The sequence below is a fragment of the Salmo salar genome, chromosome 10 (genome assembly GCF_965601325.2).
Source record: "Salmo salar chromosome 10, fSalSal1, whole genome shotgun sequence".
Classification (NCBI taxonomy): domain Eukaryota; kingdom Metazoa; phylum Chordata; class Actinopteri; order Salmoniformes; family Salmonidae; genus Salmo; species Salmo salar.
This window is the reverse complement of record NC_138300.1, coordinates 123,906,891-124,028,786: the sequence shown is the minus strand read 5'-3', so window position 1 is coordinate 124,028,786 and position 121,896 is coordinate 123,906,891. Positions and strand designations below refer to the sequence as shown.

Sequence of the window (121,896 nt, the reverse complement as noted above, 5' to 3'; positions counted from 1 at the left end):
TATTCTCGTTTCTAGGCAAGAGTAGTAACCAGTTTAAATCGGGTACGTTTTTTATCCGGCCGTGAAAATACTGCCCCCTAGCCCAGACAGGTTACAGAAGATAAGACTCTTGACAGAGAATTGTTACAGGATAGCCGAGAATGAATGCCCCAGGAAGAATTGGACATGTGGAAAATGAAAGGGGCAATCCTAAAAGATAAGGTCTGACATAAGGATAATTTACTAATCTTACCAAAGACATTGTTTAGATATGCAGCAATATTGATACATAGGCAGAGCCATGTATCAACAGGGGGGAAGGATGGTAGAGCAGGTGATTGAACAGGTTGGGAATCACTGCAGGTTAGGAAACACTGCCATATGAGTTATGTTATACTCACAGACACCATTCAAACAGTTTTAGAAACTTTAGGGTGTTTTCTATCCAAAGCCAATAATTATATGCATATTCTAGTTACTGGGCAGGAGTAGTAACCAGATTAAATCGGATACGTTTTTTATCAAGCTGTGTCAATACTGCCCCCTAGCCCTAACAGGTTAATCTATAATTCTTTGAATGACATTATAATATTTTACCAATGTTTTCGAAAAGTAATTATTTAATTTGTTGTGCTGATTGACTGGCGGTATTGGAGGGAAAATATTTCCTCAACATCAACGCCATAGTAAAACGTTGTTTTTGGATATAAATATGAACTTGATAGAACAAAAAATGCATGTATTGTCTAACATAATGTCCTAGGAGTGTCATCTGATGAAGATTGTCAAAGGTTAGTGCATAATTTTAGCTGGTTTTCTGCTTTTGGTGACGCCTGTCTTTCCATTGACAAAACATTACACACAGCTATTTTCAATGTACTGTCCTAACATAATCTAACTTTATGCTTTCGCCGTAAAGCCTTTTTGAAATCGGACAACGTGGTTAGATTAACCTGATATGGATAGGGGGCAGTATTTACACGGCCGGATAAAAAATGTACCCGATTTAATCTGGTTATTACTACTGCCCAGAAACTAGAATATGCATATAATTATTGGCTTGGGATAGAAAACACCCTAAAGTTTCTAAAACTGTTTGAATGGTGTCTGTGAGTATAACAGAACTCATATGGCAGGCAAAAACCTGAGAAGACTCTGTACAGGAAGTGCCCTCTCCGACCATTCCTTGAGCTTCTTGACTCTGTTTATTGAAGACTGAGGATCTTTGCTGTAACGTGACACTTCCTACGGCTCCCATAGGCTCTCAGAAGGCGGGAAAAAGCTGAATGATGTAATTCCAGCCACTGGCTGAAAAACATTAGCGCTTTTGGCAAGTGCTCTATCAGAGGACAATGGGCTGAGGTGCGTGCACGAGTCGACCCCCTGTTTTATTTTCTTTCGTCTTTGAACCTAAACACGCTTTCCCGGTCGGAATATCATCGCTTTTTTACGAGAAAAATGGCATAAAAATTGATTTTAAACAGCGGTTGACATGCTTCGAAGTACGGTAATGGAATATTTAGAATTTTTTTGTCACGAAATGCATCGTGCGCGTCACCCTTCTTTACCATTCGGATAGTGTCTTGAACGCACGAACAAAACAGAGGATATTTGGATATAACTATGGATTATTTTGAACCAAACCAACATTTGTTATTGAAGTAGAAGTCCTGGGAGTGCATTCTGACGAAGACAGCAAAGGTAATAACATTTTTCTTATAGTGAATCTGATTTTGGTGAGTGCTAAACTTGATGGGTGTCTAAATAGCTAGCCCTGTGATGCCGGGCTATCTACTGAGAATATTGCAAAATGTGCTTTCACCGAAAAGCTATTTTAAAATCGGACATAGCCAGTGCATAGAGGAGTTCTGTATCTATAATTCTTAAAATAATTATGTTTTTTGTGAACGTTTATCGTGAGTAATTTAGTAAATTCACCTGAAGTTTGCTAGTTCTGAACGTCACATGCTAATGTAAAAAGCTGGTTTTTGATATAAATATGAACTTGATTGAACAAAACATGCATGTATTGTATAACATAATGTCCTAGGGTTGTCATCTGATGAAGATCATCAAAGGTTAGTGCTGCATTTAGCTGTGGTTCGTCCCGCCTAGCCCAGAGAGGTTAAGGAGATGTTTATCTTTCAAAGGGTGTAAGATAGTTGTATGTTTGAGAAATTTGAATTATGACTTTTAATTGTTTTCAAATTTGGCACCCTTGATATTTCACCTGCTGTTGATAGGGTGTACCAGGGGTGGGACCATAGAGGTTAAATCAAATGTTCAACTTGCTATAAACTTTCTCTCTGGCTAAAAATATCATCTAAATGTCAATAAGTAAACAAATATTTAGGTGAATATTAGCTACATCTTGAAATGACAGATACATTCATTGATATAGAATTGGCTAAACATAAGACAGATTTATGTTATTTCTATCAGTGAGAGGATTTCTGGAAATGACAGATAGGTAGCCAGTTTGTTACATTCAATCACATCCCTTTAGAAAACAGCTCATGGTAAGTTGTCAGTGACTGCATGCATATTGTGTACCCTAATTGTTTTTCTAATAATATATTACCCACTGAGCACACACTGGTTCATTCAACATAGTTTCCACTATAATGTTGATATCATGGACGGTCATTCCTTGCATCGAAGGCCCTCTCTATGAATTTGAGAGTGGTTACATTTCTCCAGCCCCATCCTTCAGGTTTTTGCCAAAACAGTGGCAGGTTGGCCACTTTGTTGTTGTTTGAATTGCAGATTGCCCCTTATAATAGTATCAGTTATGTAATGAATGTGTTCTTTATTAAATACTATGTGTACTTTTTACCTAGTCACACATTGATGCGCTTGACAATATGAAATAAAACAAGAAAGATAATGACTTCATGCTTCTTCATCAGTTTAATACGTTTGCATAATGTCTATGATAGTGTAGAGAGAAAGGACATACAGTTCATGAAAGTAGCCTATATGATAATTAGACAGCCCCTATTGGTTTCCCCTTTAGATAAAAGTATTTAATATTCCATGCAGTTAATGTAAATAAGAACATTTCAAAAGACTTAATTCTTCAAGGCCTAATCTACGTGGTTCTTCTTGTCACACTCAGAGTCATGGCAGCCGCACTTATCAATGTAAATGTAGTTCTGCATGATCTTCTTCCCGTCAGGGCAGAGCATCTCCACCTTCCTCTCACTGGTAGACATCTCCTGACAGCAGGAGCAGGAGTGCATCAAGGTGTTTTTCTCTGCAGAGTACCTAGCAAACAGGACACAACAAACATCACTGTTAGAAACAGTACCACATTTATTCTGCCATAGGTCAACTCCCATTGATTTCTCACCCTTCAATCCAATTCCCCAAGTACAAATTTCTGCAAGACCCAAATGCATGTTGCGTTTGTTTCTATGTGCTTTTTTGGCGTGTGTGTGTGTGTGTGTGTGTGTGTGTGTGTGTGTGTGTGTGTGTGTGTGTGTGTGTGTGTGTGTGTGTGTGTGTGTGTGTGTGTGTGTGTGTGTGTGTGTGTGTGTGTGTGTATGTGTGTGTGTGTGTGTGTGTTCTTATTTAGAGTTTGTACTCACATAGAAGACGTTCCACAGGATCCCCCGCAGGCTGAGATTTCCACCGGCACAGTAGACCTGCAGTTATTCACCTCTAGGTAGGTGGTGGTGTTAGTCACATCACAGTGACTACGTAAAGTGCCTGTTTAGGTAGACAGAGTTCAGGAGGGCATTTTAAAGTGGTGAGTTTCCCCCTTACTATGTAAAGTGCACAGACTTTGAGCAACTTGAAAAAGTATATCACATCATATCTGTATTCAGTTTCATCCACAGAAACTCAACATTGATTTATTAAGTCATGAGAGGTTATGTTCATAAGAGGTTATGTTCATAAGAGGTTAGGTTCATAAGAGGTTATGTTCATAAGAGGTTAGGTTCATAAGAGGTTATGTTCATAAGAGGTTATATTTATAAGAGGTTATGTTCATAAGAGGTTATATTTATAAGAGGTTATGTTCATAAGAGCTTATGTTCATAAGAGGTTATGTTCATAAGAGGTTATGTTCATAAGAGGTTCATAAGAGGTCAGGTTCATAAGAGGTTATACAAAAAATACAACTTCACACAATCATGAATATTTATAAATGAATCAGTATATTGTTTTAACTTACAGGTTGTGCAACATCCATTTGCATCAGTTTTCTCAGTTCCCTGTCAAAAATAATAGCGTTCAGCACAATTTGGATATGACTAGTTACAGTCTATTGAGCTAGAGAACACAGTATAGATGTTATAATAGAAAACTATGATCATCTATAAATATGCTACTCGGGTGTAAATTCAATATAACCTAAAAGTTACTATCAAATGAAGCAACCAGTGTATAGTTATTTACTTCAAACAAACACATTCAACCAGTTTCCTCATCTACTTACAGGGACGCAGTCCTCTGGACGGAACACTGGGCATTCCAATTTGGATTTCACAACGATGAGCTGTTTGTTTGTTTTTGAGCAGTCATACTTCACACAGCGGTCACTAGGGGGTGACCAAAACTTCCCAAGCTGTCAAATAGCAAAACATAAATGTTGATAAATGAATACTGTACATTATAAAAACTTCAATAAATAAGCATTGATAAATAATTTATAAACTTTTCAGGAATAAGTACTTCATTATTTGAAAATGTAAACAAGTAGTAAGATTCTTAAGCATTTACACCTTTAACATTTATGATCATTTATGATGCATTTATGAACATTTGTAAGCATTTAAATGTTCTCATTAGTGATGTAATTCGTCCCTTTGAGATATCACAAAGATATCTGATGTTAAAAAGAATCTAATTTGGGTGCATTATCTCATCAATGTCACCTGAATGATGTGAGATGTGGCATCTGGGAGAACTACAACACAGTCCTTCTGGACACACGTTCCACAACATTTCTCAGGTACGACTTCATACTCATAACCCTGGAGGAGAATCAACAAGGTGACATCATTAGTGGATTTCCTTCATATATACCTGGAATATTATACTGTATAGCCTACCATGTAAAATGTTTCACTTATGTTAAACCGAGATTGCCATTATCCCGAGTACAGTACCGTTTGGCAGGTGGTGGAACAGTTGATTTGGACACAGTCTACAACATACAGCTTGGAAACTGGATCCTTATTAGGGCCACACTTGCACTCCTCACAGGTGCCGCTGGGAACATTTTCACCAAGCTGGAGAATGCAAGCAAGAGTTAGTATCATGTACTGAAGCAAAAATTAAGCTTGGGGCCACAGTGGCTCTCAGGATTACTTAAAGGGGCAATCTGTGATTGACACATCAATATTTAGGTTTAATTTATACACAATTTACAAATGATTTATTGTAATACTGCTCTGTTCTGCCTGCAAAAATATATTTGTGCAGAGTGATATCAAAAAAGTGTTACTTCTCACCATGTATTCAGTATTATTGTAGACACAAACAGGTTTGGGTACTGAGAGAACACACAATAAAAGGGTCAGACAATGGTTGAGACATTACAGTTGTTGAACAGTTAAGTTAGTCACAATTCCTGCACCATGTTACCATCACGACACCTGCACCATGAAATATTAAGTCACTGTTTTATCACTATACACATAGTTTTGAAATTATGGTGCGTGATGGTCCAATGACATGGTCCAATGACATGGTCCAATATCATGGTTCAATAACATGGTCCAATATCATGGTCCAATAACATGGTCCAATATCATGGTCCAATGACATGGTCCAATGACATGGTCAGTATAAAGGCTTCATAAACTCTAACGAAATGTGTTACAAATCATCTATAACCATATGTCATGCTCTATAAAGGGTTCATAAATGTGGCATAACTGTATGACATAACCCACTGTGTCAAATTAGTCAAACCTGTGCTTTCTAAACGGTGGCATCAACACTGCTTAATAAAGGCCTTATGAATAATTCAACTGACAACGTATTACCCTGTCATGCATCTAGATAGAGTATTGCAAAACCAGGATATTGTGTCCGATTCCCAGGACCACCCATACTTAAAAATGTATTCATGCTTTGGATAAAAGCATTTGCTAAATTGTATATATTATATTACTCTAAAACATTTCTAGGATTGCCCAAACTATTTCCCTCTTCGCATAGTCAGTATTGAACCTGACCTCAAATTCCCCCAAAATGCAATGCTGCAGTTTTAATTTTTTGCTTACTTCAGTTTTTTTTTCTCAAAAATGCAGTTGTATTCTTGGTTTTGTTTTTCCAGGTATCGGATTTCCCCCCCAAAAATTCTGGTTTACCCCAGTTTTTTTTTCTCACCGTTTTAATAGAAACATGACTAAATGTGATTTTCTGTGTTCACAATAATGTTAAAACCACATCAGGGGATGACTTTTGAGGTCTGGGAAAAATCTAAGAAACTTCAATTTTTTAGCTTAGTTGCCCTTTAATTCAGTGAGCATGCCCTGCACTGTTGATTGGTTAGAGGGTTTTCTGTAGTGCAGTAAGGCACATGTGATGTGATTCAGCCGCAATGAAACGGGTGGAGTAAAAAGCCAGCAATACTCAGAATTATTCAGAGTCCCATGAAATGACTCCATATTTTACATTCTACATACACTACTGACCCTACTGAGTATTCTCTACAATATTTTTACTGCTGCACCCAGATTAGTTCTTGCTTTAAGCCAATATATATTCCTTTGGGGGTATTTTCTTTCACCTTAGACATTTTTTTTAAACCGAAATTTTATACAAATGTCACTTAAATATAAACAAATATGAATCATTGTTCATGTTTAAACAATAGTGTATCATATATCATGAATGGTTATTGACCCTTTTCAACTATTAAGTAGGGGACTTTTAATTTGAAATGTATCAATATTGCTTGACCCGGAGGTACTTATTTTTAGTGTTGCTGATGAGACGTACTACGCTGATTATGTAATGATTTCGCAAATCAAATTCTTAACTTGTGCTGCTACTGGAGATCGAAAAACAAGTTAGTTAACCTATATTTATGTAATTTACATGAGTTTATAGTAGTTAAGTGTTGAGTTAGATTTCATATTGTAGCTATCTCAATTGTTATTTCAAATAATTTGCACATCTTTACAACACTGTACTGTATATAGGCACAATATGACATTTGAAATGTCTTTATTCTTCTGGAACTTCTATGAGTGTAATGTTTACTGTTCATTTTTATAGTTAATTTCACTTTTGTTTATTATCTACTTCACTTGCTTTGGCAATGTTAACATATGTTTCCCATGCCAATAAAGCCCTTAAATTTAATTGAATTGATGTGACAAAGGCATTTCCTAACACACCTGCTAAATTTCTTTGTTGTTACTTTTAAGGTTGGAATCAACATGCAGTACCTCCAGCAGAAAGAGAGGTAAGAAACCATTGGTCCACCAGCTCAGGGACAAGCTACACTATTCACAGTCCGGTGATTATGTCACAGAGTTATGCGACATTTATGAACCCTTTATAAAGCATGTTATAGATGCTTTGCAACACATTTATGCAGTGCTTATGAAAGCTTTATGAAGTAGCTAACATTCCACTCCTTGTACCAAACATTTAGCACACACAGACTTGTTAAGGTTCCTATATCTGGTCTAAACTCAAATCCTGTCTCTACTCACCGCATTTATTTATCTGACAGCAGTCCACCGTCTCGTTGACCAACACCTCACCGTACTTCTTACAGGTAACAATTTCTTGGGGCGGACATTTCACTGGTTCACACTGGACACTCAGTGTGTCAGCATTACACGTGCACTTCTGGCAGTTACTGTTCCAAGTCTCACCAAACTGTGTTGGGACAAAACAAACACTGTTAGCAGAGACTTGAAACTTATTAAGACGAGGACTGGCAACCCCTCAGAACCGGGTTCCTCTTTTGGTTTATTCCTAGGTTCCTTCCTTCTAGGGAGCTTTTCTTAGCCACTGTCTTTATGCCTCTGCATTGCCTGCTCTTTTAGGTTTTAGGCTGGCTATCTGTAAAGCACTTTGTGACCACTGCTGATGAAAAAAGGGCTTTATCAAATACATTTGATTGATTGATAATAACAATAGGGCTCCAGCCTCTTCAGGGCTTGGACCACTAACAAGCCCCAATGAAACTAGTAAACTGCTTAAAATATTTGGGTTTCTATACAGAACCTTTTTGTGGGCTATAATGTGAAGTGAGCTGTTAAACTATTTCTTCTGACAGATTCATTGTGGTATACATCCACATTATTACCTGTTTGGGTTTTCCATCAGGTCCAGTACATCCTTGAATGGAAAATAAGATCTTAAGTCATACGTGGTGTTACTTTGAGACACAATTAAACAATGTATTCCTCAAACTGACACATCCTTACCACAGTCACGAACACAGGTGTCAGAGAATGTGTTGAACAAGACGGTACCCTCAGGGCAGAAACAGCCCTCCATGAATGAGTCACATACAAAGTCACGGGTCATTTGTGCTCCCTGACATGAATGCACATATTTTTCATTGTATCTATGACAAGAGAAAACAATTCATTACAGTTTAGAAACTTTGGAATATAATGGAAACCTTTAAGAATGCATGTCCACTAGGTAGTGGTGTAAAATAATGAGATGGGAATGAGATGAGAATGAGATGGGAATGAGATGGGAATGATATGAGAATGAGATGAGATGGAAATGAGATGCGAATGAGAATGAGATGAGATGGGAATGAGAATGTAATGGGAAGGAGATGGGAATGAGAATGAGATGGGAATGAGATGAGAATGAGATGTGATTGGAATGAGATGAGATGGGAATGAGATGGGAATGAGAATGAGATGTGATGGGAATGAGATGAGATGGCAATGAGATGAGAATGAGATGAGATGGAAATGAGATGAGAATGAAATGAGATGGGAATGAGATGGAATTGAGTTGAGAATAAGATGAGATAGGAATGAGATGAGAATGAGATGGGAATGAGATGGGAATTAGATGGGAATGAGAAGAGAATGAGATGGAAATGAGATGAGAATGAAATGAGATGGGAATGAGATGGAAATGAGTTGAGAATGAGATGAGATAGGAATGAGATGAGAATGAGATGAGATGAGATGGGAATGAGAATGAGATGAGATGGGAATGTTATGATAATGAGATGAGATGGGAATGTGATGAGATGAGATGGGAATGAGATGAGAATGAGATGAGATGGGAATGAGATGAGAATGAGATGAGATGGGTATGAAATGAGAATGAGATGGGAATGAGACGAGAATGAAATGAGATGGGAATTTTGATGAGAATGAGATGAGATGAGATGGGAATGAGATGGGAATGAGATGAGAACGAGATGGGAATGAGATGAGAACGAGATGGGAATGAGATGAGATGGGATTCACATGAGAATAAGATGGGAATGAGATGAGATGGGAATGAGATGAGATATGAATGAGATGGGAATGAGAATGAGATCAGATGCGAATGAGAATGAGATGGGAATAAGATGGGAATGAGAATGGAATGAGATGAGAATGAGAATGAGATGAGATGGGAATGAGATGGATACCTTGAATTGCATGTTGGCTGGATAGTAGAGCCACATGCCTTATACACTTTGGTCTTAGGGCATGTCAGTTCTGTAATATGGTCAAGATGGAATGAAAGACAAAACAGTAAGAACTCAATTTGTAAATGCAGGTTGACAAAATACAATTAATATTGATAAATTGTAAAGTCATTAGAATTATTTAAAATCCTATTAACATCTTGCCTGCATTCCAAATGGGATCCTATTCCCTACATAAATCACTATTTTTCACCAGAGCCTGGTCAAAAGCAGTGCACAATGTAGGGAATAGGATCCCATTTGGAATACAACCCTTATTTGATATGAAAGTCCTTCCATACCACATTTTCCATTAGTTGAGTTCCTCCAGTCGATACAGACTTCAGCTGCTGCACACCTCACGGCGTAGGCTTCCAGGCTGGAGCAGCCGATTGAGATATTTGGCATGAGGCAAACATCAAACTTACAGGCCTCGAAGAAGGGTTGTGGTGGGATAACATCATGGCATTGCTTAAAGACCCTTTCAAAATAAAGAACCCATTTATGTTATTATATAGGCCGAACCCAAAAGGAGCATATAACATGTCACGACAGATCTCTTACAAATATTGATTACTGTATGCCTTACACGTTAAATTATTTGTGAAGCATCTATGAAGTTCTTATGAATATGACATATTTTATATGGCATAAACAGTCTGTAAGATAAGTTTGGTTCTAAGTTTTGGAACAACAACCCATGCCTTTAACGGAAAGTTTACAGACTTTCATGTATACAGTGTCATAGCAACCTCAATCAGATTCCCTTTGTAATATAGCTGTCTCTTTGTGTTATTACAAGGTTGCACGTCTTACGGGCTAAGAATGATGTCACAGATTGATGTCTTTCTTGACGGGCAGGGTGGAGGCATAGGCGTAGGGGTAGGTGGGGTAGGGGATTTCAGATCACAGTAGGGTTTTTTATCATCATCAATCTTCCATTTATGAGCCATCCCAGGACATGATGGATCAATCTGTCCATTCGGTAGTCTGCAATCGTTTTTCCTGTTATTGTCACAGGTACCTTTATAAAGGTAAAATAAATATGGGAATGAGAATAAACACAAGTTCTTTGATGTCAGAAACAGCTGCTTATATCATTAAGCCTACCTACACTATATTTTAATTGGTTATGCTATCATTGTAACTGTACAGTGAACTGTTTAATGCCATGACAATACAATAACATTCAACAAAATAACATCAAATCATTGCAACAAATGTTCAGTTTACTCACAGAGTACTACAAGCTGTTCTTCTGATTCATACTTAAAGTGTTTATTGTCTACATAATGGGTGCATTCCAAATGGAACCCTATTCCCCCTGGTTAAAAGGAGTGCACTACATTGGCACCCTATTCCCCCTGGTTAAAAGGAGTGCACTACAATGGAACCCTATTCCCCCTGGTTAAAAGGTGGTTAAAAGGAGTGCACTACATTGGGACCCTATTCTCCCTGGTAAAAAGGTGGTTAAAAGGAGTGCACTACATTGGGAACAGTGTGCCATTTGGGATGTAGACAATGCCTACATACTTACCACACTGCCCCTCTGTGTTGTTGTGGAATAGGGAGTTTGGCAGGGTTACACTGAACATAAGGGACTTAAATATCACTGTTGCTTTAATGGCAGGGATCTTCAACAGTAACTCTACGCCAGTGCTGGTGATCATGAGGTCTTCATTAGAATAGGTCGGGAAGATCTGATTTCCATTGATGTAAACCTTGTGAATGATAAGTAAAAACATTACATAACGAATGAGAATAGAGAACAGAATAACATTACAATACTGTAGATCAGATTTGAACGGTTTCCAGAACTAAATGAAGTCACAAGAAGAGTTGGTAGTCTGTCAATCTTTTGTCAATAAAATTAAATTCTTTGAAATGTCATGGGACTGTTTCAGATACCTTGATGATGGTTTTTGAGTTAACGTGATGGCATCATCAAAGTGGTTAACCAATATGTAATGTTGTTAAATAACTATTTGTAACTACTGAAGTGTAGTACTGCAAATTACATTTGTCATAGTCGACAAGATCAGATATTCCTATTAATCAATACCCCCACGTTATAAAAAGTAAATAATACATGTCAAAATATGAGGCTAGATTATTTTAAGTCTTAAAGTGGTATGAGAATCTCTCTCAAATAATGTCTGTATCAAAGAATGTCTGTATCAAAGAATGCCTGTATCAAAGAATGCCTGTATCAAAGAATGTCTATCTAAAAGAATGTATGTATCAAAGAATGTCTGTATCAAAGGATGTCTGTATCAAAGAATGTCTGTCTCAAAGAATGTCTGTATCAAAGAATGGCTGTATCAAAGAATGCCTGTATCAAAGAATGTCTGTATCAAAGAATGTCTATCTCAAAGAATGTTTGTATCAAAGAATGTCTGTATCAAAGAATGTCTGTATCAAAGAATGTCTATCTCAAAGAATGTCTGTATCAAAGAATGTCTGTATCAAAGAATGTCTGTATCAAAGAATGTCTATCTCAAAGAATGTCTGTATCAAAGAATGTCTGTATCAAAGAATGTCTATCTCAAAGAATGTCTGTATCAAAGTATGTCTGTATCAAGGAATGTCTGTATCAAAGTGCACTTTTATAAATGTGTATAAATGTGTACAATAGCACAGTTATAATTACCATATTTGTTGTCACGTTTAATCTCTTCGGAGTAAGAACGATTTTATAGGACTTGTAATAGACAATCAGAGACTGAGGGCAGGTCGCATGTCCAGACGGATCGCAGTTATAGTTGTCGATGTTGACACTGAAGTTCTGTCGAGGAACTATTTCTTTCATCAAAACGTAGGTGCAGTTTTCCTGGAAACTGTAATACTGGCCATCAAATGTGACGTAGTGAGGGTCTCCCCATCCATAGCATATACCTGAGAGATGGAACAGAAAAAGGTATCAAATAGATAGATCACTCATCAATACAAGAGTTTAATGTCCTACTCCAGTCTCCTTTTCACCTCATTTAACACCTGATTTACTGAACACCACAGGTGGTCTAGGTATCCTCATGAAATGGCACAAGCTGATAACATCACAATGTCACCATCAGATCAGACCAAGGGTGCAACGTTCACTGGGGATGGGGAGACGGTGGGTTTACAGGGAGCATGTCGCCCCCACATTCTGAAATTGCATTTTTGTTCCACTCCCAGTTTTATCATTGGAATGTGATACAAAACAAGGTAACACTGTGCTTTAGGACCATGCGGAAGCCTCTGAGTAGTCGAGTAGGCTGTTTGGTGTGTTTATCCAACTGGATGAAAATAATAATAATAATAATACTTATGTCCCCCCCACTTCTAAAACCAAAGTTGCGCCACTGGATCAGACCAACTCCTTGAAGTTTGCAGTTGTGTCCAAAAAAAAAACACAATTTTTTTCAAAACATATTGTATTTCTTTACTGTATTTACACTTGGAATATCACTTTCCAACAGGAAATGTTCAAAAATCACTGGAGGACGTCTTTAAAACAAGTAAACTTGGAGTAATAAGTATTTGTAGAAGGAGAGAAGATAATTAAAAACATTAAGTTTTGAACTTACATTCACATTCGTAGTGATAGCAGCAACCTGATTCGTCATAGACTTTAGCTGGTGGATATCCATTTTCACACACAGGCTTTTCTGCAGACTCACAGACCACATACTTTGTGGTAATTTCACCGCTGTGGCAAGTTTGAGTAGTGCAGTTGCCTGTCTTCCAAGTCTCTCCATCCTAAAGTTGAAAATGTATGTTTTAGTCCTGAAAGTAAACACACTACGTACTACACAACACTATGAACTACACAACACTATGAACACCACAACATTATAACTACACAACACTATAAACTACACAACACTACGAACTACACAACACTATGAACTACACAACACTATGAACTACACAACACTATAAACTACACAACACTATAAACTACACAACACTATAAACTACACAACACTATAAACTACACAACACTATGAACTACAAAACACTATGAACTACACAACACTATAACTGCACAACACTATGAACTACACAACACTATGAACTACACAACACTATGAACTACACAACACTATGAACTACAAAACACTATGAACTACACAACACTATGTACTACACAACACTATGAACTACACAACACTATGAACTACACAACACTATGAACTACACACCACTATAAACTACACAACACTATGAGCTAAGAAACACACTATAAACTACACAACACTATGAACTACACAACACTATGAACTAAGAAACACAAATATTCTGTTTATTTTATTTCATTACCTTTCTTGGTGGAATGGCATATTCACAGCCCATGTAAGGTGTAGTCGGGGACAATGTAGATGGTGTAGTATGGGTAGCTTCTGTTGTTGCTGAGACAGTGCTGACTGTAGTTGAGACAGTGCTGACTGTAGCTGGGGTCGTAGAGGGACATGGTCTGGCTTGTTTCTCAACAATACAACTTGAGTTACAGTAGGAGGTGAAACACCAGCCTGCCCCGTCAGTCTCATTATATATCAAGGAACCTAAACAAAAACATATTATTAGTAATGAATTGATATTAAATGAAGTGTATGAATGCATTATGTAGTCAGAATTGATCATTTGAATGAAGGAAACTATCACTATCACTTACCGGCAGGGAAATGTAGATTTTTGTATGTGCAAAAACATAATGTGGTAGGGGTTGTGGAGGTGGTAGGGGTATTGGTAGTGGTAGGGGTTGTCGTTGGGGTAATGATAGGGGTTGTCGTTGGGGTAGTGGTAGGGGTTGTTGTGGGGGTAGTGGAAGGGGTTGTTGTGGGGGTAGTGGAAGGGGTTGTTGTGGGTGTAGTGGAAGGGGTTGTTGTGGGGGTAGTGGTAGGGGTTGTTGTCGGTGTAATGGTTGTTGTGGGGGTAGTGGAAGGGGTTGTTGAGGGGGTAGTGGAAGGGGTTGTTGTGGGGGTAGTGGAAGGGGTTGTTGAGGGGGTAGTGGAAGGGGTTGTTGAGGGGGTAGTGGAAGGGGTTGTTGTGGGGGTAGTGGAAGGGGTTGTTGTGGGGGTAGTGGAAGGGGTTGTTGAGGGGGTAGTGGAAGGGGTTGTTGTGGGGGTAGTGGTAGGGGTTGTTGTGGGGGTAGTGGAAGGGGTTGTGGTTGGGTTTGATGTAGTCGTTTCTTCTGTCTGTATTGTCAAAGTTGAGATTTGCTTTCCAGTTGCTATTGTGTATGGTAGATTTGTGACTACAGTGAGGCCTGTTGTTGTGGTAGATACTTTGGTGGTGGCTGTTGTCGTTTCCTCAGAGGTAGTCCTCATCTGAGTTGTTGTTGTGGTAGTAGTTGGGGTAGTAGTGGTAGGGGTTGTTGTGGGTATTGTTGATTCTGGAACAGTTGTAATTTCCCCTGTTGTTTCGCTTGTTGTGGAATATGTTGTTGACATAGTTGTTGTGGTTGATGGACTTTCTGTTGTTGTTGTTGTTGTTGTTGTTGTTGGGGTAGTTGTTGTTGTTGGACTTTCTGGTGTTGTTGTTGGACCTTCTGTTGTTGTTGTTGTTGTTGTTGTTGTTGGACGTTCTGTTGTTGTTGTTGTTGTTGTTGAACTTTCTGTTGTTGTTGTTGTTGTTGTTGTTGTTGTGTGTTGTTGTGGTTGATGGACTTTCTGTTGTTGTTGTTGTTGTTGTTGGGGTAGTTGTTGTTGTTGGACTTTCTGTTGTTGTTGTTGAACTTTCTGTTGTTGTTGTTGTTGTTGTTGGTGTAATGGTTGTTGTGGGTATTGTTGATTCTGGACCAGTTGTAATTTCCCCTGTTGTTTCTCTTGTTGTGGAATATGTTGTTGTCTCAGCCGTTACTGTGGTTGATGGACTTCCTGTGGTGGTGGTTGTTGTTGTGGGGGTAGTGGTGGTAGGTGTTGTTGATTCTGGACCAGTTGTAACTTCCTCTGTTACTTGTGTTGTTGTGGATGGAGTTGTTGACTTAATTATGGTTGTTGGACTTTCTGTTGTTGTTGTGGATGGAGTTGTTGACTTAGTTGTGGTTGATGGACTTTCTGTTGTTGTTGTTGTTGTTGTTGTTGGACCTTCTGTTGTTGTTGTTGTTGGACTTTCTGTTGTTGTTGTTGTTGTTGTTGTTGGTGTTGTTGTTGGTGTTGTTGTTGGACTTTCTGTTGTTGTTGTTGTTGTTGTTGTTGTTGGGGTAGTTGTTGTTGTTGGACTTTCTGTTGTTGTTGTTGTTGTTGTTGTTGTTGTTGGGATAGCTGTTGATGTTGTAATGATTGTTGTGGGCCTTTCTGAGGTGGTAGTTGTCTCATTGCTACAAACATCAGCACAACATCTGACTCTGATCTCGTAGTTGTAGCATATTGGTGGGGTGCCTTGATCCTTGTTGTGGCATATCAGTCCAACTGAGGGATTGCATTTAACATTTTGACCTAGTTCGGCCAAAGAAGCATCGATGTCTTTGGCTCTGCATTCTACTTCCTTAGGTTGGCTACAAATATCAATACCAGATTTCCTTATATTTTCTATGGTTTCATAATCTCCTCCTGTTTCTATAGTAGGATAGTGACTGTCAATCCAGCCTGACCAATCACAGACAGTCTTGGTCAGGCAGTGTGGAGTAGTAGTGGGTGAAGTGGTTGTTGGTGAAGTAGGGGTTGTTGTGGGGGTAGTGGTAGGGGTTGTTGTGGGGGTAGTGGTAGGGGTTGTTGTGGGGGTAGTGGTAGGGGTTGTTGAGTGGGTGTGGAAGTGGTTGTTGTGGGGGTAGTGGAAGGGGTTGTTGAGGGGGTAGTGGAAGGGGTTGTTGTGGGGGTAGTGGTAGGGGTTGTTGTGGGGGTAGTGGTAGGGGTTGTTGTCGGGGTGTGGAATGGGTTGTTGTGGGGGTAGTGGAAGGGGTTGTTGAGGGGGTAGTGGAAGGGGTTGTTGCGGGGGTAGTGGAAGGGGTTGTTGAGGGGGTAGTGGAAGGGGTTGTTGAGGGGGTAGTGGAAGGGGTTGTTGCGGGGGTAGTGGAAGGGGTTGTTGAGGGGGTAGTGGAAGGGGTTGTTGTGGGGGTAGTGGAAGGGGTTGTTGAGGGGGTAGTGGAAGGGGTTGTTGAGGGGGTAGTGGAAGGGGTTGTTGCGGGGGTAGTGGAAGGGGTTGTTGCGGGTGTAATTGTTGTTGTCGTTGTTGTTGTTTCTGGACCAGTTGTAATTTCCTCTGTTGTTTCGCTTGTTGTGGAATATGTTGTTGACATAGTTGTTGTGGTTGATGTTGGACTTTCTGTTGTTGTTGTTGGACTTTCTGTTGTTGTTGTTGTTGTTGTTGTTGGGGTAGTTGTTGTTGTTGAACTTTCTGTTGTTGTTGTTGTTGTTGTTGTTGTAATGGTTGTTGTGGGTGTTGTTGATTCTGGACCAGTTGTAACTTCCCCTGTTGTTTCGCTTGTTGTGGAATATGTTGTTGTCTCAGCCGTTACTGTGGTTGATGGACTTCCTGTGGTGGTGGTTGTTGTTGTGGGGGTAGTGGTGGTAGGTGTTGTTGATTCTGGACCAGTTGTAACTTCCTCTGTTACTTGTGTTGTTGTGGATGGAGTTGTTGACTTAATTATGGTTGTTGGACTTTCTGTTGTTGTTGTTGTTGTTGTTGTTGTTGTTGGGGTAGTTGTTGTTGTTGAACTTTCTGTTGTTGTTGTTGTTGTTGGGGTAGTTGTTGATGTTGGACTTTCTGTTGTTGTTGTTGTTGTTGTTGTTGTTGTTGGGGTAGTTGTTGATGTTGGACTTTCTGTTGTTGTTGTTGTTGTTGTTGTTGTTGGGGTAGTTGTTGTTGATGTTGGACTTTCTGTTGTTGTTGTTGTTGGGGTAGTTGTTGTTGTTGGACTTTCTGTTGTTGTTGTTGTTGTTGTTGTTGTTGGGGTAGTTGTTGTTGTTGGACTTTCTGTTGTTGTTGTTGTTGTTGTTGTTGTTGGGGTAGTTGTTGTTGTTGAACTTTCTGTTGTTGTTGTTGTTGTTGTTGTTGTTGGGGTAGTTGTTGTTGTTGGACTTTCTGTTGTTGTTGTTGTTGTTGTTGTTGTTGTTGGGGTAGTTGTTGTTGTTGGACTTTCTGTTGTTGTTGTTGTTGTTGTTGTTGTTGTTGGGATAGTTGTTGATGTTGTAATGATTGTTGTGGGCCTTTCTGAGGTGGTAGTTGTCTCATTGTTACAAACATCAACACAACATCTGACTCTGATCTCGTAGTTGTAGCATATTGGTGGGGTGCCTTGATCCTTGTTGTGGCATATCAGTCCAACTGAGGGATTGCATTTAACATTTTGACCTAGTTCGGCCAAAGAAGCATCGATGTCTTTGGCTCTGCATTCTACTTCCTTAGGTTGGCTACAAATATCAATACCAGATTTCCTTATATTTTCTATGGTTTCATAATCTCCTCCTGTTTCTATAGTAGGATAGTGACTGTCAATCCAGCCTGACCAATCACAGACAGTCTTGGTCAGGCAGTGTGGAGTAGTAGTGGGTGAAGTGGTTGTTGGTGAAGTAGGGGTTGTTGTGGGGGTAGTGGTAGGGGTTGTTGTGGGGGTAGTGGAAGGGGTTGTTGTGGGGGTAGTGGAAGGGGTTGTTGAGGGGGTTGTGGAAGGGGTTGTTGCGGGGGTAGTGGAAGGGGTTGTTGAGGGGGTAGTGGAAGGGGTTGTTGCGGGGGTAGTGGAAGGGGTTGTTGAGGGGGTAGTGGAAGGGGTTGTTGCGGGGGTAGTGGAAGGGGTTGTTGCGGGGGTAGTGGAAGGGGTTGTTGAGGGGGTAGTGGAAGGGGTTGTTGTGGGGGTAGTGGAAGGGGTTGTTGAGGGGGTAGTGGAAGGGGTTGTTGCGGGGGTAGTGGAAGGGGTTGTTGAGGGGGTAGTGGAAGGGGTTGTTGCGGGGGTAGTGGAAGGGGTTGTTGCGGGTGTAATGGTTGTTGTCGTTGTTGTTGTTTCTGGACCAGTTGTAATTTCCCCTGTTGTTTCTCTTGTTGTGGAATATGTTGTTGACATAGTTGTTGTGGTTGATGTTGGACTTTCTGTTGTTGTTGTTGGACGTTCTGTTGTTGTTGTTGTTGTTGTTGTTGTTGGGGTAGTTGTTGTTGTTGGACTTTCTGTTGTTGTTGTTGAACTTTCTGTTGTTGTTGTTGTTGTTGTTGTTGTAATGGTTGTTGTGGGTATTGTTGATTCTGGACCAGTTGTAATTTCCCCTGTTGTTTCTCTTGTTGTGGAATATGTTGTTGTCTCAGCCGTTACTGTGGTTGATGGACTTCCTGTGGTGGTGGTTGTTGTTGTGGGGGTAGTGGTGGTAGGTGTTGTTGATTCTGGACCAGTTGTAACTTCCTCTGTTACTTGTGTTGTTGTGGATGGAGTTGTTGACTTAATTATGGTTGTTGGACTTTCTGTTGTTGTTGTGGATGGAGTTGTTGACTTAGTTGTGGTTGATGGACTTTCTGTTGTTGTTGTTGGACCTTCTGTTGTTGTTGTTGTTGTTGTTGTTGGACCTTCTGTTGTTGTTGTTGTTGTTGTTGTTGGACCTTCTGTTGTTGTTGTTGTTGTTGTTGTTGGGGTAGTTGTTGATGTTGGACTTTCTGGTGTTGTTGTTGTTGTTGTTGTTGTTGTTGTTGTTGGACTTTCTGTTGTTGTTGTTGGACTTTCTGTTGTTGTTGTTGGACTTTCTGTTGTTGTTGTTGGACCTTCTGTTGTTGTTGTTGTTGTTGTTGTTGGGGTAGTTGTTGTTGTTGGACTTTCTGTTGTTGTTGTTGTTGGGATAGTTGTTGATGTTGTAATGGTTGTTGTGGGCCTTTCTGAGGTGGTAGTTGTCTCATTGCTACAAACATCAACACAACATCTGACTCTGATCTCGTAGTTGTAGCATATTGGTGGGATGCCTTGTTCCTTGTTGTGGCATATCAGTCCAACTGAGGGATTGCATTTAACATTTTGACCTAGTTCGGCCAAAGAAGCATCGATGTCTTTGGCTCTGCATTCTACTTCCTTAGGTTGGCTACAAATATCAATACCAGATTTCCTTATATTTTCTATGGTTTCATAATCTCCTCCTGTTTCTATAGTAGGATAGTGACTGTCAATCCAGCCTGACCAATCACAGACAGTCTTGGTCAGGCAGTGTGGAGTAGTAGTGGGTGAAGTGGTTGTTGGTGAAGTAGGGGTTGTTGTGGGGGTAGTGGTAGGGGTTGTTGTGGGGGTAGTGGTAGGGGTTGTTGTGGGGGTAGTGGTAGCGGTTGTGTAGGTGGTAGGGGTTGTTGTGGGGGTAGTGGTAGGAGTTGTGGTTGGGGTAGCGGTAGGAGTTGAGAAAACAAATACAGTTGTGGTCGGTGCTTGAGTGGATATCTGTGTTGTTGTAACACTTGGTGGAGTTGTGGTGCTGGGACAGGGATTCATATTCCGGACAATGGTTCCGTTCTCTTTGCAGGTGGCAGCAATACAGGTCTCATCACCATCAGATGTGTGATATATGGTCGCTCCATACGGGTACGTTCTGCCGCCGTATAAACAATAGCAAGCTGCAATAAGATTTTCACACGGAACACAAGTTATTATCGTGTAATCATCTTGTCATGTTACCATCTTGGTAATAATGTAGGCTAATGTTTCAGTTTGTAGTGGTTTTCCTTACCTTGGACATCATAGCTGCATCTGACCTCAGTTGATGAGCAACGACTAGAAAAAGAAAGAAGGTTACAGTACCTTTCAAAGTCAAATAAAATATTAAGAGCTATTTGTTATGAAGTACAAAACAATGTTATATGTTATATTCACAATAAGGTTTTAACAGGTCAAATCCCAATAAGGTATAAACAGGTCAAATCCCAATAAGGTTTTAACAGGTCAAATCCCAATAAGGTAAAACAGGTCAAACCACAATAAGGTTAACAAGTCAAACCACAATTAGCTATAAACAGGTCAAATCACGATCTTTGAAAAGCAAAATCAATTGAATGGTAGGAAAACCTCTTTGTAGGGGGACTATTGCCTTATCTCACCAGAAATACAGGCTACCTTAAGGCTTATACCAACCACATTAAATCCTATGTAATGTAAATACAGTATCTATGTATATGTCAAAATGTTGATCTGAAAACATACCATTTCTGACAGTTCTCCTTGGAAGGTATAACCTCTCTCTCGTTGTAATGAGTTCCATCTCCATCGTAGCAACCACAGTACTCCTTACTGACACACTTCATGGTACTTTCTTCCAAATAAGGCTTGGCCGAAGGACATTTTGGATAGCAACCTTTAAGATATAAACAGTCCATTTAATCCAGGACACCTGCACAGATTAGATCATCCTCATGGTATCTAGTTCACCAAAGCTGTAATGGATATGATATTTCAATATTTGTATTTCGTTTTCAGTGTAGATGGACAAGGGAGGGCATTACATATTTTATACTGTACATTTGTTTAACAACTTGGAATGTAAATTGTCAAAATCAAACGGCCAAGCTGTTATGAAGGGCTATTAGTTACCTTCCAGCGCAGGGATCTGACTGGAGCATGTTCCTGAGGGATTCTTGCAGGTCTTCATACAGGGATATCCACACGGATTATAATGCCACTCACACTCACCAATAGGGTTGTAGAAATCACAGAACAGAGCTGGTGAAATTAAAAACATGTCACATTTTAACCAGGGTCTCAAAAGAGGATTGATTGAACAGTTACACATACAAATCATAAATTTGAATTTTGTCCCTATAGCAAAACAATCCCACCTATCCATCAATCAATTGTCCCACTCAAAGCAAATGACTCACGGCAGATATCTGGTGTTCTCCACTTGATACAAGCCCCTGCCTCGTTACAGGCCTGGGCGTAGGCTGCTACAGCTGTACAGAAACACTCGCAGTCTCCCCCAGTGTCACAGGCACACGAGTCCCTCACACAGGCATCATGGAATGGCGTGGGGTCCACCTTTAAGGAAGATGCATTAAGCCATCATTTATTTATTCAATGCATTGCTCAGCTTGTTAAACAGACTACAGATGAACTATTGACGATGATTATTATTGGGTTGGATGGTTGACTTTATGTTTTTGTTATCTGTTTCAGTACTACTTTTGATGTTGGTTGTTGTCTTTTATGGTGACTGTATGGACATCCACATGATTATTGACAAACCAATTTTTTGAGAAAGATTGTAATTTTTCCATCATGCAACTCTGCTTGTCATTGTGTGACCTTATAGAAAACCTGTTAGCCCAAGACTTGTGCCATAAAATTATCGGTTGTTATAAATTCCACCATATGACTGTTATTATGATCCTGAAGCTTTGAGGTAAATGAACTCTTGTTGCTGCCTTAACCAATTTTCTTGTACTTCCACACTTCCACTTTGGCTGCGTTTACACAGGCAGTCCAATTCAGATCTTTTACCAATAATTTTCATATTTAATACCTATCTGATCTTGTCCTTAATGTGTAAACAGCAAACAAAAAACACATGGAATCTGATCTTTTGAGCTCTGATTTATACCACTTCCATATGTGGATCTCAATCCTGATTGAAATCCTATTCTCCATGTGATCTCTGTCTGGACGCTCAGATCTGATGCTTTTGCTCTAATGTGTTTGTTTTGCACATGACCTGCCATTACCATGACAACCTGCAATTACCATGACAACAACCCCAAAATGTAAAGGACAGGAAATGAGCTTTCCATCGGTATGCTTCTTCAGACCCTACAAGAGTGTGAATGAACCAATCTGATATTGGCCACATGTAAAACTAAGCGTGGACAGTCAGAAAAAAATATTGGCTATAAAAAGAAAATCAGTATTAGGTTGTTAGGAAATGTAAATAAGGCCTTTAAGGCCTAGATTCAATCCGTGTTATAGAGCGATTGAGCCAACAAATGCAGCGTTTACCATGAATGTGGTCTCCACGAACACGGAAATATAGGTTTTTAAAGGTGGATAGCCAAAAAGGGAATCTAGCCTTTTTAGAGTTGAGCCCTCAGTCTCCTGACTCACATCTCCGGTCCATATTTATATTGCAGATTAACTTTTCTACTACCTATACTGCAGTAACGTGTAGAGGGGTCAGTGGCTGGTTAACAACTGGTTATTATCAAAGCCAGATTTACTCACAAATAAACCTTGATGAAGGCCAAGTTCCCCATACAAGCTCCAACAACCAGAGGGATTTAGGCTATTAATCCTTAACCTGTTGGGGATAGGGGGCAGTATTTGCACGGCCGGATAAAAAACGTACCCGATTTCATCTGGTTACTACTCCTGCCCAGTAACTACAATATGCATATAATTGTTTGATTTGGATAGAAAACACCCTAAAGTTTCTAAAACTGTTTGAATGGTGTCTGTGAGTATAACAGAACTCATTTGGCAGGCCAAAACCTGAGAAGATTCCAAAGAGGAAGCGCTCTCTCTGACTTTTTCTTGGCCTTCTTGATCATCTTTAACCAAAACAGGGGATCTCTGGCATAACGTGACATTTTCTAACGGAATATTATCGCTTTTTTGCGAGAAAAATAGCATAAAAATTGATTTTAAACAGCGTTTGACATGCTTCGAAGTACGGTAATGGAATATTTTGAATTTTTTTGTCACGAAACGCGTCGGGCGCGTCACCCTTCTTTACCCTTCGGATAGTGTCTTGAACGCACGAACAAAACGCCGCTATTTGGATATAACTATGGATTATTTGGAACCAAACCAACATTTGTTATTGAAGTAGAAGTCCTGGGAGTGCATTCTGACGAAGAACAGCAAAGGTAATCAAACTTTTCTAATAGTAAATCGGAGTTTGGTGAGTACCACACTTGGTGGGTGTCAAAATAGCTAGCCTGTGATGTCCGGGCTATCTACTCAGAATATTGCAAAATGTGCTTTCACCGAAAAGCTATTTTAAAATCGGACATAGCGAGTGCATAAAGGAGTTCTGTATCTATAATTCTTAAAATAATTGTTATGTTTTTTGTGAACGTTTATCGTGAGTAATTTAGTAAATTCACCGGAAGTGTTCGGTGGGAATGCTAGTCACATGCTAGTCACATGCTAATGTAAAAAGCTGTTTTTTGATATAAATATGAACTTGATTGAACAAGACATGCATGTATTGTATAACATAATGTCCTAGGATTGTCATCTGATGAAGATCATCAAAGGTTAGTGCTGCATTTAGCTGTGGTAATTGAAGTATGGAGGTAGCTTTATGGCAACAAAAATAAGGGGTTAAATATGTCCCCCCCCCAAAAAAAGTTTATTCCTGAGCTTTCTTAAATCTCCTAGATATAAGACAGATACTTTAGAATCTTATTCGTTATGATTTATTTTTGACTGTCTTTTTTGCCATTTATGAATGTTGTTATAGCCTGTAAAGGCCAAATTCAATATTTTAAATGTTTTTCTTTCTCATATATGTATTTTTGAAACATAAAGGGGTCCTAAAATTATAAATGAAATATTTAAATGATCAATGGTATCTTAAACAATTCCATATGTAATCCCCCCACCCCCCAACTACTTAGACTTTTAAGAGAAAATAAAAATTTTCACCAAATGTAGATACCAATGTAGCCAAGATACACAAGCGATAGCCTCTGTTCAGATTGTTTTAACCTGCCGACTGCATGTATCTGCTGTAATGTCTATTGAATGTACCTGCTGTACTGTCTATTGAATGTACCTGCTGTACTGTCTATTGAATGTACCTGCTGTACTGTCTATTGAATGTACCTGCTGTACTGTCTATTGAATGTACCTGCTGTACTGTCTATTGAATGTACCTGCTGTACTGTCTATTGAATGTATTGGCTGTACTGTCTATTGAATGTATTGGCTGTACTGTCTATTGAATGTATTGGCTGTACTGTCTATTGAATGTATCTGCTGTACTGTCTATTGAATGTATTGGCTGTACTGTCTATTGAATGTATCTGCTGTACTGTCTATTGAATGTATCTGCTGTACTGTCTATTGAATGTATAGGCTGTAGTCTCTATTGAATGTATCTGCTGTACTGTCTAATGAATGTATCTGCTGTACTGTCTAATGAATGTATCTGCTGTACTCTCTATTGAATGTATCTGCTGTACTGTCTATTGAATGCATCTGCTGTACTGTCTATTGAATGTGTCTGCTGTACTGTCTATTGAATGTACCTGCTGTACTGTCTATTGAATGTACCTGCTGTACTGTCTATTGAATGTACCTGCTGTACTGTCTATTGAATGTATTGGCTGTACTGTCTATTGAATGTATTGGCTGTACTGTCTATTGAATGTATTGGCTGTACTGTCTATTGAATGTATCTGCTGTACTGTCTATTGAATGTACCTGCTGTACTGTCTATTGAATGTATTGGCTGTACTGTCTATTGAATGTATCTGCTGTACTGTCTATTGAATGTATCTGCTGTACTGTCTATTGAATGTATAGGCTGTAGTCTCTATTGAATGTATCTGCTGTACTGTCTAATGAATGTATCTGCTGTACTGTCTAATGAATGTATCTGCTGTACTCTCTATTGAATGTATCTGCTGTACTGTCTATTGAATGCATCTGCTGTACTGTCTATTGAATGTGTCTGCTGTACTTTCTATTGAATGTATCTGCTGTACTTTCTATTGAATGCATCTGCTGTACTGTCTATTGAATGTATCTGCTGTACTGTCTAATGAATGTATCTGCTGTACTGTCTAATGAATGTATCTGCTGTACTCTCTATTGAATGTATCTGCTGTACTGTCTATTGAATGCATCTGCTGTACTGTCTATTGAATGTGTCTGCTGTACTTTCTATTGAATGCATCTGCTGTAGTCTCTATTGAATGTATCTGCTGTACTTTCTATTGAATGCATCTGCTGTACTGTCTATTGAATGTATCTGCTGTAGTCTCTATTGAATGTATCTGCTGTACTTTCTATTGAATGCATCTGCTGTAGTCTCTATTGAATGTATCTGCTGTACTTTCTATTGAATATATCTGCTGTAGTCTCTATTGAATGTATCTGCTGTACTTTCTATTGAATGTGTAGGCTACGCAAATGAAAGTATTTATACGTGTGTCTTTTTGTCTTTGTTTATATCAGCTGCACTACATCAACTTCCTAACAACTTTGGTTGGTATGGCAATAAAGTATTGAATCTATATTGAATAGTATCTGCTGTGTACTGTACCTGTGAGTGGCAGGCTGAGAAAACCTTACTGGTGATGATGCTGCAGCGTTTGAGAGACCAGGACTGCCTGTATGATCTTAAAGTGCATGGGTTTTTTATGACATCAGCGTTGGGGCAACTGGGTGACACTTTCCAGCTGTTTCCAAACTCCAGAGCTTCAACCACCACTTCCTGGTTTCTGGACGTGAAGTCGTTCTTTCCATTACCGTCATAGTTTCCACACAGACCACACACTTGGCCCTGGAAGGAAATTAAACATTTAAAAAGAATAACATGAAGTAGCTAATAAAACATTTTTTTTTAAATGGTATGCCAATGCAATTGCTAAACAAAGATACAGTTCAATCACTGGTTCAAAATGTCCTATTCTAGTCACTCACCTGGAAGGTAGAGCTGAGTTTGATGAACAGGCTATTCTTCTTATCCCACATGAGTATCAGGCCATTTTCAGCCTCAACAACAACATAGAGACCGATAGAGTGGACCTGGTATGGCACGTCTACCCCGTTCTCTTGTTTGATCACTTTTACAGATTCATCTGCTAGTATGATCTCATTGCTCTGAAAGAAAGAAACAGAAAGTGTTCATTGCTAATGTAGTACTAGTAGACAGGTTTTATACTGTGGTGGTGCTGGGTGTTACACTGTGGTGGTGCTGGGTTTATACTGTGGTGGTGCTGGGTGTTACACTGTGGTGGTGCTGGGTGTTACACTGTGGTGGTGCTGGGTGTTACACTGTGGTGGTGCTGGGTTTATACTGTGGTGGTGCTGGGTGTTACACTGTGGTGGTGCTGGGTGTTACACTGTGGTGGTGCTGGGTGTTACACTGTGGTGGTGCTGGGTTTATACTGTGGTGGTGCTGGGTGTTACACTGTGGTGGTGCTGGGTTTATACTGTGGTGGTGCTGGGTGTTACACTGTGGTGGTGCTGGGTTTATACTGTGGTGGTGCTGGGTTTTACACTGCGGTGGTGCTGGGTTTATACTGTGGTGGTGCTAGGTTTATACTGTGGTGGTGCTGGGTGTTACACTGTGGTGGTGCTGGGTGTTACACTGTGGTGGTGCTGGGTGTTACACTGTGGTGGTGCTGGGTTTATACTGTGGTGGTGCTGGGTTTTACACTGTGGTGGTGCTGGGTTTATACTGTGGTGGTGCTGGGTTTATACTGTGGTGGTGCTGGGTGTTACACTGTGGTGGTGCTGGGTGTTACACTGTGGTGGTGCTGGGTTTATACTGTGGTGGTGCTGGGTTTTACACTGCGGTGGTGCTGGGTTTATACTGTGGTGGTGCTAGGTTTATACTGTGGTGGTGCTGGGTTTACATTGTGGTGGTGCTGGGTTTTATACTGTGGTGGTGCTGGGTTTTACACTGCGGTGTTGCTGGGTTTATACTGTGGTGGTGCTGGGTTTATACTGTGGTGGTGCTGGGTTTATACTGTGGTGATGCTGGGTTAGCTAACACTAACCCAAATACATAGCTAACCCAAACCCTAATACATAGCTAACCCTAACCCTAACCCAAATACATAGCTAACACTAACCCTAATACATAGCTAACCCTAACCCTAATACATAGCTAACCCTAACCTTAATACATAGCTAACCCTAACCCCAATACATAGCTAACACTAACCCAAATACATAGCTAACCCTAACCCTAATACATAGCTAACCCTAACCCTAATACATAGCTAACCCTAACCCTAACCCAAATACATAGCTAACCCTAACCTTAATACATAGCTAACCCTAACCCAAATACATAGCTAACATTAACCCTAATACATAGCTAACCCTAACACAAATACATAGCTAACACTAACCCTAATACATAGCTAACCCTAACCCAAATACATAGCTAACCCTAACCCTAACCCTAATACATAGGTAACCCTAACCCTAATACATAGCTACCCTAATACATAGCTAACCCTAACCCTAATACATAGCTAAACCTAACCCAAATACATAGCTAACCCTAACCCTAACCCTAATACATAGGTAACCCTAACCCTAATACATAGCTACCCTAATACATAGCTAACCCTAACCCTAATACATAGGTAACCCTAACCCTAATACATAGCTAACCCTAATACATAGCTACCCTAATACATAGCTAACCCTAACCCTAATACATAGCTAACCCTAACCCTAATACATAGCTAACCCTAACCCTAATACATAGCTAACCCTAATACATAGCTAACCCTAATACATAGCTAACCCGAACTCTAATACATAGCTAACCCTAATACATAGCTAACCCTAACCCTAAAACATAGCTAACCCTAATACATAGCTAACCCTAATACATAGCTAACCCTAATACATAGCTAACCCTAACCCTAATACATAGCTAACCCTAATACATAGCTAACCCTAACCCCAATACAAAGATAACCCTAACCCAAATACATTGCTAACACTAAGCCTAACCCTAATACATAGCAAACCCTAATACATAGCTAACCCTAATAAAGAGGGGTGATGTTTGTGCTTCTATCAAATCTACCCGACAAGAATTCTAAGCAGACACTCCGTCAGACAGCCCTGTCAATCTGCTAACAAAACGCATGAGGGGTTGAGATAAGTGCATCCAGAGGTCAGCATGCAATTCCCCTCACAGCCACCGGTGTCGACATTGTATCAAATGTCCAGACTTGTCTATTGTACCTTTAATGCATTTATGAAGCCGTTTATGAACAGTAGTTCCTACCCCCAAGAAGAGCTTGATGGCCTTGGAACAGGTGGTGCCAGTGGTTCCACAGGGAATGTTCTCTGTGATCACTCTGAAGGTACCGTTTGCATTGTTGCTGCAGTAGTCCTGCAGGATGTATTAAAATACACAATCAGAAAACCTTGGCCTCTTAGTTATTATATCTACTTCATCTTAATCATAATTAGAAAATGTGTGCATCATACATAAAGTAAGGGTTTTATTAAAATACAAAAAAAATCATAAATACAAATGATTATTTCCCTACCTGAGCAAGAGTGTATTCACAATCTCCATTGAAAGTGAACCTTTTCTCATCAAAAGTGATGAAATGCCCATCTCCATATATGGCACACATCCCATCACACTCCTTATTGGTACACTGCCATTTTCTCCCTTCGCAGGTGCTACAATGACGCAAACATAATCACATGGCAAGATTTTAGAGGGAAGCATTTGACATATCCAAAGAAGAAGAAGAAGAAGAGTGATAGAAGTTGATTTTACCAGGTATTGCAGTCTACTTTGAGCACATGTCCAGGTTGGTAGTAGACTCCATTGTGAGAACAGGGACATAGGTCTTCCTTGATGCATCCTCCGTTTCCATCAGACAGCAGACCATCAGGACATACACAGCCCGACACACACTCTGCACTGATCTATAACACACAATGAAATAGGGAAGGACTGATATCAATTTAAGTTGGGCATTATGGGCCTGTATGTTCCTCCACCCTCCAGGGCATAAGATGTGGATATTATGTGCCTGTATGTTCCTCCACCCTCCAGGGTATAAGATGTGGGCATTATGTGCCTCTATGTCCCTCCACCCTCCAGGGTATAAGATGTGGACATTATTTGTCAAATGGATCAATTGATCAAGTGTTTGAAAAGACACAAGGATGACTTTTAAGGATGATCTCCTTGAGGTTCATGGAGATGAGGTTCTCTGTAAACGTTACAGATGTCTGCTCAAACAGAAACCCTCTAAAAAGTAAATCTCATCGGAGGATATCGTTTGGATCCTGGGCCTAGCTATGTCTAAGGTAATAAACAATTTGATCAATCTGACACTGTTTAAACATAACATTGTCCTTGTATGTTTTTATTAACGTGTTGTAAAGCATGTTTTTATTAACGTGTTGTAAGGCATGTTTTTATTAACGTGTTGTAAGGCAACGTTTTAATTAACGTGTTGTAAGGCATGTTTTTATTACCGTGTTGTAAGACATTTTTTTAACGTGTTGTAAGGCATGCTTTAATTAACCTGTTGTGGTATATGGGGCAGTATTTTCACGGCTGGATAAAAAACGTACCCGATTTAATCTGGTTACTACTCCTGCCCAGAAACTAGAATATGCAAATAATTATTAGATTTGGATAGAAAACAATCTGAAGTTTCTAAAAATGTTTGAATGGTGTCTGTGAGTATAACAGAACTCATATGGCAGGCAAAAAGCTGAGAAAAATTCAAGCAGGAAGTGCAAAGTCTAAGAATTGTAGTTCTTCTTTTGATTCTCTATCGAAGCTACAGTGTCTGTGGGGTGACGTTGCACTTCCTAAGGCTTCCATTGGCTGTCTAAAGCCTTCAGAAAGTGGTTTCAGCATTGTCCTGTCACTGGGCAGAGTATAGGAATTAATTCACTGAGTGGTCTGCCTGGCAACAAAGGGAATGGATATGCGCGGTCACGTGAACACGCCGTTCCTTCTTTTTCTTCTTGAATGAATATGCTGTTGTCCGGTTGGAATATTATCGCAATTCTATGTTAAAAGTACCATAAAGATTGATATTTAACAGCGTTTGACATGCTTCTAAGTACGGTAATGGAACATTTTGACTTTTCGTCTCTCGTTCAGCGCTCGCGCATTATGCCTTTGGATAAGTGATCTGTACGCACGAACAAAACGGAGGTATTTGTACATAAATATGGATTATTTGGAACAAAAACAACATTTCTTGTGGAAGTAGCAGTCCTGGGAGTGCATTCTGACGAAGATCAGCAAAGGTAAGAGAATATTTCTAATACTAATTCTGAGTTTAGGTTGCACCCGAACTTGGCGGGTGTCTGAATAGCTCACCTTGATGGCTGAGCTATGTACTCATAATATTGAAAAATGTGCTTTCTCCGTAAAGCTATTTATAAATCTGACACACCGGTTGCATTCAGGGGTAGTCCATCTATAATTCTTTAAATTATTTTTATATATTTTGTCAACGTTTATGATGAGTATTTTTGTAAATTGATGTGCACATTCACTGGACGTTTTGGTGGGAATACATTTTCTGAACATCACGCGCCAATGTAAAATGCTGTTGTTGGATATAAATATGATCTTTATCGAACAAAACATACATGTATTGTGTAACATAATGTCCTAGGAGTGTCATCTGATGAAGATCGTCAAAGGTAAGTGCTTCATTTAGCTGTGTTTTGGGTTTTATTGACACATGTCCTTGCTTGGAAAATGGCTGTGTGATTATTTTTGTCTATGTACTCTCCTAACATAATCTAATGTTTTGCTTTCACTGTAAAGCCTTTTTGAAATCGGACAATGTGGTTACATCAAGGAGAAGTGTATTTTTAAAATGGTGTAAAATAGTTGTATGTTTGAGAAAGTTGAATTATGACATTTTGTTGTTTTTGAATTTGCCACCCTGATATTTCACTGCCTGTGTCCCGCAGGTGGGACACTAGCGTCCCACCTAGTCCATAGAAGTTAAAACGTGTTGTAAGGCATGTTTTAATTAACATGTTGTAATGCATGTTTTTATTAACGTGTTATAAGGCATGTTTTTATTAACGTGTTGTAAGGCATGTTTTAGTTAACGTGTTGTAAGGCATGTTTTAATTAACGAGTTGTAAGGCATGTTTTTATTAAAACGTGTTGTAAGGCATGTTTTAATTAACGTGTAGTAAGGCATGTTTTAACTAACGTGTTGTAAGGCATGTTTTAATTAACATGTTGTAATGCATGTTTTTATTAAAACGTGTTGTAAGGCATGTTTTAACTAACGTGTTGTAAGGCATGTTTTAATTAACATGTTGTAATGCATGTTTTTATTAACGTGTTGTAAGGCATGTTTTTATTAAAACGTGTTGTAATGCATGTTTTTATTAACGTGTAGTAAGGCATGGTTTTATTAACATGTTGTAATGCATGTTTTTATTAACGTGTTGTAAGGCATGTTTTAACTAACGTGTTGTAAGGCATGTTTTTATTAATGTGTTGTAAGGCATGTTTTTATTAACGTGTTGTAAGGCATGTTTTTATTAAAACGTGTTGTAAGGCATGTTTTTATTAAAACGTGTTGTAAGGCATATTTTAATTAACGTGTTGTAAGGCATGTTTTTATTAACGTGTTGTAAGGCATGTTTTTATTAACGTGTTGTAAGGCATGTTTTTATTAAAACGTGTTGTAAGGCATGTTTTTATTAAAACGTGTTGTAAGGCATGTTTTAATTAACGTGTTGTAAGGCATGTTTTTATTAACGTGTTGTAAGGCATGTTTTAATTAACGAGTTGTAAGGCATGTTTTTATTAAAACGTGTTTTAAGGCATGTTTTTATTAACGTGTTGTAAGGCATGTTTTAATTAACGTGTTGTAAGGCATGTTTTTATTAACGTGTTGTAAGGCATGTTTTTATTAACGTGTTGTAAGGCATGTTTTTATTAACGTGTTGTAAGGCATGTTTTAACGTGTTGTAAGGCATATTTTTTACATGTTGTAAGGCATGTTCCATTGTAGACTTACACAGTGACTGTCTAGTGTTTGACAGCTCTTCTGACACTCTGAGCCCTTGGCTCCGGGCCCTGCACTTGAACAGTTGAAGAAACCCATTGGTTTTTCACAGGCTGTAGGGAACAAAAGTAGGCTTTATAGGTTAGTAGGGACTAAAGTACAGAGTCTTAGTGGTGAAGTGATTTGCTGTATTTAGCAAATAAAGATGTGTTCTGAATTTCAGAGTACTCACATAATTGTTTTGGTTCTCCAGCACAGCTTAATTTCCCTTGTCTGCAAGAGCTGGGTGGTTAAGAGGGATACAAGAGGAGGGGGTTAAGCATGGTTTAACATGCCTCTTGCAGTAAACCAAGACTTCAGAAGAAGACATTCGATTTCTAAATATTTTAGTAGACCCACAACATAGAAAACCATCAGAGTTTCAGAGACTTTCTTTCACATGCCAACCAAGTCCTCACCAAGTAACCCCATAGATCCTGGTGACCTCTCCAGGGGGTACTACTGTGCCTCCATGGTAGCAGGAGCAGCGTGAGGCAGGGACACACTCTCCCTGGTCGTTCAGGTAGGTTCCCTCGGCACAGCCACAGCCGTCCACAGACACATGGTCTAACTGTTCAATTAAATAAAAAATGTTTTATCCATGATGGGAAATTACTTTGGGCTTGCCTCCAACAACAACAACATCCACAACAACAAGAAGATACAAGACAACAACAACAGCAACAACAAGACAACAACAACATACACAACAACAACAAAACAGCAACAACAAGAAAACGACAACAAGACATTAATAAAATGAATAATAATAACAATAATAATATTAAATAAATTATATTAATAGAAATGAGTTGTCCATGTAAATGCACCTGGCATGTAAAGTCTGGCTGGCTCAGTGAACGACAGGTGCGGTCACAGCTGGTCATGGTGTAGTCATAGACCATCGTGTCAGGGCAGCTAGAGGAGTACTTCCCTGTGGAAAACAGTATGGTGATTCAACATTTAATTACATGTTTTGGGTTTTTTGTTTTTAAATAAGAGGGTAAACCCTGAACACCGTGGGTAAATAGGAGGGTAAACCCTGAACACCGTGGGTAAATAGGAGGGTAAACCCTGGACACCGTGGGTTAATAGGAGGGTAAACACTGGACACCGTGGGTAAATAGGAGGGTAAACCCTGGACACCGTGGGTAAATAGGAGGGTAAACCCTGGGCACTGTGGGTAAATAGGAGGTTAAACCCTGGACACCGTGGGTAAATAGGAGGGCAAAGCCTGGACACCGTGGGTAAATAGGAGGGTAAACCCTGGACACCGTGGGTTAATAGGAGGGGAAACCCTGGACACCGTGGGTAAATAGGAGGGTAAACCCTGGAGACTGTGGGTTAATAAAAGGGGAAACCCTTCTTTAATTAATAAATAAATAATTAAATTCAGTATCTGATGTTTATCTTACCACAGGTGGTGTTTCTCCATCCACTGAGCAGGACGCCTGCAGCAGCACATGCATGGACGTAGGAGGAGACCGCAGCACACATGCACTCCTCACTCCTCTCACAGTTACAGCTGTCATATAGGCAGATCTATAGGGAGAGAAGAAGAAACAGAAGAAGAAGAAGGTTCAGTTATAAGATGTGTTAATGAAGAAAACTACTGTTTTCTGAAATCACACACAAGCACAGGACAATAGTATCATACAAATCTGATTAGATGTTTTGAGATAAATAAAATTAATATTATATCATTTTGATATAGAACTTCTTAAATAATTGTTTAAATATATATTCATAGAGCTTTTGGGATAACTCTGTAATTAAAGAGCAATTGACTAATTAACATCATCACACTTACTTCCTTGTAGTAATTTGGGTTGATCTCAGTGTGGCATTGGGAAAATATTCCTGCACGATCTGACAGCATCGAGCACCAGTGCTTGGCATATCTCTCTGTAAAACATATGAGATTTTAGCAACATTTCACAAAGTACAAAGAAAAAAATCTAGGCATCTCAGTAGACATATGTAAGTGTAAGCCCCAAGAAGTATTCCAAGGTTCTGATAAAGGCTCTCTATGCCGAAACATAATGAAACAATTGAAATGGTTAGTTAGAAAAAAAACTCAGATCTATGAACAGAGTGATCCTTTTTCTACGACTATTTGGATAGAAAACACTCTGACGTTTCTAAAACTGTTTGAATGATGTCTGTGAGTATAACATAACTCATATGGCAGGCAAAAACCTGAGAAAAATTCAAGCAGGAAGTGCAAAGTCTAAGAATTGAAGTTCTTCTTTTGATTCTCTATCGAAGCTACAGTGTCTGTGGGGTGGGTTAGGGTTAGGGTTAACCCTAACCCTTTTCAAGTGATTCCCTATCCAGTACACAGTGACTTAGGGTTCATTTTGCACTTCCTAAGGCTTCCACTAGATGTCAACAGTCTTTAGAACGTTGTTTCATGCTTCTACTGTGAATATGGAGCGAACAAGAGGGCCTGGAGTCAGATGAGTGAGAAAATGACATGAGCTCAGAGGCGCGCACTCACGTGAGTGACATTGGAATTGACATTGGAATTGTCTGGTTGGAATATTACTAAAGATTTATGTTACAAACGTCCTAAAGATTGATGCTATACATCGTTTGACATATTTCTACGAATCTAAATAGAACTTTTTTTGACTTTTCGTCGTGACATTATCGCGCGTTTCCTGCATTTAGAGTAGTCAACACGCGAACAAAAAGGAGGTATTTGGACATAAATTATGGACTTTATCGAACAAAACAAACATTTATTGTGGACATGGGATTCCTGGGAGTGCATTCTGATGAAGATCATCAAAGGTAAGTCAATATTTATAATATTATTTCTGAGTTTTATTGACTCCACAAAATGGCGAGTTTGGTTTTGTGTCTGAACGCTGTACTCAGATTATTGCAAAGTGTGCTTTTGCTGTAAAGTTTTTTTTAAATCTGACACAGCGGTTGCATAAAGGAGAAGTGTATCTATAATTCTTTGAATTACAGTTTAATATTTTATCAACGTTTATGATGAGTATTTCTGTAAATTGATGTGCTAATTCACCGGAAGTTTTGGGAAGCAAAACATTTCTGAACATTACACGCCAATGTAAAATGGGGTTTTTGGATATAAATATGAACTTTATCGAGCAAAACATACATGTATTGTGTAACATGAAGTCCTATAAGTGCCATCTGATGAAGATCATCAAAGGTTAGTGATTAATTCTAGCTGTTTTTCTGGTTTTTGTGACGCCTCTCCTTGCTTGGAAAATGGCTGTGTGGTTTTTCTTGTCAAGGTGATGTCCTAACATAATCTGATGCTATGCTTTCGCCGTAAAGCCTTTTTTGAAATCAGACAATGTGGTTGGGTTAACGAGAAGATTATCTTTAAAATGGTGTAAAATACTTGTATGTGTGAGAAAATTGAATGATGAGATTTTTGTTGTTTTGAATTTGGCGCCCTGCTATTTCACTGGCTGTTGAATAGTGTGTCCCGCAGGTGGGACGGTCACGTCCCACATACCCCAGAGAGGTTATAAAGAGGTTGAAGGAGTACCATTCTCTACACTCAGACTGCATGGGATCTCAAAGCTCTGTGCCACATCAGGACAGCTTGCTTTGTTCTTCCACGTGTTGGCAAATGATTCAGCGGTTCCTTCCACGAGTCCATTGATGGTTCTGAAGTCATCAGCTTGGATGCTGTTAAAGTCTCCGCAAAGACCTGGATAAGAGGTACAAAACATTATAACAGGTGGTTTGAACTAAAATTGACTAAAGATGCAATACATCAAGTATCATTAGTTTATTAATAATTGTTTCAGGTGAGGTTTGACCGAACCCCTCAAACAACTGGTATAGTGACACACATTACATTAACAATAGTTTGATAACCAATCAGCTTGTATAATAATAATAATGCATGAGATTTATATAGCGCTTTTCAAAGACCCAAAAACGCTTATCTTTTCACAAAGACGTTAAATGAACAGAGAGAAACATACCCTGGGTTTTTTCTTTGTGTGAACTGCTAGCTACGATGTAGACCTGCATTATAGGTGTTATCTGCACCTCTAGTCGGAGCCCATAAGAGGTATGCACAACGATGTAGAACGTAGAGGGCTGAAAGATCTTTACATCCGCTGTGGAAAATATACACAAGTTCTAGTCACAATCTGGTTTACCATGAACTTTTAGCTCCCACTTCCCTATTGTGGGATGCTTATGGTGTTACATGCTGCTAGACAAGGAAAGAAAGACAATAAAAAGAGACAACTTCTGGTACGGTACGTACTGCACGGGAAGGGTTTCAAACATACGTTTATACTGATTAATAACTACAAAAAAATAGACAGATATCACATTTCTGTATCCCTTTTCTCAAGCAGCCATCAATCAGTCACTCACCCATGAAAAGCGGCAACTGAGAAAACATCTTGTTGACAAAGACCTTTCCACTGGCCTCGATGACGATAATCTGCAAGTGACAAATTACAACTTGAGTAAAAACAACTCCACTGGTGATAAGAAGTGTGGAACAGGGTTGGAGTCAATTCCAGTCAATTCAGAGAGTAAACCTAATTCCAATTCCAAATGTTCCTCACTGAAAAAACAATGAAGAGCATTGGAATTGGAATTTCAGTGGACTGCCTGAATTGACTGGAATTTAAATGGAATTTACTCCAACCCTGAAGTGGTGATACGAGTCACTGACAGCAGCAGAAGTCTCAACATTGAGCTTTTTTCCCCTGAACATATACAACATGGTTTGATGTTGATATATTTTAATATGACACTATCAGGTGGGTGTGTCACTGCAGAAAGGCTAACTTACCATGGACTCTGGAGTCACCAGGGTTACAGATCTTAGGCAGGTCTCAACGTCCGTCTTCCCACATTTCACTATGTCACCCAGGACTGTGAAAGCAGTCTCGTTGGTTTGCTGGGGACAATTGGTACAAGGTATGACAGTTAAGTTATGGTATGACAGTAAAGTTAAGGGAACTAATTTTTTGTAACACACTACTTACTACTTGCCTACTTTCGGTTCTAGGGAATTACAGTTCCTTCAGGAAGTATTCACACCCCTTGACTTATTCCACATTTTGTTGTGTTACAGACTGAATTTAAAATGGATTAAACATATATTTTTTCACACAATAGCCAATAATGACAAAGTGAAAACATGTTTTTAGAAACGTTTGCTAATTTATTGAAAATGAAATACAGAAATATCTTATTTACATTAGTATTCACACCCCTGAGTCAATACATGTTAGAATCACCTTTGGCGGTGATTACAGCTGTGTGTGTTTCTGGGTACGTTTCTAAGAGATTTGCACTCCTGGATTGTACAATATTTGCTATTATTTATTTTTGTACATTCTTCAAGCTCTGTCAAGTTAGATGTTGATCATTGATAGACAGCGATTTTCAAGTCTTGTCATAGATTTTAAAACGGATTTAAGTTCAAATTGTAACTAGGCCACTCAGGAACATTCAATATCATCTTGGTAAGCAACTCCAGTGTATACTTGGCCTTGTGTTTTAGGTTATCGTCCAGCTGAATGGTGAATTTGTCTCCCAGTGTCTGATGGAAAGCAGACTGAACTAGGTTTCCTCTAGGATTTTGTCTGTGCTTAACTCCATTCTGTTTATCTTTTATCCTGAAAAACTCCCCAGTCTTTAATGATTACAAGCATACTCATAACATGAAGCAGCCATAACATGATGCAGCCACCACAATGCTTGAAAATATGAAGAGTGGTACTCAGTAATGTCTTGTATTGTATTTGTGTCACGTCCTGACCAGTATAAGGGGTTATTTGTTAATGTAGTTTGGTCAGGACATGGCAGGGGGTGTTTGTTTAGAGTGTTTCGGGGTTTGTTGGGCTATGTTCATATTTAAGAGGGGTGTTTGTTTAGAGTGTTTCCGGGTTTGTTGGGCTATGTTCTTTATTAGTCTATTTCTATGTTAGTTCTAGTATGTCTATTTCTATGTGATGTTTATTGGGTGGACCTTCAATAGGAAGCAGCTGCTCCTCGTTGCTTCTAATTGAAGGTCCTATTTAAGAGGGGTGTTTTTCTATGGGATTTGTGGGTAGTTGTTCCTTGTTTAGTGTTTGTTACACAACAAAATGTGGAAAATTTCAAGGGGTGTGAATACCTTCTGAAGGCACTGTACATTATGATTCAACTTGATTGAAAAGTCTGATGTTATTTATGAGATTAATATGGATAGTGATAGCAATGGTATCTATAAGCACCTCCAATGCAAGTGACTGCCAGCTGTCAGCCGCAACCTATGCTTGATGTGGCCCGTTCGTGGGCCAGTACATGTTCGCTAGCGAGTTAGGAGTTAAATCTACTAAACATACAGTACGTGTCAGCATGGAGTCATATTACTGCCAACTGACATGGAATCTGAATTGAATCACTGTGAATTTGTATGAAAAAAAATCACATTTTTATTCAGTATTTCTCCATACAGTAGGTTAGATCCTTACCTTGGACAGGACATATGAGCAGTCTCCATGGAAGGTGTAGGCTTTCTCATCGTAGGTGGTGATGTGGGAACCTCCCACTATGGAGCAGGTAGCTGGGCAATCTAGATCCACACAACTCCACTGGCCTTGGTTACAGGTACTAATAGAGAGACAGTCAGTTTAGCCTCAACACATCCGGCTCAACACATCCAGTTTAGCCTCAACACATCCAGCTCAACACATCCAGCTCAACATATCCGCCTCAACACACCCGGCTCAACACATCCAGTTTAGCCTCAACACATCCAGTTTAGCCTCAACACATCCATTTTAGCCTCAACACATCCAGCTCAACACATCCGCCTCAACACATCCGCCTCAACACACACAATAATTCAGTGTATATAAACACAATGCAGCTCTTACCATTCATGGCATGTTCTTGAGAATGATTGTCCAGGCTGGTAAGTTTGTCCGTTGTGGAGACAAGAGCACTGGTTCACAGCTACACAGCCAGTCTGAGTGATGTCATCAAACACGGTTCCTATGAGAAAGGCATTCAACACATTTAGTCACCTGATCCCATGAATTACATTCAATACATTACATTTAGTCAGCTGATCCCATGAATTACATTTAATACATTACATTTAGTAATTTGATCCCATAAATTACATTAAATATATTTAGTCACCTGATCCCATAAATGACATTCAATGAATTTAGTCCTTCCTTATCTCATAAAATACATTGATCCATGTAGTTCAATATCTTAATTACTACGGTACATCTGTTGCAGAACTTTTGCCAAATAATGAAATCTCCAGTCCTACAATAAGGCTACTCTTCCAATCTATGTAACCTTTAACCTGTTACTGGTTTAAAGAGCCACATAACTGATATCAGGGTTTATACAGCCTTCCTGGTTTAAATAGCCACATAACTGATATCAGGGGTTTATACAGTCTTCCTGGTTTAAATAGCCACATAACTGATATCAGGGTTTTATACAGTCTTCCTGGTTTAAATAGCCACATAACTGATATCAGGGTTTATACAGTCTTCCTGGTTTAAATAGCCACATAACTGATATCAGGGGTTTATACAGCCTTCCTGGTTTAAATAGCCACATAACTGATATCAGGGTTTATACAGTCTTCCTGGTTTAAAGAGCCACATAACTGATATCAGGGTTTATACAGTCTTCCTGGTTTAAATAGCCACATAACTGATATCAGGGTTTTATACAGTCTTCCTGGTTTAAATAGCCACATAACTGATATCAGGGTTTTATACAGTCTTCCTGGTTTAAATAGCCACATAACTGATATCAGGGTTTATACAGTCTTCCTGGTTTAAATAGCCACATAACTGATATCAGGGTTTATACAGTCTTCCTGGTTTAAATAGCCACATAACTGATATCAGGGTTTTATACAGTCTTCCTGGTTTAAATAGCCACATAACTGATATCAGGGTTTTATACAGTCTTCCTGGTTTAAATAGCCACATAACTGATATCAGGGTTTTATACAGTCTTCCTGGTTTAAATAGCCACATAACTGATATCAGGGTTTTATACAGTCTTCCTGGTTTAAATAGCCACGTAACCATTATGAGTTTTAATACAGTCTTCCTGGTTTAAAATCCAGGGATGTTGACTCCAGTCATGTTGCAACTTGAGACTTGACAAAAAGTAAAACACTTCCCAGTAGACTTGGACTTGAGCATCTATGACTCGTAATTTAACTTGGACTTGAGCTGTATGACTCGATTTGTCATCTTGCGCATGTAAACCTGTCTGGGAGGGGGGGGGGGTGCAGTTTGTAAAATGTGGGGCCAAAATCACTGAACTTTACTTGGTAATTACCCACTATTATTTGGGACTTGACTCTTAACTCGAAAAATAAGACTTGAGACTTGCTTAGGACTTGAGAAAATTGAGACTTGGTTTCATCTCTGTTAAAATCAGTGAGTGTGCAGTACCGGCAGAGCAGAAGCATCCGTCGGTGAGATTGCATTTGTTTATTTTTAATGCTACTTTAAAATAGTTATATAGCTGACATATGATGTTGTACTCAGCTACTTTAAAATAGTTACACAGCTGACATATAATGTTGAATTCAGCTACTTTAAAATAGTTACATAGCTGACATGTGATGTTGTGTTCAGCTACTTTAAAATAGTTACATAGCTGACATGTGATGTTGTGTTCAGCTACTTTAAAATAGTTACATAGCTGACATATGATGTTGTGTTCAGCTACTTTAAAATAGTTACATAGCTGACATATGATGTTGTGTTCAGTAAATGAGTGCATGTACCAGCAGGGCAGAAGCATCCGTCGGTGCAGTGTTCCTCACAATGCTGGTTCCTCTTTGGGTTGGAGCAGGTATCAGTGCAGGGACTACCACACTCCTGGTACTGCATGCTTAAAGGACACGTCTTCACTGCTCAACACAGACAAATAACCCTGGTCACATATCTGTTTCTGAGTCTTCATTATTTCACATTTTCACATATTCCTCTATTGAAATCATTGGAAGACTAAGTGAAAATTGGGATTTGCTCCTCAGTTTTCAGTCACATAAATGTAAATACTAGCATGTCAAAGAAGAAGACACTATAGATTACCTAAGGCAAAGCATTATTGCATGTCAAAAGTGTTTACTTTGAGTTACAACAAAGCTCTGGCTGAGGATTTTTTTCCCCTCCCACATCAAAACTACCAACAGAGAAATACAAACAAACAATCCAAAATAAAAACAATAAGGATATGCAAAATAGATTCCCTTACTGCAGAACTGGTCGGTCTTCCACTCTTGGGGTTTCCCCCCTGCGTGAGCACACTGGCGGGAGTACTCGGACATGGTGGGGCAGGCGCAGGAACTGCTGCTGCTGTTGCCACAGTGACACATGTCTTCTGCACAGGCCTTGATGAAGGAGTCTGTGGCAATCAGGTCCTTACAGCTACTGAAGGCAAGACTGGTGAGAAGCTGCTCACAAAGTTCGGTCTGAAAGGATGAAGAAGAAGAAGAATTACTAGAGGCAACATAGAGGGATAATGAACTGATCAAAAGTCAGCCATGATGATGTTGATATTGATATTTTAAACTAACAGTCATGTTTAAATGTAATGAATTAGAAATCTTAAATGTTCAGCTCAGATCTAGGCTTGTAAATACCTGTTCTTCACACTGTTCAGTGTGACCAGGGATTTCTGTACAGGTCTCTGTTGGGCCATTCATCTTCCAAATATCACCATAGTCGATTGTCTTCAGATGATCACCTGTAGGAAAATAAACATAGTTTTATCTTACCTGTTTATTTCCCCTAACAAACAGTCTCTGTCATCATGTGTTTTGTGTTTTTGATAACCCTTTCTTAAAATGGTACCTAGAAAAATACTTTATAACCCCTTCCTAACCCATAGATTGAACCTATACATTGATAAGCAGAACAGGAGCGTAATCCGCCCCTCTAAGACATTTGGTGATTTTGTTTACCATGACTAATGAACTCGTCGTAAATCTGGACTCCGTTGAAGTCTCCACACAGCCCACAAGTCTGATTCTGGAACTTTGAGTCCAGCTCCACCTATAATACCAATGGAAGATAGCTGAGGGTTAATGCATCGCAAATATGTAGATTACACATACAGCTAGCTGGCCATGCAGCTACAGCAGTTCATATGTACTGACATTTCACATGCATCAACTGTTCCACCCTGGGTACCAGTCTGTTTATACTAACATTCCACTCCTTGTTCTAGCCTGGGTACCAGTCTGTTTATGCTAACATTCCACTCCTTGTTCTAGCCTTGGAACCAGTCTGTTTATGCTAACATTCCACTCCTTGTTCTAGCCTGGGTACCAGTCTGTTTATGCTAACATTCCACTCCTGGTTCTAGCCTGGGTACCAGTCTGTTTATGCTAACATTCCACTCCTTGTTCTAGCCTGGGTACCAGTCTGTTTATGCTAACATTCCACTCCTTGTTCTAGCCTGGGTACCAGTCTGTTTATGCTAACATTCCACTCCTTGTTCTAGCCTGGGTACCAGTCTCTTTATGCTAACATTCCACTCCTTGTTCTAGCCTGGGTACCAGTCTGTTTATGCTAACATTCCACTCCTGGTTCTAGCCTGGGTACCAGTCTGTTTATGCTAACATTCCACTCCTTGTTCTAGCCTGGGTACCAGTCTGTTTATGCTAACATTCCACTCCTTGTTCTAACCTGGGTACCAGTCTGTTTATGCTAGCATTCCACTCCTTGTTCTAACCTGGGTACCAGTCTGCTTATGCTAACATTCCACTCTTTGTTCTAGCCTGGGTACCAGTCAGTTTATGCTAACATTCCACTCCTTGTTCTAGCCTGGGTACCAGTCAGTTTATGCTAACATTCCACTCCTTGTTCTAGCCTGGGTACCAGTCAGTTTATGCTAACATTCCACTCCTTGTACCTGTGTTACAAGCATTTCGCTACTTCCGCAATAACATCTTTTTAATATGTGTATGCGACCAGTAGAATTTGATTTGATATACCTATGTTTGGCATATGATGCTGAGTACAAGGAGTGGAATGTGAGCACAAAACAGGCACTGTGTTTCAGGTTAGGTATGTACAGATAGGATCAATACAGAGCATTAGGATACCTAAAACAAATACAAAAGTGTGCCCAGGACTTTGCTAATATTATTCAATGTTTAATGTATTGTATACCCAAGTGGTTGTTCATTAAAGTGAATTATGTGGATTAGGGATCACGTCTACAATATGTCTACAATAGGAAACCTGTTTCACTGTAGTTTTATTCTGGTCTGACATGAAATGGATAGGATCTGAACATCAATACCAAATACATTCACTGTATGAATCTTCCCAACTATTTGTTTCTCCGTTTTAATAATCAGGATTCTATTTTTTGTTGGTTTGTGTTCTATAAACATCTGAAAGGGGGAGGTGTCTTACAATCCCCTCTGTTTTTACCTCTCCTGCACATGCACTCTTCCCTTTAAAACCTTTTAAACTCTCATCACGTTGTTAAAACCTTTTAAACTCTCATCATGTTGTTAAAACCTTTTAAACTCTCATCATGTTGTTAAAACCTTTTAAACTCTCATCATGTTGTTAAAACCTTTTAAACTCTCATCACGTTGTTAAAACCTTTTAAACTCTCATCACGTTGTTAAAACCTTTTAAACTCTCATCATGTTGTTAAAACCTTTTAAACTCTCATCATGTTGTTAAAACCTTTTAAACTCTCATCATGTTGTTAAAACCTTTTAAACTCTCAACATGTTGTTAAAACCTTTTAAACTCTCATCATGTTGTTTTGTATTTTCCTGCGTGCATTTAGAATAATAATAAATGAAGCATCATATTCATGATGTTTTCCTCATTAAATTGAATGTGAGTTGTCTGGAAACTGGTCTGTCTGCTATGCAATTTAGTTTTAGTCTGAGGTTAGGATGTTTGAGTACACTGGGATTATTTACGTACACACGAAGGGGAACGATGATACATACAGTATTTACTCACTACAATGTCAATAGATATTGAGACAATATCGTGACTTCTGATCTAATCACACTCTGGAACTGATTAAAATAATACGTTCTTCCATACTGTCCCCACCAAATGGCACCCTATTCCCTATATAGTACACGACTTTCAACAAGAGCCTTATGTGCCCTAATCCAAAGTAGTGCACTATAAAGGGAATAGGGTGCCATTTAGGACAACAATTTTCGGAGTTTTTTTCACTGAAGCCTAGATGATGGGTTGTTGGAGGAAATACATTGGTCCACATCCTTGATTGGAGCAAAGCCTATTCTAATATCACTTTACCTGCAAATCTGTGGCCTTACTAAAGAGACCACAACTGTTGGTATGATCGTTAGACTGAATAAAACAACTTTTAATGTAAGAATGTTGTATGTCACCGTGCAGAAATATAACCCAGGAGGTAGATTGATTATTGGTCTGTCCTGTCCCATCAGTGGTTAATAACACTCTGTTCCCACTCTTATCCCAACAGTTCCTCTAACACTGATGTTCCCACTCTTATCCCAACAGTTCCTCTAACACTGATGTTCCCAACAGTCACTAGCTAACTACAGACCGTTTTCATCAGGACCAGAATATTGCACCAAAGCATCACATTTACATTTGACATTTAGCAGACACTCTCATCCAGAACGATTTAAAATCAGTGTATTGAACCAAAGCAGGTGAAACAACCACATATCACTGTAGTTTAACAGAAGACGTATGGAAATGAGTAAGCATACTGAACACATACCCAGAGGGAATCATCTTCATTCCACATGACGACTAACCCCAGCTTGGCTGTGATCTTCACATAGGAAACAGTCCTCTCAATGAAGATGTTAAACTGACCAAATGGTATGGTGACCCTAGGGGGACAAACAATAAAGTGTTCATCAGAGAGGAGAGTCGGTATTTCAACAAGGGTCGAAATTGTCCTTTAAAGTATTTTCTTTGTATTTTTCTTCCTCCCCTATTGAGACTGTACTAGGTAAACATGTCTGTATACAGTAGGATTTCATCAAATGGAATTTCAGCTTGATAACTTTCATCTGTAAATGCACATCAACTAAACTTCAGAATATGAGTTTTACCTCTGAATGCTGTACAATGAATGATTTTAGATCGCTGATGAACTCACTGTTGCTCGTTGAAACTGACATTATGTAGATTATTAAAACAGCAAAAAGTTGATCTCAAGATGAGTTAAATGATGATGCAGCACTGCATCCATTTTTTTAAATTCTGAATTTTACCTCAAGTCTTTATGCAAAAGTAGCAACTGAATGCAAGTGAAGTGAAAAATAAAATACTTCCCATTCTTTTTTTTCCTACATATGATAAATGCAATTGAACGAAACAAAAAAAAGTTTGATCTCTGAATAAAATGAATCCCATTGGATGTAGTTACGTGATAACATAACATACCCGTATCATTTGCTTCCTGTATTACTATATATTTTACACATCTAAGAGCCAATGGTTTTACACATCTGAGATCCATTGTTGACTAGACTGGGAACTCACTTTAATCCGTTGACGCTGACGTTACCGTTGGCCAGCTCCACGAAGGTTCCATCCAGCTTCAAAGAAACCTTAATAATAATAACAGTAGGACATTTTATTTGACAGACGCCTTTCAGGACCCTCAAGGTCACCTTACATTAAGATCATAGAGCATTAAACACAATTAATCAATAGTGCAATGTAAAACAAACGACTGATCACAAAGGAATACCTTGGTGATGGTGGGCAGCCCATCTACCTCCCCGCGCTGCAGCTGAATGTTAAAGGCCTCGTAGCCACTGCTGCTCTTACACAACGACGACAGCACGTAGTTACAGGTGTAGGGCAGCTGGAAGAAGTCTCCATCGTAGGTTTTGTAGTGGTAGTTACCCCATGTGCTGCAGACCTGCCCGTTATGAGTGGGACTCATTCCTGCTGCATGGGGGGAAATGTACAGTATAGTTGCACCATCCATGTCTGAATATAAGATGTATAGTATAACAGTACAGTAGAATATAGATATTTGAATATTAGGTGAAATATATTCAACAACACAAATTACCTGATAATATTTGCAGTTTGGAATCATATAGACTCCCAATGGAAGTCATATCTGGAATCATAACTGGAAATAGACATGGAACAAGTCTTATTTTGCTTCTAATCCAGCTCTTCTTTAGTTCCTAAACTATGCTACATGGGTTATCAAAAGGTGATATTAAATTGTATTTCATCATATCTTGTCTTGTCTTTTCTTACCAGTGTTAGAATGTGCAGCAGATAGTCCGAAGACGAGAGCGATCCACGGCTTCACCCATTGGAGTGCCATGATGGTTCTTCTAACGAGTCCTCCTGGTCCACCTGAACAGATATTCTCCCTGTTCCTACTGATACTGTGAGGCACCAGGTGCCTGCTTTTAAACTACTACACTCAAGGAAGTACCTTGATGATGCTGGGATAGTTGATTCTGTATCTAAGGAGGGGACTGATCAAACTTTAGGTGTTAGCATTGTTCTGTTTGTCTGTCTGTCAGAGGTAGGATTACCTGTCATTGACATTGTGTAATGTATTAATCATAATAATCCCTAGGTAACTATCGATATTCCTGATAAGTAGGGTACATCCCAAAAGTGTTCCCTATACAATGAGTGTACAGAACATTAAGACTCCTTGTGAAAGCTATGATCCCTGATTGATGTCACCTGTTAAATCCTCTTCCATCAGTGTAGATGAAGGGAAGGAGACAGGTTAAAGAAAGATTTTTAAGCCTTGAGACAATTGAGACATGGATTGTGTATGTGTGTCTTTCAGAGGATGAATGGGCAAAACAAAAGATTTAAGTGCCTTTGAACGGGGTATGGTAGTAGGTGCCAGGGCACCGGCTTGTGTCAAGAACTGCAACGCTGCTGGGTTTTTCACACTCAACAGTTTCCCGTGTGTATCAAGAATAATCCACCACCCAAAAGACATCCAGCCAACTTGACACAACTGTGGGAAGCATTGGGGTCGACATGGGCCAGCATCCCTGTGGAACGCTTTCGACACCTTGTAGAGTACATGGCCTGACGATTTGAGGCTGTTCTGAAAGCAAAAAGGTGGTGTGCAACTATATATTAGGAATGTTTTGTACATTCAGTGTTTAGTGCACTACCTTTGAACAGAGTCCTTGTGTATGGTATAGGGTATAGGGTGCCATTTGGGCACATATTGATTACAGTAAACCCTTATCTAAACTGTGATGAATGGACAGACTCATCAACATTCTACAGAATCTTAGATTTTTTTTCATTAATCTTTAAAGGGCCAGTCTGTGATATTTACAGCCATTTATACCATAGACGTGGTTGAGTGGCTACATTTCTCCAGCCCTATCCCTCAGCTTTAATAGCAAACCAAGTGACGGGGCTGCCGTTTAGTTATTTTTCAAATGAAGGAGTCGGGCCTTTGTATGACTAATTGATGATGCGCTGTCCATCTGTTTATGCTGATTTTAAGGTTTTACCTGGTTTTTTAATATATTGTATGACATCACATTTTATGTATGTTCTGCATATGTACAAATCGATGTTCAAATAAACCTTTAAAACTTCAATTGTGGTTTACTACTTGTCATGTTTCATGGCCTGTTCTCGGAAAAGAGGGATGAAAGTTTCTGTTAGTCTTATTAGGGACACCGTCTGCTTCACAGCCAAGCCTCACTACTGGACCACAAAGTTGTAGGATCAATCCCAAATAGCACCCTACGCACTAGCCCCCATAGTGTTCTGGTCAGAAGTAGTGCACCATATAGGGAAAAGGGTGTCACTTGGGACGCATCATAGATGTCCTACAGTTGTTCAAGCGTTGGGTTGTGTCTACAGATTATTTGTTTTTGGTTGGAGGGAATGTTGTTACATCAACTCAACCGCTCCGTCATTTCTAAGTTCTCAGATCGCTAATGAAGCATTAACAGGACATGACTAAATATTGACTTAGCAACTTATTTACAATTCATCATCAGCTCTTGGTGAACACACTACACAGTCACGCAGTAGAAGATGAGGTGTCAAGCTCAGCTCAATTATAATTCACTGACATATTTCAGAGCTATACTTGTACTAACAGGATGTCTGTTGTGTTAGAACATAGCAGTGATACTTCAGATAGAGTAGTGATATTTCAGATAGAGCAGAGCAGTACTACTTCAGATAAAATATAGTAATGATACTTCAGATAGAGCAATGACACTTAAAAAACAGACTATTTCTACTTCAGATAGAACAGAGTAGTGATACTTCAGATAGAACAGTGATACTTAAAATAGAACAGAGTAGTGATTCTTCAGATATAACAGAGTAGGGGGTACATCTTTTTAAAGCTAATCTTTTAAAGACGTTGTTTGTGCACTTCTACAGTAAGCCAAACAAGGGGAATAGGTTTTTGAAAGTTGCATTTTAATTAAATAAGCAAGCACAAGTTTCTATATTTCTACATTTTAAATATCAGCCATTTAATCTGTTAGCTAAATAACAGCTCTTCGATGCAGGGTACCAACAACAATTGCTCCCCGGACGTCGATTAAGGACACCAACTCTTTGGTTCCGCATAACGTGCAGAAGACACTTTTTGGTTGAATCCATTAAGTTTTGCTATTGACTAGGTATCCCCTTCCCTTGCACACCATTATTCATCATCCATCACAAAATACCATAAAAAAACATCTGCTATTGTAGGGAAACACACCATTATACATACCATTGGTGTAAAGTACTTATGTAAAAATACTTTGGGGGGGTATCTGTACTTTACTTTAGTATTCATATTTTTTGCAACTTTTGCTTTTACTTCTCTACATTCTGAAATAAAATTATGTACTTTTTACTGCATACATTTTCCCTGACACCAAAAAGTACTTTTACATTTTGATGGGAAAATTCTCCAATTCGCACACTTATCAAGAGAACATCCCTGGTCATCCCTACTGCATCTGATCTGGCAGACTCACTATCCACAAATGCTTCATTTGTAAATAATGTCTGAGTTTTGGAGAGTGCCCCTGGCTATCCGTAAATAAATAAAAAATACAATTGTGCTGTCTGGTTTGCTTAAAATAAGGAATTTGATAAGATATTTTCTTTTAATTTTACTTTTGATACTTAAGTACATTTGAGCAATTACATTTACTTTTGATACTTAAATATTTTTAAAACCAAATACTTTTAGACTTTTACTCAAGCAGTATTTTACAGGGTGACTATTACTTTTACTTGACTCATTTTCGATTGAGGTATCTTTACTTTTACTCAAGTATGACAATTTAGTACTTTTTCTACCACTGCAGAAATCCTACCAGGGTAAACCACCAGAGGGGGACCGCAACGATGATCCACAACCGGGACATCCAGTGGTCACTTTTATTGTGGGTTGCAACTTGCAGAATCCTTCCAAGGTTGAACCCACCAGAGGGGCACTGTCATGACTCTCCTGGGTGAGGATCAAAGGCCTCACATCGGGTTGGTAAAAAGCTGACAACTACCAGACCCTCTTCCTTCTCCTCACAGAAGAGGAGAAGGATGGGGCGGTTTTGATACGTTAACCTCCCTGGGCAAGGTGGGACGTTTGTGTCCCACCTAGTCAACAGCCAGTGGAATCATGTGGCGCGAAATACAAATACTTCATAAATGCTATAACTTCAATTTCTCAAACATATGACTATTTTACACCATTTTAACCTGTTAGGGCTAGGGGGCAGTATTGACACGGCTGGATAAAAAACATACCCGATTTAATCTGGTTACCACTCCTACCCAGTAACTAGAATATGCATATACGTATTACATATGGATAGAAAACACCCTAAAGTTTCTAAAACTGTTTGAATGGTGTCTGTGAGTATAACAGAACTCAAATGGCAGGTCAAAACCTGAGAGATTCCTTTACAGGAAGTGGCCTGTCTGACCATTTCTGGAACTTCTTTGCCATCTCTATCTTTTACTAAGGATCTCTGCTCTAACGTGACACTTCCTACGTCGTCCATAGGCGCTCAGAGCCCGGGAAAAACCTGAATGTCGTCATCCCAGCCCCAGGCTGAAACACATTATCGCCTTTCTCAAGTGGCCGATCAAGGGACTCTGGGCTTAGGCGCGTGACCTGGCCACCCCCGTCTTTGTGATTTTTTCCTCTGTTTGCCGAAAAGGAGATTCCCGGTCGGAATATTATCGCTTTTCTACGAGAAAAATTGCATAAAAATTGATTTTAAACAGCGGTTGACATGCTTCCAAGTACGGTAATGGAATATTTAGAATTTTTTTGTCAAGAATTGCGCCATGCGCGCGACCCTTCTTTACCATTTCGGATAGTGTCTGGAACGCACGAACAAAACGCCGCTATTCGGATATAACGATGGATTATTTTGGACCAAACCAACATTTGTTATTGAAGTAGCAATCCTGGGAGTGCATTCTGATGAAGACAACAAAAGGTAATCAAACTTTTGTGATAGTAAATCTGATATTGGTGAGAACTTGCCGGGTGTCTAAATAGCTAGCCCATGATGGCTGGGCTATGTACTTAGAATATTGCAAAATGTGCTTTCACCAAAAAGCTATTTTAAAATCGGACATATCGAGTGCATAGAGGAGTTCTGTATCTATAATTCTTAAAATAATTGTTATGCTTTTTGTGAACGTTTATCGTGATTAATTTAGTAAATTGTTAGTGAATTCGACGGAGGTTTGCGGGGGGTATGCTAGTTCTGAACGTCACATGCTAATGTAAAAAGCTGGTTTTTGATATAAATATGAACTTGATTGAACAAAACATGCATGTATTGTATAACATAATGTCCTAGGGTTGTCATCTGATGAAGATCATCAAAGGTTAGTGCTGCATTTAGCTGTCTTCTGCGTTTTTGTGACATTATATGCTAGCTTGAAAAATGGGTGTCTGATTATTTCTGGCTTGGTACTCTGCTGACATAATCTAATGTTTTGCTTTCGTTGTAAAGCCTTTTTGAAATCGGACAGTGTGGTTAGATTAACGAGAGTCTTGTCTTTAAATAGCTGTAAAATAGTCATATGTTTGAGAAATTGAAGTAATATGATTTTTAAGGTATTTCAAAATCGCGCCACTGGATTAGACTGGCTGTTGCGTAGGTGGAACGAATTCGTCCCGCCTAGCCCAGAGAGGTTAATTCCTGATGAGTAAAAGTGTTATAGATACAATAATGGCACCGAGAATTTAGATGATTTTAATGGCTATAATGCAATCGTTAATGTGACTGATTTAGGATTGGAAGTACAGGAGAAAATTCTTAACCTCACAGCACCTGTAACTGAGGTATGGTGGGCTAGTACCAGTAAAGGATGCATACGACAGAAATTACCAAAAAGGGTGGTTAGGAAATTGCGCCCCGGGGTTATTGGTCCAACCAGTTCGAATTAGTCATCAGAGGCCAGTTATAGGAGGCTAAAGTAGGCACAGGAGGAGTTTTGACCAGGATGGGAATAGCTTTGTCTAGAATGATGCTATTGGCGTCCTCAGGGAAGTTCCAGATGAATAGAAAGCTGTGAATCAAATGAGTGAAGACTTTACCACTACATTCTTTTGGTAGTTGACAATAATTAAAAATGTGGATTGGATTAATGACATCATTGGATTAATGACATCATTGGATTAATGACATCTATCTATTCCGCTAGCGGAACGCCTAGCAAATATCCAATGGAACAGCGTTGCGCGAAATACAAAAATCTCAACATGTAATAATTTAAATTTTTCAAACATACGACTACTTTACACCATTTTTAAGATTAGACGCTCGTTAACCTGTTAGGGCTAGGGGGCAGTATTGACACGGCTGTATAAAAAACATACCCGATTTAATCTGGTTACCACTCCTACCCAGTAACTAGAATATGCATATACTTATTACATATGGATATAAAACACCCTAAATTTTCTAAAACTGTTTGAATGGTGTCTGTGAGTATAACAGAACTCAAATGGCAGGTCAAAACCTGAGAGATTCCTTTACAGGAAGTGGCCTGTCTGACCATTTCTTGAACTTCTTTTCCATCTCTATCATTTACTAAGGATCTCTGCTCTAACGTGACACTTCCCACGTCGTCCATAGCCGCTCAGAGCCCGGGAAAAAACAGAATGTCGTCATTCCAGCCCCAGGCTGAAACACATTATCGCCTTTCTCAAGTGGCCGATCAAGAGACACTGGGCTTAGGCGCGTGACCCGACCGCCCCCGCCTTTTGGATTTTTTCCTCTGTTTGCCGAAAAGGAGATTCCCTGTCGGAATATTATCGCTTTTCTACGAGAAAAATGTCGTAAAAATTGATTTTAAACAGCGGTTGACATGCTTCGAAGTACGGTAATGGAATATTTAGAATTTTATTGTCACGAATTGCGCCATGCGCGCGACACTTCTTTACTATTTCGGATAGTGTCTGGAACGCACGAACAAAACGCCGCTATTCGGATATAACGATGGATTATTTTGGACCAAACCAACATTTGTTATTGAAGTAGCAGTCCTGGGTGTGCATTCTGACGAAGACAACAAAAGGTAATCAAACTTTTATAATAGTAAATATGATTATGGTGAGTGCTAAACTTGCCGGGTGTCTAAATAGCGAGCCCGTGATGCCTGGGCTATGTACTTAGAATATTGCAAAATGTGCTTTCACCAAAAAGCTATTTTAAAATCGGACATATCGAGTGCATAGAGGAGGTCTGTATCTATAATTCTTAAAATAATTGTTATGCTTTTTGTGAACGTTTATCGTGAGTAATTTAATAAAATGTTAGCGAATTCCCCGGAAGTTTGCGGGGGGTATGCTAGTTCTGAACGTCACATGCTAATGTAAAAAGCTGGTTTTTGATATAAATATGAACTTGATTGAACAAAACATGCATGTATTGTATAACATAATGTCCTAGGGTTGTCATCTGATGAAGATCATCAAAGGTGAGTGCTGCATTTAGCTGTCTTCTGGGTTTTGGTGACATTATATGCTGGCTTGAAAAATGGGTGTCTGATTATTTCTGGCTTGGTACTCTGCTGACATAATCTAATGTTTTGCTTTCGTTGTAAAGCCTTTTTGAAATCGGACAGTGTGGTTAGATTAACGAGAGTCTTGTCTTTAAATAGCTGTAAAATAGTCATATGTTTGAGAAATTGAAGTAATAGGATTTTTAACGTTTTGAAAATCGCTCCACAGGCTGCCAGTGGCTGTTACGTAGGTGGGACGCAAGCGTCCCACCTAGCCCATAGAGGTTAATCTATCCACATAGTCCGATTTCAAAAAGGCTTTACAGCGAAAGCAAAACATTAGATTATGTTAGCAGAGTACATAGACCAAAATAATCACACAGCCATTTTCCAAGCAAGCATATATGTCACAAAAACCCAAAATACAGCTAAATGAATGTAACGACTGTCTTCTGAAATGAACCAAGGCGCAGCAGGTATGTGAATACTCATTTTTTAATTACCCAACAAAAGGAGTATAGCATCCACAGGAAACAATAAACGTGACAGCAGCAACAGTTTGCAGGCTAAAAAACGCAGTGCAAAACAACCACCCACAACCCCAAAGAAAAACACACACCCCTATATAGGACTTCCAATCAAAGGCAACTCAACACACCTTCCTTCAATTGGAAGTCCCAATCAACAATACAAACATACCCTACACAAACATGCCACGTCCTGACCAAAACTAAAACACTAGCTCCATCTGCTGGTCAGGACGTGACAATGAAGCACTAACCTTTGTTGATCTTCATCAGATGACACTCCTAGGACATTATGTTATACAATACATGCATGTTTTGTTCAATCAAGTTGATATTTATATCAAAAACCAGCTTTTTACATTAGCATGTGATGTTCAGAACTAGCATACCCACCGAAAACTTCCGGTGAATTTACTAAATTACTCATGATAAACGTTGACAAAATACATAACAATTATTTTAAGAATTATAAATACAGAACTCCTTTATACAATCGCTATGTTTGATTTTAAAATAGCTTTTAGGCAAAAGCATATTTTGCAATATTCTGAGTACATAGCTCAGCCATCACAGGCTAGCTATTTTGACACCCACCAAGTTTGTGCACACTAAACTCAGAATTAGTATTAGAAAAATTGTATTACCTTTGCTGATCTTCGTCAGAATGCACTGCCAGGACTGCTACTTCCACAAGAAATGTTGTTTTTGTTCCAAATAATCCATAGTTATGTCCAAATACCTCAGTTTTGTTTGTGCGTTCAGGTCACTATCCAAAGGGTAACGCGCGAGCGCATTTCGAGACAAAAAATAAAAAAAATCCATTACTGTACTTGGAAGCATGTCAAACGTTGTTTAAAATCAATCTTTATGATATTTTTCTCGTAAAATAGCGATAATATTCCAACCGGACAATAGTGTATTCATTCAAAGAGGAAAAGAAAAAAACAGCGTGCTCGTGTGAAAGCGCATATCCAATCTCTTTGTCACCAGGCAGACCACTGAGAAACTGAGCTACTATACTCTGCCCAGAGACAGAAGATGTCTCAATCCACTTTCTGAAGGCTTTAGAGAGCCAATGGAAGATTAGAAAGTGCATCGTAACCCCACAGATACTGTAGTTTCGATAGAGAATCAAAAGAAGAACTACAAATTCTCAGACAGGCCACTTCCTGCTTGGAATTTTCTCAGATTTTTGCCTGCCATATGAGTTCTGTTATACTCACAGACACCATTTAAACAGTTTTAGAAACTTCAGAGTGTTTTCTATCCAAATCTACTAATAATATGCATATTCTCGTTTCTAGGCAAGAGTAGTAACCAGTTTAAATCGGGTACGTTTTTTATCCGGCCGTGAAAATACTGCCCCCTAGCCCAGACAGGTTACAGAAGATAAGACTCTTGACAGAGAATTGTTACAGGATAGCCGAGAATGAATGCCCCAGGAAGAATTGGACATGTGGAAAATGAAAGGGGCAATCCTAAAAGATAAGGTCTGACATAAGGATAATTTACTAATCTTACCAAAGACATTGTTTAGATATGCAGCAATATTGATACATAGGCAGAGCCATGTATCAACAGGGGGGAAGTATGGTAGAGCAGGTGATTGAACAGGTTGGGAATCACTGCAGGTTAGGAAACACTGCCATATGAGTTCTGTTATACTCACAGACACCATTCAAACAGTTTTAGAAACTTTAGGGTGTTTTCTATCCAAAGCCAATAATTATATGCATATTCTAGTTACTGGGCAGGAGTAGTAACCAGATTAAATCGGATACGTTTTTTATCAAGCTGTGTCAATACTGCCCCCTAGCCCTAACAGGTTAATCTATAATTCTTTGAATGACATTATAATATTTTACCAATGTTTTCGAATAGTAATTATTTAATTTGTTGTGCTGATTGACTGGCGGTATTGGAGGGAAAATATTTCCTCAACATCAACGCCATAGTAAAACGTTGTTTTTGGATATAAATATGAACTTGATAGAACAAAAAATGCATGTATTGTCTAACATAATGTCCTAGGAGTGTCATCTGATGAAGATTGTCAAAGGTTAGTGCATAATTTTAGCTGGTTTTCTGCTTTTGGTGACGCCTGTCTTTCCATTGACAAAACATTACACACAGCTATTTTCAATGTACTGTCCTAACATAATCTAACTTTATGCTTTCGCCGTAAAGCCTTTTTGAAATCGGACAACGTGGTTAGATTAACCTGATATGGATAGGGGGCAGTATTTACACGGCCGGATAAAAAATGTACCCGATTTAATCTGGTTATTACTACTGCCCAGAAACTAGAATATGCATATAATTATTGGCTTGGGATAGAAAACACCCTAAAGTTTCTAAAACTGTTTGAATGGTGTCTGTGAGTATAACAGAACTCATATGGCAGGCAAAAACCTGAGAAGACTCTGTACAGGAAGTGCCCTCTCTGACCATTCCTTGAGCTTCTTGACTCTGTTTATTGAAGACTGAGGATCTTTGCTGTAACGTGACACTTCCTACGGCTCCCATAGGCTCTCAGAAGGCGGGAAAAAGCTGAATGATGTAATTCCAGCGGCGGGCTGAAAAACATTAGCGCTTTTGGCAAGTGCTCTATCAGAGGACAATGGGCTGAGGTGCGTGCACGAGTCGACCCCCTGTTTTATTTTCTTTCGTCTTTGAACCTAAACACGCTTTCCCGGTCGGAATATCATCGCTTTTTTACGAGAAAAATGGCATAAAAATTGATTTTAAACAGCGGTTGACATGCTTCGAAGTACGGTAATGGAATATTTAGATTTTTTTTGTCACGAAATGCATCTTGCGCGTCACCCTTCTTTACCATTCGGATAGTGTCTTGAACGCACGAACAAAACAGAGGATATTTGGATATAACTATGGATTATTTTTAACCAAACCAACATTTGTTATTGAAGTAGAAGTCCTGGGAGTGCATTCTGACGAAGACAGCAAAGGTAATAACATTTTTCTTATAGTAAATCTGATTTTGGTGAGTGCTAAACTTGATGGGTGTCTAAATAGCTAGCCCTGTGATGCCGGGCTATCTACTGAGAATATTGCAAAATGTGCTTTCACCGAAAAGCTATTTTAAAATCGGACATAGCCAGTGCATAGAGGAGTTCTGTATCTATAATTCTTAAAATAATTATGTTTTTTGTGAACGTTTATCGTGAGTAATTTAGTAAATTCACCTGAAGTTTGCTAGTTCTGAACGTCACATGCTAATGTAAAAAGCTGGTTTTTGATATAAATATGAACTTGATTGAACAAAACATGCATGTATTGTATAACATAATGTCCTAGGGTTGTCATCTGATGAAGATCATCAAAGGTTAGTGCTGCATTTAGCTGTGGTTTGGGTTTATTTGACATTATATGCTAGCTTGAAAAATGGGTGTCTGATTATTTCTTGCTGGGTACTCTGCTGACATAATCTAATGTTTTGCTTTCGTTGTAAAGCCTTTTTGAAATCGGACAGTGTGGTTAGATTAACGAGAGTCTTGTCTTTAAAATGGTGTAAAATAGTCATATGTTTGAGAAATTGAAGTAATAGCATTTCTAAGGTATTTGAATAACGCGCCACGGGATTACACTGGCTGTTGCGTAGGTGGGACGATTTCGTCCCGCCTAGCCCAGAGAGGTTAAGGAGATGTTTATCTTTCAAAGGGTGTAAGATAGTTGTATGTTTGAGAAATTTGAATTATGACTTTTAATTGTTTTCAAATTTGGCACCCTTGATATTTCACCTGCTGTTGATAGGGTGTACCAGGGGTGGGACCATAGAGGTTAAATCAAATGTTCAACTTGCTATAAACTTTCTCTCTGGCTAAAAATATCATCTAAATGTCAATAAGTAAACAAATATTTAGGTGAATATTAGCTACATCTTGAAATGACAGATACATTCATTGATATAGAATTGGCTAAACATAAAACAGATTTATGTTATTTCTATCAGTGAGAGGATTTCTGGAAATGACAGATAGGTAGCCAGTTTGTTACATTCAATCACATCCGTTTAGAAAACATCTCATGGTAAGTTGTCAGTGACTGCATGCATATTGTGTACCCTAATTGTTTTTCTAATAATATATTACCCACTGAGCACACACTGGTTCATTCAACATAGTTTCCACTATAATGTTGATATCATGGACGGTCATTCCTTGCATCGAAGGCCCTCTCTATGAATTTGAGAGTGGTTACATTTCTCCAGCCCCATCCTTCAGGTTTTTGCCAAAACAGTGGCAGGTTGGCCACTTTGTTGTTGTTTGAATTGCAGATTGCCCCTTTTAAAAGTAACAGTTATGTAATGAATGTGTTCTTTATTAAATACTATGTGTACTTTTTACCTAGTCACACATTGATGCGCTTGACAATATGAAATAAAACAAGAAAGATAATGACTTCATGCTTCTTCATCAGTTTAATACGTTTGCATAATGTCTATGATAGTGTAGAGAGAAAGGACATACAGTTCATGAAAGTAGCCTATATGATAATTAGACAGCCCCTATTGGTTTCCCCTTTAGATAAAAGTATTTAATATTCCATGCAGTTAATGTAAATAAGAACATTTCAAAAGACTTAATTCTTCAAGGCCTAATCTACGTGGTTCTTCTTGTCACACTCAGAGTCATGGCAGCCGCACTTATCAATGTAAATGTAGTTCTGCATGATCTTCTTCCCGTCAGGGCAGAGCATCTCCACCTTCCTCTCACTGGTAGACATCTCCTGACAGCAGGAGCAGGAGTGCATCAAGGTGTTTTTCTCTGCAGAGTACCTAGCAAACAGGACACAACAAACATCACTGTTAGAAACAGTACCAAATTTATTCTGCCATAGGTCAACTCCCATTGTGTCACGTCCTGACCAGTAAAGGGGTTATTTGTTATTATAGTTTGGTCAGGACGTGGCAGGCGGTATTTGTTATATATGGTTCGGGGTGTGTTGTTTATGTAGAGGGGTGTTTGATTTATGTATTCCGGGGTTTTGGTCTATATTAGATGTTTGTATATTTCCATGACTGTTCTAGGGTGTTTAGATCTATGTTTAGGTAATTGGAATTGGGCCTTCAATTGAAGGCAGCTGTTTATCGTTGCCTCTGATTGAAGGTCCTATAATTAGGAGTATGTTTATTATGGGATTTTTGGGAGGTTGTTCTTTGCACTGCTCTGTTTAGCCTGCAAGACTGTTAGTTCGTTCGTTTATTGTTTTGATTATTTAAGTGTTCAAAATAAAAAGTGAAAATGAGCACTCAACCCGCTACGCCTTGGTCCACTTACTACGACGTCCGTGACACATTGATTTCTCACCCTTCAATCCAATTCCCCAAGTACAAATTTCTGCAAGACCAAAATGCCTGTTGCGTTTGATTCTGTGTGCTTTTTGGCGTGTGTGTGTGTGTTCTTATTTAGAGTTTGTACTCACATAGAAGACGTTCCACAGGATCCCCCGCAGGCTGAGATTTCCACCGGCACAGTAGACGTGCAGTTATTCACCTCGAGGTAGGTAGTGGTGTTCTTCACATCACAGTGACTGCGTAAAGTGCCTGTTTAGGTAGACAGAGTTAAGGAGAACATTTTAAAGTGGTGACTTTCCCCCTTACTATGTAAAGTGCACAGACTTTGAGCAACTTGAAAAAGTATATCACATCATAACTGTATTCAGTTTCATCTACAGAAACTCAACATTGATTTATTAAGTCATGAGAGGTTAGGTTCATAAGAGGTTAGGTTCATAAGAGGTTATGTTCATAAGAGGTTATGTTCATAAGAGGTTATGTTCATAAGAGGTTATATTTGACTAGTAGATCTGATGTATAAACAAAAAATACAACTTCACACAAATCATGAATATTTATAAATGAATCAGTATATTGTTTTAACTTACAGGTTGTGCAACATCCATTTGCATCAGTTTTCTCAGTTCCCTGTCAAAAAGAATAGCGTTCAGCTCAATTTGGATATGACTAGTTACAGTCTATTGAGCTAGAGAACACAGTATAGATGTTATAATGGAAAACTATGATCATCTATGAATATACTACTCGGGTGTAAATTCAATATAACTTAAAAGTTACTATCAAATGAAGCAACCAGTGTATTTAGGTATAGTTACTTTACTTCAAACAAACACATTCAACCAGTTTCCTCATCTACTTACAGGGACGCAGTCCTCTGGACGGAACACTGGGCATTCCAATTTGGATTTCACAACGATGAGCTGTTTGTTTGTTTTTGAGCAGTCATACTTCACACAGCGGTCACTAGGGGGTGACCAAAACTTCCCAAGCTGTCAAATAGCAAAACATAAATGTTGATAAATGAATACTGTATGTTATAAAAACTTCAATAAATAAGCATGGATAAATCATTTATAAACTTTTCAGGAATAAGTACTTCATTATTTGAAAATGTAAACAAGCAGTACAATTCTTAAGTATTTACACCTTTAACATTTATGATCATTTATTATGCATTTATGAACATTTGTAAGCATTTAAATGTTCTCATTAGTGATGTAATTCGTCCCTTTGAGATATAACAAAGATAACCGATATTAAAAAGAATCTAATTTGGGTGCATTATCTCATCAACGTCACCTGAATGATGTGAGATGTGGCATCTGGGAGAACTACAACACAGTCCTTCTGGACACACGTTCCACAACATTTCTCAGGTACGACTTCATACTCATAACCCTGGAGGAGAATCAACAAGGTGACATCATTAGTGGATTTCCTTCATATATACCTGGAATATTATACTGTATAGCCTACCATGTAAAATGTTTCACTTATGTTAAACTGAGATTGCCATTATCCCGAGTACAGTACCGTTTGGCAGGTGGTGGAACAGTTGATTTGGACACAGTCTACAACATACAGCTTGGAAACTGGATCCTTATTAGGGCCACACTTGCACTCCTCACAGGTGCCGCTGGGAACATTTTCACCAAGCTGGAGAATGCAAGCAAGAGTTAGTATCATGTACTGAAGCAAAAATTAAGCTTGGGGCCACAGTGGCTCTCAGGATTACTTAAAGGGGCAATCTGTGATTGACACATCAATATTTAGGTTTATTTTATACACAATTTACAAATGATTTATTGTAATACTGCTCTGTTCTGCCTACAAAAATATAGTTGTGCAGAGTGATATCAAAAAAGTGTTACTTCTCACCGTGTATTCAGTATTGTTGTGGACACAAACAGGTTTGGGTACTGAGAGAACACACAATAAAAGGGTCAGACAATGGTTGAGACATTACAGTTGTTGAACAGTTAAGTTAGTCACATTTTCCGGCACCATGTTACCATCATGACACCCGCACCATGAAATATGAAGTCACTGTTTTATCACTATACACAGTTTTGAAATTATGGTGCGTGATGGTCCAATGACATGGTCCAATCACATGGTCCAATAACATGGTCCAATAACATGGTCAGTATAAAGGCTTCATAAACACTACCGAAATGTGTTACAAATCATCTATAACCATATGTCATGCTCTATAAAGAGTTCATAAATGTGGCATATTCCTTTGGGGGCATATTCTTTCACCTTGGAAAATGTCACTTAAAATATAAACAAATATGAATCATTGTTCATGTTTTAACAATAGTGTATCATATATCGTGAATGGTTATTGACCCTTTTCAACTATTAAGTAGGGGACTTTTAATTTGAAATGTATCAATATTGCTTGACCCGGAGGTACTTATTTTTAGTGTTGCTGATGAGACGTACTACGCTGATTATGTAATGATTTCGCAAATCAAATTCTTAACTTGTGCTGCTACTGGAGATCGAAAAACAAGTTAGTTAACCTATATTTATTGTAATTTATATGAGTTTATAGTAGTTAAGTGTTGAGTTAGATTACATATTGTCGCTATCTCAATTGTTATTTCAAATAATTTGCACATCTTTACAACACTGTACTGTATATAGACACAATATGACATTTGAAATGTCTTTATTCTTTTGGAACTTGTATGAGTGTAATGTTGACTGTTCATTTTTATAGTTAATTTCACTTTTGTTTATTATCTACTTCACTTGCTTTGGCAATGTTAACATATGTTTCCCATGCCAATAAAGCCCTTAAATGTAATTTAATTGGTGTGATAAAGGCATTTCCTAACACACCTGCTAAATTTCTTTGTTGTTACTTTTAAGGTTGGAATCAACATGCAGTACCTCCAGCAGAAAGAGAGGTAAGAAACCATTGGTCCACCAGCTCAGGGACAAGCTACACTATTCACAGTCTGGTGATTATGTCACAGAGTTATGCCACATTTATGAACCCTTTATAAAGCATGTTATAGATGCTTTGCAACACTCCTTGTACTCCTTGTCATATGCCAAACATTTAGCACAAACAGACTGGTACCCAGCTAACCTGCTCGCACAACATGGTTCCTCTATCCGGTCTCAACTCAGATCCTGTCTCTACTCACCACATTTATTTATCTGACAGCAGGCCACCGTCTCGTTGACCAACACCTCACCGTACTTCTTACAGGTAACAATTTCTTGTGGCGGACATTTCACTGGTTCACACTGGACACTCAGTGTGTCAGCATTACACGTGCACTTCTGGCAGTTACTGTTCCAAGTCTCACCAAACTGTGTTGGGACAAAACAAACACTGTTAGCAGAGATTTGAAACTTATTAAGATGAGGACTGGCAACCCCTCAGAACCGGGTTCCTCTCTTGGTTTATTCCTAGGTTCCTTCCTTCTAGGGAGTTTTTCCTAGCACTGTCTTTCTGACTCTGCATTGCCAGCTCTTTGAGGTTTTAGGCTGGGTATCTGTAAAGCGCTTTGTGACCACTGGTGATGAAAAAAGGGCTTTATCAAATACATTTGATTGATTGATAATAACAATAGGGCTCCAGCCTCTTCAGGGCTTGGACCACTAACAAGCCCCAATGAAACTAGTAAACTGCTTAAAATAATTGGGGTTCTATACAGAACCTTTTTGTGGGCTATAATGTGAAGTGAGCTGTTGAACCATTTCTTCTGACAGATTCATTGTGGTATACATCCACATTATTACCTGTTTGGGTTTTCCATCAGGTCCAGTACATCCTTGAAGGGAAAATAAGATTTTAAGTCATACATGGTAGTACTTTGAGACACAATTAAACAATGTATTCCTCAAACTGACATATCCTTACCACAGTCACGAACACAGGTGTCAGAGAATGTGTTGAACAAGACGGTACCCTCAGGGCAGAAACAGCCCTCCATGAATGAGTCACATACAAAGTCACGGGTCATTTGTGCTCCCTGACATGAATGCACATATTTGTCATTGTATCTATGACAAGAGAAAACAATTCATTACAGACTAGAAAGGTTTAATATAATGGAAACCTTTAAGAATGCATGTCCATTAGGTAGTGGTGTAAAATAATGAGATGGGAATGAGATGAGATGGAAATGAGATGAGATGGGAATGAGATGAGATGGGAATGAGATGAGAATGAGAATGAGATGGGAATGAGATGAGATGAGAATGAGATGGGAATGAGATGGGAATGAGATGAGAATGAGAATGAGATGAGTTGGGAATGAGATGAGATGGTAATGAAATGAGAATGAGATGAGATGGGAATGAGATGGGAATGAGAATGAGATGAGATGGGAATGAGATGGGAATGAGAATGATATGGGAATGAGAAGGAGATGGGAATGAAATGAAATGAGAATGAGATGGGAATGAGATGGGAATGAGAATGAGATGGGAATGAGAATGAGATGGGAATGAAATGAGACAGGAAAGAGATGTGTATGAGATTAGATGGGAATGAAATGAGAATGAGATGAGATTGGAATGTGATGGGAATGAGAATGAGATGGGAATGAGATGGGAATGAAATGAGAATAAAATGAGATAGGAATGAGAAGGGAATGGGATGGGTATGAGATGAGATGGGAATGAAATGAGAATGAGATGAGATGGGAATGAGATGGATACCTTGAATTGCATGTTGGCTGGATAGTAGAGCCACATGCCTTATACACTTTGGTCTTAGGGCATGTCAGTTCTGTAATATGGTCAAGATGGAATGAAAGACAAAACAGTAAGAACTCAATTTGTAAATGCAGGTTGCCAAAATACAATTAATATTGATAAATCTTAAAGTTATTAGAATGATTTAAAACCGTGTTATGATCTTGTCTGCATCCCAAATGGGATCCTATTCCCTTCATAGATCATTACTATTGGCCGCATTCTGGTCAAAAGCAGTGCACTATGTAGGGAATAGGATCCCATTTGGGATACAACCCTTATTTGATTTGAAAGTCCTTCCCTACCACATTTTCCATTAGTTGAGTTCCTCCAGTCGATACAGACTCCAGCTGCTGCACACCTCACGGCGTAGGCTTCCAGGCTGGAGCAGCCGATTGACATATTTGGCATGAGGCAAACATCAAACTTACAGGCCTCGAAGAAGGGTTGTCGTGGGATAACGTCATGGCATTGCTTAAAGACCCTTCCAAAATAAAGAACCCATTTAAGTTATTATATAGGCCTAACCCAAAAGGGGCATATAACATGGCACAACAGATCACTTACAAATATTGATTACTGTATGCCTTACACGCTAAATTATTTGTGAAGCATCTATGAAGTTCTTAAGAATATGACATATTTTATATGGCATAAACAGTCTGCAAGATAAGTTTGGTTCTAAGTTATGGAACAACAACCCATGCCTTTAACGGAAAGTTTACAGACTTGTATGTATACAGTGTCATAGCAACCTCAATCAGATTCCCTTTGGAATATAGCTCTCTTTGTGTTATTACAAGGTTGCACGTCTTACGGGCTAACAATGATGTCACAGATTGCTGTGTTTCCTGACGGGCAGGTTGGAGGCGTAGGGGTAGGTGGAGTAGGGGGTTGCAGTTCACAGTAGGGTTTTTCATCATCAGAAATCTTCCATTCATGAGCCATCCCAGGACATGATGGATCAATCTGTCCATTCGGTAATCTGCAATCGTTTTTCCTGTTATTGTCACAGGTACCTTTATAAAGGTAAAATAAATATGGGAATGAGAATAAACACAAGTTCTTTGATGTCAGAAACAGCTGCTTATAACCTACCTACAGTATATTTTAATTGGTTTTGCTATCATTGTAACTGTACAGTGAACTGTTTAATATCATGAAAATACAATAACATTCAACAAAATAACATCAAATCATTGCAACAAATGTTCAGTTTACTCACAGAGTACTACAAGCTGTTCTTCTGATTGATACTTAAAGTGTTTGTTGTCATTATGGGTGCATCCCAAATGGGACCCTATTCCCCCTGGTTAAAAGGAGTGCACTACAATGGAACCCTATTTCCCCTGGTTAAAAGGTGGTTAAAAGGAGTGCACTACATTGGGACCCTATTCCCCCTGGTTAAAAGGAGTGCACTACAATGGAACCCTACTCCCCCTGGTTAAAAGGAGTGCACTACATTGGGACCCTATTCCCCCTGGTTAAAAGATGGTTAAAAGGAGTGCACTACAATGGGACCCTATTCCCCCTGGTTAAAAGGAGTGCACTACATTGGGACCCTATTCCCCCTGGTTAAAGGAGGTTAAAATGAGTGCACTACATTGGGACCCTATTCCCCCTGGTTAAAAGGAGTGCACTACATTGGGACCCTAATCCCCCTGGTTAAAAGGAGGTTAAAATGAGTGCACTACAATGGGACCCTATTCCCCCTGGTTAAATGGAGTGCACTACATTGGGACCCTATTCCCCCTGGTTAAAAGGTGGTTAAAAGGAGTGCACTACAATGGGACCCTATTCCCCCTGGTTAAAAGGAGTGGACTACATTGGGACCCTATTCCCCCTGGTTAAAAGGTGGTTAAAAGGAGTGCACTACAATGGGACCCTATTCCCCCTGGTTAAAAGGAGTGCACTACATTGGGACCCTATTCCCCCTGGTTAAAAGGTGGTTAAAAGGAGTGCACTACATTGGGAACAGTGTGCCATTTGGGATGCAGTCAATTCCTACATACTTACCACACTGCCCCTCTGTGTTGTTGTGGAATAGGGAGTTTGGCAGGGTTACACTGAACATAAGGGACTTAAACATCACTGTTGCTTTAATGGCAGGGATCTTCAACAGTAACTGTACCCCAGTGCTGGTGATCATGAGGTCTTCATTAGAAAAGGTCGGGAAGATCTGATTTCCATTGATGTAAACCTTGTGAATGATAAGTAAAAACATTACATAACGAATGAGAATAGAGAACAGAATAACATTACAATACTGTAGATCAGATTTGAACGGTTTCCAGAACTAAATGAAGTCACAAGAAGAGTTGGTAGTCTGTCAATCTTTTGTCATTAAAATGAAAATCTTTGAAATGTCATGGGACTGTTTCAGATACCTTGATGATGGTTTTTGAGTTGACGTGATGGCATCATCAAAGTGGTTAACCAATATGTAATGTTGTTAAATAACTATTTGTAACTACTGAAGTGTAGTATTGCAAATTACATTTGTCGTAGTCGACAAGATCAGATATTATATTATTATTAATCAATACCCCCACGTTACAAAAAGTAAATAATACATTTCAAAATATGAAGCTAGATTATTTTAAGTCTTAAAGTGGTATGAGAATGTCTATGTCAAAGAATGTCTATCTCAAATAATGTCTGTATCAAATAATGTCTGTATCAAATAATGTCTGTATCAAATAATGTCTATCTCAAAGTGCACCTTTTTTAAGTGTATAAATGTGTACAATAGCACAGTTATAATTACCACATTTGTTGTCACGTTTAATCTCTTCGGAGTAAGAACAATTTTATAGGACTTGTAATAGACAATCAGAGACTGAGGGCAGGTCGCATGTCCAGACGGATCGCAGTTATAGTTGTCGATGTTGACACTGAAGTTCTGTCGAGGAACTATTTCTTTCATCAAAACGTAGGTGCAGTTTTCCTGGAAACTGTAATACTGGCCATCAAATGTGACGTAGTGAGGGTCTCCCCATCCATAGCATATACCTGAGAGATGGAACAGAAAAAGGTATCAAATAGATAGATCACTCATCAATACAAGAGTTTAATGTCCTACTCCAGTCTCCTTTTAGCCTCATTTAACACCTGATTTACTGAACACCACAGGTGGTCTAGGTATCCTCATGAAATGGCACAAGCTGATAACATCACAATGTCACCATCAGATCAGACCAAGGGTGCAACTTTCACTGGGGATGGGGAGACGAGGGGGATGGTGGGAATCACCCTCACATTCTGAAATGGCATTTTTGTCCACCCCCAGTTTTATCATTGGACTTCCCTGTGGCTCAGTTGGTAGAGCATGGTGTTTGCAATGCCAGCATGGTGTTTGCAACACCAGGGTTGTGGGTTCGATTCCCACGGGGGGCCAGTACAAAAAAATAAAAAAATAAAAAATAAATGAAATGTATGTATTCACTACTGTAAGTCGCTCTGGATAAGAGCGTCTGTTAAATGACTGTAATGTAATGTAAATCATTGGAATGTGATACAAAACAAGGCAACACTGTGCTTTAGGACCATGCGGACGCCTTCGAGTAGGTTGTTTGGTGTGTTTATCTGACTGGATGATGATAATAATACTTCTAAAACCAAAGTTGCGCCCCTGGCTCAGACCAACTCCTTGAATGGCCCTACTCCTAGAAATGTGCGGTTGTGTCCAAAAAAAAACACTACTTTGTTCAAAACATATTGTATTTCTTTTCCCTTTAGTGTGTGTACTTTACAGTATTTATACTTGGGATATCACCTTTCAACAGCAAATGTTCAAAAATCACTGGAGGACATCTTTAAAACAAGTAAACTTGGAGTACTAAGTATTTGTAGAAGGAGAGAAGATAATTAAAAACATTAAGTTTTGAACTTACATTCACATTCGTAGTGATAGCAGCAACCTGATTCGTCATAGACTTTAGCTGGTGGATATCCATTTTCACACACAGGCTCTACAACAGACTTACAGGCCACAGACGTTGTGGTAATTACACCGCTGTGGCAAGTTTGAGTAGTGCAGTTGTCTGTCTTCCAAGTCTCTCCATCCTAAAGTTGAAAATGTATGTTTTAGTCCTGAAAGTAAACACACTACGTACTACACAACACTGTGAACTGCACAACACTATGAACTACCACAACACTATAACTACACAACATTATAAACTACACAACACTATAACTACACAACACTATAAACTACACAACACTATGAACTACACAACACTGTGAACTGCACAACACTATGAACTACACAACACTATGAACTACACAACATTATAAACTACACAACACTATGAACTACACACACACTATAAACTACACAACACTATGAACTACACAACACTTTAAACTACACAACACTATGAACTACACACCACTATGAACTACACAACAATATGAACTAAGAAACACAAATATTCCGTTTAATTTATTTCATTACCTTTCTTGGTGGAATGGCATATTCACAGCCCATGTAAGGTGTAGTCGGGGACAATGTAGATGGTGTAGTATGTGTAGCTTCTGTTGTTGCTGAGACAGTGCTGACTGTAGTTGAGACAGTGCTGACTGTAGCTGGGGTCGTAGAGGGACATGGTCTGGCTTGTTTCTCAACAATACAACTTGAGTTACAGTAGGAGGTGAAACACCAGCCTGCCCCGTCAGTCTCATTATATATCAAGGAACCTAAACAAAAACATATTATTAGTAATAAATAGATATTAAATGAAGTGTATGAATGCATTATGTAGTCAGAATTGATCATTTGAATGAAGGAAACTATCACTTACCAGCAGGGAAATGTAGATTTTTGTATGTGCAAAAACATAATGTGGTGGGGTGGGAGGGGTGGGGTGGTGGGTAGGGGTGCGTGGGGAGGGGGTGTCGTGTGGTGTGGAGGGTTGTGAGGGTGTGTGTAGTTTTTTCTGTCTGTATTGTCAACGTTGTAATTTGCACTTGAGGTGAGGGTGATTTCGATGGATATGGTGCATTTGTGACTACAATGATGTCTGTTATTGGGGTAGATGCTTTGGTGGTGGCAGTTGTCATTTTCTCAGAGGTAGTCCTTGTCTGAGTTGTTGTTGTGGTAGTAGTTGGGGTAGTGGTAAGAGTTGTTGTTGGGGTAGTGGTAGTAGCTGTTGGGGTAATTGTAGTAGTTTTTGGGGTAGTAGTAGGAGTTGTTGTTGGGGTAGTGGTAGAAGTTTTTGGGGTAGTAGTAGGAGCTGTTGTTGGGGTAGTGGTTGTCATTTTTGGGGTAGTAATAGGAGTTGTTGATGATGGAGTTGTAGTAGCTGTTGGGGTAATTGTAGTAGTTTTTGGGGTAGTAGTAGGAGTTGTTGTTGGGGTAGTGGTAGTAGTTTTTGGGTTAGTAGTAGGAGTTGTAATTATTGTTGTGGTAGTAGTTGGGGTTGTAGTAGGGGTTGTTGTTGGTGGAGTGATAGTAGATTTAGTGGTAGTAGTAGGAGTTGTTGTTGGGGTAGTGGTAGTAGTTTTTGGGGTAGTAGTAGGAGTTGTAGTAGTTATTGTGGTAGTAGTTGGGGTAGTAGTAGAGGTTGTTGTTGGGGTAGTGGTAGGAGTTTTTGGGGTAGTAGTAGGAGTTGTTATTGGTGGAGTTGTAGTCGTTTTTGGGGTAGTAGTAGGAGTTGTTGTTGGGGTAGTGGTAGAAGTTTTGGGGGTAGTAGTAGGAGTTGTTGTTGAGGTAGTGGTAGTAGTTTTTGGGGTAGTAGTAGGGGTTGTTGGTGGAGGTGTAGTCATTTTTGGGGTAGTAGTAGGAGTTGTTGTTGGGGTAGTGGTAGTAGTTTTTGGGGTAGTAGTAGGGGTTGTTGTTGGTGGAGGTGTAGTAGTTTTTGGGGTAGTAGTAGGAGTTGTAGTTGTTGTTGTGGTAGTAGTTGGGGTAGTAATACGAGTAGTTGTTGGGGTAGCGGTAGTCATCTTTGGGGTAGTAGTAGGAGTTGTTGTTGGGGTAGCGGTAGTAGTTTTTGGGGTAATAGTAGAGGTTGTTGTTGGTTGAGGTGTAGTCATTTTTGGGGTAGTAGTAGGAGTTATTGTTGGGGTAGTGGTAGTAGTTTTTGGGGTAGTAGTAGGGGTTGTTGTTGGTGGAGGTGTAATAGTTTTTGGGGTAGTAGTAGGAGTTGTAGTTATTGTTGTGGTAGTAGTTGGGGTAGTAGTAGGGGTTGTTGTTGGTGGAGTTGTAGTAGTTTTTGGGGTAGTGGTAGGAGTTGTTGTTGGGGTAGTGGTAGTAGTTTTTGGGGTAGTAGTAGGGGATGTTGTTTGTAGAGTTGTAGTAGTTTTTGTGGTAGTAGTAGGAGTTGTTGTTGGGGTATTGGTAGTTGTGTTTGGGGTAGTAGTAGGAGTTGTTGTTAGGGTAGTGGTAGTCGTTCTTGGGGTAGTAGTAGGAGTTGTTGTTGGGGTAGTGGTAGTAGTTTTTGGGGTAGTAGTAGGAGTTGTTGTTGGGGTATTGGTAGTAGTACTTGGGGTAGTAGTAGGAGTTGTTGTTGGGGTAGTGGTAGTAGTTTTTGGGGTAGTAGTAGGAGCAGTTGTTGGGGTAGTGGTAGCGGTTTTTGGGGTAGTAGTAGGGGTTGTTGTTGGTGGAGGTGTAGTAGTTTTTGGGGTAGTAGTCGGAGTTATAGTTATTGTTGTGGTAGTAGTTGGGGTAGTAGTAGGAGTTGTTGTTGGTGGAGTTGTAGTAGTTTTTGGGGTAGTGGTAGGAGTTGTTGTTGGGGTAGTGGTAATAGTTTTTGGGGTAGTAGTAGGGGTTATTGTTTGTAGAGTTGTAGTAGTTTTTGTGCTAGTAGTAGGAGTTGTTGTTGGGGTGTTGGTAGTAGTGTTTGGGGTAGTAGTAGGAGTTGTTGTTAGGGTAGTTGTAGTCGTTCTTGGGGTAGTAGTAGGAGTTGTTGTTGGGGTAGTGGTAGTAGTTTTTGGGGTAGTAGTAGGAGTTGTTGTTGGGGTAGTGGTAGTAGTGTTTGGGGTAGTGGTAGGAGTTGTTGTTGTGGTAGTGGTAGTAGTTTTTGGGGTAGTAGTAGGGGTTGTTGTTGGTGGAGATGTAGTAGGAGTTGTAGTTATTCCTGTGGTAGTAGTTGGGGTAGTAGTAGGAGTTGTTGGTGGAGTTGTAGTAGTTTTTGGGGTAGTGGCAGGAGTTGTTGTTGGGGTAGTGGTAGTAGTTTTTGGGGTAGTAGTAGGGGTTGTTGTTTGTAGAGTTGTAGTAGTTTTTGTGGAAGTAGTAGGAGTTGTTGTTTGGGTATTGGTAGTAGTGTTTGGGGCAGTAGTAGGAGTTGTTGTTAGGGTAGTGGTAGTCATTCTTGGGGTAGTAGTAGGAGTTGTTGTTGGGGTAGTGGTAGTAGTTTTTGGGGTAGTAGTAGGAGTTGTTGTTGGGGTATTGGTAGTAGTACTTGGGGTAATAGTAGGAGTTGTTGTTGGGGTAGTGGTAGTAGTTTTTGGGGTAGTAGTAGGAGTTGTTGTTGGTGGAGTTGTAGTAGTTTTTGGGGTAGTAGTAGGAGTTATTGTTGGGGTAGTGGTAGTAGGTTTTGGGGTAGTGCTAGGGGTTGTTGTTGGTGGAGTTGTAGTAGTTTTTGGGGTAGTATTAGGAGTTATAGTTATCGTTGTGGTCGTAGTTGGGGTAGTAGTAGGAGTTGTTGTTGGTGGAGTTGTATTAGTTTTTGGGGTAGTAGTAGGAGTTGTTGTTGGAGTAGTGGTAGTAGTTTTTGGGGTAGTAGTAGGAGTTATTGTTGGGGAAATGGTAAAAATGTTTGGGGTAGTAGTAGGGGTTGTTGTTGGTGGAGTTGTAGTAGTTTTGGGGGTAGTAGTAGGAGTTTTAGTTATTGTTGTGGTAGTAGTTGGGGTAGTAGTAGGAGTAGTTGTTGGGGTAGTGGTAATAGTTTTTGGGGTAGTAGTAGGGGTTGTTGTTTGTAGAGTTGTAGTAGTTTTTGTGGTAGTAGTAGGAGTTGTTGTTGGGGTAGTGGTAGTAGTTTTTGGGGTTGTAGTAGGAGTTGTTGTTGGGGTAGTGGTAGTAGTTTTTGGGGTAGTAGTAGGAGTTGTTGTTGGGTTAGTGGTTGTAATTTTTGGGGTAGTAGTAGGAGTTGTTGTTTGGGTAGTTGTAGTTATTTTTGGGGTAGTAGTGGGAGTTGTTGTTGGCGTAGTTGTAGTAGTTTTTGGGGTAGTAGTAGGAGTTGTTGTTGGGGTAGTTGTAGTAGTTTTTGGGGTAGTTGTAGGAGTTGTTGTTGGGGTATTGGTAGTAGTTTTTGGGGTAGTAGTAGGAGTTGTTGTTGGGGTAGTTGTAGTTATTTTTGGGGTAGTAGTGGGAGTTGTTGTTGGCGTAGTTGTAGTAGTTTTTGGGGTAGTAGTAGGAGTTGTTGTTGGGGTAGTTGTAGTAGTTTTTGGGGTAGTAGTAGGAGTTGTTGTTGGGGTATTGGTAGTCGTTTTTGGGGTAGTAGTAGGAGTTGTTGTTGGGGTAGTGGTAATAGTTTTTGGGGTAGTAGTAGGGGTTGTTGTTTGTAGAGTTGTAGTAGTTTTTGTGGTAGTAGTAGGAGTTGTTGTTGGGGTAGTGGTAGTAGTTTTTGGGGTTGTAGTAGGAGTTGTTGTTGGGGTAGTTGTAGTAGTGTTTGGGGTAGTAGTAGGAGTTTTTGTTGGGGTAGTGGTAGTAGTTTTTTGGGTAGTAGTAGGGGTTGTTGTTGGTGGAGGTGTAGTAGTTTTTGGGGTAGTAGTAGGAGTTGTAGTTATTCCTGTGGTAGTAGTTGGGGTAGTAGTAGGAGTTGTTTTTGGTGGAGTTGTAGTAGTTTTTGGGGTAGTGGTAGGAGTTGTTGTTGGGGTAGTGGTAGTAGTACTTGGGGTAGTAGTAGGAGTTGTTGTTGGGGTAGTGGTAGTAGTTTTTGGGGTAGTAGTAGGAGTTGTTGTTGGTGGAGTTGTAGTAGTTTTTTGGGTAGTAGTAGGGGTTGTTGTTGGTGGAGGTGTAGTAGTTTTGGGGGTAGTAGTAGGAGTTTTAGTTATTGTTGTGGTAGTAGTTGGGGTAGTAGTAGGAGTTGTTGGTGGATTTGTAGTAGTTTTTTCGGTAGTAGTAGGAGTTGTTGTTGGGGTAGTGGTAGTCTTTTTTGGGGTAGTAGTAGGAGTTGTAGTTATTGTTGTGGTAGTAGTTGGGGTAGTAGTAGGAGTTGTTGGTGGAGTTGTAGTAGGTTTTGGGGTAGTAGTAGGAGATATTGTTGGGGTAGTTGTAGCAGTTTTTGGGGAAGTAGTAGGGGTTGTTGTTGTTGGAGTTGTATTAGTTTTTGGGGTAGTAGTAGGAGTTGTTGATGGATTAGTGGTAGTAGTTTTTGGGGTAGTAGTTGGAGTTGTAGTTATTGTTGTGGTAGTAGTTGGGGTAGTAGTAGGGGTTGTTGTTGGGGTAGAGGTAGTTGTTTTTGGGGTAGTAGTAGGGGTTGTTGTTGGTGGAGTTGTAGTAGTTTTTGGGGTCGTAGTAGGAGTTTTAGTTATTGTTGTGGTAGGAGTTGGGGTAGTAGTAGGGATTGTTGTTGGGGGATTTGTAGTCGTTTTTGGGGTAGGAGAAGGAGTTGTTGTTGGGTTAGTTGTAGTAGTTTTTGGGGTAGTTGTAGGAGTTGTTGTTGGGGTAGTGGTAGTCATTTTTGGGATAGTATTAGAAGTTGTTGTTGGGGTAGTGGTAGTAGTACTTAGGGTAGTAGTAGGAGTTGTCGTTGGGGTAGTGGTAGTAGTTTTTGGGGTAGTAGTAGGAGTTGTTGCTGGGTTAGTGGTTGTAATTTTTGGGGTAGTAGTAGGAGTTGTTGTTTGGGTAGTTGTAGTTATTTTTGGGGTAGTAGTGGGAGTTGTTGTTGGCGTAGTTGTAGTAGTTTTTGGGGTAGTAGTAGGAGTTGTTGTTGGGGTAGTTGTAGTAGTTTTTGGGGTAGTAGTAGGAGTTGTTGTTGGGGTATTGGTAGTAGTTTTTGGGGTAGTAGTAGGAGTTGTTGTTGGGGTAGTTGTAGTTATTTTTGGGGTAGTAGTGGGAGTTGTTGTTGGCGTAGTTGTAGTAGTTTTTGGGGTAGTAGTAGGAGTTGTTGTTGGGGTAGTTGTAGTAGTTTTTGGGGTAGTAGTAGGAGTTGTTGTTGGGGTATTGGTAGTAGTTTTTGGGGTAGTAGTAGGAGTTGTTGTTGGGGTATTGGTAGTAGTTTTTGGGGTAGTAGTAGGATTTGTTGTTGGGGTATTGGTAGTAGTTTTTGGGGTAGTAGTAGGAGTTGTTGTTGGGGTAGTTGTAGTTGTTTTTGGGGTAGTAGTAGGAGTTGTTGTTGGGGTAGTGGTAGTAGTTTTGGGGGTAGTAGTAGGAGTTGTTGTTGAGGTAGTGGTAGTAGTTTTTGGGGTAGTAGTAGGGGTTGTTGGTGGAGGTGTAGTCATTTTTGGGGTAGTAGTAGGAGTTGTTGTTGGGGTTGTCATAGGAGATGTTGTTGGGGTAGTTGTAGCAGTTGTTGGAGTAGTGGTAGGAGATGTTGTTGGGGAAGTGGTTGGTTTTGATGTTGGGGTAGTTGTATTTTTTGATATTGGGGTAGTGGCAGGAGTTGTTGTGTGGGTAGTTGTAGTAGTTGTTAGGGTAGTGGTAGGAGATGTTGTTTTGGTAGCTGTAGTAGTTAATGGGGTAGAGATAGGTTTTGTTGTTGGGGTAGTGGTAGTAGTTATTGTGGGGGTTGTTGTAGTTGTTGGGGTAGTGGTAGTAGTTGTTGGGGTAGTGGTAGGAGATGTTGTAGGGGAAGCTGTAGTAGTTGTTGGGGTAGTGATACGTTTTGATGTTGGGGTAGTTGTCGTAGTTATTGGGGTAGTAGTAGGAGTTGTTGGGGTAGTGGTAGTAGTTTTTGGGGTAGTAGTAGGGGTTGTTGTTGGGGTATTGGTAGTAGTTTTTGGGGTAGTAGTAGGGGTTGTTGTTGGTGGAGTTGTAGTAGTTTTTGGGGTAGTAGTAGGAGTTGTTGGGGTAGTGGTAGTAGTTTTTGGGGTAGTAGTAGGGGTTGTTGTTGGGGTAGTGGCTGTAGTAGTTGTTTGGGTAGTGGTACGTGTTGTTGTTGGGGTAGAGGTAGGTGTTGGGGTAGTGGTAGAAGTTGTTGTTGGTGTACAAACATCAGCACAACATCTGACTCTGATCTCGTAGTTGTAGCATATTGGTGGGATGCCTTGATCCTTGTTGTGGCATATCAGTCCAACTGAGGGATTGCATTTAACATTTTGACTTAGATCGGCCAAAGAAACATTGATGAAGCCTATGGCTCTGCATTCTACTTCCTTAGGTTGGCTACAAATATCAGTTCTATTTTTCCTTATATTTTCTATGGTTTCATAATCTCCTCCTGTTTCTGTAGTAGGATAGTGACTGTCAATCCATTCTGACCAATCACAGACAGTCTTGGTCAGGCAGTATGGAGTAGTAGTGGGTGAAGTGTTTGTTGGTGAAGTAGGGGTTGTTGTGGGGGTAGTGGTAGGAGTTGAGAAAACAAATACTGTGGTGGTCGGTGCTTTTGTGGATATCTGTTTTGTTGTAACACTTGGTGTAGTTGTTGGAGTTGTGGTGTTGGGACAGTGGTTCATAATCCGGACAATTGTTCCGTTCTCTTTGCAGGTGGCAGTAATACAGGTCTCATCACCGTCAGATGTGTGATATATGGTCGCTCCATACGGGTATGTTCTGCCGTTGAATAAACAATAGCAAGCTGCAATAGGATTTTCATAGGGAATACAAGTTATTATCGTGTAATCATCTTGTCATGTTACCATCTTGGGAATAATGTTGGCTAATGTTTCAGTTTGTAGTGGTTTTCCTTACCTTGGACATCATAGCTGCATCTGACCTCAGTTGATGAGCAACGACTAGAAAAAGAAAGAAGGTTACAGTACCTTTCAAAGTATATTTACAGTACCTTTCAAAAAATATTTAGATGCACTATTGTAAAGTGGTTGTTCCACTGGATATTATAAGGTGAATGCACCAATTTGTAAGTCGCTCTGGATAAGAGCGTCTGCTAAATGACTTAAATGTAAATGTAAAGTCAAATAAGATATTCAGAGCTATTTGTTATGATTTGAAAGTACAAAACAATGTTATGTGTTATATTCACAATAAGGTATGTGTTAAAATCCCAATAAGGTATAAACAGGTCAAATCACAATGAGGTTTAAACAGGTCAAATCACAATAAGTATAAAATAGGTCAAATCCCAAGAAGGTATAAACAGGTCAAACCACAATAAGGTTAACAAGTCAAACCACAATTAGCTATAAACAGGTCAAATCACGATCTTTGAAAAGCAAAATCAATTGAATGGTAGGAAAACCTCTTTGTAGGGGGACTATTGACATTGCCTTATCTCACCAGAAATACAGGCTACCTTTTAAGGCTTATACCAACCATATTAAATCCTATGTAATGTAAATACAGTATCTATGTATATGTCAAAATGTTGATCTGAAAACATACCATCTCTGACAGTTCTCCTTGGAAGGTATAACCTCTCTCTCGTTGTAATGAGTTCCATCTCCATCGTAGCAACCACAGTACTCCTTACTGACACACTTCATGGAACTTTCTTCCAAATAAGGCTTGGCCGAAGGACATTTTGGATAGCAACCTTTAAGATATAAACAGTCCATTTAATCCAGGACACCTGCACAGATTAGATCATCCTCATGGTATCTAGTTCACCAAAGCTGTAATGGATATGATATTTCAATATTTGTATGTAGTTTTCAGTATAGATGGACAAGGGAGGGCATTACATATTTTATACTGTACATTTGTTTAACATCTTGGAATGTAAATTGTCTAAATCAAACGGCCAAGCTGTTTCAAAGGGAGGGGGCGGCAGGGTAGCCTTGTGGTTAGAGCGTTGGACTAGCAACCGAAAGGTTGCAAGATCGAATCCCTGAGCTGACAAGTTAAAAATCTGTTGCTCTGCCCCTGAACAAGGCAGTTGACCCACTGTTCCTAGGTTATCATTGTAAATAAGATTTGTTCTTAGTTGCCTAGTTAAATCAAGGTAAAAAAAAGGGCTATTAGTTACCTTCCAGTGCAGGGATCTGACTGGAGCATGTTCCTGAGGGATTCTTGCAGGTCTTCATACAGGGATATCCACACGGATTATAATGCCACTCACACTCACCAATAGGGTTGTAGAAATCACAGAACAGAGCTGGTGAAATTAAAAACATGTCACATTTTAACCAGGGTCCCAAAAGAGGATTGATTGAACAGTTACACATACAAATCGTAAATTGGTATTTTGTCCCTATTGCAAAACAATCCCACCTATCCATCAATCAATTGTCCCACTCAAAGCAAATGACTCACGGCAGATATCTGGTGTTCTCCACTTGATACAAGCCCCTGCCTCGTTACAGGCCTGGGCGTAGGCTGCTACAGCTGTACAGAAACACTCGCAGTCTCCCCCAGTGTCACAGGCACACGAGTCCCTCACACAGGCATCATGGAATGGCGTGGGATCCACCTTTTAGGAATATGCATTAAGCCATCATTTATTTATTCAATGCATTGCTCAGCTTGTTAAACAGACTACGGATGAACTATTGACGATGATTATTATTGTGTTGGATGGTTGATTTTATGTTCTTGTTATCTGTTAATTATTACTTTTGTTGTTGGTTGTTTTTGGTGACATTCACATGATTATTGACAAACCAATTTTATTAGAAAGATTGCCATGTACCATCATGCAACTCTGCTTGTCATTGTGTGACCTTATAGAAAACCTGTTAGCCCAAGACTTGTGCCATAAAATTATCGGTTGTTATAATTTCTACCATATGTTTGTTATTATGATCCTGAAGCTGTGAGGTAAATGAACTCTTGTTGAAACATTAACCTTACTGACCCTGAGTTAACTATTGTTGAAGCTTTGACCATATTATTGTACTCATGCAGTGGCACTTTGGCTGCGTTTACACAGGCAGTCCAATTCAGATCATTCACCAATTATTTGCATATCTGATACCAATTGATCTTGTCCTTAATGTGTAAACAGCCCCCCAAAAAAATGGAATCTGATCTTTTGAGCTCTGATTTATACCACTTCCATATCTCAATCCTCATTCAAACCCAATTCTTCATGCAACCTCTGTATGGACGATCAGATCTGATGTTTTTGCTCTAAAGTGTGTTTTTTGCACATTGCCTGCTATTACCATGACAACCTGCCATCACCATGACAATCACCCAAAAATGTAAAGGACAGGAAATGAACATTGCATCTGTGTGTTACTTCAGAGCCTACATCAGTGTTAAGCTAGCGTCCCACCTAGCCCCAAGAGGTTAATGCGCCAATCTGATATGGGCTACATGTAAAACTACAGTCAGGTCCATAAATATTTGGACATTGACTAAGTTATTATTATTTTAGCTGTCTACCACAGCATATTGGAGTTGACATTAAATAATAAATATGAGCTGAAAGTGCAGACATCAGCTTTAATTTGAGGGTATTTACATCCAAATCGGGTGAACGGTGTAGGAATTACAGGACCTTTTATATGTGGTCCCCCCCTTTTTTTAAGGGACCAAAAGTAATTGGACAACTAACTGTCTGCTCAGCTGTTCCATGGCCAGATGTGTGTTGTTTCCTCATTAGTTCATTTACAGGTAAGCAGATAAAAGGTCTAGAGTTTATTTCAAGTGTGGCATTTGCATTTGGAATCTGTTGCTGTTAACCCTGAATATGAAGTCCAAAGAGCTGTTACTGCCAGTGAAGCAAGCCATCATCATCTTTCTTAAATCTCCTAGATATACGACAGACACTTCGAAACCTTATTCCTTATGATTTATTTTTGTTGTTAAGGGCTATAGTAGTAAAGGCCAAATTCAATATTTTATCAAATATTTTTTAGGGATATATTTTTTTAACCTAAAGGGGTCCTAAAATTCCAAATGAAAACGCTAAATGATCAATAATAGCTTGTTTTAACCTGCCTACCCTGACCGCATGTATCTGCTGTACAGTCTATTGAATGTATCTGCTGTATATGTGTGTCTTTCTGTCTTTGTTTATATCAGCTGCACTACGTCAACTTCCTAACAACGTCGGTTGGTATGGCAATAAAGTATTGAATCTATATTGAATAGTATCTGCTGTGTACTGTACCTGTGAGTGGCAGGCTGAGAAAACCTTACTGGTGATAATGCTGCAGCGTTTCAGAGACCAGGACTGCCTGTATGATTTTAAAGTGCATGGGTTTGTTATGACATCAGCGTTGGGGCAAATGGGTGACACTTTCCAGCTGTTCCCAAACTCCAGAGCTTCAACAACCACTTCCTGGTTTCTGGACGTGAAGTCGTTCTTTCCATTACCGTCGTAGTTTCCACACAGACCACACACTTGGCCCTGGAAGGAAATTAAACATTTAAAAAGAATAACATGAAGTAGCTAATAAAACATTTTTTTTTAAATGGTATGCCAATGCAATTGCTAAACAAAGATACAGTTCAATCACTGGTTCAAAATGTCCTATTCTAGTCACTCACCTGGAAGGTAGAGCTGAGTTTGATGAACAGGCTATTCTTCTTATCCCACATGAGGATCAGGCCATTTTCAGCCTCAACAACAACATAGAGACCGATAGAGTGGACCTGGTATGGCACGTCTACCCCGTTCTCTTGTTTGATCACTTTTACAGATTCATCTGCTAGTATGATCTCATTGCTCTGAAAGAAAGAAACAGAAAGTGTTCATTGCTAATGTAGTACTAGTAGACAGGTTTTACACTGTGGTGGTGCTGGGTGTTACACTGTGGTGGTGCTGGGTGTTACACTGTGGTGGTGCTGGGTGTTACACTGTGGTGGTGCTGGGTTTATACTGTGGTGGTGCTGGGTTTATACTGTGGTGGTGCTGGGTTTATACTGTGGTGGTGCTGGGTGTTACACTGTGGTGGTGCTGGGTGTTACACTGTGGTGGTGCTGGGTTTATACTGTGGTGGTGCTGGGTGTTACACTGTGGTGGTGCTGGGTGTTACACTGTGGTGGTGCTGGGTGTTACACTGTGGTGGTGCTGGGTGTTACACTGTGGTGGTGCTGGGTGTTACACTGTGGTGGTGCTGGGTTTTACACTGTGGTGGTGCTGGGTGTTACACTGTGGTGGTGCTGGGTTTATACTGTGGTGGTGCTGGGTTTACACTGTGGTGGTGCTGGGTTTATACTGTGGTGGTGCTGGGTTTTACACTGTGGTGGTGCTGGGTTTATACTGTGGTGGTGCTAGGTTTATACTGTGGTGGTGCTGGGTGTTACACTGTGGTGGTGCTGGGTTTATACTGTGGTGGTGCTGGGTTTATACTGTGGTGGTGCTGGGTGTTACACTGTGGTGGTGCTGGGTTTATACTGTGGTGGTGCTGGGTTTTACACTGTGGTGGTGCTGGGTTTATACTGTGGTGGTGCTGGGTTTACACTGTGGTGGTGCTGGGTTTATACTGTGGTGGTGCTGGGTTTTACACTATTCAGTTTGTAAACAGATACAACATGATTTGAAATTCTACTGTCCAAATACATAGCTAAGCCTAACCCAAAAACATAGCTAACCCTAACCCTAATACATAGCTAACCCTAACCCAAGTACATAGCTAACCCTAACCCTAATACATAGCTAACCCTAACCCTAATACATAGCTAACCCTAACCCAAATACATAGCTAACCCTAACCCAAATACATAGCTAACCCTAACCCAAAATACATAGCTAACCCTAACCCAAATACATAGCTAACGCTAACCCTAATCCAAATACATAGCTTACGCTAACACTAACCCTAATACATAGCTAACCCTAACCCTAATACATAGCTAACCCTAACCCTAATGCATAGCTAACCCTAACCCTAATACATAGCTAACCCTAACCCTAATACATAGCTAACCCTAACCCTAATACATAGCTAACACTAACCCTAATACATAGCTAACCCTAACCCTAATACATAGCTAACACTAACCCTAATACATAGCTAACACTAACCCAAAATAGAATTCTATCAGGCATTCCGTCAGACATCCCTGTCAATCTAGCTACAGTGGTTGCGCCACTTAAGGTTTTGCGATTATACTGCATGACTTAGAGGTAATTTGTGGTTTAGTACGGTACCCTGTTTCACCACTTCATTGCTCCAGACCAGCGCAAGGGGGAGTTAGAGCACTGATTGTGCTTTTTTACTGTGTCTCTAACTGACAATGAATGGGCAACATAAACTTAAATAGAAACTGATAATTGTGCACAACTTCAGTATTACTTACTAAAACTGTTGTTTCACTAAGGTTTTTATTATTTTATTTTGTTAGGATTATTTTGGTCTTACTGTAGTACTGTAGGCCACTCTCGATCATGTTATAGTGGTGGCGCAATGGTCTAAGACTACTGCTTAGCAGTGCAAGCTACAGATGCTGGTTCAATACCTGTAGCGGTCTCTACTGGGAAACCCATGAGATGCTTCTAGGATTTGTAGCTAAATTCATAGGGGGACGAGATAAGCGCATTCCAGAGTTCAGCATGCAATTGCACTCACAGCCATCGGCGTCGACATTGTATCAAATGTCCAGACTTGTCTAATATACCTTTAATGCATTTATGAAGCCGTTTATGAACAGTAGTTCCTACCCCCAAGAAGAGCTTGATGGCCTTGGAACAGGTGGTGCCAGTGGTTCCACAGGGAATGTTCTCTGTGATCACTCTAAAGGTACCGTTTGGATTGTTGCTGCAGTAGTCCTGCAGGATGTATTAAAATACACAGTCAGAAAACCTTGGCCTCTTAGTTATTATCTTTACTTCATCTTAATCATAATTAGAAAATATGTGCATCATATATAAAGTAGGGTTTTTATTAAAATACAAATAAAATCACAAATACAAATGATTATTTCCCTACCTGAGTAAGAGTGTATTCACAATCTCCATTGAAAGTGAACCTTTCCTCATCAAAAGTGATGAAATGCCCATCTCCATATATGGCACACATCCCATCACACTCCTTATTGGTACACTGCCATTTTCTCCCTTCGCAGGTGCTACAATGACGCAAACATAATCACATGGCAAGATTTTAGAGGGAAGCATTTGACATATCCAAAGAAGAAGAAGAAGAAGAAGAGTGATAGAAGTTGATTTTACCAGGTATTGCAGTCTACTTTGAGCACATGTCCAGGTTGGTAGTAGACTCCATTGTGAGAACAGGGACATAGGTCTTCCTTGATGCATCCTCTGTTTCCATCAGACAGCAGACCATCAGGACATACACAGCCCGACACACACTCTGCACTGATCTATAACACACAATGAAATAGGGAAGGACTGACATGAATTTAAATTGGCCATTGTGTGCCTGCATGTCCCTCCACCCTCCAGGGCATAAGATGTGGGCATTATGTTTTTCTTGCCATGTTGTAAGGCATGTTTGTATTTATGTGTTGTAAGGCATGTTTTCATAAAAACATGTTGTAAGGCATGTTTTTCTTAACATATTGTAAGGCATGTTTGTATTTTCGTGTTGTAAGGCATGTTTTTATAAAAACAAGTTCTAAGGAATGTTCTTATTAACGTGTTGTAAGGCATGTTTTAATTAAAACGTGTTGTAAGGCATGTTTTTGTTAACGTGTTGTAAGGCATGTTTTTATAAACGTGTTGTAAGGCATGTTTTTATAAACGTGTTGTAAGGCTGGTTTTTATTAACGTGTTGTAAGGCATGTTTTTATTAAAATGTGTTGTCAGGCATGTTTATATTGACGTGTTGTAAGGCATGTTTTTCTTAACGTTATTGTAAGGCATGTTTTTATTAACATGTAGTAAGAAATATTTGTATGTATGTGTCGTAAGGCATGTTTTTATTAAAATGGGTATAAGGCTTGTTTTTATTAATGTGTTTTAACCTCTTCAGCGTCTGATCCCGTTAGCGGGATCAAAATCCAGCGAAAAATCATATCGCCAATTAGCATTAAAAAAAAAATCATATATATATTTTTTTTTTTATAGATACACCTCTCCTGAATCGACCCACGTCGTCTGATTTCAAAAACGTTTTACAGGAAAAGCAAATCATTAGATTATGTTAGATGAGTCCATCGTAAAAAGCAGCAACATAGCCATTTTCCGACCAACCACTTGCATCACAAATAACCAAAAAACAGCTAAATGCAGCACTAACCTTTTACAAACTTCATCAGATGACACACCTAGGACATCATGTTATACAATGCATGCATTCTTTTGTTCAATAAAGGTCATATTTATATATAAAAACAGCATTTTACATCGGCGCGTAACGTTGACTGACTATTTTCCCCTCAAATGCGTCCCGGGAAACAATGCTACAATTCCCTAAATTACTATTCGAAAACGATTTTTTAAATTTATATTGTCAATCTAACATTTATAGATGAATATCTCTTGAGAACACCTGTCATACCAGATTTTAAAGTAACTTTACTGGGTAATCACACTTTGCGATAAAAGGAGATGCGATACACAGAAAATGAGCTAATAAACCGAGCTCGGCGCCATCTTGGAACAATCGCATGTCACATCTCATCTTGTATAATATTGTCAATAATCGCCTACCTTTAGTTGTCTTCATCAAAAAGCACTTCCAGGAATCCCAGGTCCACAACAGATGTATTTTCGGTCGAAAAAGTCCATCATTTATGTTCCATTAGCTTTCTGTTGTTAGCGCGTCTGAATGCTGTATCCAAATACTCTGCCGGGCGCGGCACAGCCGTTTCGAAATAAAACGTTTTTTTCCCATTTAGGTTCGTTCAAACATGTCAAACGTTGTAAAACATTAATCTTCAGGGCCTGTAACACCAAGAGAGCCAATAAGATTCGAGGGGGATGATTTCATTGTGTTTCAAACCGTTTCCAAAGGTGGGGGTAGACATGGCCGCCGGCGTCATAATGGTGATGGCCCATCCCCTGTGACCAATTTCCAACGCGTCTCATTCACTGAGTTTCGACTGTATAAGGCTCAAACCACTATGAAAAGACTGGCGACATCTAGTGGAAGCAATAGGAAGTGCTCACTGAACCATTGTTAACGGTGTGATTAATAGGGAAAGATGAGAAGTCGAGTCCACAATTCTGAATTCCACTTCCTGTTTCAATCGGTCTCGGGGTTTTGACTGCCATAGGAGTTCTGTTATACTCACAGACACCATTCAAACAGTTTTAGAAACTTTAGGGTGTTTTCTATCCATATATAATAAGTATATGCATGTCCTAGCTTCTGAGTTTGATTAGTAGGCCGTTGAAAATGGGAACGAATTTCTTTCAAAATGCGCTGTGGCGCCCCCTATCCTAGGGTATCCTCAATTAAGGCATGTTTTTATTAACATGTTATAAGGCATGTTTGTATTTACGTGTCGTAAACCATGTTTTTATTAACATGTTGTAAGGCATGTTTGTATTTACGTGTTGTAATGCATGTTTTTATTAGCGTGTTGTAAGGCATGTTTTAATTAACGTGTTGTAAGGCATGTTTGTATTTACGTGTCGTAAAGCATGTTTTTATTAACATGTTGTAAGGCATGTTTGTATTTACGTGTCGTAAAGCATGTTTTTATAAAAACAAGTTGTAAGGGCTGTTTTGTTAACGTGTTGTAAGGCATGTTTTTATTAACATATTGTAAGGCATGTTTTTATTAACATGTTGTAAGGCATGTTTTATTAACATGTTGCAAGGCATGTTTTTATTAACGTGTTGTAAGGTATGTTTTTATTAACGTGTTGTAAGGCATGTTTTTATTAACATATTGTAAGGCATGTTTTTATTAACATATTGTAAGGCATGTTTTTATTAACATATTGTAAGGCATGTTTTTATTAACATGTTGTAAGGCATGTTTTATTAACATGTTGTAAGGCATGTTTTTATTAACGTGTTGTAAGGTATGTTTTTATTAACGTGTTGTAAGGCATGTTTTTATGAATATGTTGTAAGAAATGTTTGTATGTACGTGTCGTAAGGCATGTTTTTATTAACGTGTTTTAAGGCATGTTTTTATTAAGGTGTTTTAAGTCATGTTTTTATTAACGTGTTGTAAGACATGTTTTTCCTAACGTGTTGTAAGGCATGTTTTTATTAACATATTGTAAGGCATGTTTTTATTAACATATTGTAAGGCATGTTTTTATTAATATGTTGTAAGAAATGTTTGTATGTACGTGTCGTAAGGCATGTTTTTATTAAAATGGGTATAAGGCATGTTTTTATTAATGTGTTTTAAGGCATGTTTTAGTTAACGTGTCGTAAGGCATGTTTTTATTAAAATGGGTATAAGGCATGTTTTTATTAACATGTTGTAAGGCATGATTTTATTAACATGTTGTAAGGCATGTTTGTATTTACGTGTTGTAAAGCATGTTTTTATAAAAACAAGTTGTAAGGGATGTTTTTATTAACCTGTTGTAAGGCATGTTTTTATTCAAATGAGTTTATGGCGTGTTTTTATTAACGTGTAGTAAGGCATGTTTTTATTAACGTGTTGTAAGGCATGTTTTTATTCAAACGGGTTTATGGCATGTTTTTATTAACGTGTTGTAAGGCATGTTTTTATTAAGCTGTTGTAAGTCATGTTTTTATTAACATGTTGTAAGGCATGTGCTTATTAAAATGTGTTGTAAGGCATGTTTTTATTAACGTGTTGTAAGGCATGTTTTTCTTAACGTGTTGTAAGGCATGTTTTTATTAACATGTTGTAAGGCATGTTTTTATTAACATGTTGTAAGGCATGTTTGTATTTACGTGTCGTAAGGCATGTTTTTATAAAAACAAGTTGTAAGGCATGTTTTTATTAACGTGTTGTAAGGCATGTTTTTATTCAAATGGGGGCTGTTATCGGGGGCATGTTTTTATTAACGTGTGGCTGTAACGGGGCATGTTTTTATTAACGGGAGGTGTCGTGTGAAGGCATGTTTTATTAACGGAGTCGTTCGTCGAAGGCATGTTTTTACGTGTGATGCTGAACGTTGTGGCTGTAAACGGTGAGGCTGTTTTTATTAACGTGTTGCCTGAACGGGGCATGTTTTTATTAACGTGTTGTAAGACATGTTTTTCCTAACGTGTTGTAAGGCATGTTTTTATTAATATGTTGTAAGAAATGTTTGTATGTACATGTCGTAAGGCATGTTTTTATTAAAATGGGTATAAGGCATGTTTTTATTAATGTGTTTTATTAAGGCATGTTTTTATTAACATGTTGTAAGGCATGTTTGTATTTACGTGTCGTAAGGCATGTTTTTATAAAAACAAGTTGTAAGGCATGTTTTAATTAACGTGTTGTAAGGGATGTTTTTATTAAAACGGGTATAAAGCATGTTTTTACTAACGTGTTTTAAGGCATGTTTTTATTAACGTGTTGTAAGGAATGTTTTTATTACCATGTTAAAAGGCATGTTTTTATTAACGTGTTGTAAGGCATGTTTTAACGTGTTGTAAGTCATGTTTTTATTAACGTGTTGTAAGGTATGTTTTTATTAACGTGTTGTAAGGCATGCTTTTAACATGTTGTAAGGCATGTTTTTATTAACCTCTCTTCGGTAAGGGGGCAGCATTTTGACATCCTGATGAAAAGCTTGCCCAAAGTAAACTGCCTGTTACTCAAGCCCATAAGCTAGGATATGCATATAATTGATAGTTTTGGATAGAAAACACTCTAAAGTTTCCAGAACTGTTGAAATAATATTTGTGAGTATAACAGAACTGATATGGCAGGCGAAAACCTGAGAAAAATCCATCCAGGAAGTGGGATTTTTTAATGTTTGTAGTTTTCTATTGACTCAAATTGCACTTCCTATGGCTTCCACTAGATGTCAACAGTCTTTAGAAATTGAGGGAGTAAGACTTTCTTGTTTTTCTTTTTTATTGACGAAGCTATTGTCCGGTTGCAATATTATTGATTATTATGACTTAAAACATCCTGAGGATTGATTATAAACATCGTTTGACATGTTTCTATGAACTTAACTGATACTATTTGGATTTTTCGTCTGCCTGTTGTGACTGCCTTTGAGCCAATGGATTACTGAACAAAACACGCCAACAAAATGGAGGTTTTTGGATATAAGGAGGGACTTTATCGAACAAAATGAACATTTATTGTGTAACTGGGAGCCTTGTGAGTGCAACCATATGAAGATCCTCAAAAGTAAGTAATTCATTTCATCACTATTTCTGACTTTTGTTTCTGCTCTACTTGGCTGGTAACTGTTTGTAATGTTTTGTGTGCTGGGCGCTGCTCTCAGATAATCGCATGGTTTGCTTTCGCGGTAAAGCCTTTTTGAAATCTGACACCGCAGTTGGATTAACAAGAAGTTAATCTTTAAACCGATGTATAACACTTGTATGTTTTATGAATTTTTATTATGACTATTTCTGTTTTTGAATTTGGTGCTCTGCAATTTCACTGGATGTTGGCCAGGTGGGACGGTAGTGTCCCACATACCCATAAGAAGTTAATGTGTTGTAAGGCATGTTATTATTAACGTGTTGTAAGGCATGTTTTTAATATGTTGTAAGGCATGTTTTTATTAAAACAAGTTACACGGCATATTTTTATTAACGTGATGTAAGGTATTTTTTTATTAACGTGTTGTAAGGCATGTTTTTATTAACGTGTTGTAAGGCATGTTTTAATTAACATGTTGTAAGGCATGTTTTTATTAGCGTGTTGTAAGGCATGTTTTTATTAACGTGTTGTAAGGCATGTTTTAATTAACGTGTTGTAAGGCATGTTTTTATTAATGTGTTGTAAGGCATGTTTTTATTAACGTGTTGTAAGGCATGTTTTTTAACGTGTTGTAAGCCATGTTTTTATTAATGTGTCGTAAGGCATGTTTTTATTAACGTGTTGTAAGGCATGTTTTTATTAACGTGTTGTAAGGCATGTTTTAATGTGTTTTAAGGCATGTTTTTATTAACGTGTTGTAAGGCATGTTCCATTGTAGACTTACACAGTGACTGTCTAGTGTTTGACAGCTCTTCTGACACTCTGAGCCCTTGGCTCCGGGCCCTGCACTTGAACAGTTGAAGAAACCCATTGGTTTTTCACAGGCTGTAGGGAACAAAAGTAGGCTTTATAGGTTAGTAGGGACTAAAGTACAGAGTCTTGGTGGTGAAGTGATTTGCTGTATTTGGCAAATAAAGATGTGTTCTGAATTTCAGAGTACTCACATAAATGTTTTGGTTCTCCAGCACAGCTTAATTTCCCTTGTCTGCAAGAGCTGGATGGTTAAGAGGGGTACAAGAGGAGGGGGTTAAGCATGGTTTAACATGCCTCTTGCAGTAAACCAAGACTTCAGAAGAAGAGATTCGATTTCTAAATATTTTAGTAGAGCCACAACATAGAAGACCATCAGAGTTTCAGAGACTTTCTTTCACATGCCAACCAAGTCCTCACCAAGTAAGCCCCATAGATCCTGGTGACCTCTCCAGGGGGTACTACTGTGCCTCCATGGTAGCAGGAGCAGCGTGAGGCAGGGACACACTCTCCCTGGTCGTTCAGGTAGGTCCCCTCGGCACAGCCACAGCCGTCCACAGACACATGGTCTAACTGTTCAATTAAATAAAAAATGTTTTATCCATGATGGGAAATTACTTTGGGCTTGCCTCCAACAACAGAAACATCCACAACAAGACAACGACAACAGCAAGACAACAACAATATATTGGGGTGGCAGGTTGCCTAGTGGTTAGAGCGTTGTGCCAGTAACCAAAAGGTTGCTGGATCGAATGCCTGCGCTGACAACATAAAAATATGTCGTTCTGCCCCTGAGCAAGGCAGTTAACCCACTGTTCCCAGGGCGCCGAAGACGTGAATGTCGATTATGGCAGCCCCCCCGCACCTCTCTGATTCAGAGGGCTTGGGTTAAACACGGAAGACACCTTTCAGTTTTAGGCATTCAGTTGTACAACTGTCTAGGTATCCCCCTTACACAACAAGACAACAACAAAACACACAACCATATCACAATGACAATACCACACACAACCATTCACGTCATCATAAACTCGTCATAGACCACAAGACATTAATAACATGAATAATAATAACAATAATAATAATAAATCAATAACATTAATAGAAATGAGTTGTCCATGTAAATGTACCTGGCAGGTAAAGTCTGGCTGGCTCAGTGAACGACAGGTGCGGTCACAGCTGGTCATGGTGTAGTCATAGACCATCGTGTCAGGGCAGCTAGAGGAGTACTTCCCTGTGGAAAACAGTATGGTGATTCAACATTTAATTATATCTTTTGGGGTATTTTGTTTTTAAATAAGAGGGTAAACCCTGGACACGGTGGGTTAATAGGAGGGGAAACCCTGGACACCGTGGGTTAATAGGAGGGGAAACCCTGGAGACTGTGGGTTAATAAAAGGGGAAACCCTTCTTTAATTAATAAATAAATAAATATATTCAGTATCTGATGTTTATCTTACCACAGGTGGTGTTTCTCCATCCACTGAGCAGGACGCCTGCAGCAGCACATGCATGGACGTAGGAGGAGACCGCAGCACACATGCACTCCTCACTCCTCTCACAGTTACAGCTGTCATATTGGCAGATCTATAGGGAGAGAAGAAGAAACAGAAGAAGAAGAAGGTTCAGTTATAAGATGTGTTAATGAAGAAAACTACTGTTTTCTGAAATCACACACAAGCACAGGACAATAGTATTTGAAAAATCTGATTAGATAAATAGATAATTTTGATATAGAACTTCTTAAATTATTGTTTAAATATATATTCTTAGAGCTTTGGGATAACTCTGTAATTAACATTTTCAGGTATAGGGGGCAGTATTTTCGATTTCGGATGAAAAGCGTGTCCAGAGTAAACTGCCTAGTACTCGGGCCCAGAGTAAAATATTTGCGTATTATTAGTCGATTTGGACAGAAAACACTCTGAAATTTCTAAAACTGTTTGAATGATGTCTGTGAGTATAACAGAACTCATATGGCAGGCAAAAACCTGAGACAAATCCAACCAGGAAGTGGGAAATCTGATGCTTGTAGTATTTTCAAGTCATTGCCTATCTAACACACAGTGACTTAGGGTTCATTTTGCACTTCCTAAGGCTTCCACTAGATGTCAACAGTCTTTAGAACCTTGTTTCAGGCTTTTGCAGTGAACAGAGAGCGAACAAGAAGGCCGGGAAGTTGGTGAAAAACAAATGACATGAGATCAGTGGAGCGCATTCACGTGATGAGGTAGCTGTGTTCCATAATGTTTTTCAAGACATTGGAATCGTCCGATTGGAATATTATTTAACTTTTATGTTAAAAAGGCCCTAAAGATAGATTGATGCTATACAACGTTTGACATGTTTCTACGAACGTAAATCTAACTTTTTTTAACTTTTCGTCATGAAATTTTCAGTGCGCTTCCTACATTTGGAGTAGCTTACTGAACGCGCAAACAACAAGGAGGTATTTGGACATAAATTATGGACTTTATCGAAAAAAACAACATTTATTGTGGACCTGGATTCCTGGCAGTGCCTTCTGATGAAGATCATCAAACGTAAGTGAATATTTATAATGCTATTTATGATTTTAGATGACTCCAAAATGGCGGGTGTCTGTATTGCCTGATAAATTTTTCTGAGTGCCGTATTCAGATTATTGCAAAGTGTGCTTTCCCCGTGAAGATTTTTTGAAATCTGTCACAGCGGTTGCATTAAGGAGATGCTTATCTATAATTCTTTGAATAACAGTTTAATATTTTATCAACGTTTATGATGAGTATTTTTGTAAATTGTTGTGCTGATACACCGGCAGTTTTGGAGGCAAAATATTTTCTGAACATCACGCAAAATGGGTTTTTTGGATATAAATATGAACTTTATCGAACAAAACATACATGTATTGTGTAACATTGAGTCCTAGGAGTGTCATCTGATGGAGATCTTCAAAGGTTAGTGCTTAATTTTAGCTGTATTTCTGGTTTTTGTGACCCCTCTCCTGCTTGGAAAATGGCTGTGTGGTTTTTCTTGTGTTGGCACTGTCCTAACATAATCTAACATAATCTATGCTTTCACCGTAAAGCCTTTTTGAAATCGGACAATGTTTTTTGGATTAAGGAGAGGTGTATCTTTAAAATGGTGTAAAATAGTTGTATGTTTGAGAAATTTGAATTATGACATTTTGTTGTTTTGAATTTGCCTCCCTGATATTTCACTGGCTGTGTCCGCTAGCGTCCCACGTAGCCCATAGAAGTTAAAGAGCATTTGACTAATTAACATCATCATACTTACTTCCTTGTAGGAATTTGGGTTGATCTCAGTGTGGCATTGGGAAAATATTCCTGCACGATCTGACAGCATCGAGCACCAGTGCTTGGCATATCTCTCTGTAAAACATATTGGATATTAGCAACATTTCACAAAGTACAAAGAGTTTTTATCTAGGCTTTATTGTGCATCTCAGTAGACATACGTAAATGTAATCTCCAAAAAGTATTCAAAGGCTCTGATAAAGGCTCTCTACACCGAAACATAATGAAACAATTTAAATGGTTAGTTGGAAAATAAACTCAGATCTATGCACAGAGTGATCCTTTTTCTACTGCTAGTAAGGAATCCTTTTGTATTATCAAGTCCCTCAGTCGAGCACCTAATTCCCTTTTTGTTCAAACTGGGCTGAAGCGCATTTGGGTATTGTTTTATTAGACCAGGGGTTCCCAAACCTTTTTGGCCCACGACCCCATTTTGACTAGAGTGAAGGGGCCTGCCCGCTGTCCCACCATAGATTTTCCCCATTTGTGCAAGAGTCCACCTTTCAATCATATGGAAGCTGTTTTTGTCAATATAGCCATGCAGCACACGGAACATCCCCTGTGCCATGTCATGCTCAGAAATTGTGAGACAGAACAATATGTCCTCATGAATAGCATCCCCCGACATGTATAGCGAACACAATTCAATGCATGGGCATCTCGGCCCTCACAGCTAACGTCCATTTGGATAAGCATAAGCTGGGGAGTTTGTGAGTCGTTTAATCAGAGTTTCCTCTTGATTGCGAGAAATAGCATAAATTCTTTGTTTAACATGTGCCTCTATCCACCCACATCGATTGCAGACTGTAATATCAAAGTCTCTGCAATAGTGTGTGGTTTCATACCGTAGTGGAATTCAACGTGGGAATGATTCAAGTGCAACGGTGCAGCCATGGAAGAACTGGGACATTTTCAGCTTCCAGGAATTGTTTACAGATCCTTGCGACATGGGACTTTGCATTATCATGCTGAAACATGAGGTGATGGCGGTGGATGAATGGCAAGACAATAGGCCTCAGGATCTCGTCACGGTATCTCTGTGTATTCAAATTGCCATTGATAAAATGCAAGAGTGTTCCTTGTCTGTAGCTTATTCATACCCATACCATAACCCCACCGCCACCATGGGGCATTTTGTTCACAACACTGACATCAGCAGTGGTTGTGAGGCCGGATGGATGTACTGCCAAATTCTCTATAATGACATTGAAGGTGGCTTATGGTAGAGAAATGAACATTAAATTATCTGGCTACAGCTCTGGTGGATCCTGCAGTCAGCATGCCAATTGCATGCACCCTCAAAACTTAAGACATCTGTGGCATTGAGTTGTGTGACAAAAACCTCACATTTTAGAGTGGCCTTTTTTTCCCTAGCACCTGTGTAATTGTCATGCTGTTTAATCAGCTTCTTGATCTGCCACACCTGTCAGATAGATGGATTGTCTTGGCAAAGGAGAAATGCTCACTGACAGGGATGTAAATAAATGTGTATATATATTATTTGGTATTTTGGAAATTCTGCCGTGACCTCATTTTCATATAAAGTGACCCCACATGGGGTCGTGACCCCTAGTTTGAGAACCGCTGCATTAGACATATGTTAGTGTTTATAAAGAGGTCGAAGGAGTACCGTTCTCTACACTCAGACTGCATGGGATCTCAAAGCTCTGTGCCACATCAGGACAGCTTGCTTTGTTCTTCCACGTGTTGGCGAATGATTCAGCGGTTCCTTCCACGAGTCCATTGATGGTTCTGAAGTCATCAGCTTGGACGCTGTTAAAGTCTCCGCAAAGACCTGGATAAGAGGTACAAAACATTATAACAGGTGGTTTGAACTAAAATTGACTAAAGATGCAATGCATCAAGGATCATTAGTTTATTTATAATTGTTTCAGGTGAGGTTTGACCGAACCCCTCAAACAAGTGGTATAGTGACACAAGTTACATTAACAATAGTTTGATAACCAATCAGCTTTTATAATAATAATAATGAGATTTATATAGCGCTTTTCAAAGACCCAAAAACGCTTAACTTTTCACAAAGACGTTAAATGAACAGAGAGAAACATACCCTGGGTTTTTTCTTTGTGTGAACTGCTAGCTACGATGTAGACCTGCATTATAGGTGTTATCTGCACCTCTAGTCGGAGCCCATAAGAGGTATGCACAACGATGTAGAACGTAGAGGGCTGAAAGATCTTTACATCCGCTGTGGAAAATATACACAAGTTCTAGTCACAATCTGGTTTACCATGAACTTTTAGCTCCCACTTCCCTATTGTGGGATGCTTATGGTGTTACATGCTGCTAGACAAGGAAAGAAAGATGATAAAAAGAGACAACTTCTGGTACGGTACGTACTGCACGGGAAGGGTTTCAAACATACGTTTATACTGATTAATGACTACAAAAAATAGACAGATATCACATTTCTGTATCTCTTTTCTCAAGCAGCCATCAATCAGTCACTCACCCATGAAAAGCGGCAACTGAGAAAACATCTTGTTGACAAAGACCTTTCCACTGGCCTCGATGACGATCATCTGCAAGTGACAAATTACAACTTGAATAAAAGCGACTCCCCAGGTGATAAGGAGTGTGGAACAGGGTTGGAGTCAATTCCAGTCAATTCAAAAAGTAAACCTAATTCCAATTCCAAATGTTCCTCACTGAAAAAAACAATGAAGAGCATTGGAATTGGAATTTCAGTGGACTGCCTGAATTGACTGGAATTTAAATGGAATTTACTCCAACCCTGAAGTGGTGATACGAGTCACTGACAGCAGCAGAAGTCTCAACATTGAGCTTTTTTCCCCTGAACATATACAACATGGTTTGATGTTGATATATTTTAATATGACACTATCAGGTGGGTGTGTCACTGCAGAAAGGCTAACTTACCATGGACTCTGGAGTCACCAGGGTTACAGATCTTAGGCAGGTCTCAACGTCCGTCTTCCCACATTTCACTATGTCACCCAGGACTGTGAAAGCAGTCTTGTTGATTTGCTGGGGACAAATGGTACAAGGTATGACAGAAAAAGTTATGGAATGATAGTAAAGTCAAGGTATGACAGTAAGGATAAGGGAACAGATTTTTTTGTAACACACTACTTACTACTTGCCTACTTTCGGTTCTAGGGAATTACAGTTCCTTCAGGAAGTATTCACACCCCTTGACTTATTCCACATTTTGTTGTGTTACAGCCTGAATTTAAAATGGATTAAATATATGTTTTTTCACCCATCTACACACAGTACCCAATAATGACAGTGAAAACATGTTTTTAGAAATGTTTGCTAATTTATCGAAATTGAGTCAATACATTTCTCTGTATTTGTTTATCTGTACATGTTATGCATGTATTAATGTATGTGTGTAAATACAGTGTGCGTGTATGTATGTATATTATTGTATTGCTCTAGGAATGTATGTATATTATTGTACTGCTCTAGGGATGTATATATATTATTGTACTGCTCTAGGGATGTATATATATTATTGTACTGCTCTATGGATGTATGTATATATATTATTGTCCCTGCTCTAGGGATGTATATATGTATATTACTGTACTGCTCTAGGGATGTATGTATATTATTGTACTGCTCTAGGGATGTATATATATTATTGTACTGCTCTATGGATGTATATATATATTATTGTACTGCTCTAGGGATGTATATATGTATAGTACTGTACTGCTCTAGGGATGTATGTATATTATTTTTACTAATTTACTATTATGTATTGATTTTAACTTTTTATTTATTTTTTATTAGTATTATAATTTGTTTTACTCTTTATGTGATGTGTAATGCAGAAAACACAGGAAGAAGAATTATAATTTAATTACCATAGTGAGTTATTGCAAGGTTTGTTTATGTGTCAATTAACCCCATAAGGGATAGGTTGCCAATTGACTATTTCACACAAATATACAATTTTATTCATTCATTCATTTTCATTCAATTTTAGAATCAACTTTGGCAGTTTTTACAGCTGTGAGTCTTTCTGGGTAAGTCTCTAAGAGCTGTGAGTCTTTCTGGGTAAGTCTCTAAGAGCTGTGAGTCTTTCTGGGTAAGTCTCTAAGAGCTGTGAGTCTTTCTGGGTAAGTCTCTAAGAGCTGTGAGTCTTTCTGGGTAAGTCTCTAAGAGCTGTGAGTCTTTCTGGGTAAGTCTCTAAGAGCTGTGAGTCTTTCTGGGTAAGTCTCTAAGAGCTGTGAGTCTTTCTGGGTAAATCTCTAAGAGCTGTGAGTCTTTCTGGGTAAATCTCTAAGAGCTGTGAGTCTTTCTGGGTAAGTCTCTAAGAGCTGTGAGTCTTTCTGGGTAAATCTCTAAGAGCTGTGAGTCTTTCTGGGTAAGTCTCTAAGAGCTTTGCACATCTGGATTTATTTTTGTACATTCTTCAAGCTCTGTCAAGTTGGTTGTTGATCATTGATAGACATCCATTTTGAAGTCTTGCCATAGATTTTAAGACTTATTTAAGTCAAAACTGTAACTTGGCTACTCAGGAACATTCAATGTCATTTTGGTAAGCAACTCCAGTGTATACTTGGCTGTGTGTTTTAGGTTACCCTCCAGATGAATGGTGAATTCATCTCCCAGTGTCTAATGGAAAGCAGACTGAACCAGGTTTTCCTCTAGGATTGTTGTCTGTGCTTAACTCCATTCCGTTTATCTTTTATACCGAAAAACTTCCCAGTCCTTAACGATGACAAGCATACCCATAACATGAGGCAGCCATAACATGATGCAGCCACCACAATGCTTGAAAATATGAAGAGTGGTACTCAGTAATGTCTTGTATTGTATTTGCCCCAAACATAACACTTTGTATTCCGAACAAAAAGTTAATTGCTTTGCCACATGTTTTGCAGTATCACTTTAGTGCCTTGCTGCGAACAGAATGCATGTTTTAGAATGTTTTTATTCGGTACAGGCTTCCTTCTTTTCACTTGTCAATTAGGTTAGTATTGTGGAGTAACTACAATGTTTTTGATCCATCCTCAGTTTTCTTTTATCACAGCCATTAAAGTCTATAACTGTTTTAAAGTCACCATTGGCCTCATGTGAAATCCCTGATCAGTTTCCTTCCTCTCTGGCAACTGAGTTAGGAAGGACACTTGTATCTTTGTAGTGACTGGGTGTAATGATACACCATCCAAAGTGTAATTAATAACATCACCATGCTTAAAGTGGTATTCAATGTCTGCTTTTTTTCATTTTTACCCATCTACCAATAGGTACCCATCTTTGAGAGGTATTGGAAAACCTTTCTGGTCTTTGTGGTTGAATCTGTGTTTGAAATTCACTGCTCGACTAAAGGACCTTCCAGATAATTGTATGTGTGGGGTACAGAGATGAGGTAGTAATTCACAAATCAAGTTAAACACTATTGTTGGACACAGAGTGAGTCCATGACACTTATTATGTGACTTGTTAAGCAAATGTTTACTCCTGAATATAAAGCTTGCCATAACAAAGGGGTTGAAAACTTATTGACTCAACCTTTCAGATTTTTCTTTTAAAGTAATTTGTAATTTTGAACAAATTAGAAAACAATTATTCCAGTTTGACATTATGTGATAATGTGTGTAAGTCAGGGACAATTTTCTTTCCTATTTAATACATTTTTAATTCCGGCTGTTACACAACAAAAAAATAGGGGGAAAAAAAGTCAAGGGGTGTGAATACCTTCTGAAGGCACTGTACATTATGGTTCAACTTGATTGAAAAGTCTGATGTTATTTATGAGATTAATATGGATAGTGATAGCAATGGTATCTATAAGCACCTCCAATGCAAGTGACTGCCAGCTGTCAGCCGCAACCTATGCCGGATGTGGCCTGTTCGTGGGCCAGTACATGTTCGCTAGCGAGTTAGGAGTTAAATCTACTAAACATACAGAACATGTCAGGATGGAGTCATATTACTGCCAACTGACATGGAATCTGAATTGAATCACTGTGAATTTGCTTGAAAAAAAATCACATTTTTATTCAATATTTTCAGTTGGCATTAATATCACTCCATACAGTAGGTTAGATCCCTACCTTGGACAGGACATATGAGCAGTCTCCATGGAAGTTGTAGGCTTTCCCATCGTAGGTGGTGATGTGGGAACCTCCCACTATGGAGCAGGTAGCTGGGCAATCTAGATCCACACAACTCCACTGGCCTTGGATACAGGTACTAACAGAGAGAGACAGTCAGTTTAGCCTCAACACATCCGGCTCAACACATCCAGTTTAGCCTCAACACATCCGGCTCAACACATCCAGTTTAGCCTCAACACATCCGGCTCAACACATCCAGCTCAACACATCCGCCTCAACACACCCGGCTCAACACATCCAGTTTAGCCTCAACACATCCGGCTCAACACATCCAGTTTAGCCTCAACACATCCGGCTCAACACATCCAGTTTAGCCTCAACACATCCAGCTCAACACATCCGGATCAACACATCCGCCTCAACACACACAATAATTCAGTGTATATAAACGCAATGAAGCTCTTACCATTTATGGCATGTTCTTGAGAATGATTGTCCAGGCTGGTAAGATTGTCCGTTGTGGAGACAAGAGCACTGGTTCACAGCTACACAGCCTTTATGAGTGATGTCATCAAACACAGTTCCTACGAGAATGACATTCAATGCATTTAGTCAACTGATCCCGTAAATTACACTCAATGCATTTAGTCAACTGATGCCGTAAATTAGATTAAATACATTACATTTAGTGAACTGATGCCGTAAATTAGATTAAATACATTACATTTAGTCAACTGATGCTGTAAATTAGATTAAATACATTACAGTTAGTTAACTGATGCCGTAAATTAGATTCAATACATTACATTTAGTCAACTGATCCCATAAATGACATTCAAAACATTTAGTCACCTGATCCCATAACTGACACTAACTATTAAACTATTAAAGACTATTAAAGGCCCAGTGTACATTTTTTATATATATTGTTTTTATTATTATGATTTTTTAAGGGGTGCTGCAGGACACTCAGCACCCCTACTTCCCGCAGCTATGCACATAACTGACATGAGGTTTTATTCAGTCTTCCTGGTTTAAAATACAGGGACGTGTGACTTGAACTCTATAGTCCCAAGTTTTTGCAATTTGAGACTTGACAAAAAGTAAAACACTTGACACTAGACTTCAACTTAATGACTCGTGACTTAACTTGGACTTGAGCTGTATGACTCGATTTGTCATCTTGCGCATGTAAACCTATCTGGGATGTGGACTCCAGTCATGTTGCAACTTGAGACTTGACAAAAAGTAAAACACTTCCCACTAGACTTTGACTTGAGCATCTATGACTCGTGACTTAACTTGGACTTGAGCTGTATGACTCGATTTGTCATCTTGCGCATGTAAACCTGTCTGGTATTTTAAATCAGAGTGCTGCAGGTTCTGTGCGTTTTGTTCTGTGTCTTGACCAATCAGATTCACAGAAATCACAGGTTGCGCAGGCCGGAAGCAAATCACACAATCTAGCAAAACGCTTACAGCTCCACTTTCCTCCGGTATGTATTAAGCAAACATGATAACACATCACTCCAGATATACCCAAGCAAGAACTCTTCACGGAAATGTTGCAGCAGCCTACACCTAAACTGTATGGGAAGAAAACAAGGGGATTTCTCAGTCTGACTATGCTACTGATAACAACCGCTGCCTGGAGCTGCATAGTCCACAGCCAATGTGCCCTGTCCCCTCTGGCCCTCTGGCCAGGGTAAACCACGTGGTAATGTTGTGTGCCCTGTCCCCTCTGGCCCTCTGGCCCTCTGGCCAGGGTAAACCACATGGTAATGTTGTGTGCCCTGTCCCCTCTGGCCCTCTGGCCAGGGTAAACCACGTGGTAATGTTGTGTAACCTATTTATAAGCATTTATTTGTTTTAGGAGAAAATGTGAATGTGATTAAATTCAGTTTACCTTGACCTTTTCAATCCAAAATGATTAACTGAAATGAATCAAACAACCCAATACTGATTACATAAATAGACCGTGTGAGTTACTTTTTAATTGCAGTTGTACCTGCATAAAGCAAGCTCAGCCCTGTGAGTTCTGTTGTCCAATCGCTGTGGTTGTGTCTACGTACAGGAAAGTTATGGCTGGGTGGCAGTATTGAGTAGCTTGGATGAATAAGGTGCCCAGAGTAAACTGCCTGCTACTCAGGCCCAGAAGCTAAGATATGCATATCATTAGTAGATTTGGATAGAAAACACTCTGAAGTTTATAAAACTGTTTGAATGATGTCTGTGATAATAGCAGAACTCATATGGCAGGCAAAAACCTGAGAAGAAATCCAACCAGGACGTGGGAAATCTGAGGTTTGTAGTTTTTCAAGTCTTGGCCTATCCAATATACAGTGTCTGTGGGGTCATATTGCACTTCCTAAGGCTTCAACTAGATGTCAACAGTCTTTAGAACCTTGTTTGAGGCTTCTACTGTAAAGTGGGGGAGAATAAGAGCTGATTGAGTGAGAGGTCTGCCAGATGGGCATGAGCTTCAGCTTATGTGCACGCCCGTGAGAGGTAGCTGAGTTCCATTGCATTTCTAAAGACAAAGGAATTCTCAGGTTGAAATCTTATTGAAGATTTATGATAAAAACATCCTAAAGATTGATTCTATACATCGTTTGACATGTTTCTATGAACTGTAATGGAATTTTATGAGTTTTCGTCTGGCCTGCACGTCGTGAATTTGGATTTGTGAACTGAAGGCGCGGACAAAAAGGAGGTATTTCGACATAAAGGATGGACATTATCGAACACAACAAACATTTATTGTGGATCTGGGATTCCTGGGAGTGCATTCTGATGAAGATCATCAAAGGTAAGTGAATATTTATAATGCTATTTCTGACTTCTGTCGACTCCAACATGGCGGATATATGTATGGATTGTTTTTGTGTCTGAGCGCCGTACTCAGATTATTGCATGGTGTTCTTTTTCGGTAAAGCTTTTTTGAAATCTGACACAGCGGTTGCATTAAGGAGAAGATAATCTAAAGTTCCAGGCATAACACTTGTATTTTCATCAACATTTATGATGAGTATTTCTGTAAATTGTTGTGGCTCTCTGCAAAATCACCGGGGTTTTGGAGGCAAAACATTACTGAACATAACGCGCCAATGTAAACTGAGATGTTTGGATATAAATATGAACTTTATCGAACAAAACATACATGTATTGTGTAACATGAAGTCCTATGAGTGTCATCTGATGAAGATCATCAAAGGTTAGTGATTCATTTTATCTCTATTTCTGCTTTTTGTGACTCCTCTCTTTGGCTGGAAAATGGCAGAGTTTTTCTGTGACTAGGCGCTGACCTAACATAATCGTTTGGTGTGCTTTCACTGTAAAGCTTTTTTGAAATCGGACACTGTGGTGGGATTAACAACAAGTTTATCTTTAAAATGGTGTAAAATACTTGTATGTTTGAGGAATTTTAATTATGAGATTTCTGTTGTTTGAATTTGGCGCCCTGCACTTTCACTGGCTGTTGTCATATCGATCCCGTTACCGGGATTCCAGCATTAAGAAGTTAAAATAGGTTGCTGAAGTTTGGCAGAGTTTTCATCCACCCAAGGGTCAGGAGTTTTTCCAGAATTTCTTTAAAACCATGTGACCTTTTTCAAAAATATCGGAATACCTTTGCGGCAGGTAGCCTTTTGGTTAAGAGCATTGGGCTAGTAACTGAAAGGTCAATGGTTTGAATCCCTGATTATGTGAAAATTCTGTCAGTGTGCCCTTGAGCAAGGCCCTAACTGTTCCTGTAAGTCACTCTGGATAAGAGCATCTGCAACAACAACAACAAAAATCTGGTCCCACTCCCATCATTGCCCATAAAAATACCTTTTCACAAGTACTTATTAATCACTGTCAGACACTATAGGGTCCTGATGTATTCCTGGTTAGGTTACCAGATTAGGAAAAGCTCGGAGCCCCAGGGAAAACAATTTGCCCAACCACTCTGAGACCTGTGGTGCTACAGCTGCATCAGGGCATCATCGGTCCCAAAAAAACATTTGGTTTCAAAGACTATGTGGCAGTGGGGGGGGATGCAGTTTGTAAAACATATGGGTCCAAAATCACTGATGTATTGCAGTTGCAATGAAATTGGCATAAAACACTTAACCATTGACTTGAGGACTCAAAACCCAAAATTAGGGACTTGTGACTTGACTCGACATGAGCTGTGGAACTTTACTTGGGACTTACACATTATTACTTTGGACTTGACTCAAAAGTTAAGACTTGCGACTTGCTTAGGCCTTGCAAAATTGTGACTTGGTCCCATCTCTGTTAAAATCAGTGAGTGTGCAGTACCGGCAGGGCAGAACCTCCGTCTGTGAGATTGCATTTGTATATTTTAAATGCTACTTTAAAATAGTTACATAGCTGACATATGATGTTGTATTCAGCTACTTTAAAATAGTTACTTAGCTGACATTTAATGTTGTACTCAGCTACTTTAAAATAGTTACATAGCTGACATATGATGTTGTATTCAGTAAATGAGTGCATGTACCAGCAGGGCAGAAGCATCCGTCGGTGCAGTGTTCCTCACAATGCTGGTTCCTCTTTGGGTTGGAGCAGGTATCAGTGCAGGGACTACCACACTCCTGGTACTTCATGCTTAAAGGACACGTCTTCACTGCTCAACACAGACAAATAACCCTGGTCACAAATCTGTTTCTGAGTCTTCATTACTCTAAATTTTCACATATTCTTCTATTGACATCATTGCAAGACTAAGTGAAAATTGGGATTTGCTCCTCAGTTTTCAGTCACATAAATGTAAATACTAGCATGTCAAAGAAGAAGACACTATAGATTACCTAAGGCAAAGCATTATTGCATGTCGAAAGTGTTTACTTTGAGTTACAACAAAACTCTGGCTTTATACCCACATCCAATCTACCAACAGAGCAATAAAAACAACAATCCAAAATAAAAACAAAAAGGATATGCAAAAAAGATTCCCTTACTGCAGAACTGGTCGGTCTTCCACTCTTGGGGTTTCCCCCCTGCGTGAGCACACTGGCGGGAGTACTCTGACATGGTGGGGCAGGCGCAGGAACTGCTGCTGCTGTTGCCACAGTGACACATGTCTTCTGCACAGGCCTTGATGAAGGAGTCTGTGGCAATCAGGTCCTTACAGCTACTGAAGGCAAGACTGGTGAGAAGCTTCTCACAAAGTTCGGTCTGAAAGGATGAAGAAGAAGAAGAATTACTAGAGGCAACATAGAGGGATTATGAACTGATCAAATGTCAGCCATGATGATGTTGATATTGATATTTTAAACTAACAGTCATGTTTAAATGTAATGAATTAGAAATCTTAAATGTCAGCTCAGCTCTAGACTTCTAAATACCTGGTCTTCACACTGCTCAGTATGACCAGGGATTTCTGTACAGGTCTCGGTTGGGCCATTCATCTTCCAAATATCACCATAGTCGATTGTCTTCAGATGATCACCTGTAGGAAAATAAACATTGTGTTATCTTAACTGTTTATTTCCCCTTACAAACAATCTCTGTCATTTTGTGTTTTTGGTAACCCTGTTTTAAAATGGTACCTTGAAAAATACTTTGTAACCCCTTCCTAACCCATAGATTGAACCTATACATTCATAAACAGAACAGGAGCGTAATCCGCCCCTCTAAGACATTTGGTGATTTTGTTTACCATTCCTAACAAACTCGTCGTAAATCTGGACTCCGTTGAAGTCTCCACACAGCCCACAAGTCTGATTTTGGAACTTTGAGTCCAGCTCCACCTATAAAACCAATGGAAGATAACTGAGGGTTAATAATGCATCGCAAATATGTAGATTTCACATACAGCTAGCTGGCCATGCAGCTACAGCAGTTCATATGTACTGACATTTCACATGCATCAACTGTTCCACCCTGGGTACCAGTCTCTTTATGCTAACATTCCACTCCTTGTTCTAGCCTGGGTACCAGTCTCTTTATGCTAACATTCCAATCCTTGTTCTAGCCTGGGTACCAGTCTGTTTATGCTAACATTCCACTCCTTGTTCTAGCCTTGGTACCAGTCTGTTTATGCTAACATTCCACTCCTTGTACCTGTGCTACAAGCATTTCGCTACTTCCGCAGTAACATCTGCTAAATATGTGTATGCGACCAATAGAATTTGATTTGATATACTTATGTTTGGCATATGACACTGAGTACAAGGAGTGGAATGTGAGCACAAAACAGGCGCCGTATTTCAGGTTAGGTATGTACAGATAGAATTAATACAGAGCATTAGGCTACCTAAAAAAAATATAAAAGGGTACACATCACTTTTTTCCCACTCTTATCCCAACAGTTCCTCTAACACTGATGTTCCCACTCTTATCCCAACAGTTCCTCTAACACTGATGTTCCCACTCTTATCCCAACAGTTCCTCTAACACTGATGTTCCCACTCTTATCCCAACAGTTCCTCTAACACTGATGTTCCCACTCTTATCACAACAGTTCCTCTAACACTGATGTTCCCAATAGTTCCACTAACACTGATGTTCCCAACAGTTCCTCTAACACTGATGTTCCAACTCTTATCCCAACAGTTCCTCTAACACTGATGTTCCCACTCTTATCCCAACAGTTCCTTTATCACTGATGTTCCCAACAGTTCCTCTAACACTGATGTTCCCAACAGTTCCTCTATCACTGATGTTCCCAACAGTCACTAGCTAACTACAGACAGTTTTCATCAGGACCAGAATATTGCAGAAAAGCATCACATTTACATTTGACATTTAGCAGACACTCTCATCCAGAGTGATTTAAAATCAGTGTATTGAACCAAAGCAGGTGAAACAACCACATATCACTGTAGTGTAACAGAAGACGTATGGAAATGAGTAAGCATACTGAACACATACCCAGAGGGAATCATCTTCATTCCACATGACGACTAACCCCAGCTTGGCTGTGATCTTCACATAGGAAACAGTCCTCTCAATGAAGATGTTAAACTGACCAAATGGTATGGTGACCCTAGGGGGACAAAACAATAAAGTGTTCATCAGAGAGGAGAGTCGGTATTTCAACGAGGGTCGAAATTGTCCTTTAAAGTATTTTCTTTGTATTTTTCTTCCTCCCCTATTGAGACTGTACTAGGTAAACATGTCTGTATACAGTAGGATTTCATCAAATGGAATTTCAGCTTGATAACTTTCATCTGTAAATGCACATCAACTAAACTTCAGAATGGGAGTTTTACCTCTGAATGCTTTTAGATCGCTGATGAACTAACTCACTGTTGCCCGTTGAAACTGACATTATGTAGATTATGTTAAAACAGCAAAAAGTTGATCTCAAGATAAGTTAATGTTGATGCAACACTGCATCCATTTTTTTTAACTCGTGAATTTTACCTCAAGTCTTTGTACAAAAGTAGCAACTGAATGCAAGTGAAGTGAAAAATAAAATACTTCCCATTCTTTTTTTTCCTACATATGATAAATGCTGAATAAAATTAATCCCATTGGATGTAGTTATGTGATAACAAACCCCCGTATCATTTACTTCCTGTATTACTATATATTTTACACATCTAAGAGCCAATAGTTTTACACATCTGAGATCCATTGTTGACTAGACTGGGAACTCACTTTAATCCGTTGACGCTGACGTTACCGTTGGCCAGCTCCACGAAGGTTCCATCCAGCTTCAAAGAAACCTTAATAATAATAACAGTAGGACATTTTATTTGACAGACGCCTTTCAGGACCCTCAAGGTCACCTTACATTAAGATCATAGAGCATTAAACACAATTAATCAATAGTGCAATGTAAAACAAACGACTGATCACAAAGGAATACCTTGGTGATGGTGGGCAGCCCATCTACCTCCCCGCGCTGCAGCTGAATGTTAAAGGCCTCGTAGCCGCTGCTGCTCTTACACAATGACGACAGCACGTAGTTACAGGTGTAGGGCAGCTGGAAGAAGTCTCCATCGTAGGTTTTGTAGTGGTAGTTACCCCATGTGCTGCAAACCTGCCCGTTATGAGCTGGACTCACTCCTGCTGCATGGGGGGAAATGTACAGTATAGTTGCATCCATCTCTGAATATAAGCTGTATAGTATAACAGTACAGTAGAATATAGATATTTGAATATTAGGTGACATATATTCAACAACAACAAATTACCTGATAAGATTTGCAGTTTGGAATCATATAGACTCCCAATGGAAGTCATATCTGGAATCATACCTGGAAATAGACATGGAACAAGTCTTATTTTGATTGTAACCCAGCTTTTCTTTAGTTTCTAGACTATTCTACATGGGTTATCCTAAAGTGATAAATTGTATTTCATCATATCTTGTCTTATCTTTTCTTACCAGTCCAAGAATGTGCAGCAGATAGTCCGAAGACGAGAGCGATCCACGGCTTCACCCATTGGAGTGCCATGATGGTTCTTCTAACGAGTCGTCCTGGTCCACCTGAACAGGTATTCTCCCTGTTCCTACTGATACTGTGAGGCACCAGTTGCCTGCTTTTAAACTGCTACACTCAAGGAAGTACCTACACTCAAGGAAGTACCTTGATGATTCTGTGATACTTGATTCTGTATCTAAGGAGGGTAATGTTTAACGTTTCTATCATAATAATCCTTAGATCACTATCAATATTCCTGAGAAGTAGGGTACGTCCCAAATGTGTTCTCTATAAAATGAGTGTACATAACATTAAGAATCCAGGTGAAGCCTATGATCCCTTGTTGATCTCACCTGTTAAATCCACTTCAATCAGTGTAGATGAAGGGAAGGAGACAGGTTAAAGAAGGATGTTTAAGACATGAGAAAATTGAGATTTGAGATATGGATTGTGTGTGTGCCATTCAGAGGTTAAATAGGCAAGACAAAACATTTATCTTAAGTGCCTTTGAACGGGGTATGGTGGTAGGTGCCAGACGCACCGGTTTGTGTCAAGAACTGCAACGCTGCTGGGTTTTTCAAGCTTAACACTTTTTGTCTATATCAAAAATATTCCAACACCCAAAGGACATCTAGCCGACTTGACACAATTGTGGGAAGCATTGGAGTCAACATGGGCCAGCATCCCTGTGGAAAGCTTTCAACACCTTGTAGAGTCCATGCCGTGATGAATTGTATTTGTATTTGTATTTATTATGGATCCTAACTATGTACAGGGGGGTACCAATACAGAGTCAATGTGCAGGGAGCACCGGTTAGTTGAGGTAATATGTACATGTAGGTAGAGTTATTAAAGTGACTATGCATAGATAATAACAACATAATATTTTGGTGACTTTGATTGTATTGCATCTATACCTGACCCAGATTTAGCTCTGAACCACTTCACAAATGTTTTCAATTGTATTGTAGATAAACATGCTCCTTTTAAAAAACTGAGAATTAAAAATCTGTCTTACCCATGGTTCAGTCCAGAGCTATCTGAAGTCATACACAACAGAGATGCTGCCTGGGCCAAAACTCGATTCCCAGACTCGGGGCCCAGACTGGCACTCTTTCAGGCAATTGAGAAATCTGTATGTAAAATGTGTTAAAAAAGCAAAATCAGATTATTATGTTAATATACTATCTGAATGTACAGGGAACCCAGCTTAAAATCTGGAAAGCTGTTAAATGACTGAAGGGCCTTCTCTTCTCTCCCCCAATACATTAATTTAGATTCTGGCCCTGATACTGACAAAATTGCATTAATCATTAATGCATTTAATCACCATTTATATTTGAATGTATTTCAAAGCCAGCTCTTGAAAAGAGTAGTTTGGATGTAGATTATGAAAATCTATTGAATGATACTGAAAATGCTGGTCTGGAGTTTTCTTTTTGAAATTCACTGATAAATAGGTCCGGGATGCTTTCATTAGACAAGAAAAATCCACAGGGGCTGATCAATTGGAGCCTGGTTTGCTTAAGTGTGCAGCCACCTCTTATTGCTGGCTCAGTAGCCCACATTTTATATTTAACATTGTTATCAGGAAGTATTCCAAAAGCATGGAAATCTGCGTATGTGCTGCCACTCCATAAGGGTGGGGATAAAAATGATCTTGACAACTATCGCTGTCACGCCCTGATCTGCTTCACCTGTTCCTGTGATTGTCTCCACCCTCTCCAGGTGTTCCTTATTTTCCCCAGTGTATTTATCCTTGTGTTTCCTGTCTCTCTGTGCTAGTTCATCTTGTATGTTTAGTCAAGTCAACCAGCGTGTTTTTCCCGTTCTCCTTTTTCTAGTCCTCCCGGTTTCTGGACTCTGTACCCGCCTGCCTGACCACTCTGCCTGCCTTGACCAGATGAGCCTGTCTGCGCTCTGCACCTCCCGGACTTTGATCTGGTTTTGACCTTTTTGCCTGTCCATGACCATTCTCTTGCCTACCCCTTTGGATTATTAAACATTGTAAGACTCCAACCATCTGCCTCCTGTGTCTGCATCTGGGTCTCACCTTGTGCCTTGATAATCACCCCATTTCAAGACTACCTTGTTCAGCTAAGATTCTTAAATCCTTGGTTAATGTACAACTTTGTTCCTTTTTATCTGATAATTGTATTCTTAATATAAATCAATCAGGGTTCAGGGCATAGTACTACCACAGCAACCACGCTAGTTGTTAATGATCATGTTAATGCCTTGGATGCTAAAAAGAGCTGTGCTGCCTTGTTCATTGACCTGTCAAAGGTGTTCGACACTGTTGATCATTCTGTTTTGTGGAAGAAATTATCAAGAGTAGGCCTGGGATATACAGCCTGTTTATGGTTTCAGAATTATCTTAGCGACAGAACTCAGGCCATCTTGGTAGATGGGGTTGAATCGGAATTTCTTGCGATTCAAAAAGGTGTTCCTCAGTGTTCGATTTTGGGTCCATTATTGTTCACTTTGTATATTAATGACATCGGAAACACTTAATACTTTTAACAATCATCTCTATCCAGATGACACAGTTTTGTATTCCTGTGCCACCTAAGTGCAGCAGGCCATTCGTGAACTCCAGCATGACTTAGATTCAATTCAGAAATCACTTACAGATCTTGAATTATTGTTAAATACAAGTAAAACCAAGCTCATGCTGAACTCTAGGTCACGAAACCTTGACCCTGAGGACCTGTATATTTGCGCTATAAATGTTTTTATTGTAATGTGTACAGGGCTGTCTTGTAAAATAGATTTTCATCTCAGTGTGACTCCCTGTTTAAATAAAGGTCCAAAAAATTTAAATGTTTCATGTTCTTGGAAAAGTTTGATTTGAAAAAAAATATTTTAGCGGGTAGATCAGCTTTAATACTGCAGATTGTAGCTTCCGTCAATGTAATTGTCTGCATCACTTCAAATCCCCCATAAATGTTTATATAGATACATATACATATACATATATATATATATATATATATATATATATATATATATATAGATATATATATATATATATATATATATATATATATATATATACACATACATATATACATACATTTATACACATTTATATACATACATATACATTTATACATACATATACATACATATACATTTACATACATATACATATACATACATATACATATATACATATAAATAGACACACACACATATAAATACATACATTATTTCATCTTTATTAAACCAGGTAAGCTAGTTGAGAACAAGTTATCATTTACAACTGCGACCTGGCCAAGATAAAGCAAAGCAGTGCAACACAAACAACAACACAGAGTTAAACATGAAATAAACAAGCGTACAGTCAATAACACAATAGAAAAAAAAGGAAGTCTATATTCAGTGTGTGCAAATGGCGTGAGGAGGTAAGGCAATAAATAGGCCATAGTTTTGAAGTAATTACAATTTAGCAGATTAACACTGGAGTGATAAATGAGCAGATGATGATGTGCAAGTAGTGATAGTGGTGTGCAAAAGAGCAGAAAAGTAAATAAAAACAATAAGAGGATGAGGTAGGTAGATTGGGTCGTCAATTTACAGATGGACTATGTACAGCTGCAGCGATCGGTTAGCTGCTAAGATAGCTGATGTTTAAATTTAGTGAGGGAAATGTAAGTCTCCAGCTTCAGCGATTTTTGCAATTCGTTCCAGTCACTGGCAGCAGAGAACTGGAAGGAAAGGCGGCCAAAGGAGGTGTTGGCTTCGGGGATGACTAGTGAGATATACCTGTTGGAGCGTGTGCTACGGGTGGGTGTTGTTATCATGACGTGAGCAGGGGTAAGGCGGAGCTTTACCTAGCATAGACTTATAGATGACCTGGAGCCAGTGGGTCTGGCGACGAATATGTAGCGAGGGCCAGCCGACTAGAGTCTACAGGTCACAGTGGTGGGTGGTATAAGAGGCTTTGGTAACAAAATGGATGGCACTGTGATAGACTGCATCCATTTTACTGAGTAGAGTATTGGAAGATATTTTGTAAATGACATGTCACAGGCCGGCTCATAGCCTGTGGCAAAAATGAGGGGACATGAACAACAGGTATAGGCCAATCAAAAGGTTCTTTATTGTAAACCAAGAACTTAACTTTAAAAAAAGAAAAAGGAATGAGGTGTGGAAATGTCATAATGTAGGGTGTATGTAAAGTGCATGGATGCATGAATCTGTGTGTGAACATGACTGAGTGGAAACTAAGTAAACCTACAAAGGAACAAACAAAACAGGATCATACCTGGAGGAGCAGGGAAAGAGAGAGAGAGAGAGTGGTTAGTGAAGCAGTTTTAAATACCCTGAGCCCAGGTGGCTCCAATCACCCCAGCTCCAATCACTAACGACCCTCCTCTGCCTGCAGGAGGAACCGCCCCTGCACTGAAGAGGAGGGGCCGTGACAGACATCACCGAAGTCGAGGATCGGTAGGATAGTCAGTTTTACGAGGGTAAGTTTGGCGGCGTAAGTGAAGGAGGTTTTGTTGTGAAATAGAAAGCCAATTCTAGATTTGATTTTGGATTGGAGATGTTTGAGTCTGGAAGGAGAGTTTACAGTCTAGCCAGACACCTAGGTATTTGTAGTTGCCCACATATTCTAGATCAGAACCGTCCAGAGTAGTGATGCTAGTCGGGCGGGTGCGGGCAGCGAACGGTTGAAAGCATGCATTTAATTTTACTAGCGTTTAAAAGCAGTTGGAGGCCACGGAAGGAGTGTTGTATGGCGTCGAAGCTCGTTTGGAGGTTAGTTAGCACAGTGCGCAAAGAAGAGCCAGATGTATACAGAATGGTGTCGTCTGTGTAGAGGTGGCTTAGGAAATCACAAGAGCGACATCGTTGATATATACAGAGAAAAGAGTCAGCACCAGAATTGAACCCTGTGGTACCCCATGGAGACTGCCAGATGTCCGGACAACAGGCCCACCAATTTGACACACTGAACTCTGTCTGCAAAGTAGTTGGTGAACCAGGCGAGGCAGTCATTTGAGAAACCAAGGCTGTTGAGTCTGCCGATAAGAATACGGTGGTTGACAGAGTCGAAAGCCTTGGCCAGGTCGGTGAAGACGGCTGCACAGTATTGTCTTTTATCGATTGCAGTTATGATATCTTTTAGTACCTTGAACGTAGCTGAGGTGCACCCGTGACCAGCTCAGAAATCGGATTGCACAGCGGAGAAGGTACGGTGGGATTCGAAATAGTCAGTGATCTGTTTATTAGCATGGCTTTTGAAGACTTTAGAAATGCAGGGCAGGATGGATATAGGTCTATAACAGTTTGGGTCTAGAGTGTCAACCCCTTTGAAGAGGGGGACGACCGCGGCAGCTTTCCAATCTTTAGGGATCTCGGACGATACGAAAGAGAGGTTGAACAGACTGGTAATAGGGGTTGCAACAATAGTGGTGGATAATTTTAGAAAGAGAGGGTCCAGATTGTCTAGCCCAGCTGATTTGTACGGGGTCCAAGTTTTGCAGCTCTTTCAGAACATCTGCTATCTGGATTTGGGTGAAGTAGAAGCTGCGGAGGCTCAGGCAAGTCGCTGCGGGGGTGCGGAGCTGTTAGCCGGGGTTGTGGTAGCCAGGAGGAAAGCATGGCCAGCCCTGTGGCTCAGTTGGTAGAGCATGGTGATTGCAACGCCAGCTTGGTGTGTGCAACGCCAGGGTTGTGGGTTCGATTCCCACGAGGGGCCAGTACAAAAATAATAATAATAGAAATGTATGAACTCTATGCATTCACTACTGTAAGTCGCTCTGGATAAGAGCATCTGCTAAATGACTAAAATGTTGAGAAATGCTTATTGCAATTTTTCGATAATCATGGATTTATCGGTGGTGACCGTAACCTAGCCTCAGTGCAGTGGGCAGCTGGGAGGAGTTGCTCTTGTTCTCCATGGACTTTACAGTGTCCCAAAACATTTTGGAGTTAAAGCTACAGGATGCAAATTTCTGTTTGAAAAAGCTAGCATTTGCTTTCCTGACTGACTCCGGTGTCGTTTTGCGTATCAGTTCATAAACCATATGCCATGCAATTGGTACGTCAAAAATCTCTTCCCGACTATTTTGCAATCTATATGGCACGGCTGTCAATTTTTGGGTCCTTAAATGAAACTGGTATAGTTTGTTATTTTCACAATTTTCATTAACAAATGTTGTTCTTTAATGCAGGGCCGACAGGAAAGTTCCTTGCTTTTTCCCCTTCCACTTTCTTCTTACATTTTTACGATAATGCCGCAATTAGTTGGTTGTATTTTAGTTAGCTGCATGTATGACATGTATGACATAACTCCACTTATTTATGATATCATTTACGAAGATTATACCTTTATTTTTTTTTTTACTTTTTTGTCTTTTCTGGTGGATTAAATTGAAATTGCAGCCAACTTTCTATGGCTTGTTTTAAAAATAGTGATATTTGGGAGATGATTACCTTTTCAAATAACTGAAAGTGAGAGGTTGTAATCTGAATGCAGGGGAAAAGGCCTTTTTTGAACATAGGGTGAGACATACTTACTAATTTACTAGAGAAGCAGTTCGGATTTAGGTATACGTTTTGTATGACTGAGGCCTTTAGTGAGAGGTCTAATGCTTTAATATTAAATCATTTCTGCCCTCCGAATTCATATTCATTATATAAATAGGCCATTTAACTTTGTCTGGCTTGCCGTTCCAAATAAAATTGAATATTTTTTTCTTATATAATTTAAAAAACTGTTCGCTAGGTGTAGTCAAGACCATCAGCAAATAGATAAACTGGGATATGACTAAAGAGGAGTCAGGGTGATTTTTCCACAAATAGACATGCATTTTCCTTTCCATGGTAGCAAGATCTTATCTATTTTTGCTAATTTTCTATTATAATTTATTGGAGTGAGATCATTTATTTATTTCGGGATATGTATACCGAGTATGTCCACATCTCCGTCAGACCATTTCATTGGTAAACTACATGGTAAAGTAAAAGTAGTATTTTTTTTGTGATCCAATACGTAATATAGTACACTTATCATCATTTGGTTGTAATCCGGAGAGGTAATATAAAGTATCTAGATCCTCTGTGGAGGGATATAAGTTGTGGATTTAAAAGAAAACATAAATCATCAGCGTACAATGACACCTTTCTTTTAAGCCCTGGATTTCTAATCCCTTGTTATTATTGATGGATTTGATTCTAATAGCTTAAATTTCAATGGCCATAATAGATATGCCGATAGTGGACAACCTTGTTTTACTCCTCTTTCGGAGAAGTTGCCATTATTTACTATTTTACAACTAGCGTTACTATAGATGATTTTAACCCATTTTATAAGACATTTTCCAAAATTGAAATGTTCCAGGCATTTATATATAAACTCCAGTCGTACTTTATCAAAAGCCTTTTCATAGTCCGCTATGAATAGCAGGCCTGATTTCCCAGATTTTTCATAGTGTTCTATTGTTTCCAGTACTTGCCTTATATTATCTCCAATGTGTCCATGTAAAAAAAACTGTCTGATTAGAATGAATAATGTCCGACAATACCTTTTTAAATCTATGCGCCATACATTTTGCTAGAATTTTTGCATCACAACACTGAAAAGTAAGGCCTTCCAATTTTTTTAATGGACTGGATCTTTATATTTCGCACTTGTATCCTGTTTCAGTAATAATGAAATCAGACCTTCTTGTTTAGTGTCTGATAAGCTGCCATTTACATAGGAGTGGTTAAAACATGCTAAGAACGGTCCCTTGAGTATTTAAAAAAAAGGTTTGGTATACCTCAACTGCCATCCAGCCCTGGAACATTTTGGCATTTGCTGTATGATTGATGAGAAACTCCATATTGCAAATGTACGGTCCCTTATGTTTCCAAAATTCGCGGAAGGCGGCGGGATGTGCACCGGGGCCAGATCTTCCGGGAAGTCATCGAACGAAGTCTCTCGGACATTCGATTTCTGTTTTATAGAATTTTCCAATTTTGGTCATTTTTCCGCTGTCCTGGAAAATACCACCAGAGGGCGAATGGAATCATATTGCAAATGTACAAAACATCACCAATCACAACGTGGCCTTTTCTCCTAAACGGAAAAGACTTTGAAGACGAAACTTGGTGAGCATAGGTTTGGCATAATGGGCAGTTGGCCCCGAACAAGATGGAGTCGAGGCCTCAACGCTTTTTAAGATAAGGCCATTTTTCTGGGATTAAAGGTCAAAAATGAAAATAGAGGGCTAATTTGACCGCTTCACGTCAAAGGATATGAACCTACGGTGTCAGGAAAAAAGAACCAGATGTTTATCTACCCTAATTTAAGAGAAATCGTACAATGTACAATTAGTGATGTTCAAAAAAATGCAGCGTGTTCAAACTAATCCGTTAAGGCAGGTTTCGGAGCTCTGTGAGATTTCTGTGATTTTCTGAAATAACACACACTCATTCAACCCTCTGTAAATAAGTCAGTTCTTAACGTAAATACTTAAAACTCAATATTCTATAAGAGCCTAACCCAAGGAGGATATGTGTTCACTTTAAGCTTCCTGTATCAACCAGAAGTGCCTTAAAATGGTGTCATAGGGAATGTTTTGAGGGTTTGAAAAGGTCAGACCTTTCCACAACTTCATATGTGTGATTATGCAACCCTCATGAACTGTAAATCAGTCATTTCTCCTAACAGATGTCAAAGAAAAACTCTCACACACACACACACACACACACACACACACACACACACACACACACACACACACACACGCACACATACACACACACAAAGGATGGAGTGACACAGTGCCGGGCTTAAAGACACACAGAGCCTGCAATGGCATTACCATTATCTCTAGGCTGTGCCGAGTTCAACGAGATGCCCCGCTTGACCGTAGCTCGCTCGGTCTGAGCACAGCGACCGTGAAAAAAAGTAGGCCCAAAATGAAGCCTGGACCTAAATTTCAAGTGCTTTTTGGGTGACAGCGAGAGAACCGTTAGGGTTAGAAGCGCAATTCGAACTCAGGAACATTCCTGAGGTCCTCTCGGTCTGTGCAGGCATCACCTTGACCATGTGGCATTAACCCTTAACAGTGAAAAGAAGGTGTTTACATCAAACAGTTTGCAATGACTTCTCTCCCCATAGGAATACATTGCCTATTCCTTTAAATTCAACCTAAAGCCTATGTGGGTTATGAATGCCTTATGAACCTGTCTTTGATGACTATCCATCAGGCCACTATGAGGTCTACCTGTGTCGATTCTACGCTTCCTGGAGCAACCGGAAGTTGTTAAAAACACCCTAAAGGTGTTTTGAACTAACCAACCTGCAGATTGTGAAAATCACTGCATTCAACCCTGTGTAAATCAGTCAGTTCTTAACCTGTTGAGTATAGGGGGCAGTATTTTCATGGCCGGATGAAAAACGTACCCAAATTAAACTGCCTCCTACTCAGACTCAGAAGGTAGGATATGCATATTATTAGTAGATTTCTATAGAAAACACTCTGACATTTCTAAAACTGTTTGAATGATGTCTGTGAGTATAACAGAACTCATATGGCAGGCAAAAACCTGATAAAAATCCAACCAGGAAGTTTGACCTCACATGGTTGTAGTAATTTTAAATGAGGTTCTATCTAAACTACAGTGTCTGTGATGTCATATTGCACTTCCTAAGGCTTCCACTAGATGTCAACAGTCATTAGAACCTTGTTTGAGGTTTCTACAATGCAATTTGATTGAATAATAGTCGGAACAGTAAGTGGTCGACCTGGTGTCATTGACTTACCTCGTGCGCACTCACATAGGGCTAGCCATTTTTATTTTTCTTCTGTAATGAATCTGCAATGTCTGGTTGGAATATTATCGAAATTCTACGTTAGGGACAGACGTTCTGCTAGCGGAACGCCTCACCAATATCCAATGGTAGAGCGTGGCACGAAATACAAAAACCTCAAAAATGCTATAACTTTAATTTCTCAAACATATGACTATTTTACACCATTTTAACGACAAGACTCTCGTTAATCTAACCACATTGTCCGATTTCAAAAAGGCTTTACAGCAAAAGCCAAAACATTAGACTATGTCAGGAGAGTACCCTGCCAAAAATAATCACACGGCCATTTTCAAAGCAAGCATATATGTCACAAAAACCAAAACCACAGCTAAATGCAGCACTAACCTTTGATGATCTTCATCAGATGACACTCCTAGGACATTATGTTATACAATACATGCATGTTTTGTTCAATCAAGTTCATATTTATATCAAAAACCAGCTTTTTTCATTAACATGTGATGTTCAGAACTAGCATACCCACCGCAAACTTCCGGTGAATTTATTAAATTACTCACGATAAACGTTGACAAAAAAACATAAAAATTATTTTAACCTGTTGGGTCTAGGGGGCAGCATTTGCACGTCTGGATAAAAAAAATGTACCCGATTTAATCTGGTTACTAATCCTACCCAGTAACTAGAATATGCATATACTTATTATATATGGATAGAAAACACTCTAAAGTTTCTAAAACTGTTTGAATGGTGTCTGTGAGTATAACAGAACTCATTTGGCAGGCAAAACCCTGAGACATTTTCTGACAGGAAGTGGATACCTGATGTGTTGTATTGACTTTAAACCTATCCCATTGAAAAACACAGGGGCTTAGGAATATTTTGGCACTTCCTATTGCTTCCACTAGATGTCACCAGCCTTTACAAAGTGTTTTGAGTCTTCTGGAGGGAGATCTGACCGAACAAGAGCCATGGAACGATGATGTCCCATTAGACACCTGGCGCGCGAGTTCATGTTGGGTACCCTCGTTCCAATACGTTATAAAAGAGTATGCATTCGTCCACCTTGAATATTATTCATGTTCTGGTTAAAAAAGGCCCTAATGATTTATGCTATACAACGTTTGACATGTTTGAACGAACGGAAATATATTTTTTCCCCTCGTTCATGACGAGAAGTCCGGCTGGCTTACATCATGTGCTAACGAGACGGAGATTTTTGGACATAAATGATGAGCTTTTTTGAACAAAACTACATTCGTTATGGACCTGTGATACCTGGAAGTGACATCTGATGAAGAGAATCAAAGGTAATGGATTATTTACATAGTATTTTCGATTTTAGATCTCCCCAACATGACGTCTAGTCTGTATCGCAACGCGTATTTTTCTGGGCGCAGTGCTCAGATTATTGCAAAGTGTGATTTCCCAGTAAGGTTATTTTTAAATCTGGCAAGTTGATTGAGTTCAAGAGATGTAAATCTATAATTCTTTAAATGACAATATAATATTTTACCAATGTTTTCTAATTTTAATTATTTAATTTGTGACGCTGACTTGACTGCCGGTTATTGGAGGAAAACGATTTCCTCAACATCAATGCCATAGTAAAACGCTGTTTTTGGATATAAATATGAACTTGATAGAACTAAAAATGCATGCATTGTCTAACATAATGTCCTAGGAGTGTCATCTGATGGAGATTGTAAAAGGTTAGTGCATCATTTTAGCTGGTTTTATGGTTTTGGTGACCCTGTCTTTGACTTGACAAAACATTACACACAACTCTTGTAAATGTACTGTCCTAACATACTCTAAATTTATGCTTTCGCCGTAAAACCTTTTTGAAATCGTAAAACGTGGTTAGATTAAGGAGATGTTTATCTTTCAAAGGGTGTAAAATAGTTGTATTTTTGAAAAATTTGAATTTTGACATTTATTTGGATTCAAATTTGCCGCTCTTGAAATGCACCTGCTGTTGATGGAGTGCACCGCGGGTGGCACGCTAGCGTCCCACCTAGCCCCAAGAGGTTAAGAATTATAGATACAGAATTCCTTTATGCAATCGCGGTGTCAGATTTTAAAATAGCTTTTCGGCGAAAGCACATTTTGCAATATTCTGAGTACATAACCCGGCCATCATGGCTAGCTAATTTGACACCCACCAAGTTTGGCCCTCACCAAACTCAGATTTACTATAAGAAAAATTGGATTACCTTTGCTGTTCTTCATCAGAATGCACTCCCAGGACTTCTACTTCAACAACAAATGTTGTTTTGGTTCCAAATAATCCATAGTTATATTCAAATACCTCTGTTTTGTTCGTGCATTCAGGTCACAATCCGAAGGGTGACGCGCGAGCGCATTTCGTGACAAGAAATGTCAAAATATTCCATTACCGTACTTAGAAGCATGTCAAACGCTGTCTAAAATCAATTTTTTATGCTATTTTACTCGTAAAAGACGATAATATTCCAACCGGGCGATGTTGTATTCATTCAAAGGCTGAAAGAAAAAAATTGAGTCGTCTCGTGGACGCGCATCTCCAGTGTCACTGTTCCCAGCCTGACCACTCACAAAAACTCCTGCTGTTTTTGCCCAGAGACTGCAGACACCCCATTACACTTTCTGGCGCCTTCTGAGAGCCAATGGAAGCCTTAGGAAATGTCACGTTACAGTACAGATGCTGTAGTTTTGATAGAGATGCCACAGAAGGAGAACAAATTGTCAGACAAGGCACTTCCTGTATGGAATCTTCTCAGGTTTTGGCCTGCCATATGAGTTCTGTTATACTCACAGACACCATTCAAACAGTTTTAGAAACTTTAGAGTGTTTTCTATCCATCCAAATATACTAGAATATGCATATTCTAGTTTCTGGGCAGGAGTAGTAACCAGATTAAATTGGGTATGTTTTTTATCCGGCCGTGAAAATACTGCCCCCTATCCCAAACAGGTTAAGCCATGAATCAACCTAGATGGTCTATTTGTCATGTATGATGATAAATAGCTCAACTGTAGCTCAGTTGGTAGAGCATGGTGTTTGCAACGCATGGTGTTTGCAACGCCAGGGTTGTGGGTTCGATTCCCAAGGTGGGCCAGTACGAATAATTTTTTTTTTATCAATAAATGTATGAAATGTATGCATTCACTAATGTATGTCGCTCTGGATAAGAGTGTCTGCTAAATGACTAAATGTAAATAAAAAATGAGAAGTAGGACTCTGTTGTTTTTTAACCATTTTTTAAAAAATGTCCAAAATGACCAGGGGCGCCCCCTATTGGATGGGCACGGGTGGGGGGTGCTCCCTACCCAACTGTGGACCCCTTGCACCCCCTAAAGGCATTAAAACCCATTTTAAAAAATGTGCTGCTGGTAACGCATTCCAATCACCAGGCGCACGGCTGTCCATTTGCAATATGTTTCAATGGGCATTTACCATGACGAATTTGACATGCTCAAAAATACAGCAGAAATGCAAAATTGACTGGCCCGATGAACTTGGGATGGCCGGGCAGTGACTGTGGTTCCTCTCCATCTCTCGTAGTGTTGATTTCATCATGTCCATTTGGTGATGGTCTATCACTCTTTAAACTTATTGCAAATGGACAAAAGTCAGCCAGAAAGTCACCGTCCATCAGTCAATTAGATATCATTCTGACACCAAACTGATACAAACTGACACCAGACCCACTTTTTCCAACTCGTTTAGAAGCCAAATATCACATATTGCAGAGCAGGCCCATAATTCACAGCGCCTTCTGTTTAAAGCATAATAAAAACATAAAACACGTTGTTACGTTCTAGCTGTGGGTCCAGTTCTGACATTATGTATAGGCCTAGCTGAGGCGACCCCGAATCCCAAGTTTCGGCTCAATAGGTCATTTGGAGCCCGAGCAGCGACCTTAATTGGTGCTGAAATTAATTGGTTGCTACTGGGTCCTTGAATGAGCTATCGGACAGAAACATTGGGGTCCGTCTCTATAGGCCGAGGCTGTTTCAATGCACCTAGTCTTCTAGAGCAACATAACTCACCGTGCACTATCGACTTGAGCTCTTGAACAGGTTTCAGAGCTTTAGGTCTGACGGTTCTTTGATAGTTTGAACAAAGGTAACTACTGCAGGCTCTGTGTGTCTCTAACCTCTCTAGGGGAGGTGGGACGAAATCGTCCCACACTATTCAACAGCCAGTGACAAATCAGAGCGCCAAATTTAAAACCACAAAATGTCATAATTCAAAGTTCTCAAACATAGGACTATTTTACACCATTTTATAGATACACTTCACCTGAATCGACCCACGTTGTCCCATTTCCAAAAGGCTTTACAGCGAAAGCAAAACATTAGATTATGTTAGGAGAGTACATAGACACAAAAAACCACACAGCCATTCCCAAGCAACTAGCATGCATCACAAATACCCAAAACACAGCTAAATGCAGCACTAACCTTTGATGATCTTCATCAGATGACACTCCTAGGACATTATGGTTTACAATAAATGCATGTTCTGTTCAATCAAGTTCATATTTATATCAAAAACCAGCTTTTTACATTAGCATGTGATGTTCAGAACTAGCATACCCACCGCAAACTTCCGGTGAATTTACTAAATTACTCACGATAAACGTTGACAAAATACATAACAATTATTTAAAGAATTATAGATACAGAACTCCTTTATGCAATCGCGATGGAGAGGAACCACTATCACTGCCTGGCCATCCCGAGTTCATCGGGCCAGTCAATTATGCATTTCTGCAGTATTTTTGAGCATGTAAAATTTGTGATTGTAAATGCCCATTGAAACATTTTGCAAATGGATCATTCTCCACTACTCCACCCACTAAAGCCCCTCCCCCTCCCGAGTTGGGTTGTCATCCCAGTAACCAGCAGACCCCTCCCCCGTCCCCTCTGGATCCCTAGGCCCCCTGAGGCCAGGATCCATCTTTTGAAAGGAGCACATAGTGCCACCTACCCACAGAACAGAAGCAGATCAACCACTAAATGTATTTCCAATGCTCTCACCTCAATTTGCTTTATATTAAAAATATATATATTTATTCAAATATCCTACGTATCTTAATTTACATAATTTACAATAATATGCGTAATAATGTCGACAGTTTGTGTAAAGGAATGTTACCGATAACCAGGATGGCCATTGCATTACATTACTTTTTTGTCAAGAAATTATTATTTTAGCAAACAATTATTGCGATTCCTCCTATACTGTCCCTAACATCCTTACCTTCTTGCAACAGATGTGGGATACACACACACACACACACACTCCCCCGTTGTGACCATTTTCCCAAGCATCTCTGTGCAGTCAGACCTTTGATTATTTTGTGCCACCAGGGCCCTCTCTGATTGTCCAAGTGTGACCCCCTCCCCATGGGTTAATGCAGCTAGTATTGCCAGCACTGCCACTACCTGGGTGGGGGCACCCCACCAGAATCCCCACCGGCTAGGTACAAGGTCGTCAAGGTTCTCATTAACAGCTTTGAGAATTGTATTTTATGCTCTCCCTTCAGGGGGCTTTGTAGAGGACCAACCCTGCCAGGCAGGCTCAGAACCTTGAGGGGGCAGTGCTGCTCTAGTAGGTTATCTTTCTGTTTTGGCTGCATATAGGCAGCTTACAGCAGGCCCATAAAACAGATAGGGACTTCTCTTTAGTGTATGGGTTGTTCAGGTGGGTGTCTAGGGTACAGGATTGGGGACCGTTCCATCATGATAGGACAATAAATACATTAGATGTATAATTCATTATAAAATGTATATCTCTCATCTGCACAAAATTGAAAGCTTTCTCAAAACCCCTGCACACAGACAAACATTGGTTCTGGAATATTTGCAACCATTTCTTTTCTCACCTATATGCAACACTCTTTGAAACACCAAAAACACACACCACACCTTCCATCACAGTATATCCACACATACCCACATACTGTGCTATATATGTCTTCTGTTTTTAACTCAACATTGTTGAATTAGTACTTTTGTGTTCCAATTAGTCATATATTTGAAGATGTGTTATTTTGCTAGTTATCCTTTCTTCTAATGCTGTCTTTTCCATTAATAAAGTACTATTAATGGAAAATGGAATACTAGTAATTGTATTTCCCTATCTTTATTTATTTAACAATTATTTTATTTTATTGCTTTTTCTATCTCCTGTTTAGTATTATTTCAATCCCTACCATGAAAGTTAGTCTTAGTCTTATTATGGGCACAGTCTGCTTCACAGCCAAGCGTCAACACTGGACCACAAAGTTGTAGGATCAATCCCAAATATCACCTTACTCTCTAGCCCCCATAGGGCTCTGTTCAGAAGTAGTGCACCATATAGGGAAAAGGGTGCCATTTGGGACGCATTCATAGCTGTCCTACAGTCGTTCAAGCTCTGGGTTGTGTCTACAGATTGTTTGATTTTGGTTGGAGGAAACATTGTAACATCAACTCCACCACTCAGTCATTTCCAAGTACTCAGATCTCTAATGAAGCATTAACAGGACATGACTAAATGTTGACTTAGCAACTTATCTACAATTCATCATCAGCTTTTGCTAAACACACTACACAGTCATGC

At 39.3% G+C, this 121,896-nt stretch overlaps 4 protein-coding genes across 4 annotated transcripts; all 4 read right to left on the bottom strand.

The window, feature by feature from the left end:
- Window positions 1-2,870: 2,870 nt before the first annotated feature.
- On the bottom strand, window positions 2,871-46,645 carry LOC106561817 (uncharacterized). The gene is made up of 49 exons (XM_082956646.1): window positions 46,513-46,645; window positions 46,316-46,378; window positions 45,986-46,188; window positions 45,775-45,842; window positions 45,002-45,116; window positions 42,207-42,297; window positions 41,886-41,989; window positions 41,498-41,714; window positions 41,025-41,150; window positions 39,127-39,244; window positions 38,722-38,860; window positions 37,050-37,157; window positions 36,623-36,692; window positions 36,220-36,357; window positions 35,775-35,939; window positions 34,053-34,147; window positions 33,658-33,784; window positions 33,073-33,176; window positions 32,662-32,813; window positions 32,436-32,485; window positions 32,216-32,316; window positions 28,969-29,120; window positions 28,730-28,868; window positions 28,462-28,569; window positions 26,127-26,306; window positions 25,747-25,986; window positions 21,362-21,518; window positions 21,075-21,203; window positions 20,688-20,838; window positions 20,218-20,261; window positions 16,472-20,104; window positions 14,265-15,449; window positions 13,913-14,154; window positions 13,177-13,348; window positions 12,258-12,502; window positions 11,145-11,328; window positions 10,424-10,631; window positions 9,910-10,088; window positions 9,569-9,638; window positions 8,385-8,527; window positions 8,264-8,295; window positions 7,662-7,830; window positions 5,442-5,482; window positions 5,097-5,219; window positions 4,863-4,961; window positions 4,424-4,552; window positions 4,160-4,199; window positions 3,570-3,690; window positions 2,871-3,246 (listed from the first exon to the last, which is right to left on the bottom strand). Exons 1-49 carry the CDS (start codon window positions 46,580-46,582, stop codon window positions 3,066-3,068), a joined length of 10,920 nt encoding a protein of 3,639 aa, XP_082812772.1. The 5' UTR covers window positions 46,583-46,645; the 3' UTR covers window positions 2,871-3,065.
- Window positions 46,646-58,184: 11,539 nt separating this feature from the next.
- LOC106595068 (intestinal mucin-like protein) lies at window positions 58,185-68,649 on the bottom strand. The gene is made up of 18 exons (XM_045688661.2): window positions 68,610-68,649; window positions 68,264-68,505; window positions 67,698-67,869; window positions 66,572-66,816; window positions 65,821-66,004; window positions 64,622-64,823; window positions 64,110-64,288; window positions 63,769-63,838; window positions 62,966-63,108; window positions 62,845-62,876; window positions 62,244-62,412; window positions 60,961-61,001; window positions 60,616-60,780; window positions 60,382-60,480; window positions 59,943-60,071; window positions 59,670-59,709; window positions 59,208-59,328; window positions 58,185-58,560 (listed from the first exon to the last, which is right to left on the bottom strand). The coding sequence occupies exons 2-18, from the start codon at window positions 68,294-68,296 to the stop codon at window positions 58,380-58,382; spliced, it is 2,205 nt and encodes a 734-aa protein (XP_045544617.2). The 5' UTR covers window positions 68,297-68,505; window positions 68,610-68,649; the 3' UTR covers window positions 58,185-58,379.
- Window positions 68,650-68,872: 223 nt separating this feature from the next.
- LOC145858562 (uncharacterized) lies at window positions 68,873-75,477 on the bottom strand. The gene is made up of 4 exons (XM_082956645.1): window positions 74,571-75,477; window positions 72,691-73,970; window positions 69,723-70,198; window positions 68,873-69,110 (listed from the first exon to the last, which is right to left on the bottom strand). The coding sequence occupies exons 1-4, from the start codon at window positions 75,364-75,366 to the stop codon at window positions 68,873-68,875; spliced, it is 2,790 nt and encodes a 929-aa protein (XP_082812771.1). The 5' UTR covers window positions 75,367-75,477.
- A 750-nt stretch (window positions 75,478-76,227) lies between these two features.
- On the bottom strand, window positions 76,228-105,591 carry LOC106561811 (mucin-5B-like). The gene is made up of 29 exons (XM_082956644.1): window positions 105,490-105,591; window positions 105,296-105,358; window positions 104,968-105,170; window positions 104,757-104,824; window positions 104,025-104,139; window positions 102,811-102,901; window positions 102,497-102,600; window positions 102,110-102,326; window positions 101,650-101,775; window positions 97,609-97,726; window positions 97,140-97,278; window positions 93,985-94,092; window positions 93,557-93,626; window positions 93,155-93,292; window positions 92,714-92,878; window positions 91,064-91,158; window positions 89,248-89,374; window positions 88,918-89,021; window positions 88,197-88,360; window positions 87,982-88,031; window positions 87,762-87,862; window positions 81,933-82,084; window positions 81,691-81,829; window positions 81,423-81,530; window positions 79,307-79,486; window positions 78,927-79,166; window positions 77,123-77,279; window positions 76,836-76,964; window positions 76,228-76,403 (listed from the first exon to the last, which is right to left on the bottom strand). Exons 1-29 carry the CDS (start codon window positions 105,557-105,559, stop codon window positions 76,228-76,230), a joined length of 3,717 nt encoding a protein of 1,238 aa, XP_082812770.1. The 5' UTR covers window positions 105,560-105,591.
- Window positions 105,592-121,896: the final 16,305 nt, after the last annotated feature.

Excerpts from the sequence above, each read along its gene's own strand:
- LOC106561817 (XM_082956646.1), bottom strand. The coding sequence starts at position 46,582 with ATGGCACTCCAATGGGTGAAGCCGTGGATCGCTCTCGTCTTCGGACTA. Across the intron at positions 41,151-41,497 it reads GAAGACCGACCAGTTCTGCA|TGAAGACGTGTCCTTTAAGC; the intron begins GTAAGGGAATCT and ends TGTGTTGAGCAG. Across the intron at positions 35,940-36,219 it reads ACACAAAGAAAAAACCCAGG|GTCTTTGCGGAGACTTTAAC; the intron begins GTATGTTTCTCT and ends CCTCTTATCCAG.
- LOC106595068 (XM_045688661.2), bottom strand. The coding sequence starts at position 68,296 with ATGGGCTGTGAATATGCCATTCCACCAAGAAAG. Across the intron at positions 64,289-64,621 it reads TGTGACATCATTGTTAGCCC|GGTCTTTAAGCAATGCCATG; the intron begins GTAAGACGTGCA and ends TTATTTTGGAAG. Across the intron at positions 60,781-60,960 it reads ACAACAATACTGAATACACG|TTGCTTCAGTACATGATACT; the intron begins GTGAGAAGTAAC and ends CAAGCTTAATTT.
- LOC145858562 (XM_082956645.1), bottom strand. The coding sequence starts at position 75,366 with ATGAACCACTGTCCCAACACCACAACTCCAACAACTACACCAAGTGTT. Across the intron at positions 73,971-74,570 it reads AACTACCCCAACATCAAAAC|AAACTACTACCAATACCCCA; the intron begins GTATCACTACCC and ends CTACTACCCCAA. Across the intron at positions 70,199-72,690 it reads CAACAACAACTCCTACTACT|AACGACTACCACTACCCTAA; the intron begins ACCCCAAAAACT and ends TACTACCCCAAG.
- LOC106561811 (XM_082956644.1), bottom strand. The coding sequence starts at position 105,559 with ATGGCACTCCAATGGGTGAAGCCGTGGATCGCTCTCGTCTTCGGACTA. Across the intron at positions 102,902-104,024 it reads ATGAAGATGATTCCCTCTGG|GTGGAGCTGGACTCAAAGTT; the intron begins GTATGTGTTCAG and ends TTGGTTTTATAG. Across the intron at positions 92,879-93,154 it reads ACACAAAGAAAAAACCCAGG|GTCTTTGCGGAGACTTTAAC; the intron begins GTATGTTTCTCT and ends CCTCTTATCCAG.